The 140,999-nt window shown below is 43.6% G+C and overlaps 10 protein-coding genes, 1 long non-coding RNA gene and 3 other non-coding genes across 23 annotated transcripts in view; 5 read left to right on the top strand and 9 right to left on the bottom strand.

The window, feature by feature from the left end:
- Positions 1-8,862, bottom strand: part of pdk3b (pyruvate dehydrogenase kinase, isozyme 3b) — a 12,259-nt gene extending 3,397 nt beyond the window's left edge. Inside the window, exons 1-8 of one of the 2 annotated variants that reach the window (XM_076980344.1) lie at positions 8,559-8,862; positions 6,151-6,292; positions 5,872-5,943; positions 3,795-3,979; positions 3,588-3,677; positions 2,641-2,718; positions 2,331-2,407; positions 2,138-2,239 (exon numbers count right to left, since the gene is read on the bottom strand). In XM_076980344.1, coding sequence (XP_076836459.1) covers positions 2,138-2,239; positions 2,331-2,407; positions 2,641-2,718; positions 3,588-3,677; positions 3,795-3,979; positions 5,872-5,943; positions 6,151-6,292; positions 8,559-8,661 — 849 coding nt within the window. In that variant the 5' untranslated portion in view covers positions 8,662-8,862. The remainder of the gene's footprint in view (positions 1-2,137; positions 2,240-2,330; positions 2,408-2,640; positions 2,719-3,587; positions 3,678-3,794; positions 3,980-5,871; positions 5,944-6,150; positions 6,293-8,558) is intronic. The other variant, XM_076980345.1, reaches the window with a different exon arrangement.
- Positions 8,863-9,759: 897 nt separating this feature from the next.
- LOC143482085 (organic solute transporter subunit alpha-like) lies at positions 9,760-13,957 on the bottom strand. Its single transcript, XM_076980348.1, has 8 exons — positions 13,630-13,957; positions 13,104-13,255; positions 12,814-12,887; positions 12,489-12,647; positions 11,969-12,080; positions 11,728-11,874; positions 11,493-11,598; positions 9,760-11,007 (listed from the first exon to the last, which is right to left on the bottom strand). Exons 1-8 carry the CDS (start codon positions 13,697-13,699, stop codon positions 10,838-10,840), a joined length of 990 nt encoding a protein of 329 aa, XP_076836463.1. The 5' UTR covers positions 13,700-13,957; the 3' UTR covers positions 9,760-10,837.
- Positions 13,958-24,382: 10,425 nt separating this feature from the next.
- taok1b (TAO kinase 1b) lies at positions 24,383-46,857 on the top strand. 4 transcript variants are annotated; one of them, XM_076980528.1, is made up of 21 exons: positions 28,462-31,038; positions 31,212-31,471; positions 31,850-32,098; positions 34,244-34,315; positions 35,939-36,040; positions 36,179-36,224; positions 37,080-37,176; positions 37,280-37,393; positions 37,489-37,580; positions 37,691-37,784; positions 37,929-38,010; positions 38,452-38,619; positions 38,796-38,999; positions 39,547-39,684; positions 39,840-40,076; positions 40,233-40,361; positions 40,608-40,811; positions 42,046-42,285; positions 42,489-42,701; positions 42,820-43,002; positions 43,116-46,857. In XM_076980528.1, exons 3-21 carry the CDS (start codon positions 31,967-31,969, stop codon positions 43,632-43,634), a joined length of 3,066 nt encoding a protein of 1,021 aa, XP_076836643.1. In that variant the 5' UTR covers positions 28,462-31,038; positions 31,212-31,471; positions 31,850-31,966; the 3' UTR covers positions 43,635-46,857. The 4 variants fall into 4 exon arrangements, with proteins under 4 accessions (XP_076836642.1, XP_076836644.1, XP_076836645.1 ...); XM_076980527.1 differs by lacking the exons at positions 28,462-31,038; positions 31,212-31,471 and adding an exon at positions 24,383-25,005; XM_076980529.1 differs by lacking the exons at positions 28,462-31,038; positions 31,212-31,471 and adding an exon at positions 25,347-25,573.
- Positions 46,858-47,177: 320 nt separating this feature from the next.
- Positions 47,178-49,240, bottom strand: LOC143482231 (protein ABHD15). The gene is made up of 2 exons (XM_076980531.1): positions 48,227-49,240; positions 47,178-48,034 (listed from the first exon to the last, which is right to left on the bottom strand). The coding sequence occupies exons 1-2, from the start codon at positions 49,126-49,128 to the stop codon at positions 47,368-47,370; spliced, it is 1,569 nt and encodes a 522-aa protein (XP_076836646.1). The 5' UTR covers positions 49,129-49,240; the 3' UTR covers positions 47,178-47,367.
- Positions 49,241-49,966: 726 nt separating this feature from the next.
- On the bottom strand, positions 49,967-59,225 carry coro6 (coronin 6). The gene is made up of 11 exons (XM_076980532.1): positions 58,966-59,225; positions 56,798-56,997; positions 54,511-54,633; positions 53,208-53,337; positions 52,777-52,955; positions 52,477-52,596; positions 52,240-52,344; positions 51,957-52,102; positions 51,646-51,703; positions 51,304-51,531; positions 49,967-50,977 (listed from the first exon to the last, which is right to left on the bottom strand). The coding sequence occupies exons 2-11, from the start codon at positions 56,993-56,995 to the stop codon at positions 50,855-50,857; spliced, it is 1,410 nt and encodes a 469-aa protein (XP_076836647.1). The 5' UTR covers positions 56,996-56,997; positions 58,966-59,225; the 3' UTR covers positions 49,967-50,854.
- Positions 59,226-59,631: 406 nt separating this feature from the next.
- On the bottom strand, positions 59,632-77,992 carry ssh2b (slingshot protein phosphatase 2b). Of its 3 annotated transcripts, XM_076979343.1 has the most exons (15): positions 77,815-77,992; positions 75,378-75,421; positions 68,200-68,315; positions 67,970-68,034; positions 67,751-67,872; positions 67,546-67,611; positions 67,397-67,462; positions 67,041-67,235; positions 65,771-65,864; positions 65,480-65,608; positions 65,305-65,351; positions 65,051-65,197; positions 64,445-64,645; positions 62,432-63,362; positions 59,632-61,891 (listed from the first exon to the last, which is right to left on the bottom strand). In XM_076979343.1, exons 1-15 carry the CDS (start codon positions 77,875-77,877, stop codon positions 60,584-60,586), a joined length of 3,594 nt encoding a protein of 1,197 aa, XP_076835458.1. In that variant the 5' UTR covers positions 77,878-77,992; the 3' UTR covers positions 59,632-60,583. The 3 variants fall into 3 exon arrangements, with proteins under 3 accessions (XP_076835458.1, XP_076835457.1, XP_076835459.1); XM_076979342.1 differs by lacking the exons at positions 75,378-75,421; positions 77,815-77,992 and adding an exon at positions 70,909-71,353; XM_076979344.1 differs by lacking the exons at positions 75,378-75,421; positions 77,815-77,992 and adding an exon at positions 70,573-70,895.
- A 1,400-nt stretch (positions 77,993-79,392) lies between these two features.
- On the top strand, positions 79,393-83,000 carry nsrp1 (nuclear speckle splicing regulatory protein 1). The gene is made up of 8 exons (XM_076979345.1): positions 79,393-79,501; positions 79,616-79,655; positions 80,373-80,460; positions 80,552-80,608; positions 80,717-80,845; positions 81,109-81,316; positions 81,602-81,704; positions 81,880-83,000. Exons 2-8 carry the CDS (start codon positions 79,633-79,635, stop codon positions 82,601-82,603), a joined length of 1,332 nt encoding a protein of 443 aa, XP_076835460.1. The 5' UTR covers positions 79,393-79,501; positions 79,616-79,632; the 3' UTR covers positions 82,604-83,000.
- Positions 83,001-83,075: 75 nt separating this feature from the next.
- LOC143482411 (uncharacterized) lies at positions 83,076-85,127 on the bottom strand. Of its 2 annotated transcripts, XR_013122218.1 has the most exons (6): positions 85,025-85,127; positions 84,073-84,399; positions 83,880-83,979; positions 83,639-83,690; positions 83,412-83,441; positions 83,076-83,204 (listed from the first exon to the last, which is right to left on the bottom strand). It is a non-coding gene; the product is annotated as an uncharacterized LOC143482411 (long non-coding RNA). The 2 variants fall into 2 exon arrangements; XR_013122217.1 differs by lacking the exon at positions 85,025-85,127 and having other exon boundaries at positions 84,073-85,016.
- On the bottom strand, positions 83,285-83,357 carry LOC143482491 (small nucleolar RNA SNORD65). The gene has a single exon (XR_013122251.1). It is a non-coding gene; the product is annotated as a small nucleolar RNA SNORD65 (small nucleolar RNA).
- LOC143482492 (small nucleolar RNA SNORD65) lies at positions 83,522-83,600 on the bottom strand. The gene has a single exon (XR_013122252.1). It is a non-coding gene; the product is annotated as a small nucleolar RNA SNORD65 (small nucleolar RNA).
- LOC143482485 (small nucleolar RNA SNORD49) lies at positions 83,762-83,838 on the bottom strand. Its single transcript, XR_013122246.1, has one exon. It is a non-coding gene; the product is annotated as a small nucleolar RNA SNORD49 (small nucleolar RNA).
- Positions 85,128-85,218: 91 nt separating the features above from the next.
- nup98 (nucleoporin 98 and 96 precursor) lies at positions 85,219-99,046 on the top strand. Of its 3 annotated transcripts, none has more exons than XM_076980752.1 (34): positions 85,219-85,380; positions 86,380-86,483; positions 86,725-86,817; positions 87,038-87,082; positions 87,159-87,341; positions 87,455-87,594; positions 87,714-87,821; positions 87,959-88,130; positions 88,391-88,548; positions 88,697-88,825; positions 89,052-89,184; positions 89,287-89,379; positions 89,479-89,622; positions 89,795-89,928; positions 90,083-90,270; positions 90,411-90,530; positions 90,736-91,004; positions 91,157-91,270; positions 91,370-91,508; positions 91,635-91,812; positions 92,184-92,336; positions 93,251-93,472; positions 93,661-93,790; positions 93,920-94,340; positions 94,584-94,816; positions 94,987-95,244; positions 95,650-95,807; positions 95,910-96,050; positions 96,458-96,612; positions 96,848-97,069; positions 97,313-97,554; positions 97,699-97,853; positions 98,010-98,121; positions 98,231-99,046. In XM_076980752.1, the coding sequence occupies exons 2-34, from the start codon at positions 86,405-86,407 to the stop codon at positions 98,431-98,433; spliced, it is 5,424 nt and encodes a 1,807-aa protein (XP_076836867.1). In that variant the 5' UTR covers positions 85,219-85,380; positions 86,380-86,404; the 3' UTR covers positions 98,434-99,046. The 3 variants fall into 3 exon arrangements, with proteins under 3 accessions (XP_076836867.1, XP_076836868.1, XP_076836866.1); XM_076980751.1 differs by having other exon boundaries at positions 85,220-85,380; positions 88,697-88,837; XM_076980753.1 differs by lacking the exon at positions 87,038-87,082 and having other exon boundaries at positions 88,697-88,837.
- Positions 99,047-99,865: 819 nt separating this feature from the next.
- On the top strand, positions 99,866-109,700 carry LOC143482183 (neuronal acetylcholine receptor subunit alpha-10). Its single transcript, XM_076980470.1, has 5 exons — positions 99,866-100,122; positions 103,426-103,571; positions 104,201-104,355; positions 106,144-106,676; positions 107,251-109,700. The coding sequence occupies exons 1-5, from the start codon at positions 100,062-100,064 to the stop codon at positions 107,949-107,951; spliced, it is 1,596 nt and encodes a 531-aa protein (XP_076836585.1). The 5' UTR covers positions 99,866-100,061; the 3' UTR covers positions 107,952-109,700.
- Positions 109,701-118,350: 8,650 nt separating this feature from the next.
- On the top strand, positions 118,351-119,259 carry LOC143482171 (olfactory receptor 6N1-like). The gene has a single exon (XM_076980460.1). The coding sequence runs from the start codon at positions 118,351-118,353 to the stop codon at positions 119,257-119,259; it is 909 nt and encodes a 302-aa protein (XP_076836575.1).
- Positions 119,260-140,999: the final 21,740 nt, after the last annotated feature.

Here is a 140,999-nt window from a genome sequence, read left to right as displayed (position 1 = left end):
GTCCAGCTCCACGGTCCTAGGTTGTAAGCACAGGTCCCACAGAGGACGTGAGCACAGGTCCCACCAGAGGATGTGAGCACAGGTCCCACCAGAGGACGTGAGCACAGGTCCTACTAGAGGACGAGGGGCCCTCATACAGTTGTGATCAAATTTATTCAACCCCCAATGCTGCGAAGGGTTTTATGGAATTCAGTGCACATTTGTAATTGTGTTCATAATGAAATCTTACAAGGACTTGTTAAAGAACTAAATGCAACTAAGATAGCATCAATTTTTTTTGTCATAAAGTATTAAATGGCCTTTTTGTGATTTCTTCATTGACACAATTATTCAACCCCTTTACGACTACCACTCCTAAGAACAGAGGTTCATTCCAGTGTTTTCCATCAGGTATTGAAAACATCTGTGGATGTCAACGAGCAGCAATCAAGCATGATAAGCACCAATTAGGCAGATTTAAAAGGACTGTGATACTCAGCTCCTTCTAGACATCTACTGGTGTGTTTCCAAGCATGGTGAAGGCAAGAGAATGGTCCCAGAAGACAAGAGAAGAGGTTATTGCTCTTCACAAGAATGGCAATGGATATAAAAAGATTGCGAAGTTGTTAAATATTCCAAGAGACACTATCGGAAGTATCATTCGCAAGTTCAAGTTAAAGGGCACAGTGGAAACGTTACCTGGTCGTGGCAGAAAGAAGATCCTGACCGCGACTGCTGTGCGCTACCTGAAGCGTAATGTGGAGAAAAATCCCCGCGTGACTGCTAAGGAACTGAAAAAAGACCTGTCAGATGTGGGCACTGAAGTTTCAGCTCAGACAATAAGGCGCGCACTGCATAACGAAGACCTCCATGCCAGAACGCCCAGACGCACCCCCTTGCTGACTCCAAAGAACAAGAAAAGTCGACTGCAGTATGCCAAAAGTCATGTGGACAAGCCACAAAGGTTTTGGAACAGTGTACTGTGGTCAGATAAAACTAAATTAGAACTGTTTGGGACAATGGACCAGCGCTATGTTTGGAGAAGGAAGAACCAGGCTTATGAACAAAAGAACACCTTGTCTACTGTGAAGCATGGCGGGGGGTCAATTATGCTTTGGGGCTGTTTTGCTTCTAATGGTACAGGAAAGCTTCAACGTGTGCAGGGTACCATGAATTCCCTTCAGTACCAGGAGATCTTGGAGGAAAATGTGATGGAGTCAGTCACAAACCTGCGGCTTGGGAGACGTTGGACCTTCCAACAGGACAATGATCCGAAGCACACATCCAAGTCCACTAGAGCATGGTTGAACATGAAAGGCTGGAACATTCTAGAGTGGCCATCGCAATCACCAGACTTAAATCCAATTGAGAACCTCTGGTGGGACCTAAAGAAGGCAGTTGCAGTGCGCAAGCCTAAGAATGTGACTGAACTGGAGGCTTTTGCCCATGAAGAATGGGCTAAGATACCCATAGGTCGCTGCAAGACACTTGTGTCAAGCTATGCTTCACGCTTGAAAGCTGTCATAACTGGAAAAGGATGTTGTACTAAGTACTAAAAAATAATGTCACTAGGGGGTTGAATAAAACTGATAATGATGTGAGCACAGTAAAGACATTTGTGGTTATTCCATCATAAATATTATGTTATGTTTGTCTAATTTATAAGTGCCTCTTTGATATAATTGTAAATAAGATGACTGAAATGATCAAAATCAATGTCAAACTGGCCAAAACACTTTATTTCAGTGGGGGTTGAATAAATTTGATCACAACTGTATTACCCTCATGAAGTGACATCTAACAGTTTGGTCAGAAACATGCTCACCAGTAGCCCACTGGAGGTCATTTTGTCTGGCAGAATTCCTACTGTTTGCCCTTGCGCAAAGGAACAGATACTGGTAGTGACCAGGACACAATACAGTACTGTAGAGAAGAATCAGACAGATAATAAGGAGAAACTAACTGTCTGTGGCCACCACCTGTAAAATCATTCCCTTTCTGGGAGGTTGTCTTGTTGCCTCTCTAGAGCTCCTGTTGACACTTTCAGTCGCACCAAACAGGCGAAAATGACTGACAATCATTTATGCTTCCTAACTGGACAGACTAATATAATAACTGACTTGGTGTTGTACTATGAAAATGAAATGTTGCAGTCCACCTTTATGGACAGATCTTCTTTTCCCAGAGTCACAAGTGCCTTCACCGGGGGGAGTCCCTCTCCGCTATTCTCATGGAGCTCCACCGTTGCTCGCATGGAGTTCTACAAATCAAACATGTATTATGAACCGTCAGTACCGTCTCTGACCAAAACAAGCATACAAGACCAAGCCCTGGAACCCGACGGCACTTGCCTTGAAGAGCTCAAACAGCATGTGGAACAAATGGGATGGCACATAAACCACCTGGATGGGCCTAGATGGGTTCTTGGCTTGAAGGTATCAAATCATATTGATACACAGTAAGTATGAACCAGTCACGTGCAAATCTTTAAAATAGGCTGAACAGTGGTGATGTTTACAGATATCTTACTAGTGTTTGAGTTTGAACAGCGGTTCAAAGATATCGACTCACATCAAAGCGTGTGTGTGTGTGTGTGTACTATTTTCCAAGGCAGATCAATGTTACAATAGTACAATAGCAGCAATAAATCATTCAACTCACTGTTGTATTCGTGGATCTGTAGTTCAGGTGATGTCATGTAGTACTTCTCACAGAGAATCTTTGCTGTCTCATAAGCATCTGAAAGAAGGTGACAATCATAGCAGCCAATTATTTAAATTTCATTTCCTATCCTAAACAGGCTGCATATAAAAAGAAAATATAGCAAATTAACAAGTCTTAAACAATCACAGTGTGTATTGTGACATACAGGACAAGTTAATTTTGTGATTTTGCTGTGCTACAAACTAAGGGCGTACTCACACGAGGGTCTGTGATCCGGGCCCGGGCACGGTTCCCTGCCGAAGCACGGTTCCCTGCCGAAGCATGGTTCGTTTGACTAGTGTAATCGCTCCGAACCGTGCCCGGGCCCGGCCCAGTTAACCGTGCCCAGGCCCGCTTGAAGAGGTCGGCCAGGGCACAATTCGCTTGGACTCGGGCACGGTTCGCTTCTAGTATGAGCGCTATCTGTGCCCGGGCCCGCTTGGTGCCTCGTGTGATTGGTTCATTTTGCCAGAACTCAAACATGACGTCCGTGATGCGACACTCAAAAAGCGATTAAAGCTGCAAATTCCTCCGTGGATTTCTGCTGCCTCTGTAAAAATCTTCTAACACGTGCAGCACGATTAGCAGACAATCGTTGTGTTAAATGATCGATAAATCTGTGCTTGCACCGTGTTTCTGCACTCCCAAAATGACTCCAAAAATACAATAAAAAGAGAATCGTGAACTCCATAGTGTTGTGTGAGCGCACTTTTTTCCAAATAAAGTGGCGTTGTGATGACGTAAGCGTGCTCGGGCCGGTTTGATAAAGCCAGTGTGAGTGCAGGCCAGAGGGGGAGTGGGGAGGGGGGATAACCGGGCCCCAGCACGGATCCAGCAAACCGTGCCTAGTGTGAGTACGCCCTAAGGGTGGCCATGTTAGCAAGTTCTTAGTGGTACTCTCATACCTCTTACCACCTCAACCACATTGCATGCTGGGTCAATACCCCCGATGTGTTTGGGGTGGGCTGGGTTGATGCCATCACTGAAGAGGAGAGCTGTAACAGAAAGCAATTAAGCCTGACACTTAACATCAAAACCTGACATGTTAAAGCATAAGAACTTTACTAAGACATTATAGAGTAAATATAGATTATATATATGAAGTCACCCACTATGCTGGTTGATCAGCATGCGGAAGGAGATGCGGCTGGTGTAGAAGCGATCCAGAAAGTACTGCACATTGCTGCTAATGAAAGGGTCGAAGCCAAACTTCTCCTTGTACTCTATCACTCCCTGGGCCATGGTAGGAACCACATCATTGTGTCTGTTCCGAATCTGGATAAGGGTTTCTAGGAAACTGACCATTTGAACAGGAGACAAAAAAGGCCAGAAAAGGCCCAACTGTCAAAAACATACACTACCGTTCAAAAGTTTGGGGTCACCTAGACAATTTTGTGTTTTCCCTGAAATCTCATACTTTTATATATCAAATGAGTTGCAAAATGAATAGAAATATAGTCCAGACATTGACAAGGTAGAAATAATGTTTTTTTTTATTATTATTTGAAATAATTTTCTACTTTAAACTTTGCTTTCGTCAAAGAATGCTCCCGTAGCAGCAATTACAGCATTGCAGACCTTTGGCATTCTAGCTGTTAATTTGCTGAGGTAATCTGGAGAAACTTCACCCCATGCTTCCAGAAGCCGCTCCCACAAGTTTGATTGGGTTGATGTGCACTTTTTTCGTACCATACGGTCAAGCTGCTCCCACAACAGCTCGATGGGGTGGAGATCTGGTGACTGCACTGGCCACTCCATTACCGATAAAACACCAGCTGCCTGCTTCTTCTCTAAATAGTTTGTGCATAATTTGGAGGTGTGCTTTGGGTCATTGTCCTGTTGCAGGATGAAATTGGCTCCAATCAAGCGCTGTCCACAGGGTATGGTATGGCGTTGCAAAATGGAGTGATAGCCTTCCTTATTCAAAATCCCTTTTACCTTGTACAAATCTCCCACTTTACCAGCACCAACGCAACCCCAGACCATCACATTACCTCCACCATGTTTGACAGATGGTGTCAGGCACTCATCCAGCATCTTTTCAGTTGTTCTGCGTCTCACAAATGTTCGTCTGTGTGATCCAAACATCTCAGACTTCTTGATTCGTCTGTCCATAACACTTTTTTTCCAATGTTCCTCTGTCCAATGTCTGTGTTCTTTTGTCCATATTAATCTTTTTCTTTTATTAGCCAGTCTCAGATAGGGCTTTTTCTTTGCCACTCTGCCCTGAAGGCCAGCATCCCGGAGTCGCCTCTTCACTGTAGACGTTGACACTGGCGTTTTGCGGGTACTATTTAATGAAGCTGCCAGTTGAGGACCTGTGAGGCGTTGATTTCTCAAACTGGAGACTGTAATGTACTTGTCTTGTTGCTCAGTTGTGCAGCGGGGCCTTCCACTTCTCCTTCTACTCTGGTTAGAGCCTGTCTGTGCTCTCCTCTGAAGGGAGTAGTACACACCATTGTAGGAAATCTTCAATTTCTTGGCAATGTCTCGCATGGAATAGCCTTCATTTCTCAGAACAAGAATAGACTGTCGAGTTTCAATTGAAAGTTGTCTTTTTCTGGCCATTTTGTGAGTTTACTCAAACCAACAATTGTAATGCTCCAGATTCTCAACTAGCTGAAAGGAAGGTCAGTTTTATAGCTTCTCTAATCAGCAAAACTGTTTTCAGCTGTGCTAACCTACTTGCACAAGGGTTTTCAAGGGTTTTCTAAATATCCAATAGCCTCCTTACACAGTTAGCAAACACAATGTACCATTAGAACACTGGAATGATGGTTGTTGGAAATGGGTCTCCATACATCTATGTAGATATTGCATTAAAAACCAGACGTTTACAGCTAGAATTTACCACATTGATAATGTATATAGTGTATTTTTGATGCATTTAATATTAGCTAAATTGAAAAAAAAAAAACTGCTTTTCTTTCAAAAATAAGAAAATTTCTAAGTGACCCCAAACTTTTGAACGGTAGTGTACAAGACACCTCCTTTCAGCAAGTGTAGTTTCAGCTGCTCTATCAGGATATATTCTGACAAGCTGTATAGAGCCACTAAGTTCTACTAAAAATGATTGGGCTCACACATTTAAAAATCTATGTCTAATGAAATGTAAAAAGTGTGTTTGTTAACTCAACAAAACAAAGTGTAGCTCCCTGCTTTAGGACCTCCCCTAGGCACATTACTCACTTGTTGAGGGTACGAGGATCCTCTGGACTCTGGTTCTCATACTCCAATAGCTCCTCAAAGCTCTGACTGTACCTGAAAAAGCAGAGGAACCACCATCCCATGAATTTAACCATCATTTTTAAACTGACTGCTGTATTCTAGATACTTCCAAGATGGAGAACTTCAGATATAATTGTGGGTTCATGTGAAAGATGTTTCTCTGTTATTGAGAAGAACTCAGTCCAACTATTACAGCCTGATCCTACAGGTTTAGTTGCTCTTTGAGCTTCAGCCTCTCACCAGGTCTGGACCAACTGCACAGACGGCTGACCTAGCAGGTTGCCAGGCAGAAGGGTAACTTCTCGCATTGTATTTGCCAGCCGAACTGGCAGCTCCTTCTTCAGAAACATGTAGGAGGTCTTCTCGCATGCATTCTCTCTACCTGGACGAGAGGGAAAGTACTGGGATAACACAAACGACACTTTGCAAGTGTAAATAGGTTAATGTGCGTGTGTGATCTGCATGTCTGTGTGCCCTGCTGCCACACCACAAGGCAAAGCACCCCTGCCAGGAAAGTGTCTCGTAACTAATATTGACCACCAAATATGTTACTATCTTTAGGTGACTCCTGTACCAAGACCACATTGAAGCACACAAATCAGGATAATATGCAATGGGTCTTTTGGGAATGACTACCAGAAACTGTGCTACCAAATAGTTAGATTTCTTGAACTAGGGTTTTTCACCTAGTATTGTGCAACACTGCATTGGTGGGAGAAAATAAGCATGAATTAAGATAAATATGACACTGTGTTGATCCCAAAGGAAACCGTATGGAGATGAGATGATGTGAGGTGTTTGGATGGGATTGTTGTGAAAATTAAGTCATGACATTAACGTAGCTAAGAACCAGAACTAAACCCAATCCAATCCTTTATATTTAGAAAATACTTGCACAAAATACTCAGTAAATATACTCATAGCTGCTCATGGAACAATGATAAATCATACTGTAATGCATATGGACGATTACTGACAGTTAGAGCCGTTATCATTATAGGCTATAAAGAAGAGTCCGTCAAAGCTCCATCCTTACTGGATGTATAAAAGGACAAGGTATAAACCTCAAAGTTCTTAAACCTGCTTGCATGACCTGATGCATTTTCAAAACACTGCAAAATAATAAATGACCTCTTTGATGATGCACCATCATGTTTACAAGGTACGATGTATTTTGCCGTGAAGGTGGTATTTAATCACCACATCCACTTAATTAAATTCCACTTCACCCAACACGTCTATGCACGGTGTGCGAATGTGCCTTTGCGTATCTGAACAACAACTGCTAAAGCCTTGTGGGTACACATGCAAGCACTTGCAACACAAAGCTGCCATTGTGTAATCTGCTCTGAAGAAGATAGAAAGTAATCTGTCTGAAAACATGTTATCAGTTTCATCCAAACACTGATCTCTCCATGTTGGTACAACATGCACGTGAGACAAATGTCTGTTGCATTTTGGCTCTATAACATGCAGCCAATTCTCCCCCCAGTTTTAAATACCCAGTTATTCAGCTATAAAAAACATAAAAGACTTGATAAAACAATGTAAAAGACATTTCTGTTTCAGTTCAAGAGACCCATCTCCCCACACTGATCAGCGTATTACCAAGCCCATCATGGAAGGACTCCTGTACACTTGAAGTCCACATAAAGATCAAAGGTATCTTTTGCTTTCAATTACACCGCCTCTTTGCAGTCTTTACTTTATATGATCTGATCTTTGGCATACGACACCACACTCGCTGGGTGGCGCTGACAGTTAATCAATCTTAAAATGTCATCAGACAAATGAGCCTGCAACATTAATTTAAATGCTAATGTTCTAATGTCTAATCTTTTAGTTTTTACTTTATTTTCTTTCGCCATTTTACTAATACAATTTATTTGAATAACGCTTTATTCATGTGAATCTCAGCGTAGTCTACATTTAGAAAATTGATTATATATTATTCTGATTGCTTTCAAGAAGATGAAATAAATTTAGCATGTTAATCTTGAAAATATCTTAAGAATAAGCACAAGGCCTCATTACCTTTAACAATAAAGGAAGCCCTTAACCATAAGCGGAGTACGTTGTCTCAGTTACATCTCCGCACCAGCTCTCAACACTGAAACTAGTTTTAAAGTAATAATGCTTTACAATAATGCAAAGATAATAAATATAAGGAGTGGCTCGTGTTGGGAAAACAACCAAAATACTTCTACTGTACATACTACACATAACTTAAATAACCATAACTATTAGTCAACAACACAACTATAATCAGGAGGATTTTACTGCACAGCCGCCTATGTAACCACTCTGATATTTGACCTTGGAGTCAAAACTGTCATTTAATAGGAGGGAAAGGCCTGCAGAAGTGAGTATCTCTACGGTGCCTGCTGCTTTCACTTTGTACGCCTCCAGCGTCCGACATGTTCACACCTGTTCCTTTTTCTTCAAAAAATAATAAGCTTGCGTTTTCTGCCAAGAAAAAACAGTGTCTGTCTTTTGAACGGACAAAACGCAGTCGAATGTATTGTTTATTTGAAGACTTTGGCTGTTTTCAGTGAAAGAGAAATCTTGGTCTGTTTTCTCACTACCGAGTGACGTGAACCAGAAGCGAGATGGTTCGTTTGTCAGGAAGATGCGTCGTCGGTACTCACCGAAATCCAAAAACTGTTTAATGGACATCGGTGAGGGCGAAAACCTGGAATAATATTCTATTTTCGGTGTGACATCTTTCAGTAAGAAGTTAAACAACTTCATGATTACGAAATACAGATAAGGCAAATGCGCTGCTCACACGCAGAACCATATACACCATCCAAAAAATCCATATATTCATGAGCGGTCCACTGTACGAGCCGCTGGTTTCTTCCCCGTCTAGTCCCAGACCTCTGGCGCGCGATACACACCGCGAGCGGTGCCCGATCTGCGCGACAGTTCCGGACGCCTAGCGGCAGTTGTCACGCGCCGAAGTGGAAGTTTCGTTGGCTCGCGCTGGGCGTCTTGCGATGTCCCCCGGTGCTGCGCATTAAAACTTTTTTTTTACTTTTAAACTTTTGCTATAGTCGGTTTAAGGATATCTTTTGATTTCAAGACAACAGAAAAGTATTTGTAATTCCCGGTGAGTTGCACAGTTCCACAGAAAAAATATAAACAAATGCAAAAAATCCCTTTCACGCATGCAGCTTTTATTTAGTGGACTAATAAAATAAAGTAGGCTATAAACTAGATGGCACAAGCAATATTGTGCTTCATGGAAAAGTCCAAATGCCCTCAAAAATGTAAAAAAAAGCTCCCTGTATAAATTCACATTTAATAGATTTTTAAATTTTTTAATTTTGCATTCATGCCTGATACTAGACACTGCTGTAGTCAGCAAAGGTTAAGAATAAAATGCCTGTTATGCACATAAACACTAATTATTTATGTATCATTTGCTGTCCAAAATGATGAAATTATATAGCAGTGCCTAAAGCCTACCAATCCTGTTTTGGTCAGTTTTACGTACTCCAAAACTAATTGACTGATGGTAACTTTTTTTTTCTATAAAAAAAAGGCAGTTTATGTCTGTTTTTTGTGTGTGTGCAGAGCCGGAGTGGCTAATCGGGAGATTCGGGAGGATTCCCGATGGGCCGGCTCATGTCAATCTCTAGTTTGGGCCGATTGGGAGGGAAAAATTATTTTGGGCCGGATTTGGGCATGAAACTCCCGGGCTGAAAAAGTGTCCCACTCCGGCCCTGTGTGTGTGTGTGTGTGTGTGTGTGTGTGTGTGTGTGGTGTGTATACACATAAATACGTATATGCCAATTTATTTTGTATTCCTATGTTTCGCAAGAACTGCTATTCACAAACAAATACAATGGTATAAATATATATTAAACACATCCAACACCTTCCCTTGATTGTAATCTGGCTACATCAGAAAGAAAGGTGGACACAGGTTGACGCACCATACACAGGATACAGAACTCCACTACACACAACTTACTGACTTGGGTACAAGTGTGATGCTACAGCTGGTGGCTTAAAATGTACAGAAATATGGAAGCCTGTTGGGTACAATAATAGAGTAGATATACCTAATAAATGTAGTACTTAGTACCTAGTTACCTTAGTACCTAATAAACTTAGTACTTATACCACTTGGTATAAATGCAGTTTCAGTACTGAAAATGTATGCAAGTTACTAAACATAACTCAGTGTGTACTTCAGATATATTTTCCTGGGATGCTCCCCTCGCCAACTCACATACTTCCATTTGGTCAAAGTGACCACAGGCATGGCCACTCTCTCCCTCCAGCTGTTGTCAATGACCCTTCTCCTATGACGATTATTACACTTGATTTAGTGGGTCTTTGTGTCACGTTATTTATTTCTAATAAAAAAAGCCTTCATTTTTAAGCTTCAATAGTTCTACCATGTATTTTACAATTAATACTAATGTGTGAAATGTCAGAAATGAGGTGCTTAGTTTTTACCTCAGGCCATGTTTGCTCTGTTTTTGCTGTTTGTAGTCATCTCTAATCCCAGCGACTAGTAAGACATGCTTTTCTTGTACTATATATTGTGTACGTGTATAATTAGAAAGTGTTTCAACACGACTGAATATGAGCTAAATACACAATTAATAACACACCAAATATGTCCACAACATGTCTACGGTTCACCACTGAACTGCAGTATTGTTTGAAAATAATGGCCTCTCCACATGCTTGCAAGGTATGGACAAAGTGAGGTAATCAAGTCAGTAAGAGAGCTCGTCTTCTCAATGGATGAAAATAAGAAAATATATATGATTATGCCCTTTAGGTCTGGACCTTGCGGTGCAACCTGAACTCTGACAGCACACTTCTCTTTAAAATACTGAGACACAACTCTATTAAAAACCAAAATTTGATCTAAAATGTGTGAAATGTCTTGACACATGTCTCCATCTCATGCTGTGTGTTCCTCCAGTGAGGCTGTCTTCATGTCCATCTTCTCATTCTGCTCACCGTCGATCTCGTAGGTGTCCAGTGTGATGGGGTCATATGTGCGCCGGTACAGCATGTGATTTACCAGGGTGATGATGAACATCTCCATAATCATCAGCTCCTGACTGATCACTATACACACAGAGATACAGTATTGTATCAGTTTGCATCCAGTAATGGCAGCAACAAAATAAACAATGTTGTATCAATCATTGCCTGCAATATTTGTTTTAGTCTACTCGGAAACCTGGAGTGGTTAGTTTAATGTAAATGTTTGATTTTATTTGGTAAAACAATAAAGCAAACAGTTTTTGCAGTGAACACTACAAAATATCTATCTATATCTAACTCAACATATTCCTTATTATAATTATATTTTTTGAACATTTTCATATCTCATATTCTAAAAATTTTAGTGAATTCAAAGATGTTAAAGGTCAATGATACTGTATGTACAGAAATATAATAATAATAATAATAATAATAATAATAATGAACAAAAACTATGTTAACTGATATGTGCCACTCTACTTTATTTTATATGATTACATTTCTATCAAATCACTCACCAAATTGATTGGGGACAGCAATATAGAACGAGAGAGAGAGTGACTCACAAGATCCTCGGGCAATAGATGAAAATGGCGGAGAGCATGCAATGGTGCCATCAAGGGCCAGGATACTGATAATTGCTGACTGTAACTGACTCAGGACGAGAACAAGCTGAAAGTGCCCAGAGACAAAATGGTCATTAAAACCTATAAAATCATATTACAAATTTGTATAATTTAAAGAAATGTCCACCAGGTGTCACTGTTGGTCATTATGAAAAAAAGATGCAAGCAGACTGACCTGATACATGGCATATTTAGGGACGATTTTCACCTTGCGCAGTGTATTTTTTATATTCATGAACATGATGGCTACAGGCCATAGAGAAATGAGAGTCAGGACTCCAATGAATGGGTTTATCCAGATAGCAGCTCCAGTTATCTCAAGCTAGGTAAGAATACACATGAGAAAACAACAGTTAGGCAAGAGAAGAAGGGATAGCCTATTGCTTGTGTGTTGGTAAGTGGGGTTGATCACATACATCCGCAAGGTCAAAGTTTCCGTTAGTCCATAGGACAACAGAGAAGACGGACAGGGCGGTTTTCATGATGGCATACTGAAGAGATCCCAGCTTTAGGAGGAACAGCATCCGCCTGAACAAGACACAAGCGCTGTTATCAAAGGACATGTACCGTCAGCTTTACAGCAACACTTGATCTCATTCCAGTTAAACGCATGACGCATCCAGCCAGGATTTTGTACCCTGTAATGTTCTCGAAGGGGTTGATAATGAGACACGTGTGATCATAGTAAAGTTTACAGCAGCCACTCCTCAGACGCTATCTCCCCTAGACATGGCCTCACACATGGCCTCGTGTAGGACGTACACAGAACAAGCTGCGGTGTACTGCTATTATTAACGTACTGACCAAAACGTGCCCCATAGAAGCACAATATTTTGACGAGCGCAATGTCAATCTGGAGAAGTGGAAGTTAATCTGGAGAAGCAGGCCGCTGGACAGGTGAGACCTGGCGCTGGGCGGTCCGTGGCACGAGCGTACCGTGTCACGCGCACTCTGGGGAGGCACGGGCAACAGCAGCAACAGGGTCCCGTATTGATGCGAAACGTCCGGCTCTCTGTGTAGCGCAGGAAGGCCTCGTCCCCCCCGCTCTCCTCAAGCATGAGGATGAGAACCTTGTAGATTACAACTGCGAAGTATCTGCAGGGAGGATTAGAGCAGTATTAGTATAGAGCACTTTTGTGAGAGCCCTATATTGGAAATACTTGTTTTGAATGTTAGGAATGGTCCAATACAGTGGAAGTCACTCATTACTTCCCATGGATTTTGAACATCTAATTGACAGTGATTCTAATGAGTTTCTTACGAGTTGGAGGTCATATCTGTGAACATAGTGGCTTTTGGGATCCACAATCCAAGACAAGACATAGTAGCAATGACCTGGCAAGCACAGGTAGAATGGGGTTAGCTCCTCACACACAACCTGGGAAGATTCCTAACTGATCATAGCCATGGCCGGTTAATACCTAGGGAGTTTCAGGTTGCTTGTTTTTCTAAGATCTACTCAAATCACGCTACAGGATTTTATATATATTGGGGGGAAATATTTGGGAGAGAAATTAGGGTTTTGTGCAAAGTAATTGCAGGAACTCTTACTGGTGCGGCACCATTGACCCATATGATGGTGGTCTTCTTTGGGGATGGAACATTTTTGTAGATGTACACACACTCCTCCAAATACAGTAACAATGACAAACTGGCCATGAATGTGAGAACAGAGTACAGAGCAATGCCAAACAAATCCAGCTCTGAGATAAGAAAGAAACGGAAATAGAAACAGGGGATATTGGTATTAATCAATACATTCATCACAATAACCTCAGAACTTCAAAGCTGCATGTTCCACAGTTCCAGCTACCACCACCTCAGCACCAAATTTGTATGTAATTAATAGGCTCATCATGATATCTTGGTGCTCTTGGGGGCCCCTTGGTGGAGTCTCGAAGATTTCTTGGGCCGCCTCTTAACAATGTATTTATTTTGGTAAAATCTAACCTGTAAACCCTGTATGCTTAATGTAAATCATTACAGGACACAAACTGGTCTACTTGTTATTGGGACCTTATCAATCAGAGATAAAAACACAGACAAAGCAATTGACAGTTAAATACAGGTCACTTACGAGTTATGACATCGATGGCCAGTGGAGGCTCCTGTAAACATGTAGGATCGGTTCCATTCAAATAATCCATTTTAATTAGTACTGAATAAAAGTTCAGTGATAACAAAGAGAAGCGAGCAATGTAGTTTAGCGATTTTCCCAAAATGGATGAAAACTTGATTGTCCAAGTAGATATAATATATCTCCAAATATATTACGTTGACTGTGTCAGATCACTGTCGGAAAAAAAATCCTATCAGTTCATAAGTTACTTGGTGAAAAATGTCAGACAAATCACCTCCTCTCTGAGCACGTCACTGTGTTCTCCAATAAAATCTTAGATGCATCTCAGATTGCTCTTGGCTTGAAGTTTATAGGATACTGAACATTCAGGTGTTACCTTATGTTTTACAAAAGAGAAGAATCATGGTCTTTGGTTTCGTATATATTGGTACTGTACACATTCCTCAGGTTATTGGTTAATATGCCTGTATAGGCAGGTGACTTATCAACTGTCTAAAACATGAACTTTGAATGGGAAGCTCAAAGCCAATGGACTTTAAGTTCCAAAAGCGTAGAGGGAAAAGCTATTGAAAAACCAATTTGTATTGAATATTTTTTTGGAAAAAAATTCAAAAAGACGAAATTGATTTTCATGTGTGAAACCTGTGGTGTGTTGTAGGCTAAACATATCTTAAGGAACAATCCATAAAATATCAGCATTGATCAAGAATGTCATATCACTGTCCATGTACAAGTTCATATTAGGTCTATTATGTCTATTATGTATTATTAGGTCTATTATGTTCAAAAAGTTAAAACAAAATTGAATCCATGAAGCATTCCTACAACAGACTTCCTACTATTAGATATCAACAGCTTAGAGCTGAGGTACAATTATAGCATTTCGTGCTAGCTGTTCTTTTGTTTCATTAAGCCCCAAGGCAAGTTTTTCCTTGTATTACTTTTCCATCAGCTCTCCTTAACCAGTGAAGTGAGTGGATGCTGAAATTAGCCATAATTCATGGACAGTACAAACAACTTTGATAGATTTAGCCAGATTTAATGCATACACTGGTTTAATCCCAAACCAAGAGAGAAAACCAAAGGTTTTAACCACACAAAAAGAGCAATAAAACATCATACAGAAAAGAATCACCTGTTAAGTGCTGACATTATAAAACTACAGTACTTCTTAAATTGTAGATGTATAGGTCAATATGCAATGCTAACTCTACAAACTCTACACATTTACGAGGACACCAGCTTACGCTGTCTTCTGTGATCTGAAGTTCATTCCCCTTTGCCATGCTCGTATTATAACCTTCAGAGCAATTGCATGTCGCAAAAAAACACTGCACTGATATGGTCTTCAATGATAAATATTGCAGAATGCTACAAAAAAAACAGGTTTGCACATTTTGTACAGTACTTCTTTTCAAATCTTATGCTGAAAGTAAGCATATGCTGAGCTAGTGTTAAACCTTCCATTTTTATGGTAGAGTTATTATGGTAGGAAAGGAGTCTGGGATTTGCATTGAAACTGACCTTAGGACATCTTAGAATAAAATATTTTACACAGAACTACAGTCATCAACACTGAGGTCACTCACCCCTTCATTCACTGAATGTCAGTGAACATGTGGCTGTTAATGGTTGCCCAGAATGTCTGCAACTCTCTCTTTCATGACATCACATAAAGTTCCATAATGGTAAGTTATAAGATATATTCATACCTTCATATAAGGTATATATAGGTTCTTAATCCCATTATAAGGAAGGCAGTTCTGGTAGCAGCTTTTTGGGACCCCAATTCAGAGATCATTTCTTTTAATAAACTAATAATTATAATAAGCTTATTTTGTATATCACTTGGTTAATAAAGTTTACAAAGTGATTTACTGAAAAAAGTTGAAATACAAGCACATATGAATGCTTCACTGACAGCTAGTCAGCAGCAGACATATATACAGTTCTCAGGTCATAGAACAGTTTTTCAGACATTACATCATTCTTTAAAAATTGCAATTGATGGAAACATCCTGGTTTTTAGCCATCACAGATATGCACTCTTAGAGGAGTAAGGTTCAAAACTTCAGCAAGCACCCTTTTCTTCCACCTGTGTTTCCCTGCGCAGATCTGTGACTGGATGTTTGTGATCTTTCCCTGTTTCTTTCTCTTTGATAGCTAAAGTACAGAAGATGACTGAAACTGTTAGTCTATTGTCTATCTTCCATTTTGACCTCTCAATAAAACTACCCTTTTAGGAGAAGTACATTTTACTTTCTCATGAAACACTAGCATGTGTATATGAGGGTGTATGTAGTGTATCTTTGCCTTATTTTAACAAGGTCATTTGCCCTTGCAGCAGGATCTGCATTAACATGCGCTCTGTGGCGAGCCACTTTTTCTTTACTTGTGAGAGGTATGTGACGATCGCAGGAGGAGGCACGACGACCGAAGTAACAGTGAAACATATAACATATAATGAAGACTCAGGTGAAGTCCAGCGCGATAGCGCAAGCACAAAAACAGTCCACTCACACAGGCACGAACTTTAAGACAAAGACGAGCACGAGACATTGCGCGAACGCACATTAAATAGGTGCTGAACACATTCCCCAGTGATCACGAGACACGACACAGGTGAGACTAACGAACACGCTCACTAACAACCCACACCCACAGAACTACAAACATGGCGGCACGCAGACAAAGACAATGTAACGACACGCCCACAAGGAGGGGTCCGGAGCTGTCACCGTGACACCCAGGCTCTGTGACATCACCTCTTCTGAGGTGACATAGGGTGAGCAAACCATCCTGCTTGCCTCTGAGGTAGACCTCTTCCTCCGGCCGGCTTCCCTTCTCAGACCTCACGGTCACCTCTGAACAAATAGAGGTGGAAGAGCCCGCTGCCTCCTCGCCCTCGCTGTCGGACTCAGCGGGGGGGTGCGCACACGGACAGAGGGGGGCTGACGTCTTGCTCCCCTTGACCGTAATACTCGGTTGGAGCCAAGTAAATGGATGGAGGGGGGCTGACGTCTGGTTCCTCTTCCCCGTAATACTCGGTTGGGGCCGAGTAAACAGACGAAGGGGGGCTGATGTCTGGCTCCTCTTCACCATAATACTCGGTCAGGGCCGAGGAAATGGACGGAGGGGGGCTGATGTCCTCATCCTCACCCTCACTGTTTAGCACTCCATGGGGACGGAGCCTACCGAGGGCAGAGGGCTGACTTCTTCAGTCCGGGGAGATTCGGAGTGTTCGGGTGGGGCGAAGCTGGCTTCGCTCTCGTCCTCCGAGCCCTCTGAGGGAGGAAAACTATCCTTCTCCTTGGACTCATCACTCCCAAACTCGTATTCCGGGGGGGTTAAGGCCCACGCACCTGTACCCACGACGATGGGCTCGCTGGATTCCTCCTCTGGGTATGCCAGGTATGCCAGGGGGATGGACTCCTTCAGAAGCGCGTGGTAGCCCTCTCTCCACGCAGCCTCGAAGAACCCTTCGGCGTTCTTTTCCTTTATGCGCTCCTGGGAAGACGCATGCCGGCGTACGTCCCCTTCTACGTACGGGACGCGTATCCTGGCATTTTGGTGGCTTGTCTTTCTGTGACGATCGAAGGAGGAGGCACGACGACCGAAGTAACAGTGAAACATATAACATTTAATGAAGACTCAGGTGAAGTCCAGCGTAATAGCGCAAGCACAAAAACAGTCCACTCACGCAGGCACGAACTTTAAGACAAAGACGAGCACGAGACATTGCGCGAACGCACATTAAATAGGTGCTGAACACATTCCCCAGTGATCACGAGACACGGCACAGGTGAGACTAACGAACATGCTCACTAACAACCCACACCCACGGAACTACAAACATGGACATAACGGCACGCAGACAACTTAACAACACGCCCACAAGGAGGGCTCCGGAGCTGTCACCGTGACAAGGCATCTATTAGAAGAGGAGAGAGTTTGTTGTTTGCATACACAGGTTTCCACCTACATACTTCTTGTTTATGTGCACTATCCTTTAGAAATGTGAAAAAAACATTCATTTAGAGATGTTATTATTCTCTTTAGACTACATTTCAAGCTGTATATTATGGTATATTATAATTTTTATAATAACAATAATTTAAATAATTTTATTATTAATAATAATAATACAAAAATAATACAAAAAAAAACAAAAGTAGAAATATTGTCCATAAATTTATCAAATTTGTGTCATAAAGGAAATTTTGCATGCATTATTGTGGACGACTATGTAAACAAGACCTTAGTTTGAATATTTCAAACTATTTTTTATATTAACTTAAATATTTAATGATAATTTTTTTTAATTAACATTTTACTGAGGTCATACCATTTGACATAGGTATTCTAATCATACCTGACCATGACCTGAATCTGCTTTATTTTGTCACATTATACAGAGAGTTACTAATCTTGACTTGTGGCAGTTGGAGTCTTCAGAGGTCCTTCTGTTTGACATCACATTCTGTTACATGATCTTCTGGCTCAAAATGTTCAAAATGGCTCCAAAAAGGGTAGTTGCACCAGTAGACATGCCAGACATTGGACTTGGCAGACATGATTCCCCATGTTAATGGAAATATACAGAACGGCCATGTTTCTCTATTATTAATTGATGTTAATACTTGTTTAAGCTTATGCCAGTGTATTTCAGAAGCTGTTTAGAATGTCATTACACATTTTTTCAACAACTTATATTCTTGGTGCTACATTTTTATGGTTACATCATTTAGACAATTTTGCCCTTTTCCTCTCAATATGATCTCAGACTGTAATAAAATCAGGCATGTCAAAATAGGGGCCAAAAGAAAAAGATATTTCAAAGTAAATTATAGCTTTTTTTTTAAATTATCACATTTTTAAAATTATTCAAACTTCAGAGACAGAAAAAAAATGAGTGGCACGTCTTTCACCTGATTACAAAAGAACATTATGATTTATGTCCTTCTGATTAGCAGTGATTCAGTATGTACCGATAATCATGTCCTTGTGTATGCATTAGAGGAATGAGCAAAGACAGAAAGCACTGTCATCTGCCACTATGTTACCTGTCAGCTGTTTCTGTGTACAACTGATACGTCAGTTTCTTCCACTAAAAACAGGAAAGCTCCATATTAGGAGGAATACACTTGTGAAAACTGTCTACTGCGCATTCTCCCCCCTCAGTTTCTCAGTGTGCCCAAATGTACTGTAAACATGTGATAACAACGGAATAAATCAGACTGCCCTCTCTCCTCAGAGAGGAGTTCTAGACGAGACTTTCTTACTTATGTAATAATACTCTCTTGTAACCACCTGAGTCCTCATCTATTTTCAGGAAATTTCTACAATAAATTGGCGTCATGAACGAGGGTCGGCGAGAGGCACCCAGAGAGGCGGTGACTGATCTTGGAGGACAAATCCCGAGGGAAAAATCCCTGGCAGGGCTGGGCAAAGTGGGAACCCCGCGAGAAAAGGGAAAGTACCTATCCAGGGAGTGACGTAACCGCCCATCTCCGGAGATGTTCTCTGCCCGATCTCACGGAGGTAAGTGGAAATATTTTGTATAGGAATTTTTACCTTTTTTTTTCTCAAATGTAGTAATTCTGCCAGAGTCTGCCCGGAGGAAGTGGTTCTCTGTAATAAGTTAGGGATATAGACAGACATCACCTACGAGTCTGGGACTCAGCCAAGCTGTCTGATGCAGTCTGGGATAAAACCCAGCCAAGTAAAGCGCACTTGTTAGATGTAATTTAGTGAAAGGCTAGACCTGGGTCGAACAGAAAAGTCCAATAGGACCAGGAGACCTGTTTGCTTCGTTGTTGACAACAAGATTTTGAGGACATTTTAAGACGTGTTTAAAGGACCATGGTTTGGCTTAACAAAATTAAAAAAAAAGTGTGGGAACCATGGGGCAGACCAGAGTAGTATAGGTTGCCAAATGAGCAGAGATTATGTAGAAGATGTAACTCGACATGTGGGATTCTGGGATAAGCAGAGGTGTATAATCCAGGTTCAGAAAGTAAAAGTCCTCAGATTTTGCTCAAGCTTGCTATATTGTCTAGTTAGTGCAATCCAGGTAAAATGAGTGGAATCAACACAATCCAGGAAGCCTGAGCAAAATCCTGGTGAGGACTTTTACTTTCTGAACCTGGATTATACACCTCTGGGGATAAGCATTATGGGTTTGGTTCAAAGGGAACACTGAGCGTAGGCTATCTACGCAGACTAGTTGAAAGAGTAAAAACAGAGCCCAAGGGTGCAGATAAGAAGGCTCGCAAATACTTTGCTAAACATAAAGCAGATATGGAAGAAAAGCTAAATGCTGGCTTGAAGAAGCCGAGAAAAGACCAAAAAGACAGGCAGGGACTAAAAAATGTACTAATAATGTCTCTCAGTGTGTCGCTGTAGCTGATCCCGACATCGATGCTGCCCCACAGAGACCGCCACCACCAAGGCCGGCTCCAGCTATTCCAGTCCAACAGCTGCAAGCCCACCACCAGCCCAAGATCTACAGCTCCCACCGTATCCAGCAGGCCCGTCAGTTCCGTATGCGGAAGTACACCAAGCTATGGAAAGCGCCACCTTTCCACTGCCACCCTTGCCGCCAGCTTCACCTGTGGCATCGCACACAAGATGCCGCGAACCAAAAGAGGTGATGCTCGAACTCGTCCCCCCGGGGTGTGCAACGACCTTCCCGATGGTCGAGGTAGCAGGCTCCGCAGGAGTCATCATGGTCCACTCTTACTGGACAGCAGACGATATCATGAAGGCCTGGGCAAACCAGCAGATATGGGAGGACGACGCTTCGGAGAAGAACTCGCGGCCTTCGTTCAATCCTGCAGGCCGACCCAATCTGAACTGAGATACCTGCTGGTGATCAAGCTTGGCCACCAGTACACCCAGTAGACCGAGACTGGGCACCAAGAGGCGCTCGACACTACCGACCCGAGTGGGAAGCTTCAGCGGCCAGACAGGGAGACCCAAACGGGCCCTGCAGAGAGATGATAAGGCGCCTGGTTGCATATCCAGTCACTATCAACACACACAAGCCAAGATAGCTGTCTGTAAACAAGAAGATGGAGAATCCATCAGTGACTTCCTAGTGAGTCTGACCAGAGTCACACTGACCACTGTGGAATTGAGACGCCAGTGCAGTGGGCTAATGGACCAGCAGATGTCAGCCCGTGGGAAGCCCACCTGAGAAACAGCTTCCTGAAGAGCATGAGAAAAGACATCATCATGCTGACCATGGTGCAGACCACCCAAAACGTGCTCACTAGCAGAGGACGGCGGAGAGGCCGAGGAAGAGGAAGAGGAAGAGGTGACGGCAATTGTTACAACTGTGGAAAACCAGGACATTTTTCAAGAGACTGTCCTGAAAATTAAGAAGAACAGGAGAATGAAAACTCCGGAGATTGACGGGCAGCGGAGAGGCGGGACAGTGCAGGACCACGAGGAGAAGACAACAAAAGGAATGTAACTGGTTTAAATTATCAATGTTTACAGAAGATTAGTGAAGGGCCACAAGGCTTGCCAAAAAGTAACATTAACAGTAAACGGCACCAAAGTGAAGATTACATTTAAGATTACAAAAGAACATTATGATTTAGTACATGTCCTTCTGATTAGCAGAAGGACTGATTTAGTGATACAGTATGTATCGGTAATCATGTCCTTGCGTATGTGTTAGAGGAATGAGCAAAGACAGAAAGCATCTGCCACTATGTTAACTGTCAACTGTTTCTGTGTACAACTGATATGTCAGTTTCTTCCGCTAAAAATATATGTGAGACGAAAGCGGTCTACTGTGCATTCTCCCCCCCTCAGTTTCTCAGTGTGCCCAAATGTACTGTAAACATGTGATAATCGGAATATAGGAGATCGGACTGCTCTCTCTCCTCAGAGTTCTTGTTCTAGACGAGACTCTCATGCTTTTTTTACTGATTTTTACTGATAATAAAACTTTCTTTTAACCATGTATGAGTCCTCATCTATTTTCAGGAAATTTCCATGACAAATGTCACTAGTTATAGGGACTTAATACAGCTGTGTGTCATCTACATAATAATGTAGGAAGGAAATGTGTTTATTAATTATACTGATTAACAAGAACTGTATTTGGACTGCTTCTTTTTAAACTGAATTATGCAAAATGCAGATACATTGATATTTTACAGTTTATATGTATATAATATATGTGAATATATATGTACATACACTAACCAGCCACTTTATTAGGTACACCTGTCCAACTGCTCATTAACGCAAATGTGTCAATGCATTTAGGCATGTAGACATCGTCAAACCAAGCATCAGAATGGGGAAGAAATGTGATTTAAGTGACTTTGAACATGGTATGGTTGTTGTTGCCAGACAGGCTGGTCTGCGTATTTCAGAAACTGCTGATCTACTGGGATTTTCACACACAACCATTTCTAGGGTTTACAGAGAATGGTCAGAAAAAGAGAAAATATCCAGTGAGCAGCAGTTCTGTGGGCGCAATTGCCTTGTTGATGCCAGAGGTCAGAGGAGAATGGCCAGACAGGTTTGAGCTGATAGAAAGGCAACAGTAACTCAAATAACCAATCATTACAACTGAGGCATGCAGAAGAGCATCTCTGAATGCACAACACATTGAACCTTGAGCAGAAGACCACACTGGGTGCCACTCCTGTCAGCTAAGAACAGGAAACTGAGGCTACAGTTTGCACAGGCTCACCAATATTGGACAATAGAAGATTGGAAAAACATTGCCTGGTCTGATGAGACTCGATTTCTGCTGCGACATTTGGATGGTAGGGTCAGAATTTGGCATCAACAACATGAAAGCATGGATTCATCCTGCCTTGTATCAATGGTTCAGGCTGGTGGTGGTGTTTCAATGGTATGGGGGATATTTTCCTGGCACACTTTGGGCCCATTAGTACCAATTGACATTGTGTCAATGCCACAGCCTACCTGAGTATTGTTGCTGACCATGTCCGTCCCTTTATGACCACAATAGTCTCATCTTCTGATGGCTACTTCCAGCAGGATAACACACCATGTCATAAAGCGCAAATTATCTCAGACTGGTTTCTTAAACATGACAATGTTTACTGTAGTCGAATGGCCTCTACCCTCACCAGATCTCAATCCAATAGAGCACCTTTGGGATGTGGTGGAACGGGAGATTCACAACATGGATGTGCAGCCGACAAATCTGCAGCAACTGTGTGATGCTATCGTGTCAATATGGACCAGACTCTCTGAGGAATGTTTCCAGTACCTTGTTGAATCTATGACACGAAGGATTCAGGCAGTTCTGAAGGCAAAAAGGGGTCCAAGCCGGTACTAGCAAGTTGTACCTAACAGAGGTGTCAATTCCAGGTTCAGAAAGTAAAAGTCCTCACCAGGATTTTGCTCAAGCTTGCTAGATTTTCTAATTAGTGCAATCCAGGTAAAATTAGTGGAATCAACACAATCCAGGAAGCCTGAGCAAAATCCTGGTGAGTACTATAACTTTCTGAACCTGGAATTGACACCTCTGGTACCTAATAAAGTGGCCGGTGAGTGTATGTTAAAATGTATGTTCAACAGATGACTGAAGAACATAATAAGATATGAGAACATTCCTTATATTTACTAATCTGTTTGTGTTACAAAAATATTTTTGCTTTCCTTTTTGTCAATTGCTTAAAATAATAAAAAAAAAACATTTCAGTCATACTAACATGAGGCAATTACTTAGGTTTTTGACAGCAGATGGCACTACAACTTGAATGAAATGTTTCTGCACCATTCTGCGGTCAATCTGAAAGAGACTCCCTGTTTGTGTGTATGACAATGAGTGCACTGTGCATGTCGCATTTGTTAAAATATGCAGAAAGACCTTCAGGTGATATTATCTGAAGTGGGACGAACTGCATTCCTTTTTTGCACGTGGTGCCATGGTCTGACTCACGCCACTAATTCACTCCGTTCCAGAATCCAGACATAACCTAGGATAAACTTAATACCAGCCTGGTCAGAACTAAGCTCCATCAGGACATTACCAGGCACCAATACGTTTCCACTTGTAGTATGTATGTCATATATATATTACATATTTCCAAAAATCAGCAACTTACTATACCAACGATACCAACTTAATATACTTACCATAATTTGTCAGGTATTCATTCTGAAAACACATGTGCTTAATATTTTGCGTTGTTCGTTGCCTTTATGTCCTGGCACATATTCACAATTTTTAAAAACAAAAAATCTTTTTTAATATTCACAGTCATTTATTTTCTAACTTATTTCAGAAACTGCTGATCTACTGTGTCCGAAAAAGAGAAAATATCCAGTGAGCAGCAGTTCTGTGGGCACAAATGCCTTGTTGATGCCTATTATTTTTATTCTGTAATCCTTACAGGTTTTCAGGTCAGGCTAAAAAAACCCGTTCTGCCTGTTTATCCCACTGATTACATCATTAGACATGCTTTCGGAAGGCTTGGATGTATAGTGGACAACTCACCCATACCATTCCATTAATTTAGGTAGAATATGAAAACAAACAGTTCAAAACGGTTTTTTTTCTACACATCCACACCTGCGTTCATCTTAAAAACTAAGATGTAATAATCATAATAACAACAACAATATATATAATGAAAAATTCCGAGAAATTATGTTTAGTGAAGTCAGTGGTAGCCGAGCGCATCGTAGTTTCTGTTTATCCACCTCGATTGGGCATCTTGGTATTTGTCCCCAGTGGTGGGAGACGGAATTGCAAGCATCGAAAGTGAGGAAGGCTTTGAAAATCACTGCCTGGCCACAGAGTAATATCATACTTGCCACGCACGAAGAACTTTTATTGCCGCTGTGACACACTGGTCTTTGGATCGTGGCAGCACTGTTGTCACGGTTTAGATGGTTTCAGATAGTTATAATGGTGTTGTTGGTGAGATAGACTCAGATTTACTCGTGTTTGTCACAGAGGGGAGGAGGTGAAAACTACCCGCCGCCATCTTTTGGAAGTCACTGGGAGTGGGGTGTTAGCTTTCACGCTATTACATTCATTGGCTAGTTTCTTGGGCCTCCAGTGATTGTAACATCGCTTCCGAATGATCACCTGCAGCATAAAAAAATCAGCGTTAACGTTTTCGGATACTCTAGATAACGCGACCGAACAACGCCACAGGAGCTGTCGTGGCCCCCGGTGGGACAAACGCGTCCAGATTTGTGTCCGAATCTGTGCTCCACTCTTTCGGCGGCCGAATTGGCTGCGCCCAGTTCTTCCCAGGATCTCCGTGGGCTAGGCGGCTCCACCGCTAGCCGAGTTAGCAGCGCCGCCCGAGCTCAGGTTTCCTCCCGGAGTTCTGCTCGTCTCAAAACTGGCCTATTGGACAGGTAAAGTACCGGCGAGCGACCCGGCCGCGGTTACGGCGCCCTGCTACCGAGCTGCTGCTAGGCTAGCTGACGTTAGGACGATAGTGAAGCGGCAGCGACGGCTAGCTAGCCCGCTCGGCTAGTTAGCGCGTTAGCTTCCCAGTTTTGTCTCAAGTGTTTTTATGGTTCACCAGGTTGTAGTTGTCGGGTGAATGTTAAATGTTTAGTGAATTCAGGCTGGCGAGTTAGAAATGAGCCGCGCGGTCGTGAGCCGGGAGCGTGTGTGGATTTCGCCGCGTCTCCTGAGGTAAATGACATTCCTTCTCCGCGAAGATAGCGCCACCGACGAGCCCGTCTCTCTCACCCCTGTTAGCCAGTGGGAGTTTTGTGAAATCTTGCGATCATAAAGTTGTAAAACTTCCGAGTGCGGATAAAATAAATGAGGAATTTCCCTTAAAGATGTTTCACGGTTTTAATATGCTGTGTAGTCAACCGGATAACGTTACTTTAGCTGATTTAAGCTAAACGTTTTTAGTGAGCTTGAAGATGTGCGTGCCCTAGCTGTTTGGGAAGGTTGCGCAGGGACGAGGTAAGTTGGCGGCGAACCTGGCTAATAAAAATCACATTCGGACAATTAATTTATAATTTCTTAAACCGTCAGTGGCCGGTTGTACGGTCAGACCTGAACTCCGGAGGGTAGCTGTCTCTAACCAGCGTACGAGAACGCTCACCGTCGCATATCGCAGCGGCACTCCCTCCTTTCATACGCCCGCCGCTGCTGCCATTGAAACCTGTCATTACTAACCAGGTAAACAGATGAATTATATGTTATCAGCGTTCACTTTAATGGGCCCTCCGGACTGCTTTCTGCAATATTATAACCGAAACAGTTAACAGAAGTGGTCGGTTCACTTCGAGATGTGCCTCGCTCGTCGGCGCTGCATTCCTCGTCCCACCGTGTTGACATTGCGTAACACACCAGACTGACCGTCGAGCACTTTGCTGCCCAGTATTGCTCACTAAACATCAAATATTCACGGGTTTTTATGCGATTTGTGCAACAACGGCGAGATTTCTCGTTTAAATGACCACATTCTTACGATTGCTGTAATGTCATACATAATGAATTTCGTTTGAAACATAATTTTCTGTAACTCAGTTCGAAAGTTTTCTAATGGAGAGGTAAATGTGTAAAATACAATAGTTATAACGCAGATTACACGAATGTAAACGCCATGTGTAATTTTTAGTCCCAGATAATACATTGAGATGAAGATGTAGTTTTTCCTTTGAGATGATTGTGTGTATTTGTGGCTGTATTTTTGTATTGAATCATAGTATTAGTTACTCTGAAGTGTATGTCACAGGGTAGTGTATTTTCATGTGAAAATCTAACCCTAAGCTCTATTGATGGACTGTATCAAAGCAAGATCACATAGCATCTCATGAGTCCCTTACACTGCATGCTTCAGTGCATAAATTGCATTAATTTAGTTTAGTGACTGTTGACACTATCATTTCACAAGTGACCAGATGGGGATTTATGCATTTAGACAGGCTACTGGATTGTGATAATTTATTTAAGTAGCTGTGGCAGTAGTCATAGTAACAATACAGCAACTTATTTTCAAGAGGTTTAGCATGAAGGCAAAATGCACAGTCTGTGTTAGCCAACCTCCAGCTCTTGAAAGATGGTCAATTTCTGACCACAGACCCACTGTTGGCTGGATAGTTTTAGGAGTTGACTGTTCTTAAGGCGCACGGTGCGACTGGCACATGTGAAAACCCCAGCAGCACCGGTGTGTGTGTGTGTGTGTGTGTGATGAACTCTTGCCAACTCAACACCCACAACCGTGCCACTAATGTCATTTATGAATGCTGTACTGGGAATGGTCAACTAAACGATATTTTAGTTTACTCTTATTATAGCAGTGGTTAAAAACCTGACCTTAATGAACAGGATACAAGTCTGCTGACCAGTTTGCAGGCCAACAGGCAAATGTCTGTAACAGTACACCTGTAAAATTCACCTAAGATATAGTTTACCAGGAAATTTTGCCATTGAGTGCAAGTACAAGACAGGTGTCATTAATAGTGACTAGTGAGCACACAGTGGTACGGACGGATGATGTCTGAGCTATGTTCTCTGACAAAAGTCTAATATAGCCTGATGCACTGTCACATCAAAGAACATAGCTATGTTTTAAGTGGCTCCACTCACTGTCACATCTCTGCATAGAGCTAGCACTAGTGGCTATGCTGACTAAATGTCCAACGTGGGGTTCTTATTTATTTAAGGAACGATGTAGGTACAGAACTGAAAATGGCAGAGTAATAGATGACCAAATCCAAGAGCTGTTGAAAAAAGAATTTGCACTCCTGTCTTCCTGTTTTGACTACGTTTTCTCAGCATAAGTGGTAAATAAGGCATATTTTCTTTTGATATTTAGGCCAGAGCTTATTTTTTTTATCAAGAAGTAGGCTGTTTGTGTAATAGTAGGCTGTTTGTGAAATATTAAGACACGGCTCTTTCTCATCGGGAGACTGTGAGCTAAACTGCTCGGGAGCTAGTGTTGTACCTAACTTCAAGCTAAATGTTGTGTAAAACAAACATGGTTCTCCTTCCTCTGTCAGGTATTTTGTTGAGTATCGTTTTCTTCCTGGTGCAGCCATGTGCTGCATGTTTGTTGTTTTATTGTGTGATCAGACTGAATACCACAGATGACATGTTTAAGATGGCCCCCTTGGCTTGTAAGGCATGTAATCATAAGAATGCCAAATGATAAACTTGATCTCTCTACAGAGCTTTTATTTATAGTTTTTAGAGCATAATTATTGATTTCAAATAAAACGAAGGTCGTTGATGAGTTGAATCCAAAGGTCATCAGTTTTGACAACAAGTGTGTGCCAGTAGCAGACTTTACAAAGTGGAACTTCCTTGTTTTTTGAGACTCAAGTTGTAAGGAAATGGTGTTTATTAGTTTCATCCATGTTCCTCCTTCCTTCATCTAATGGTTTATCTGAACTGCATACCTTCACACCATACCACTCCACACCGGTGTATTCATTCATTCTCTACACTGACAGTTATTCATGAGCAGGTCATAATGAATTTGGCTACAGTATCTGTAGTGTATGAGCTGTGTTTTCAAGACAGCTGGCAGTTGCATCTGCATCATCAAACGCTGTAGAGTAAAAATGGCTCTGTGGGGTGTGATCACATACTTAAGAAGGATGTATGTGCGCTTTCACAAATTTGTAATTTTGTTCATTTCAATTCTGGACAGTAAGCCCACCTTAGAAATGGAGATTTTGCATGCAGCTCTTACATAAGGGACGCAGTTTGGTGTTGGCAAGGTCAGTGCTCCTGAGCTTTGTAATGAAGAAGGGGTTCCAGTTAGCCTTGGTGTGTGTGTATGGGGGGGGGGGGGGGGGGTGTCTGTGTTTGCACTGCAAGTGAAGGTCGTCAGGTGGTGGTGGTGTGTATGTGAAGGTTTTGTTCTCTGCACATTTGACATTTTAAAGCTTATTTGTGTAATAACATCAGTTTTAACCGTAACTAATGTGAAGATATTTTGTAGTTTTCTCAGCAACAGAACTGATTTAAACATTTTTTCATGGCATTTCGAAATGGAGGCCTATGTTTGTTAAGGCAGATGGCTTTGACGGTTCAGTTGACATGGAATGCATCATGTGCATCATGTGCTTAGTCTGAAAACGAGAAAACAGGAAGTTAGAAACGCAAGGGGATGCTCAGAATAGTTTCCTCATCATATCAGTGATAGACAGTTGAGGCATATAAGAAATGAACTTGAAGATGAATTACAATTTTGACTGTTTAAAGAAAGACTAATTTAAAGTCAGGCTAAAATAAAATAGCTTCCTTTTACCCGGTTCTGTCCTGGTTACATTGTGCACAACCTATGAATATCACCTATCGCACTATACATTTTTAATGGCCAGCCTCTACAGTACTGATACTACCACAGGCTGTGATATGTGAGCTCTATAATACATCACAGCATTCTTGTGTGCTGTGCGCATCTTGATCAATCTCAGACAGCACAGACGAGCGTTCTCTGGACAAGTGTAATTTTGGAAAGAAGAATGCGATTATCAGTCAAGGCATCGCCGCTGTTTTTAACACAACCTATTAGAAAGTATACCACAGTATGTAGCTATATAATCAAAATATAACTGTCTGTGTTATACAGCCATAGGATAATAATTTAATAGACGATTCTTGCCTGTCCATAACTTAGAAAATGCAGTGACTTTTGCTGACCGAAAAATGTCTTGGGAATTTTGGGTAGGTCATCAAGCATGAGCAGGCGGGGCAAAAATAATAATAACCAGTAATGTCATGTTTTCATGATGCAATGAAATTCCAATGTATAAGCCTACATATGTCACGGTGCAGAAGTAAAATGTGTTTTGACTTCCGTGTCTTATTGCTTCTATAATCGCTAGTTTCTCTGCAAAACGGAGCCAGAGAAATCCAATTTCCTTTCTAAAAGAGTCTTCTGATGCTCTTGTGGATGCCACAAACACCGTAATGCTGTACTGCAGGGAGCTCCTCAAAGACCTGAGCAACGCCCCGGCCTCCAAAGAGCCCTGCTTACAGGCGCCAGACGGTCTACTGCCCAGAACACGCTGCTAAAACACCAGGCTGGTGTCTCCAGCAGTTCCCCGTTGAACTTCCTCTAGGAGGAGTGTAGGTGGTGGTGGTGGTGGTTTTTCGCTGTGTCTAGGGGTCAGAGATCTGATACGCTGTCATGACAATTTGTCGCTTTTCCAAATGCAAGATGGTTAGTAATTTTAGCTTTTGAAATACTAATAAACTGCACGTTTTTAAACACGGGCACATGGTGTCACAGATGTGAAGCGACATGCTCATATCACGCTTATATTAGTCCTGCTGCACTTAAACGGTTTGGGCTCTTTACTGTCACTGTACATTATCACATTGGCAAGTCGCATGTTAGTAACATATCTGTAACATCACACATCCGCACTGAACACTCAACATGGACATGGGCTGATGCTCCTATCAGTTATATTTATCACGTTAACAACAACAACAAGAAAAAAGACTTTCAACGGCACATATTTTCCATCTGACAGGATTTTATGAAGGGGTGGGAGGTGTCGGATCTCATTTTTGTAGGGAATGGCGTGAGCCAGACTGTCAGACTTTACCAAATTAAAACCGCATAATAAGAAAAGGCTGTTATGTAAGCCTGTTATTCCATTATTTTATTGTTTTCACCACTGCAGAATAGCCTAGATGAAAAAAATGCTTTCATTTAAAAAATTTGTGAAAAAAAAGATTCCATCTTGGCACTTGTGGTGATGCAGTAGTGTGACTTGCCTGTGGAGGCGCCAGCACGTGTGTAGTGTTGGAGGTAGTTGGAGCAAGCACTGTAACGGGACCCGCTATTTCATTAAGCTATTAAAATGCACTCTCGGTCTGGTTTGCCTCTGAACTCACTGAACCAAGTGATTCGAAAGGGATTTTGACAGTTTTGAGGAGGTGGCGTTATAATGATGGAAAGTGTGTTGGTGTTTCAGTCAGTGTGATTAAGTCAATGTAATTATGTAGCCCTTGAGTTGGCTTGGGTGCTAGCTTTAGTGAGACCATGAAAGCTTTGTGGTGTAACCTCCCTCAGACACTCTCTCCAGACTGAAGTTAATGGCATAGTTTTCTGACTGCCATGACTAAAGTGTCTAGCATTCTCCTAAAAGTGTTCAGAGTTTCATATAAATATTATGTTTAAAATACTTTTGTCCTTTAACGCACTTTTAACACCCACAACTTTAATGGTTTTTACCCGAGAAGTGCAGGTAATTATGTATTATGTAGCAAAACCGTTACTACAGGCTTGAATGAATGGTGAAATCAAACATGAAGCCAGTCTATATGGAGCAGTTGCAGTGTTCCTGTGTGAGTTGAGAGGGCTTGTTCTCCTATACCCCCCACCTGGCCACCCCGTTCATACATCCGGAGGAGGAGGATGTGGAACCTGCTTGAGGTGTGATCGAGTGGCTTTAGAGGTGGGTGACTACAGAACCACAGTGTTGGTCAGCCCGTGTTGGAGGTCCAGCCTGACTGTGTGTGTGCAAATAACCACGAGGAGAAGTATCAACAGGCTCCTCGACAATCGTATTTGTACACTTCCATAAGTCATAGGCATTTATTAAATTATTTTCGAATATTTAAATTACAGGAAGACATTCCACGTCCACTGATGGCCAGGAGGTTTTGGTGAGCCTACACAAGTTCGTCACAAGCGTTCAGCTCTGTGGCCTGTGCCAGAGGGGCTGTGCACAGTTTCGTGTTTATCCAGCTTTCATGTCCAGCAAGCGCCGAGCTGGTCGCTTTGAAGAATCGGCCGGCCTGTTTGTGTGCTGAGGCCTGCTTAGAAGGATGCAGGGTCTCGCCACAACCTCCTCTGCTCTGGAGCCGCTAGAAGCCGCGGTTTTCTTGGTGATTGTCCTCCAGCCCGTTTCCTCTGCGCCGCTCAAAGCAAGGCCTCTCCATTAGCTATCTCCCCCTCTCAGTCGTGCTCATCAGCAGGTTAATCTCATTACATCGATTACTGTATGTTCATCAGTAGACACTCTTTGCATCAGTAGACACTCTTTCATTAGATGGATAATCTTCACCCATTCACTTTCGGCGTCATACCACCACACTGTGCAGGTCAACTCGGACCTCCGTTAACACTGCGCCACGTTTAACTACCAAAGAGAAGGAAGCTTGGCTACTGTTTGGTCACTGGTACTCGTTGACCTGTCCACGCCTCAAAGGACGTGGGAGCCCTGCCTCTAACGCTGCGTGTCGCCTGTTTTGTGCTGCGTCCAGGTCCCTGCGTGCACGCTGCCCCCCTCTGGCAGATGAGTCATCAGCGGGAGCTTTGGCGCGGCAGTCGCACGGCCAGATAGTCCCCCGCGTGCGCGCTCGCGTCCCGGCCCGCGCAGCATGCCCTCCACCAGCCGGGCAGGGAGCCTGAAGGACCCCGAGATTGCAGAGCTCTTCTTCAAGGAGGACCCCGAGAAGCTCTTCACCGACCTGCGCGAGATCGGCCATGGCAGCTTCGGAGCCGTGTATTTCGTAAGTATCGTTCCACTGACGCACCGGCCTCCCTCACAGCTCGATAACACGGGTTTACATTGTTTTGTTTTGTTTTTAGTCCGTGTTGATGGACAATACGAGCAGGAAAACGCTCACAAATTCAGTTTTTATTTCCCCCACGTTTTGGATGGTTTTTTTTTTCCTTCGGTATTTGTATTTCTCATATTTTAGGTTTCGTTCCCATTAGTAACCTCCTCTCATCCCCAACTTTTCCCCCCCCAGTGCAGTATTAACTCAGCCAAATGGAAAGCTGTGAACATTCAGAACTAATTAACTCCAGGTCAGTTTTAGGAAGTGTTGCTGAAGTCGGCCTCGATGAGGCGGAACTACAACGACATCACTGAATTCCATTCCCACATCTAAAGAGTAAATGGAGCTGTTGCAAGATGTAATGAACTTTCTTAGGATGTCGAGCTGTCCGCAGCTTGAAACGCTGCTTTTGTTGCATGTTCCTCACATCGGATCATGTTTCAAAATGGAGCTACAATTACAGCGGTGGCAAATGCACTTTGAGCAGAGTAAGACACGTGCGCTTCATGTGGGTTATACCACTGTTTTACTCTGTGGCGGAGACATTTTACCACTCTGGTACACAGTATCAGTCAGATACCAGCAGAGTGGAAACAAAAGATCTCCTTCAAGCACATATCAGCAATAGGGTGGTAGGCGCACATATAAAAGACTCTGACGTGACACTTGTGAAGATTATAATCAAGTAGGTCCCCGCCCCTCGAAAAAATCGTCAACGCATTCAGCCCTACCGTCTTTCAGCCATGTTCATATTTTCCTCGCTGCGCCAGTTAGATTTGTAGAAAGAACGTTCCTGTCCCACCCGAGTTCCAGAACACTCGTCCACGGCAGGACAGTCCCACAGCCAGCCTTCCTGCATTCAGCCACCTGTGCGTGTTAGATGGACGCCTCAGGGTCTGGTGGACGAGGGTAATTCTGATGGAATGTGCCGATAATGAACGCACGGAGAACTTTTGAACATTCCGCACGGCGCTGGCTTTACCTAGTCACATAAATACAAATTTGATTTTAAGGCAGAAATCTGAGGGTGCTAATCAGATTAAGAGTACGTGGGTGTTCCTAAAGTGATAGCCTTAATTCTTTCTGCAAGTGTGCGTTTAATGTGCATGCAAATGCCTTTATTCACTAGACCTAGCCATCATTTGGAAACTATGACCTATGGCTGGGCATTTTGTTCAGTGACACATAATTGGTGTGTTTAATGCAATTTGCAGATGTTTGATCAATGTTTAGATGGCAGTGCTGCAGATTAAAAACGCAGAAATATGAAACAATTACTCGTGACCAATACGTTTGTAAACATGCAAACATGTCAATACTTTGGTGTAAGGTGATTGGCTTGATCACCAGCGATGGGTAGTAAAGTCACCTCAGTCATGTGGACTGAATTCGGATTTGAGAGGTCAGACGTCGGGCAAAGCACCATAAAGTGACATTAGAGTCTGTTTCTAAGACATTAGAAAGTGAATTTCAGCTAAAAGTGGCAGCACTAGCTTTATTCCAACAACCTTCAGTGTGAGACGGAACCCCTTGTGGACCGGCGCCGATGCTTGGCAGCAGTAGACTGACCTGTAGGCGGTCTATACCCAAAGCTCTCGCTAAACTCCCGTAACCGTATCTGCATAATTGCCAAGTGATCTGAGATTCCATATTAAAAAAAAACAAAAAAACAAAATACCGCCCTCATCAATACTGTCGAAAAGCTGTCTGCTTTTTCTGCAGTTGTTGCAATATCCTGATTACGCTCCCCAGTTAGAGTATTCCCCTGTTCTAATAAAATAATCTGAAACGTTTTCCAGTTGGATTCGATAACAACTAGGGAAATCAGATCAAACTCATGAATCATCCATAGGTTACATGGGGATGGAGGGTGGGGCTTGGCCAGACTGAAGTCTGATTGCTATAAACTCAATAGCACTCGCACCACATGACATGCAACTTTCCACATTTCTACCTAAGTCAGTTGTACAATATGCTCATTGTTGTATTTAAAGTCAATTTCGCATTTTGACATGCAGGCGGCGTAGCCGTGCAGGTTTCAAATTAATTCTGACAGTGACAGTGATGAAGTTCAATGTTGGCGTCTATCTGCAGGCCCGTGATGTGCGGACCACTGAGGTGGTGGCCATTAAGAAGATGTCTTACAGCGGGAAACAGTCCAACGAGGTAAGTCAGCAGCTCGCCAGCGCCAAGCTCATGGCCTCCGCCCAGGGCCTCCACCCACGGCCTCCGCCCACGGCAGCTACGTTCTTGACAGTGTGATTAAAGGGTGACTGGGAATATCACAGTTTTAAGCGATGCAGGTGGAGCCTGTTGTATGGAAACAAGATCTGTCTTCCTCCGCTTTCCTATGAGCAATGGGAGAGAGGATGTAATTGAATTATTTACTGATTACAGCCATGAGGGGCAACATTTTACTTTCATAGTTTGCTTGGCCCTGGTAGCATTGATTAGGTTTAACTAGTGGAGATTCTTGGCCACAGTCAAAATGTGCTAGTCCAGCTGTATCTTGATCTCACCAAATGATCCCTTATCTGTGTCTCACTCTTGGTAATCCTAAGCACACATTCGTGAGGACTGCTTATAATCTAAGGTGAATTGGGGAATTTAAGGCTTTAATGTATGGTGCTGTGTCTTCTGCTTTTGGGAACCAGGATGGAAACTAGTGTCTGACCTTTGACATGTCTTGCCAATGTTTTTCCTTGTAATTTCATATTAGAAATAATCATATAATAATCGTTATTCTGTGAGGAAAAAGTGTATTCAAAAGACACGAATTCTACATTTCATGCCTGTATTTGTGGGATTTTACCACAACCTTAAATAATGAAATAAAAAATATTAAAGATGAATGTTTAATGATTTATGTAATGATATAAATGTTACTACATTACATTTCAATGTATTGAAATTAGGGATGCACCGAAAATTCGGCCACCGAAAATTTTCGGCCGAAATGGCTTAAATTTGCATTTTCGGTTTTCGGCCGAAATACTTTCATCACCGAAACAACACGGCCGAAACAGTGTGTTGTGATGACGCAAGCAAAAATCGTCACCTGCACGCGCTTATTTGGATAAAGCTAGCAAAAACATTTTCCAGTGATGGCGCCAAGGCAAAAGGACATTACACCAAAAATTATGGAACTCGTTGCCTTAGACGATCAGCCGTTCTCTGTCGTAGAGGATGTGGGATTTCGTAGGCTAATAGAGCACATTGAGCCCCGTTATGTTTTGCCGAGCAGACGACATTTCTCAGAAGCGTGTTTACCTGAGCTGTTTATTGTTGTTGCAACTCATGTCACGTTTTTATGAGAGAATTTATATTTATCTTTCAGGCCAGTCAGTTATAATTAAATTTAATACATATATTTATCCTCTCAGATAAAAACGGTCTGCAAGCGAGTTAAATTTAATTAGTGGTCGGCCGTTGTCAGCGTTATCGCTGTTAACGGCCCACCACTAATTTTATTTTATAATATGCATTACTGTAATGTCAGTGCTAAATAAATATTTTCAAATCAAATTTTGTAGTTGATTTATTCTTTGAATAGCAATGCCTTGAGTTTAGTGAGGTTAGCCATAAATCCAGTGTTACTAATAATTGGCATAATGTATTTCGGTGTTTTGGTTTTCGGCTTTCGGCCTTGGTTTCCTCATTTTCGGTTTTCGGTTTTGGCTAAGAATTTTCATTTCGGTGCATCCCTAATTGAAATGCATAGAAATTGCATTTAACGTCTTTTTTTTTTTTTTTTGGTAAACATCAATGACCCCTTGTTCTTTACACAAGAAATGGCAGGACATCATTAAAGAAGTTAAGTTCCTCCAGAGAATAAAACACCCCAACAGCATCGAGTATAAAGGATGTTACCTACGGGAACACACAGCATGGGTAATGGCACATCATTGCTCCATTATACATACACACACACACACAAACACACACACACACTTGCACTCACACATTTACAATGTTGCCATGTTTCTCAGCTTCTGATAAAAATGCACATGTCTTTCTCATGGTCTTCAGCTTGTGATGGAGTACTGTCTGGGCTCAGCCTCCGACCTCCTGGAAGGTAAACGAATCATTTTCATGAGGAATATTTGCTAAATAAATCCGTAAGCAATATGCTGAATTGCACACAAGGCATATGGTCACTCCGATAAAAGGGTTCTCCCTTTGAGCTCTCCGTTTGATTTATTTGCCTCTCTAAGCATGCACCTTCAGTTTTTTAACCCAAACTCAAACCTTCTACTTGTTTGAAGACTGACCAAAAAAATGACTGGCAGTGAGGGGCAAGTATGCCATATAGTAAGAATTATGTGTTTGTGTGTGTGTATGTGTGTTAACTTCCTATTGTCTTGATTAATGTACTTCAGGAATTAATCATAGCCATGGTTTTTAAAGAGAGGATCTAATAACCTGAAGTATAAATATAAGCCTTTCTCTATAAACTGATAATAGACATTATGTAAGTTATGCTCAGCCCTTGTAATAAATGCATCACTGTGTTTAATATTCTGTTAATCAAATGATTAATTTTGACCCTCTCAGTTATTTTCATCTGAAGGCTTTGTTTCAGCTTTACCAGACAGATTCACTGTTGTTTATAAGACCGACTTTACTGTCATACACTGTCCTTTATTTACCAGACCGATTCACTGTTGTTTATAAGACCGACTTTACTGTCGTACACTGTCCTTTATTTACCAGACCGATTCACTGTTGTTTATAAGACCGACTTTACTGTCGTACACTGTCCTTTATTTACCAGACCGATTCACTGTTGTTTATAAGACCGACTTTACTGTCGTACACTGTCCTTTATTTACCAGACCGATTCACTGTTGTTTATAAGACCGACTTTACTGTCGTACACTGTCCTTTATTTACCAGACCGATTCACTGTCCTTTTATTCTTTATTCACAGTTCACAAAAAGCCCCTTCAGGAAATGGAGATTGCAGCTATTACCCATGGTGCTTTGCAGGGGCTTGCCTACCTTCATTCTCATAACATGATCCACAGGTAGGTGTACAAGTAGGTCTCCCCTTGACTCGCTCTGTAGAGGAGCGTTTCCATCCTAATATCTCCTGCTCTCTGGATGTCTCGCACGTCCACCATTTCCCAGGGATATCAAAGCTGGGAATGTCCTGCTGACCGAGCCCGGACAGGTCAAACTAGCAGATTTTGGATCCGCGTCCATTGCCTCTCCGGCCAACTCCTTCGTGGGGACGCCATATTGGTGAGCACTCGCCTCTAGCTTCTAACTTTTCAGTAGCCTCACTAACTGTTAGCATTTTCACAGCAACTCTGTTTTTCTTCGTCTACTCTGACCAGGATGGCCCCAGAGGTGATTCTGGCCATGGATGAGGGTCAGTATGATGGAAAGGTAGATGTCTGGTCCCTTGGGATCACCTGTATAGAACTAGGTAAGGTGGCAGAATGTGTGTGTATGTGTGTTTCAAAGACTCTGGAGTGAAAAGCACTGTCTCACCTTTTCTCACCCCCCCCCCCCCCCCCCCCCCCCCCCCCCCCGCAGCTGAGAGGAAGCCCCCTCTGTTCAACATGAATGCAATGAGTGCCTTATACCATATAGCGCAGAATGAGAGCCCAGCACTGCAGTCCGCCGAATGGTGAGTCCACACTGCACGTGGAACAGAAGAAACCGGCACCGGATTTCAGCGACGTGCCATCAGGCGTCAGAAGGTGCCCTCTAGTTCAGAGTGAGACTGGGCCACCTTCCCAAACGTGTGATCATTTGCTTTCTTCTATCCTAGGACGGATTACTTTAGAAATTTTGTCGACTCATGCCTTCAGAAAATCCCCCAGGACAGACCACACTCAGATGATCTGCTGCAGGTAGACCCGTCATCTTTACCTTTAAAAGCTGTAAATGACCACCACAGAAAGAGTGAAAACTGAAATGATTTAATGTTTTTAAACATTCAACTGGAACATTTATTTTTAATATGCTTAAATGCTCCTGAAAAACCTTAAAAAAAGGTTACTCGTGGATCTTCCGGTTTTAAATTTGGGCTTTATCTGAACACTTCCAGAGCTCTTATAGCACTTCCAGAGTGTTATAAATTGGCTTTGCGAAAACAGATGTTTTGGCATAGCTGTTTTGTTGCTGCAAAACAAACAAACAAAAAAAAAACCCACATACCTTGCAGAAAAGGCACGCTCTGAGAGTGTCATGTTGTCTAATGAAGCCAAGCTCATTTTCATTGCATTTTATTTGCATTAGTAACTATTACGCCGTCTGCGCCGTAGCCATTAACGCAAACACACTGCACACAGCACGCCTTTGTCCTGCGAGAGAGGCCCGACACCGTCCTGATGGACCTGATCATGCGGACCAAGGATGCGGTCCGGGAGCTGGACAACCTGCAGTACCGCAAAATGAAGAAGATCCTCTTCCAGGAGGCCCAGAACGGCCCAGCCAGCGAGCAGCAGGAGGGTGACGAGGTCAGGCAGCGGCACTGTGGTACCGTTAGGGGCTGTGGTACCGTTAGGGGCTGTGCTCGGAGGAGGGGTGACAGTATGCATTTCTAATGTGCTCTTGCTAAAGTGTCCTGTCTTGTCAATGGACTATAAACCGACAGTGTTTGACTGGTGTGTGTGTGTGTATCGTGTGTGTGTAGGAGCCGGAGCAGGGCGCTGGCCGTACTGGCACAGTGAACAGCGTGGGCAGCAACCAGTCCATCCCCAGCATGTCCATCAGCGCCAGCTCCCAGAGCAGCTCCGTCAACAGCCTGCCCGACGCTGCAGATGACAAGAGCGAGCTGGACCTGATGGAGGGAGACCACACCGTCATGTCCAACAGCTCCGTCATCCACCTCAAACCTGTACGTTAACCTCATCCCTCTGCAGCCGTCCTAACCCCTCCGTCTCAGACTCTTAAACCATTCAGTTCGATTCTGATTCTTTAAGAAACGATTCAGGTAATCAGGAAGTCCCATGCTGTGCTTCGGTGCTCGGCAGGTTGTATATACCAGATGAGTAACCGGTAAAAACGACTTAACTGCATTCTGGTGCTGCTGGGAAGATACGCCCACTACATGCAAAAAGTGCGAACTCCTGTAAAATGCTCATCCTGCTTTTTATGTGAAAAGTGAGCCGTGTTGTGCCTGCTCCTTCCAGCCTCACAGCAAGAGCTCGGACCAATCAGGCTTTTAATTTTTTTTATGATGGAATTCACGTGCACATTTGCCATTTTCTCCCGATGGAAAAGGTGAAAGGTCATGGGTTTCCCAGGTGTAAATAACACTTCACTGGCTGTTCGTGTACAATTTACAAGTGAGACCCAGAAATGTACAAGTGAGACAAGTGAGACGTTGTACCAAACGGCTGGCGCACTTCAGCATCATAACTCCTTTAGCTTGTTGTTGACAGGAGGAAGAGGAGGTTTACCACGACGACCCGGAGGCGCGAAGCCGTCCGTCTGAGGCCGCGACGACCCCGGCCCAGCCTCCCCCGCGCAAGCATCACCGCAACCGCGAGCACTTCGCCACCATCCGCACCGTCTCACTGGTGAGTCACCGCTTAAGGGTCTCGCTGCTGGATCACCTCCGGCTGATTTAAAGTACCTGCGGTTTGTCTGCAGGGGTGGGTGAGTGATATTTAAACGGTGTCACTCACTGGTTTTTGTTTTTTGGGGCCACCACCACCCCCACCTCCTCCACCAGGTGACGAGGCAGATGCAGGAGCATGAGCAGGACTCCGAGCTGCGCGAGCAGATGTCCGGCTACAAACGCATGCGGCGGCAGCACCAGAAGCACCTGATGGCCCTGGAGAACAAGCTGAAGGCGGAGATGGACGAACACAGGCTCCGCCTGGACAAGGAGCTGGAGACCCAGCGCAACAGTTTCGCCACCGAGATGGAGAAGCTGGTCAAGAAACACCAGGCATCCATGGAAAAAGATGTGAGCGTCCCACACGCCTCATCATAAACGCGCCCCACGCGCATCGTCATATACGCAATTTTTGTGTGATTCGCATCACATTCTTCATAACGTCCTAGTGTGAATGTTACAAATGCTCATTATGGTTTTTTTTTTTGCTCTGGCATTCTCGTGCAGGCCAAGTCATTTGCCAATGATGAGAAGAAGTTCCAGCAGCACATCCAGGTCCAGCAGAAGAAAGAGCTGAGCAGCTTCCTGGAGTCCCAGAAACGAGAGTACAAGCTACGCAAAGAGCAACTGAAAGAGGTTCTACTACCCTTCCAGTCCTGTATATCTAGAAGGAGCTGAAACGTTTCTTTGAGCAGCACCAAGAACGTTTTGTTTCTTGAGTAACCAAGGAAGTCACTTCAGAAGATCTAAATCTGAATCTAAATCCCCATTTATTTTATCACCACACTTATCCAGCCAATAATAATCGCAAGAATACTGGTATGTCGCAGAAGCTCCTCCTTCATTGCGTACTTCCTCACTTGAACTCTGCTGTGTATTCAGGAGTTGAACGAGAACCAGTCCACACCCAAGAAGGAGAAGCAGGAGTGGCTGTCCAAGCAGAAGGAGAACTTCCAGCACTTCCAGGCGGAGGAAGAGGCCAACCTGCTCCGCCGCCAGCGCCAGTACCTGGAGCTCGAGTGCCGGCGCTTCAAACGCCGCATCCTCATCGCCAGACACAACGTGGAGCAGGACCTCGTCCGAGAAGTACGTTCCGAGATCGGGCCCGACCGGCCAACCTCGTCACTGCCATCGCGGTCTTAAGTTCGGATTTGAGAGCACGTCCTCGTATCCGCTCACGCCCTTGTATTCAGTGGCTAAGTCCTAATTACCAGCAGCACGTGGGCCGATTTTTAAGGGCATGAACGTTTTATGTGTGATTGATAGGGCTGCCATGATTAGTCGACTAGTCACGATTATGTCAACTATTAAAATAGTCGACGACTAATTTAATAGTCGATGCGTCATGTTTTTTTTTCCTCTCCAAACAGTTTCCACTGCTGCGTCTGCCTTTCTAATGCACATGCGCAGTAGTGGAAACCGAGGTAGACAGTGGACGACATCCCAGGACGTTATACAGACTGGTATCATGGCTACCCGGCTACGGAACTCAAGTGTTGGATCATTTTCCGTAGCCGGGTTCTGAAACGCGTGCAATATCTGCAAGGCAGAACTTGCCTTCCACGGCAGCACAACCGCGATGTACGAGCACCTGAGGCATGTTGTGGCTGATTGTGACAATGATGAAGACCGTCATCTCTGTAATCTAAATTACTAGTTAGCTGCTAAGGTTAGCGTAAACGGAGCGTTAACTTCGTACTTACTTATCGTGGTAGCTGTAAAAGTTAACATTAGTGATGGCGATTTGTTTCATTAACCTTAGCACGCATTTGTGTTTTCTGTAACGTCAGTGAGACCAAAACTTTATTTTTGTGAATAATTCCTTAGTTTCAGGTACCTACCTAATTTGATTTAAATGTAGTTACGTTTGATGCCAGAGACAAATGAAAGAAAGAAAAACCTAAAAAAAATAATTTCTTTATTATAATGTATTTATTTTTGCGTTGTTTAAGCCAGTGCCTTATACTTATTTTAATAATTGTTTGTTGCAACAAGTTGCATATTTCATTAAATGTTTAATGAACTATGATCTTGATTGTTTTTATTTTTAGCTGAAATCTAATGATGATTATAGCATAGAATAGCAGTTGCATTCCGGTGTGATAAGCTGTATGTTTTATATTCAATTAACGCACGATCCGATTAGTCGACTAATCATAACAATTAATTGGTGATTATTCGACTATAAAAATAATCATTTGTGGCAGCCCTAGTGATGGATCATAGGCTCTTCTATTTGTCTTTGTGGCACCGTGGCTACCTTTTTAAACTCACGTCTGCGATTCCACCCTCGACCCCCACCCCCACCTCCGCCTCTCAGGAGCTGAACAAGCGGCAGACTCAGAAGGACCTGGAGCACGCCATGCTGCTGCGACACCACGAGTCCATGCAGGAGCTGGAGGTGCGGCAGCTGGCCACCATCCACAGAATGCGCACGGACCTCATCCGCCTGCAGCACCAGACCGAGCTCACCAACCAGATGGAGTACAACAAGCGGCGGGAGCGCGAGCTGCGACGCAAACACGTGATGGAGGTTCGCCAGCAGCCCAAGAGCCTGAAGGTGGGTGGGTGCCAACACCACGGCTCTCACAGCCGCGACCAGGACGGGGTGCGAAAAGCCTCGCGAAAGGCCTCGTCTCACGTTCATCTCCCTTCCGATTTCTTTCTCTTGCTGCTGTTCCTGTGCTCTCTCCCTCCCTCCATCTCTCTCTCCCTCCCTCTGTGCCCCTTTCTTGGTGTTGTCTTTCTGCCTGCCCGCCTCAGTCCAAGGAGCTGCAGATCAAGAAGCAGTTCCAGGACACGTGTAAGATCCAGACGCGGCAGTACAAAGCCCTGCGGAACCACCTGCTGGAGAGCACGCCCAAGGCGGACCACAAGGCCGTGCTGAAGCGGCTGAAGGAGGAGCAGACGCGCAAGCTGGCCATCCTGGCCGAGCAGTACGACCACACCATCAACGACATGCTGTCCACGCAGGCCGTGAGTTGGGCTCTCGAACCGCGGCGGTAGGCCCGTCTCGCGCGGTCCCCACCGGAGGCGTGCACCCGAGGCACGGTTAATAACAATCGCTAACCCCGCCCTCTGTCCCGCTCCTCAGCTGCGATTGGACGAAGCCCAGGAAGCTCAGTGTCAGCTGCTGAAGACGCAGCTGCAGGAGGAGCTGGAGTTGCTCAACGCGTATCAGAGCAAGATCAAGATGCAGACGGACGCGCAGCACGACCGCGAGAGGAAGGAGCTGGAGCAGCGGGTCTCCCTGCGCCGAGCCCTCCTGGAGCAGAAGGTGGGTCCGACGCACGCCCAACGCGTTTCCGTAGCACCGTAGCGTTTCGCACGGCCCCCCTCGGGTTTCGTCGTTCCGCGCTGACCCGCACGTCCGTTTCTCGTCCCCCTCAGATCGAGGAGGAGATGCAGGCCCTGCAGAAGGAGCGTTCCGAGCGGATCCGCAGCCTGCTGGAGCGCCAGGCCCGCGAGATCGAGGCCTTCGACTCGGAGAGCATGCGCCTGGGCTTCAACAACATGGCGCTGTCCAACCTGGCCTCGTCCGACGGCCACAGCCACAGCTTCCCCGGCGCGCCCGGGGGCTGGAGCTCCCAGCACGGCGCGCACTGGGCCGGCGGCTCAGGGCCGGGAGGGCACCACGGCAGCCACCATCACCACCACCACCCCCCGGGCCAGGGCGGCACAGCCGTCCAGCAGTCGTGGGGTCACGGCCTGCCCGCCGGCGGGCCTCCCCCCTGGGGCCACCACGGCTCCGGGGGCAGCCAGCGGGCGAGCGGCGGGGGGGGAGGGGCGCGGAACAGCCCCCACGTGGTGCAGCGGACATCGTCGGGGGGGCGTGGCGAGCAGGGGATGAGCAGGAGCGCCAGCATCGCCTCTCAGATCTCCAACGGCTCGCACCTGTCCTACACGTAAGACCGCCCACGCCCCGCCCGCCATGACCCGCACCGCGCTGCCCCACAGTGCCACAGGAGAGGGGGTGGGAGCAGGTGAAGGTCAGAGGGGGGACGCCCAGGGAGGTCTGAGCCCTCACTGTTGTTTGCTTTCTTCCTCTTTCCCAATTTCTTCTTTTCTGGTTTGAAGATCCCCCCCCCCCCCCCCCCCCCCATTCTCACACATACACAATTCGTGCACCTTATATATGAGAACGCACTCTGTTGCACATTCAGCTTGGTTATATCTGCAGACCTGAGCGGTCCACAGCATGTTCTCTGATGTACTGCGTGAGGCACAGTCGAGCATCTTTAGTTTTAGAGTGGAGGTTGGATGGCAGGCGTGTGTGGTTATGAATACATCAGGGAGAGGGAGTGCTGTTGCTTCGCTATGTTAAGCAGTAATGGTATGATTTTTTTATTTGAGTTGAGCTTAGTGCATTTCCTCTAACAGGAAGTAAAGGTTTTTGTATGTAAATCTTTCATGGGTTTTATCATGATCTTGTTTGCAAGTTATTGAGTTTGTCAAACATAGAGTCCACATATTTTTTCAAGGGAAACATTTAAGTACATACAGTATACATCTTAGGTGGGCGTTTTTAACATTAATGTTTTAATAAAAGTTGCAATGGAGCCCCCCGACATGAATAATTAAGAATGTGCTTATTAGGCCAGCCATTGTTCTGAACCCAGTTTGATTCAGTCACATTTCTTTGTTGGCTTTAAAATGTTCATGATTTTATTCAGTATTTTTCCTTTTTCATTTTCTTTCAGAAAACCTGTGCTATGATTAAAATGAGCAACTTTGATTAGTTTTAAAACACTAAGAACCAATGTTCTAAAACATTGTTCTCTATATAAATTACTAGGAGGTTTTTTTTTTCCTTTTTACATTTTGTTTAAAACACCCTTTTCCCCCCATTAACAATGCTGCGAGAATCCCAGGGAAACGTGGCAGTGGTGATCTTGTTAGAACATCAGTTGCCTGAGTTGGCAATATTAAAAACATTGTTACCAAAGTTCCTACACTTTGCTTACCATTAGCATAAGCACATCTTAAGGGCAGGTTTGGTCAGGTTTCTCAAGGGACCCTGTTGCATTAAAATAGTCTGTGTTGCAAAGTGGTCTGTCTTGGGTTTGTTCAAGTCCCAATAGCCAAAAGAGGAAATGCAGGTCTGAATAGAGAGAGAGAACAGGTGTTCAGTGTATTTTCACAGATTGACATTTAACATGGGGTAGGACTGGCATGGGTGGAGTCACATGGAGGCCATGGTTGGAAGGTCAGCAGATGGAGCCACGTGTTCCTCAGTATGGAGCTCGGTGTGTGTGTCATCGTGTAGCTATATGGGAAAGGGAGAGGTAGGGTCTTGTTTTAGGTTGCACAAATAGGAGAGGTGTTTGCGATATGTCTGTGAAGATGGATGGATGTCCTAGTAAAATGACTGAATGTCGAACTATTCCCCTCCGACATTAGGAGGGGGATCAAAACAACCTGATGTCATTCGGATATCAGATTCCTATTCAAAATGCCAAAGTTCACTCTCATCCTAGCTATGCAAGAGGAGGCTTTCGGCATGTGCGATTCTGCCCTCCTGTCCTCCGTCCTCCCTCATGTTCCTCAGACCTCCGCTGCTCCCTCCTGCCCCTCCCCGGGCTCGGCGTCAGGGCGGTGCGCGTGGGCCCGGGGCTGGGACGGTCCGTCTGGGGCAGGCTCGCCACCGCTGAACGTGTTTGCCGGGTGAGTGGGTGCCGCTGCTGTGGCCCCTGCAATGCCTTCGTCACCCTGACGCCCGCATCAGACGCCCGCCGCCCCACAACCCGCCCCCAACCGAACATTTAGAACGACGAGCAACGAGAGGTTAAAAAACAAACAAAAAACAGATCAGAAAGCATATATAAGTGATATGTTAAAGAGATATAGTAAGGAGACAGCTTTAAGTGGGATGTATAGGCAACGTTTGTGTATATTGTACATTTTAGAAAATAAAAAATATATAAAGCTATGAAAGATGAACCCAAGTTTAAACTAGTTAAAAAAATTAACTGCTTGAATGTGAAGAACATTAAAGAAAAAAAAAAAGAAAAACAGCTTGGTTTCTAATCTTATTTAAAAAAAATTATCAGGCAGAATCTCACAGGAGTTAAGCACAGCTAAAACTTCTTGGATTCGGTTCCACTATTCCCCAAACCCCCCCAGTCAGGTTTTGTCTTCCCCCTCACTGACGATGTCATTCTTCCACTGTCCCTCTGGGCTTATCCCTCTACTTTTTACCTCGTTCCCTCATCCCATCACTGGCCACAGAAAGATCTGGAAAGCATTACGCAAGGTGTTTAATCTCCATCCCTCTCCAGAACGAGATGTCTCCATAACCACCACCGTGGCCATCATTGTTTTTGACGTTTTGGAGTCGCTGCTGAGAATGCTTGGGTGTCCGCGCATCGATTTAGCTTCTAGTGTGCCACTTGTTCTCGGGGTGTATGCATGGCGTCACTGATGACGCAGAGACGACATTAAGCTCAGTGTTCGTTTAGCCTAGATGACGAGCCAGCTGAGCCATCGCACTTCCAGGCCTCAGAAGACCTGGGCCAAACAACGGAGCAGGTAACTGCAGCATTCTGATGCAACGCGCCAAAACGATTTAAACACCCACTTGCTCCGTTGGGATTGGCTGAGTAGCATTTAAAGTTAAAAACCAGGATTACGCAGAAGCTGCTCACTACACCTGGCTGTTGGTCCCCAAGATGCACCCTGCCTGAGAGCCTGCAGAATGTTGAGGAGGAATGTGGAAATATGCCCTCCCCCCTTGTGGAAGTGTAATCTGTGCTGTGTTATATTGTAGCCCTCATCATTCCCATGTTGTTATGACCCTATTTGTGTGTGAGAAGGGGCGATGACCACACCAGGTGTACGTGTGTGTACAGCGCACTGACCAGTATTCCTCCACGTTTTACTTTTGATGGCCATTGTTTCTTCTTACCTGCTTCAACATTACCATAACAATCCGTATATAACCTGTATTAAAATGTATAGATTGTGAAAAGCTGAATGTTGGAGAGATTACAACAAATGTATGGTTATTCATAAGAAAAAGACTCAAAGTTCTGAAAACTTTAGGGGGAACGTGTACTGTTTTGTTTGTAATTACTCCTTTTGTTGGCAGAGGGCTACTGGATAAAGAATCAACTGTAATAAAGTAATTTTAGTACATTTTGTTTTGATTTGACTTATTTGAGTGACTGTGACTGAGTGTATTCAAACAGCTGTGTGAGGAAAGTTTAATCGACAAATTAAATAGTTGTTGACTAAGAGAACACATCTTAACAAAAGTTACTGTGTGTTTCTTTCTCCATTGTTTCTGAGGAGCTCTTTGCAGCAATAAAGAGGTACCACTGGTGTGATATTACAAATCAGATAGTTCAGTGGAGGTGGAAATGTTTACATTGTGTAATGGATGACATGGCAGTTTTATTAAGCTCCGTCATTAGGAATGCGTCTGAATGTTTTGTTGACAACTGGCCTCGGAAATTGACATTGGTTTCTTTCTCCAGGGCCCTGCAGCACTTAGGAATGCAGTGTTTTTCTTCATTTCTTCCCTATCTTGACAAACGGTCTCGAGTCCACTTTTGTCTTGAAACCTTTCTTGGTCATGTCCTGTTTTAGCATTTTTATTTTTTGGTCAAGTTTTTCACATTGGTTATCTCTACTTTAAAGGCGCTCAGCGGGTGTATGATCGGTTCCTAATGAATGTGTTGGGATCCTCTTCAAATGTGGAGGAACTGGAGTATGCCGAGAGCTGTCTCCTGGGACCCGGGATGGTTCTCTCCCTCCTGAGTGTGACCGCTCTCCTCCTCCTAGACAGTGTCGCACCCGTCCTTTGCCTGAGCCCTTGGAGGGGACCCCACGCATCAAACCTTTCCACGTCACGTTTCCTCTGCTCCACTTTGAAGAAATCGGCCACAACCCAGAAGTACTCCAGCACTGCCTCGTGACTCCAGGAACCGACACCTTTGGCTTCGGCTTGCTTGAAGCCACAATGACTCCCCTGGGTTGTCATGGCCAGAAGGAAATAGGGACTGTTTTGGAAGAGGGCCATGGGCAGGGTGGAAGCTGGTGGAAGGAGAGGGTCATCACAGCTATAAAAGCACAGCACAGGAACGGCTACCTCATCTGTCTCCCGCAAGGGCTCATTCTGTTCCCAGTAAGCCACCCAGTCAAGCCTCGTGGGTGATCCTGGTCTGGGCTCTTCTGCTTTATCCGGAGAGCTTGTCTCAGTGTTGTCTTGCTGCCTGACCGAACAGAACATGATCTGCTCCATGTCTTGCAGAGAACGGCAGCCAAAGATTTTCCCAACATCCATAACTGGGCTTAGAGCAGTTGCATACCTGCACACAGGGTTCAATGGGCACAGTGCAACCCCAGCCCAATTGTTAAACTGCTTTTAAGTGGTTATGCAAATTATTTATAATTTGTAAATATTTTAGATGGCACTGGTAATTTATGAACAATAACCATTGAAATGCAAAACGATTACTCACTCGGAACAGAATTCCTATTTAAAGTATAAATGAAGTTACCTGCTGAGTTTCAGCTTGCAATAGAAGAGGGCCAGGTTGTGATACAGCCATGGGAGCGGGCTCTCGAACCACAGCCGTCCATGGAACACGGGGGAGATGCAGGCGGCTGCTAGCAGGTGAGATGACGAGCCACACTCCCCGAGGTACGAGAGCAGCAGGCCAGACCCGGAGCCCTCGCTGACTGCCAGCAGGGCCGAAGACGGAGAGCAGTTTCGCAAGTACGTTACAGCCTGCGTCAGGTCCGAGGGGTCCCCGAACTGTTGGTAACGGGGGGTGGTGAGGGGGCATCCTCCGTGTCCGCGGCGATGGAACACGACTGGGTGAAAGCCCTGTTGCAGGGCAAGGCGGCACAGGCTGAGCAGATGGTGTGTGACTTTGCCCAGAGCGTTGGGGATGAGGATGAGGATGGGGGAGGTGGCGCTGTGGCAGCCTGTCCCTCCTGACGGATGGTCTCTTCTAGTGTGAGCTTTCTGGTCCTTCAGCCCCACAGCCCAGTCTAGAGCTATGATCCCCCCATCTTCCAGGAGCAAGTGATCCCTTGTGAAGTCCATGTCTTGCGTGTCGTCCTCTGCCGGCCATAGCAAGTTGTAGAAAATTTGCATATGGGGGTCCGCCATTGGCCACTTTGTCAAAGGGGCGTGTGCTAAAGTGGCACAGTGTTGTTTTATGTAGTCTGCTAAAGCTGTGGGCTTGCAGATCAACTTGACCTCTGAGTCCTGGTCCCCACCGGTGTCCTGAAGAGCAGTAAGAGGAAGATCCAAAGTCCAGCAGATCATCCACCAGATATTCCACGCGAGCTTCCACGCACCCGCCTTCACAATAAAATAAATTGAACTCCTGCTCAACAGCTTTGCTAGGACAAGCACCAGCGACGGCAACAGACAAAAGAAAATGTCCCACATCGTAGAAATAAACAGGATGAAACTTCAGCCTTAAACAGACGTGAAGAAGGAGATGGCGAGTGCCTTCATGGTTCCTCTCCTGGGGGAGAATCTAAACGTGTGTCGCTCTTTTCACTCTTGCTGGACTGTTTAAATTGATATGCAACTCCTCCCAACACATTTGTCTTCTCCTTATTAGGAAATCATTAGCGATAGATAAACAGGGTCTTCTTTTAGCCGAAGGGAATGACTTAGTGGACCTCAGATTAAGCACCATGAGGGTGTTTTCATGCTTTCTTTCTCATTATATTACAAGCCTACTTGAACTGAGCAGAGAAACACAGGACCGAATGATCATTATAAACCACCACGCTGGGGAGGTGAGAGAACTCGGGGTTATTGCACCTGAATGCTCTTTGTACCTTTTGGTTATTTATTTAAAAATAAATAAACTCTTTTGTTGTTAAAACATATTTCATTTCAAACTTCTTCTAACATCAAAATAAATTTGCTTAAGGGTATAATTAAAGATATTTTAAAATGCTTAAATTATTCTATAGCAATGGGGGGAAATGCAACAGACCCCTCTCTGCTGACCGAGAACAGGGCACGATCATATAATCTCATGAGCCCCTCCACCTCCCTTCTGCTGTATTGATTAGACATGATGAAACATGTCTGAGATTGTGTTTTATAAAAGATATACGTATTTCTGATGGAGATTTCGTTTTGTTTTCTAAGTTTAGGGTTAGAATTGGGATAGAGCTTAAACAATTCTGACTGCATATGTCCAGACAAAGTGTAGAAACAAGCACCTGTGCACAATTTGAAATATACATGTTTTGTTTTTTTTTTTACAAAAAGATTTTATTGACATCCTCGCAAATTATCGTCTACAGAACACATTTTTTTGTCATCAATTTTGATATTTTGCAATTTTTCACATTTTTCTTTTTTTAATACAGTATTTACATTTTCAAATGTAACAAGCTGCATGAGAATTTTCATGCTAGTCAAGGATGAATAGATGATGTTTGAGTCAGGGGGCTAAATGGGGTTAAAAAAACTAAAAGGTCACAATTTAACCCAACACTGCAAGAGACACAGTGAGAGCACATCATCGAAAGGTGAGATGCTGGGGAATTAGTATCCAGACACACCTGTGGTGTGTGCACTTCTCCACTCAGGGGTTATAGGATTATGGCAGAAAACTGTGAGACAGGGCTTACAGCAAAACTTACATTTCTGTTTTCCAGACCAGAATCAAAAATACACAAACCCCAAGTTCTGTTTTGTAGTGATTTGTATACTGGTTCCCACAAAAGATGCATGTGACTACTAGAAACGTAAGTGTAGGGGAATCTACATTTCCTAATTCTGTAGCATTCTTTGGCTAGATTTCATTATCTGATACATCATACAGCAGTTCATACAATTTTATACTCAAGTTGGCCTTAAGTAGCCATTTGGGTAGTCCATGTTCAGCATATGTCCACTGATCTACATAGCTTCTGGAAAGATGTTGTAAAGCATGGGTAAGATCCCACAATGTAACTTTAACTACTGCTCATAGTCTTAATAACAGAAGACTTATAACAGAAGACATTATAAATAATGAAAGCATTTTAACAAAGTATGCTACAGTGAATGCTGCTATAGTGTACATAATGTGCATGTAATGAGGGTCTGGTGGGGAAGGGGTGGGTGAATTGAACAGTACAGGGGTGATTGTGTATTACTGAATGGGTCACACGGTGCCGTTGGTGTACTTGGAGAGCTTATTCTCTAGTTCACAGATTCTCTTCTCCTGAGAGAGAACTGTAGCCTTCAGACTTTGAATCTCCTCCACAAGCTTCTCCAACAACTGAGGCTAGTTGAGCGGACAGGAAACAGGAGGACAGAGAGAGGGTAGAGCAGAGAGGAGAAGACCAAAGCGACAGATGAGAGGAAGGGAGGAGGAGAGATAGCAAAAGGCAACAGGGCAGACAGGATAGAGCAGGGAATGAAAGAGTGCAGGAGAGATGGAAGAAGGAAAAAAGATAGCAAGTCAGGGACAGGCTAGAGCTTCTGAAAGGATCGGTTAGCTCTGAAGGAGGGCTGCTCGTATGAAAATGGCCAGAAGGATGTGGGGGGAAAGGTACAAAATGCAGCCAGGATAATAAGAGGAAAAACAGAGTAGATGAGCAGGGTGCTCACCGGCAAGCTGCTCCCGTCGACAGCCGACATGCTCCTTCGAGTTGTGGGCCGAGAGTCCAGAACGTTCTTCTTAGCCACTTTCAGCTCTCTGCTCTTGGGAGGAACATAGCCATCCCTCATGGAGACCAGGATGGGGTCCTGATCCCGCCCTTCCAGCCACTCCTCAGGTTCCAGGGCCGGATCTGGACCTGCCGTGTCTGGGTAGAGGTCATCCTGGAACAGGTCCGACTGAGGAGACAAGAACCACCAGCATTTGTAAAGGTTATTCAATTCTGAATGATGTTTTCAATCTGAATTTTGGTGTTTGGTTTTTATGCATTATGACGGCAAGAAGACGCTTACCTTTCTAGGGACTGTCATTATGATAGGTTCACACTTCCTCTCATGGAGTTTGTATAATCTGAGCACAAAGGATCAATAACAGAGGGCTAAATCTCAAGGTAAAGCATTTTCTCAACACAGCCAGTGACCACCTGTTACAGCTAAAAACACATAAGTAATTAAGTGTGTGTTTGCAACCATCAGAAATGAATTGACATCAAAATGCACTCATGTCGACAGACACAGGACAACACAGGACACACCTGTGCCAGCCCCAAAGCAGCCACCTACCGAATCAGCCACTCATACGTAAGCACCCAAATCCGGCTGACCTGGCAATCTCGCACTTGCTGACGTCCACTCCTCTCTTGGGCATGAAGCCCATCCCACGCTGGGGCTCCTTGCTGCTGAAGGTGCTGAGGTAGTGCACGTACGGAGGCTCGTCTGTGATCTCAAAGTACCGAATGCTGCTGTCTCCCTGGACACACACACACAGGGTGAGGTCAGATATTCCACGAATATGCAGCTGGCGGGCAGTGGATTAAAATAATCCTTACAGAGCGCTAGAAAGCATTACTTTGCCACACGGATATACCATTATCCTTAAAAAATTACCTTGCCACACAGATATACCATGCTGGTGTCTGAATCATAAAATGGCAATAAGACTCCATTGCTTGTATCCAGCTCCAAAAGTGAAATGGGCTCCTCGAAATTCGTCTATGAAAGATGAAAAAAAGAAAGTGATTCACTTCATGTGTCCAGAGCATCTTGCTGCCGAGGTTTTGAAAACATGAATGCAGTAAAATACATTCAAACGTGACTGGACCCTGCTGGCCATTCATGTCTTACTGGGTCCCAGAGGCCGAGCTCTCTCTGGCTCATCCTGGTGAAGCCTGTGGTGAAGATATTGCCCTCTCTGGTGAAGATGGCTCTCATTGGCCTGATGCCTTCATGTGGAGCCATTCGCTCCTGAAGGAGCAGGAGAGAGCAAAGCTCAGACATCAGCGTCACGCAAGAAAACAAAATGAACCCGATGATAAACGAAAACCAAACCGTTGCTGCTACACAGTTCAATCCACATCTAAAGGTCCAAATCAACGAGTTGCCCCATATTTGATTCCTTTAGTGCTCCTAGCCACCCGCACTCACCGCGACCACCTCTCTCTTGCGGGGGTCGCAGACACGCAGCCGGCGGTCTTTGCAAGTGGTGCAGAACAGACTCCCGTTGTGGTTCCAGCTGACGTTGTAGATGAGGTCAGGGTGGTCGTCCATCGAGATCAGGGGTTCTCCGGTGCCCACGTTCCAGATGATGATCAGATTGTCACTGGCTGTGGAACAAGCACATTCACACACCCTTGAAGGACGTGACAGCTGATGGAACACGTGCGAAAGCAACATGTGTGAGCCAGCGCCTTCTTATGTTCACTATTGACTTACAGCTGCTGTTTGCTCAGCCTTAATGTAAACCTCCTGGTGCGAGATTTACATTCGCATCGCGAGGGCAGGCGAACGTGCCACGCCACGAAAAACGTGCATTTGCACAGCAAAGAGGCAGATGTGGGTAAATGAGGTGGTCACACCTGCAGTGAGGAGGAGGTTGCGGGCGGTGGGGTGCCAGGTCACGATGCCCACGCGTTTGGAGTGACCCTCCAGCACCACGATGGGCTCACTGATGGGCCGGGTCGGCGTGTGGTCAGGGATCTGCCATACCTGTCCAACAAGGAGATCAAATGGGACTGAAGTGCACAAATGGTAGCTTTAGGACAAAGTCTAGGCTCTGTTATAACAAACCAAACGCGAGAAAACCTTTCTGAACTGACGTCCCGGCTGGCAACTGATCTATGCAGCAGCTAGTCTAGTGATTTAAGTCATTTACGTAGTGTGAAAGGGTTGACAAATAACTTTGCTTCCTGTATTTGGTGTTACACACACAAAAAAAAGTCAGTTTGGTGAAACTCTCTAGGTCTTGTCTCTTCGGATCTGACCTCTTTGCCTGTGGGCTTGGGGGAACGGTGTACTATGAATTCCTCACTGTCAAAGTAAAGCTTAAATTATAGGCTAAATGTGTTTTTGGAGCTTAGCTGAAAGCATTCACCCATGTGTTACATGGGAGTCCTCTTGAACAACACAGTACATCCAACCTTTAAATCTCTTGGGGTAACATCATACAGACTGCGTTATGTTACTATTAAGGTTACAGGAATATTACAGCAGAGGCCTTAAAGTATGAGCACACCCACAATACAGATGACAGCTGCAGTGAGTCTTCAGTGCCAAAACCGCATAGGGTGCATGCCTCTCATGTTTGTAATGTAACGTGATATTATTAACATCATTAGCATGTCACTAGATCTACGCATTGTCCAATGGAGTGCGAATGAATTTAAAAACAAAATTTTAAATAGGTTTACAGATATCCGTGATCAATGAAACACTCAATTAAATGTACCCATTACAAACGGGATAGCACAAAACATGGAAAAGGAAATCAGTTCGGGAGATTGTTACCCTTGTGTTGTAAAAACGTAGAAAAGTAAGTATGTTTGCGTGTGCGCGGGGGGGGGGTGTTTATTTCACATTACTCATCTTAACCAGCCCCTACTGCCAGTAGATCCTGTCCGTCACTGGTTCATATGAGCACAGAGCTCTCACTGTGAGCATTCTGTCAACATATGTTTCTAAATACCGGCTCTGCTCCAACTCTCCCTTCGTGCTGGACGTTCTCCGTCAGCTACAGCACCTACGATCTTTTTTCCAGTGTGGAAAGTCAAGAATACTGGAAATTTAAGCGTCCTCCTCTATCTCCATTTTTGATACTGCAATAGGTACTATTGAAACTTCAGAGACGGGGGGACATGAGTTGAAAGCAGGACAAAGCGCTACCATAGCAGTGGTGTCTTCCGAGCCACTGGCCAGGATGTTGTCATTGTGGGGACACCAGTCGATGTCCAGTACGGGTCCAGAATGTCCAACCACCAGTGGATAGTTTTTGTCCACTCGTCCCACCTGTAATGTACAACGACAAGCACAGCAACATTAAATCACAAGGTTGCCTTGCAAAACCTTCAATTAAATTGAATAATCAAATTATTTCAAACCTGATTTCTGTCAATTTCTTCATGAGGTTTTTATAAATCATAATCCCATGTTACAATATCTTATAAGTATCCATCTCTTTATTATGATTCAGGCATACAGATTATTCCTATTCACTGGATGCAGACACGTAATTATAAGAATTTCAGAAGATTTGAACATGTGGACACATGATGTCAGTCCACAGAGCAGGGACATGTCCTGTGTCCCACCAGGCCAACTGTATCCTCTTCACCGCGCACAGGACATGGTACCGTTCAGCTTCTATCTGACCCAAAAGGTATATTAAAGCACCTAACCATATATCAGACTATTATTATCCAGATCAAGAAGGCTGAGAACCTCTTCCTATGTTTGATATTACTTTGCTGTCAGTTCCTCTAAGGCAGAATTCAATTTCTGAGAAAATCTCAAACAGCGGCATGTCACCATCAACAAGTCTGTAAATACTAGGGGATAATCCCCCACCACGTTTGCCCTAACTCCACTCAATTCCACTTCAGTCAGCGTGAACACGGGTGTGTCCCTCGTCTGGGCCGCTGACACCCCCCCCCCCCCCCCCCCATGCCTTTCCCGCACCACCAGTGTGTATTTATAACCCCATGATGAGGCGATGAAAAGGGAGTTTGTCTTTCGACCTGCCGGGGCTATGCAAGGGGGAAGAGGCAGGGTGGGTATTTATAGTGAGTCTGTTCAGTCCTGCTGATATATGTCCATGTCTTTCATGAGTCTGCATATTGTATTAACAGACTCTTAATATGTAGGATGAGCTGTGCTTCTATTCTGAATAATAGCAGGCTGTGTTATATTCAACAGCCTCCTTATAATACACATTCTATTCATTTGATTCTATTGTCTAGATTACTTAATTACATAAAGAAATTTTTGAAATAATCAAGATACCAGTTATTGTTTGTCCTCAAGGCCTTTTTGGTATTCATTTTACCAATCTTGACCCAACTAAAAATAATATTAAAAACACACACACAGATTCAGAGAATGTGAAGATTCACCAGCACTACCAAAACACTGAGAAAAAAAGTGTGTCTAAGGACCACAGTTCTGTGGTCTTCTTCCAGGGGTCTGTTGCAATGTACCATTTGGTAGAAATGGTTGAATCACTAAATATTGGACCAAACAACCAACTCTTTGTTCAGTGTCTTTGTTCAGCAAGTCGGATTTGTCTCAGAGTACAGGGCACTGACACAACTGATTCAACTTGCTAATGCAGGGACAATATTAAACTCTTCCCTGCTGTGAATCTCTGGGAGTGGGAGAAGGGCCATTGCTGGAAAGTGCCAAACTATCACATCATTGGTAGCATATATTCAGACACAAATGGGTACAATTAAGAAATGCAATGTCAATAACAACACAGTCAATTAGACCTGTGACATTTCAGCCTGATCTGCTATGACTGAACTCAATGCTGAGATACAGAAGGCTACCTTTTGCATTGCATTACTCCATTAATACTCCAGTTTTCCACAATAAACCTGTTCCATCACTTGTGTTATGAATGTAGGTTGGTTGACATATAAAGGTATGTTATTTTATGTGAAAACAATGAGTTTTTAAAGGATTTTCTTTACCAAAGGCAGGAGTTTTGTAAAAACATGAATATATTACTGTGTGAAGAATGCACAGATAAATATATACTAGCAGTTTACCAGGACTACTGTATAATGGACAATAAGCACATGCATACTTGAGGGTTGACTCTCTTTTACATGTGCCTTTAAATGAAAGAGAGTACCGGAGAAGGGTGTCCTTAGCATGGGGTGATGATTCAGTTGAGCAGAGGTTATGATTCAGAAGAAATGCTATCCTTACCATCCTGTTAGGGAATGATTACTGGTAGGAGGTGAATTCTAACAAAGCTTCTTAGACAGCATAATTATTCTGCATACCAACTTGGCATTTACTGGCTGCTTCACAGCTTATGATTCAAATACTTTCCCAACAGCAATGGCTCCTTCTAGTTTTGCACATGGTTAAAGCTCAAGCTCTGGTAGCAAGGAGGCCTGTGAGGCCTGTGACCCTGGAGAAGATCCCTGTCAGGTTAACCTCTCACCTTTGAAAGAGGAAGGACCAGGAAGGACCCTCCTCCACTGGACTCCACTATAACAGCCAAGAACTTGGGGTTGACTGCACAGAAGGAGCTGTCCCACGTCACCTTGGAAACCCGAATGTCATCGTAGCTCTGCTCTGCCTTCGCAGCCTGACCAAAAACATGGCGGAACTTACTCTGGCGCACGATACTCCGACTCATCACTAGGAGAAAGAAACATCAGAAAGGCATACTTTATAAAGTGAGCATACCTGTGATACTTTCAGTATTCTTAATAAACAAATAATTATACAGATTATTACCTCAGTGTCTTCTCCCAACGTTAGCTGACTGCACTTCCATACTGTAGCTAATTATATTTTTTTCCCATTGCACAATGTCACCAAACGGGAAGGGTGAAGCCCACCACCGTATACTTTTTTTGAAATTGCCACCAAAATTCTGTCACCGGACGGTTCAGCACACTTTATCAAAACCCTGAGCTTCTCATGGTACCAAATTCTAAACTGACAGTTAGTAGGCTATCCGTGGGTCCTGAATGTGACTACAATGGGTGGAATAGTTACGACAAAACAAACAGCTAATATGCAGAAACCTCAAATGTCACAAAATAAGTGCATTTGAGAATGAAAAGGCTTAGTAAAACAGCACTGGCCTTTTCTTCATTAAAGTGTCATTTAGCCCAACATTCTCACAGATTCCCTTTTGTCTGCAAGCTGTAGATTTACACTATTATACATTTCATATCAAATTCACTTTTTAAATAGGGGCCTGGACACGGATGTTCTGAGGGCCAGAATCATGACACTGAGATGGAATCCATCTACAGGAAATGACCTAAATTAACTTTATAAGCAATTATTGATCAGGCACTCAAATATAACTCATGAGATATTGGACAAAGATTAAACCAAAGGTCAGCTGTTGAGCTTGAATACAGTTGATCCTAATTTTTGTAATCACTGGTAGTCATCTGAACACTAAATGTAGCCGACCTGATTTGTATACATATATGTTCTCTGACATAAACTAACTGCCAGAGATGAAAAATCCAGGATCATATTTGGATTTGACGTGGGGTAATAGATACGTTGGGAATTAAACTGAACAGTTGTTCATGTTTTTTTTTATGTAAATAAAGATGAAAAGTTAAAATTTGTGCAGAGTGGTGCTTATTTGTGATAAAGACAAATGCATCTACAACGGACAACGAAAACATTTAAGCAAATCAAATCAAATATATTTGTATAGCGCTTTTCACAACACATGTTGTCACAAAGCGCAAATATATTTGTTTGGTTTGTTCAATGTTTTGTTCAAGTGTGTTTCATTTAGATTTTATGTTGCTCAGAACTCAGCAATGCAGTTTCTGAATATGCCAACGTGTGCCTTTTGTTTTCTTGTTGTCTGGCGGTCACCCCACTGTGAAAACACAGTGGTGTGTTATTCTGGGATGCCGTCCAAAAAGTTCGGTTGTCAAAAACAAACGGACACGCCAACCTGCATCACTAAAGCAATCAGACAAACCATGGACCACGCAGGATTATGATGGATCATCAAAGTTATCAACAGTTCGATGCTTTCTGATTATATTTTGTTGCAGCAAGAAGGAAGACGAGTGTAAGCGATGTCGTGAAGGCCACTAGAGCTTCTCTTCTCCCAGCAGTGACACACTTAAGGTCCTCCGGTGGATCAGAAGCGGGTCTGATGTAGGTTAACCCCTGAGCTCCTCACACCGCTGTAACCTACAGCTGGAGGGACCGAGCCGCTTGCGCATGTCCGTCGACAGAATGACACGGTCATTTTCCTAATATAGTAATGCTAATGCCTCTCGCTCTCACGAGTCCCTCGCTGGACACGACCGACCTCTCACAGAAAAGATAACCTAATGTTCTTTGTTAAGAAAGAGCAGGGACTTTCAGGGCCGTGTTGCCCTCCCTCGCACACCTCAACACCTGGACATTAGCCACAAATATCCTCCTTCACCTCCGCGCCGCCTCCGCACAGCGTGCGACACCCACCACAGAAGTGCGCAACCAAAACGTCCAAATACTAACGACTGCCTTCATCATGACAATGCAGTATTAATAAAAAGGTCATTAAACGAACACGCACGCACCCTGTATATTTCCTCCAGTTATCATTTCAAATAAAACACTTAAATCACTTACCTATGTACTTTGATGAATATACAAACGGGCTGTTTTTAAAATCTCCTCTCCCCCTTCTCTGGTTTGTTCTGGTCTTCACTACTACCCGGTTAGCGGAATAACACGTCCCTACACTCTTTTATTCCAGATTAACAACTTGGACACACTCGCAAAACTATTGCGAGTTCCACCTATGTGCCGTTCCTAAGCACCAGCAAAAGAAAAGAGAGAAACAGATCGGGGGGACTGGAGGGGAGGGGGGAGTGAGCAGGGTCAGGCGGTCCTGTCTATTTTCGAAACGGCTGTCGGTGTCGGGCTATTTCTCCCATGGTGGCTCGGCTATAGATTGCAGTGTGACGGCGCGACGAGGTCAGGTGGCAGGGAGAATACTTTCCTCGTTTCTCGGGTTTACTAAAACGCTCTTTCTTCGACTTCTGTGGGCAGGTTCTTGAACTTGAACGAGTTCATCAAACATAAATGGCTTAGAGCTTTGATCTACAGTCTGCATGGGGCGTACCAAATAAACTGCATATATATATATATATATATATATATATATATATATATATATATATATATATATATATATATATATATATATATATATATATATATATACACCTTTAGTTTCTGTTGAGTGTCAACTCTCAATGTTCCAACAAGGCTACTTTGATAAAGGCACAGTGGAGCTGTTATTTATACATTTTAATAGTCACAGTTTAAGCACAGAATAAAAAAAAATACATTTCCAGTCTTACAATGAACAGAAAATAAGAAAAATTGCACTGTACATTGAACGTATAGGCGACCCCAAATACACACTCAGCAGACATGCTTCCAGAGTACAAACCACAGATCTAAAAAAATGTAAAGCATAATAAAAAAGTAAAGTGCATATTAAAACCTCCCTCTGTATTTGTTTATTTTTTACTAAAGAAAACTCCAAAGGGAGAAACTGCACTTAAGAACTGAACACGGACAGAAAAAGGTGCACACACTGACCCTTAAGTATACAGTCATACGCATCCATAGAGTAGCCTACACACACACACACACATCCACTAAGCCCATCTACATTCTAAGTACCACACAACTTATTTCATTCTTAACTGATCAACATGCACACTAATTACAGTCATAATAACTTTACACCCAATAACATTACACTCATCACAGAATGTATTTTAACATTTACACATCCATCTCGGTCTCTCTGTCTCTTTCTCTCTCTCTCTCTCTCTCACACACTCACACTCACACACACACACTCACACACACACACCCCAAGACAGTGGAGAATTCCCTTCAATTCAGCATAGAGCATTCTTCAGGATGCGATCACAGTCTGACATGTAATTGCTGGTTGATTACAGTTGTGTGTAATAACCCAGCTGACAGATACTGTGCAAAGTGTGAATCAGTCATAGCACTTCCTTGTTTGAGAGAGCAGCTACTCGCTGCTGACTAGGGCGGGTTAAAACCTGCCAATCAAACCCACCAGAAATCACCTCAATGTGTGATAGGCTACAAACCTACCCTGCAGTTTTCTGATTTCCAGTTTCGTAAGGCCCACTGAGGTATGTGTGGCTGAAATTATATTGTAAAACACATGTACAAATAGGCTTATGGCCAGCCTAGGTCACATGGTGTGGTAGGGAAAGTTCAAGGTTCGTTTCTTCAGCCTCCTCAAGGGGTGTGTTCTGCCATACTGTTGCCGTGTTGCCATGGGTATTAGTGCGGACCCAGGAGCGGACGCTGGATCCGGAACCTTGTCCCACCTCCAGCACTGACTGGATGGCGGGGAGGCTCGTAGTGGCATGAGGGCCTCGTCACTGTCACTGTGCCCCTCCTCTCCCGTCTGGCAATCCAACTTTCCATCCATGTGGGACTGAGTAGAAGAGAGAGATGTGCAGGTGGAAGAAGGGAGAGACAGCTCGTGCCTGGGTAGAACCCGCTTCTTTTTTGAGGTATCGTCAGTACGAGGATGAGGGCGTGGCATTGTGGTGGGCTGCAGCACAAGAGCAGGTCTCCGCTCCAGCTCACTCAGATCATTGGCTGACAGTTCCAGGGACCCTAGCTTAGCCAATGAGGCAGAACGCTTCATCATGGAGGGTGGGGTCAGGCCGGCTTGGCGGATCCTGGCCTCTACCTCTCTGGCTCGTTCCCGAACAGTCTGCCGTTTTCTCTGATATTTGCCAGCCCATGGGTGGCTAAGCCACTTTTCCGACTCCCCGCTCACTTGGCAGAGGAACGCTCCCAGTTCTTTCAAGGTCTCCCACGTCTCCCTCATATCCACCGCCAGACGCTCTTCTGAAGGGCTGTCAGTGCTAGTCTCCTCATCCGTGACTCCCTCTAGCTGAACAGCCGCTGTAGGTGACGAGCTAGGTGGAGAGGAATGGCTTGGTCTTGAGTGCAAGAGGCTCTCATGCTCCTGTAAAAATCCAGTGTGTCCATGCTGTTCTTCCCTGAGTCTTGATGTGGTCCCCTTTGCCTCCTCTTTGGGAGAAGGTTCCTCCTTCTCCATCTTCTCCACGGTGCTCTCAAGCTGATGTTGGTGGGCTGACACAGTGCTCGGATCTGGAGTGAGGTCTGTAAGAAAAGAGGTGTCCTCAGTTCTGTCTTGGCTACTGGTGCTTACAGTGGAGTGGTGTGAAGGACACCCAGAAGCACACGATAGCAGCGTGGACAAGGAATCTTCCTGCTTCATCTTCTGCTCTAGCTGTCTGGTGGCTCGCCAGACCGTACCCTTTGGCCAATCGGGTTGCAGGTCCTCTCCAAGCTCCACCTTCTCCGTTTCAGCTCCTTCTGCTGTGCTTTTGGCCAACTCCTCCTCCTCCTTGAAGCTGCTGGAAACAGGTTGGCTGGTAGGAGGAGGGGGAGGAGTTACAGTGTGTCTTACAGACTCCAGTTCTGAAACCAGGTCATAAACTGAGACACTGCAGCTCTCCTGGGGAAGAGGAAATAAATACGGATAGCGTGAGGGACTGAAAATACCTTTGTCAAGTTAAGAAAATTAAAGCTAGCCGACAGCACTTGAAGATGAGTAACATCATAATGGAGATGGATAACTCCATGCAACATACATTTTCACCTGAAGGTGGCAGCATATGACGTGTTCAAACTCAAAACATGGTTACTGTGAGTATGGGATGTCGATAGGGACTTAATAGGAAATCGGCACTTACTCTCAGCAACACTACTTCGTTGCTGCAGAATAACGATAGGACATTTAGGAGATATGTACTCAAGGGCTTACTGTGCTCTGAATTCATACAAATTTCTATAAAACCTGACAATTAGACTTAAAATATATAATCTAAAATTATAACAAGGCTTATATCTGTATTAAAAGAAAAAACTTTTTTTAAAGGTCAACAGTGATAATTTCTTAGATTAATCAAATATTTGGTGTTGATAACAGATAGTAATAAGCATCAAATAAAGACTTATAAACAAATAAAGTAATTTTTTTGCATATAAATCTTACCGAATTTTCTTCCTCCATTCCTTTAAGAGCGTCCTCAGAAAGCAGTAGCTTTGACTCCTGGCTGGGACTTTTGTCTCGGGGCGTCTGCTGCACGGCCTGCTCAGAACTCCCTCGGCTTTGCCCCTCTAGAGACAGGCCAAGAAATTTCTCTCTGGCACTGAAGAAGTCAATGCTCTCTGAACTTAGGGCTGAGGGAAGGGAATCGGAAAGGCCTGCTTCCTGTAATGTGGCACTGAGGTGGTGTTGGTCATCATCGCTGGTGTGACTTAGCCCTGCACAGTCTGTGTCTGTGTCAGGCACTTGCTGGCTGAATTTTTGCCCATGTTCAGGCACGTGTGTGGACAGCCCTGTAGTTGAGGATGAGCCCAGGACTTGTCTGCTTGGCTCAGGGGTCCTACTCCTAATAGACTCTATTGTGGTCACCTGTGAACAATTTTTCTCCTCAGGCACAAGAGAGGGCACCTCAGGTTGCTCACACATGACTGGCTTGGCCTCTGCATCTAAGAGAAGAGTGGGTGAGGAGGCAACGTGATGAAGAAAAGCAGGTGGATGAGGGCGGCCCAAGGAGACCGTCTCCGCCATGGTGATCGACGTCACATCTTGTCGGGTCTCCGGCACCACCGTTGCTGCCCGGGGCCTAGGAAACAGGTCCTCAGTCGCGAGACTTTCTGCAGAATCTCCCAAACCGTTGGAGAGGGGGCCCTCGTGCTCACTGCACTGCAGCTGGCCCGCCGCGATGCCGGCACGGGCCGAGATGGGCGTGAGCGCCTGGAGCAGCTCCTGGAGCGAGGGCGAGGCCAGGCTGCCACTCTGGTTGCGGGCGTTGGAGCGGCCCAGCGTCTGGGGAGAGGAGGACTTGACCAGAGGCTCATGATGCTCGGACAGGTCACTGTCGGAATGGGATCGCCACAGCTTGTTGTGCCGCTGCCTGCTGCAGAGTGGGGGGAGATAGCACAGAGGGTTAGAGTGGCAGCACAGAGGGCGAGAGTGGCAGCACAGAGGGCGAGAGTGGCAGCACAGAGGGCGAGAGTGGCAGCACAGAGGGCGAGAGTGGCAGGACAGAGGGCGAGAGTGGCAGGACAGAGGGCGAGTGTGGCAGCACAGAGGGCGAGAGTGGCAGCACAGTGTATAACAGAGACAAGAGGAGCTACTACTCTGCGTTTAACTGTTTCTCCCTGACTGGTTTATATCTAAAACAATAGAGTCCTTGAACCTCAGCCGTGTCATCCGGTGTTCATCCACAATGACTTTGGTGAACTATGCAAATGAACAAACAGAGCTATGTCAACAAAGAGATCCAACTCTTTTTTTTTTTTTTTGCTCCTGCATACTGAACTGAAACCCATACGCCCAGAACAGGCAAAGCACTAACACAGCAGCACATACTGCACATGCTTATGACTCAGGCAGGGAGGTTTCATTTCACCCTTATCAGGGAGGTCAGCCCCTTAAAGCCACACTCTACACCGCACTACATATTAATGCCCGCACTCCTGGGTGTGGTTCTTATGCTCCTTGTGAGCCTGAGGGGAACAAAGCTACTAAAGAATACACAACAGGTTCAAGATAATCGTTGAGTGTTTACATTTTTCATGCATCTGTTCCTATACAAATGAGCACACGTGTGCACGGCTGTGTTCAACACCTGCATGCACACTCCCTGTGGAGTGAGGACTGAATAAATGATAGGAAAACACGCCAAAGAAAAACTTGAAATCACGCCAAAGGTGGAGACACCAAGGACAGAAATACTTTTAATTGTGTGCTCAAGTATCACATTAATAAAACAGGAACGAGAACTCTATAAATACGTGTTCAACATGCATAATTATTGCTTTGAATGAAAAACAATTACACTTGTGTAATATATTCTAACTAGCTCAGCAGGTGTAATCATTTATGTATAAGAACGGCATCAAAACAGAATTTCTTCAAAATTCTATTTGAGTGCAGTTACTCAAAAGTCTTCAAAACTACCTTCCTGCTTTGCATAAATGCAAATGAGATGCATACCTGGCCAACAGGATGCCCTGGTACTCCTCTAGCTGCCGCATGAAGGAGGGGTTAGGCTTGGTGACGGCGCGGCGCTCTTTGACGTAGTCGAAGGCGCGCTCCAGGTCCCAGCCGTACTCCTTCATGGCGTAGGCGATCACGGTGGAGGCGGAGCGACTCACGCCCATCTTACAGTGCACCAGGCACTTGGCCCCGGCTTTCCTGCACGCAGAGCGGTTTAGTGTGTTAGAAACGGAGGACCCAGATGGCGCTTTCTGTCAAATTGCAAAAGGTAAGCCGACGCCAAATCACTAATTCTATTATCTATTAATTACATTGCACATGATTCACTTATAATTGAGAACAGTGTTGTAGTATCATTAAGAAATAAGTGTTGCGAGCACGGAGCATGTATGGATGTGTGTGTGTGTGTGTGTGTGTGTGTGTGTGTGTGAGGGATTGAGATGAAGTGAATGAGCGAGAGAGAGAGATATTACAAGAAAGAAAAGCATACAGCCCACATGAAAGAACATACCACACTTCTTCAAGCCTGTAGTACGAAAACCTGTCAAATAAATCACTACAAAGCTCCTCCCCTTCCCCCTTGCCAGCAGCTGGCAGACTCACTTGGCACGGGAGATGAATCTGTAGGTGTCATTCCAATAAGCCAGCAGGTCTGTGGCCTCCTCGTCATACACGCGGATGTTGTGGTATTCGAACAGGCCCGGGAAGAAGTTGTCAATCTCCCGCGTCACGTTGAGGATGTACTGAACCCTAAGCACAGTAAGAAGAAAAAAAAAGGTCCAGTCTTTGACCACAACAATTATTACACTGAATGTCCACTGGGGGGGGGGGGCGATAATGAAAGCTAACAGACTTACCCGCTGTTTTGCAGCTCTTCTAGATTTGAAGCGTTCCATTCTGATCCCTTAGAAAAGACCCAAACAACAGTCTGTGAGGTATGACCACTACTGCCGTTCTAACGGCTGAGCGAAACACCGGATACAAAAAACTAAGCATCGGAGCACGAACTCGGCACGAACGAATCAGGCTCACCAGATATACATGCTCAAAGATCTCCGTGGGGCTGTCCATCTGGCCCAGGATGACGATCATCTCGTTATCGATGTACTCCTTAAACTCGCGCAGGTTACATACCATCTGCATCTCCAGTTCTGTGCGGATCTAAGATGAGTGGGGGGGGGGGGGGGGGAGTGAGAGAGCGTAAGTACCTGAAGGTGAGCAAAGCTTTCGCCTAACGCGAGTAGTTCCTGTCTGACACATGATTTTGGAACACAGGTCTGTGTTCAGGAACATGTGAGTGGTGGCGTGCGTGCTGCGGCACACCTCTTTGGAGGTGACGTTCTCCAGGTCTTTCTGCATCATGATCTCTCTCAGACGAGTCTTGATCAGACGCTCTGTTCTCTCTCGCTCGGTTGGCCTGCGAGCACACAACACACAGCACTGATGACTCTCCCAGCAGAACCAGCTTTTGCCCTGAACCTAACTCCACTCAGCTCAAATCAACTCAACTTTATTCATAAAGCACTTTAAAAACAACAGCTGAAACTAAGTGCTGTACATAATCAACAGGAACAATTAACTAATATAAATCACAAACAGTACAAATTCATAAAACAAACACAAAACAAGAAAACAAACAAAATCTAAATCTCTGTGTTGAAGCTCCCCTCAATACCTCTGAAGCTCATTCCCAAGTATATTCTGCTAACACTGCAACGTGTTGCAGAACCGAACCCACCATGCTGCAGCCCGTTAAAGGAACGACATCGTGGGGCCTCGTTCTGTCTGGCTCAGATAACGTGACCACACACAGGAAGTGAGCGTGGGCATGTGTCTGTGCACAGGCGTCTGCGAGAAGCAGCCGTCTGGTTGTTAACCAGAACGTCCTCCATATGAGGAAGTGCAGACGGCGATAAGTGGGGGGGGGGGGGGGGGGGGGGGATTAGTGTTGGACCTGATTCAGCAAGATGCACTTGTAAGAAAGTCTCAGACTCAAATCACACACACAAACGCAGACCACACAGAGCCCCACAATTTCCGCTTCCGATGTGCGTTACGCACTTGTTTTTGAGCCTCAAATGTTGTCACTACTTTCAGTTGTTGTACAGTAGACTTCCCCTTCTGTCTGTTAACCAGAGATTACCACATGGTAAATGGACAGTAATGTTTTCCCAGTATGGGTGTGTTGCCATTGATGGCATCATTTCATATCCATAAGGCTATATAACAGTTTGGTCCACTACCCACCCCCTAAAGGAGCTCTGACTCCAGGTGGAGATCACTGTTCCATCCAATGGCTCTTTAACTTTTTCACCACTTTCCTTCCTTAAACATCTAAAGAGCTGGTGCCTACACCACTTATGTCGGTACATTCCCAGTTTCACAAGCTCATGTATACTTAAATACCTCAAAGACCTCCAATCTACCTCAGTGAAGAGACAACAACACGGTGCTCTACAGCCTTAAAATCCTGACGAGCCCCACCAGCTGCATGGGAGGAGCCACCGGGCACAGACGGCTACCGAGCGCCGGGGCTCCGAACGACGACCGAAGGGGAGTTACGCGTGTCGTGAAACGGAGGAGGGCAACGCACACGTCGGAGAAGAGCACGGGCGAGTCGGCCCGGTGAGACTGCACGTCCTGCATGGCGTTCCACTCGTTGATGTGCGCCTGGTTGGACGCCACGCTGCTCTGGTAGTAGCTGACCCACGTCAGGAACAGGCTGCCCGGGAAGTAGTTGTTGCCGCGCGCCACCTCGCACGCCTTGTGGAGGGACTGCAGGGCGGACCTGGGGGGGCGAAGAGTCAGGGAAGGAGCAAGAGAGAGAGAGAGAGAGAGAGAGAGAGAGAGAGAGAGAGAGAGAGAGAGAGAGAGAGAGAGAGAGACGTCACAGGCTGCTAAACGACGAAGGAATGGCGAAGATGATGCGGTTTGAGAACGGGAGCATACCACATGGCCTGGACGGAGACGGGCTTGAAAACGTGGATCCTGTTGTCCGTGGAGACGCTGAAACCACTGCGAGAAACGGAGAGGGTCAAATGTTAACAGGCTCCATCGTGGCCTTCATCCATAAGAGTGGCGCGACATTCCTCACTTACCCGTCTCCATCCAGATGGATCAGCGTGTCACTCCACAGAGGGAGCACCAGGCCTATTGAACAAGAACTGCAACATACACACATTCAGCATGAAATGAGAAACAGAGAACATAAAATGTGGAAAACATGTAGATTTCAGAGATCAGTATAGCTGCAACACACACACACACACACACACACACACACACACACACACACACACACACCTATCTGAGGGGCTGAAGTCCATTCCCAGCACCACGCTCTCCTCCGTGTCTTGCCGGCCGTTCGTCGACACCACCACCATGTAGCGTGTGCAGTGAGGGAAAATGCTCTCCAGTCGCACGGCCTGCCAGGCAATACCGCGTTAAACGCTCTGATCCAGCGAAGCCGGCTGGCTCAGACCTTACGCGGCGTGCGTTTGAACCGTTGTGTGCGTCACTCACCAGGCGAATGTTGTCCTCCGGCCGCAATAGCGTGAACATGGTCTGCAGGTGCTGCTGGAGGTCCCCTAGACGGGAGGAACAAGAACGGCGTGCTGTTGAGCGGCTGGCCTGGAGCGCGGCCCGAGGGCGTTTCCGCCACGCGCGCTCTGGAGCGGCAGCCTGAATAGGTGGCACAGCTGGAATTCAGAAGGAAAAGAAGCCCTAGGCGGCCGGGGCTCCGCCCCCCATACCTGCATGTTTGTTGCGCTGTCCTGTGATGCGTGACGAGCAGGAGGAAGATGATGAACCATTTCCCCGAGGGAGGAAGAGGGCAGCACCTTTTACTGTTAGGAAACTCTCGCTGATGCTGAGAGAGAGAGAGAGAGAGAGAGAGAGAGAGAGAGAGAGAGAGAGAGAGAGAGAGAGAGAGAGAGAGAGAGAGGAGAGCAAACAATGCAGTCAAACCCTTTTTTTAAACGCTCTAAGGAATTAGGTAACAGTATAATGTTTATAACAGCAAGCCCTTTATTTGATCTCTAATCTGTTTGGCATTACAAACAGGAACTTGACATCTGGTATAGATATCCAAGAAAAAGCTTTCAGCAGACCGCTGGCTATGAAAATACACATGAACATAACATGAGATTATAAGAATCATTTACAAACACTGCAGGAGATGAATGGCTGAATGAATAAATGTGACTAATATTATGTAATGATGTACACCCAATGCTGAGGGCGCGTGAGGCCTCTGGCAGGCACTCTGTCCGCTTGCTTTCATTGCGTGTCCTGACCCTGCTGGAACGCAGGACACTCTCTGGGGAGGGAGACAGTGCTGACTTTATTTAGGGGACATTGCCTCAGACCCTGGACACTGCACGCGGGACTGGAGTAAGAACACGCTGTTCCACAACGGCTCGCTTTCTTCATCGCCGCAACAGCTGGGTGATTAAAGAGGAAGGGAGAGCCAGGGGACCAGTGTGTGTGTGTGTGTGTGTGTGTGTGTGTGTGTGTGAGATGTATATTCCTGTCCAATATGGTTTTTTTTCTTCCTGAAGCCAACTGGTATCACCTCAGCAGAGACAGCAAATAATAGGAACTGGAAAGGCATGATAGTGTGAACAAGACTGTGCTGGAGTATGTTTAGCTAACCATGATGGAACAATAAGGGGGGTGTATGAGTGTGTGCCCATGTGTATTAACATGCATTAGCATGGGTCACAGCTTGTGTGTGTATATTGCAATGCATTAGCATGTGTCTCAGCATGTCAGCATGTGTGTAGGTGCATGCATGTGTATGTGTATGTGTATGTCTCAGCATGTGTGTGTGTTAACAAGCATTAGCATGGGTCTCAATGTGTGTGTGTGTGTGTGCATTAGCATGTCTCAACATGTGGTGTATGTGTCTCAACAACTTATATTTATGTGTGCGCTCCCATCATGTACCCATTTTGTGATGAAATTCTTATTTCTCTTACATTCTATTATACATTGCATATCTATTAGTCATCTGCCAGAAATAACTGACATTCCTTCAGCAATTAAAAGTGAAAACTCAGGAACAAATGTCTTCCTGCCTTCAACATTTCAAGATAATTAACTTACCTTTAGGGCAATAGGGCAGCAGTACTACAGTAACCAATCCTCACTGGGGAGACTGTGAATGCCAACAGCTCCGAAAAGAAAGCGGCCCATTGTGCAGTAACCCGAGACAGTGAATTCCAGCCGGCTCTGGCCACAACACTCAGGTCCAATGCCAAATCGTCGTGTTCTCCATAACCCACAGCACTCTCCTGCTGCAGCCATCTACAGCACCCAGACAGCCGGGCCGCAAAATCACCCCCCCCCCACCCCACCCCACCCGGGGAACAGCAGTAGTGACGGAGAGAAGGTGTGAATAGGAGAGCACTACCAAAAGTATGAATGGATTTTGTTCATAAAAACCCCGCACGCTCATTCACCACAGCGCCTTGTAAATTACAAATCTGATCACAAATGACCTTGAGGTTTTCTAAGACCAAGCTCTTTAAATGTTACTCTGTGCTCAAACATATCACTACAATAACAACAACAACAAAAAAAAACCTCACACACATACAGAACACCTGAGCATATCTGGACATGATTTAGACAGTAGTCAGCAGTCAGGCCAGAATGAATGTTCCAGTGGCCTGAGGTTTATTAAATTATGATGGAGAACTGAAGTTCCAGTTGTGTAACTACTGGTCCAAAGCACACTCTTTGTAACTACTGGTCAAAACACACTCCGTGTACAATTGCCATGTGATCAGTATACATACAAGCAGTGGTTAGATCACACTCTTGCACATACACGCCTGTTTGCAGGACAGGCACAATTTACAGTCACAGGAATAGATTCAGACTTTGTACTTAGTGATGGAGAGATTTGAAACAATGTCATGAGATTAGATTTTAAAGTAAAATCAACATCCAGGGACTAAACAGATCGCAACACTAACAAATGAGAGAAGTGTGAAAGAAACAAGAAGGAAGTGACTTTCCAGGCAAGCAGTCATCACCACCACAACACACCCACTCTCTGTCTGCCATGCTCGTGATGAATCATTAATTAGACATCGGACAGGTGAATGAGTCACACCTACTGTGAAGGGAATCCCAGTGTCACTGCATTCACGCTGTTCACAAAATGAACCTTTGCTAGTCTTGACCGAAAAGAAAAAACCCGAGCTTATAGGTAATAAACGGGAGAACTGTGATGGCAAATCCGGAACACCTCATATAGGACCGTTTGTTCTCGTTATTAACAGTAACAACACTAGACGCAGACACCGCGACTCCTTGTGCATTCGTGCTTGCAAGAGGTATTTTGCAAAACACAGTGCAGTCGGAAAGTGCCGAAGGAGGCGCGATAAATTATGAAAAGTAAGTAAAAACCCCTTAACTTAAAAAATCTGAACCCGACTTGTTACAGCACTTACAGTTGGCCGATCCTGCTCCGAGAAGCCAAATCGCTCCGCACCATCCCCTTGGAGCCGCAGCACGCACACAGGCAGTTCCCGGAGGGCTGTGGAGCAGCGATCACACTACCCAGTGTCATCGGGCGGGAAAGACGACCTTTTAACGCCGACGCTTCAGCTTACGCTTAAACCAAAGCCGGCATGAACATGCGGCGAAACGTACGCTATTATCTAAAGTAAATGTATTCGTAACATATGGCTTCTATCCGTTTCGTTTTCATGTTGTTTACAGGAGGGAACGTCACGACAAAATAGTTCCCGGTGCAGGAGGAGCCAGATACATGTGCTGCCGACGGGGCCCACCTCAGGGGGAGGCCGCTTCTGACCACGGGCACCACGGCAGCAACCATAACAAAACAAAGCGGGATTCGTTGCTGTTTTTAAACCAGGTGTCCACTAGCAATTACATATTAATGACAATAAATGTAAATTGTGTCACTGTATCTTTCGTTATATATTTGCTTTATCTGCAACCGAAACAAAAATGTTTAAATGGCAATAACGCGCTAAAAAACAAATATTTTGGGCGATTTTGGGGGGAGGAGTGTCAATGAATTACCTGTCCCAATGACACCTCATTCGAATACAGCCTGTGTCTTGTGCCTACACCAATATCCTAATTATCTATAAAAACCAGCACATAAGTCATTCTTAACACCACTTATTACCAAATAAAACATAAACAGGATGAAGTGCCTGATTATGACCATGGTTATGAACAGTGTCGTTCATTCCCTTGAAATGGAGTCGTTTACCACTCATTCACAACTTCCTTGACCTCCATTGTTCTCACCATGTCAGAGCGGCACATACTGAGCTTTGGATTTTCATTTGGCCTCCAGCCTGACTCTGGAGAGACCTTACTAGGGGACACGGGACAGCCAGATCTTTCCCCAAGGAGCACCACTGCATATGCTCCACTCCGAACTGGACGGATGAAATCCAAAACCCAGGGTGAAACCCAAGGACCTTGTAAACATTTAGGCTGGCTCTCACATGACGCCGTCATGGCGATGTCAGCAAATTTCAGCTGTGGTGATATAACCTGAATGAGAAAACCATATATGATGTACAACACAAACAGTGGACTTGGACACCATGACTCCAGTTACATTCAACAGTGATTGGAGTAAAAATGTTGAGTTAAAAAGTAGTAAAACAAACACATAAGCAGCAATTATGCCTGCCAATTAGACCATGGTCAGAATAAGGATGAGCAGTCCATAAATAAACCTGCTCTAAATTACATCATGCCTTACCATACAGGGTTCAACCCATTAAGACAACTCTTGTTACCACACACAAAATATTGACTGGCAGGATGGATCTCCAATCATATGTGGTGTTTAATCAACAGTACCATGGCGACACCAAAATGGGCTATAACTGGACAAATTCTCACGTAGGACACTCACTATCCAAATGAACTCGTGCTTGCAATAGTCTTGATGTGATTTTGTCGTGTAATACCAGAATATAAGCAGAACTGGACACAAATGGTCAAATCATACATTTTCTCTTGCAATCCCACAGGGCCCATAGCACAAGTTGTGATAGGCCCTGAGAATATTTAATACAATACAAATTTGTGGACATAGGAAAGCATTATAACACAGGTGAAAAATACACTCTCTGCCTGGAAACAACCCTTCTAACTATTAAATAAACCTTACTGCATTCAACCCAGCGTCTAAATATATGCACAAACATGTAAACACTGGATGCAAAGCACTGAAACAATGTGTGCTAGACATGTAAAGTGTTAAACATTTCTAGCACTTCCCAAATGTGGGTGCAAAGCACTGAAACTATGCTACACATGTATGGCAATAGTAGTTGTAAAGTGAATTTGAAGGGTGCATATCAAAGAATTCCAAATGTCACTGTGAACATATGACACCAATGTTTAAAGATGTTTATAGGTAAAGAGTGGAGTTTATTCATGTAGGTAAGGAAGACCTTATGAAAGCTTTGGGGAGTTATGGATGTTTGTTAGGGGCTAGTAGCAACTGGAACCATTTTCAAAAAGGTGAGTATAGCCATGTTGCACTGGAAAATTAATGCAAGTGTCCTCAGGTCATCTCCATGATGGAGCGGAAGAGGTAGTGTTCACTGCTGTACCTAAACAAGGTCTTGTGAGTTTTCGCAGTGAGAACCTGTGAGAAGAAAGTGCCATATCCCATAACAGATCAATGCTATTGGACCAGATTAGAGTTGGAATTGGAATTAGAAATTCGGAAATGTATTCCTAGAGAAAGTGATGAGTAATAAACATTCAATACATGCTGTTGTCAAGATACGTCGCAAGATGCGTCATACGAAACAACGTGAAAGTAGAGCAGCATGTACAGACTCAAACGAAATTTGGGGGAAAAAGACCACAAAGATCAGTTTAGTTTGAGATATCTGCCGCACCAGAAGGATCTTAAAGTCATTTTAAAAAATCACTTCAGCTACTCTGTATTAACCTTCAGTGTAATAGATGCTTTGAAGATTTTTTTTTCTGAGACTACCAAATTAGGGTTTCAACATGATCTGATTGTATGACCAATCAGGAAATGTCTCTTTATAGAGACGGTGCTTCTAAAAGATACAAAGAAAGTTATGCTTGCTTGAGTCAGTATGTAAAAAACCTTTGATGATGTCAATCTTATAAAGGTGATGCCAAAAAAATCTTGACTTTTGATCAAAAGTCATTGCACTGTCTACTGACTCGTGCTACTCACTGCACCTCTGAATATAAGTATGGACAAGCATCACAAGCCTCATTAAAAATGTGCTCTTTATGGACTGCTAAGCCACACCGAGTACATTTCTCTTTAGCATAACATGGCTTTGTAGTGCATTCTTAAAGTTTTACAAAAGTCAATCATGCTGCATTTGCATCAGACATAAGCTCCACTGACCCCTCTGCTGGACAAAATGTCCCACTGCAGGAATAAACACACATACTGAAATCACTGTCACCACTACTGAATCCACAGTGACTTATTTGTCAAAATAACAACATAAAACAACATCTACTTGGACATGTCTATATGGTAACTGGGGAGCTACTATTAAACCTTGCTCTATGTAATGAGTAGTGCCTACCACAAACCCCTCTTGCACACACCAATATCTACTAGCTTGATAGAGGCTTCATCTCCCAGAAGCTTTACTCTGACCTTCATTACCCTCAATGGACTTCTCTGTAAAGTCTGCCATGGTCCCTCCTCCTCATCCCTGCCCGCACCGGACAGTCTTTCAGTGTGCTGATTGGTTAACATATATCCATTTAGCAGTTAGTTGTGACTTGTGTTTGCTAGCACATTTGTACTTTCCATCATCTGTGTATCTATTTTCTGTATCTCTTCAGTTGTGTATTGTGTATAGATTTAAAAGGTTGTGTTATATGGTTAAAAGCCCATTCACAGAGGTACAGAATTGTCTTGAAAACCCTGCAGTAACCCCTTGATTAATTGTTCTGATCAAACGAATGCCCATATAGGTTAAAGAGGTTCAGGAAATAGGTCAGTTGCGGACTGCAGGAAATTCTCAATTAACAGCAGTTTCAAGAAACCTGAGTAAGCACTAGACTGGTTTGACTTGTTCGCTCAGTGTAGCCATAAGTCAACCCAGGAGGGTAGTCCTCTGACATAATATAGATGCAAGATAATGCAGCAAGGGTCAGCATAGAAGCACAAGCCTTTTGTGATGTCACTGCTCTGAGGAAAATACCTCTGATCTTTTACTTCAATACAGGAGCCTGAGGTCCAATGGCATTTTAGAATAGCATTATAAATCAGACAATAGCTACGGGTCAGGTTCTCTTCTAACTAGACAGCAACGGTCTATAGATTTACTAATGTCCCTTTTTGAAAGGAAGAACAAATTGAATTGACAGGTGCAAGTTATGTACTGAAGTGAAGCCAAACATATGAATGTCATAAATTGTTTAATATGATTTGAAAACTGGAATTGCTGTGACATTGTGCTATATATTTATTTACCATAACCATTGAAATAAACCTTTGAAAAATGTCTTTGTGTCACCATAAGAGAATAGACAAAGGATTTTGAGGCGATCAGAGTTTGCAGTGATCTATAATTAAAAAAAAATGTGGCTTGAATAGAGCATTTTTTGTGACCCTGGTCACATTTTCTCTATCAGAAATCTGAAGCAATTGGCCAAAATGGAACATTCACCTTTTATGGTTTTAGTGCCTGAGAGCTATAATCCAATAAATCTCCAATCCACCCCACTGCAGTGTTATCAGGTGCATGAGAAAGGAGAACTGCTGCTTATAGGTAGTTGGGTCCTAAGTTCCCACAAAAGAAACATGACTATTGTGAAAATGTGCAGCAAAGCTGCTGTGAATGTATCGTAAGAGAAAGGAAGCTTTCATCAACACTGCACCAAAAATGACTCAAAAGAGAGCTTCTTCTACCTTCTGGGTTGAGATCTGCGGTCATCCTCTCCACTGCCAGACTCCTAATGGAAAAAAATGCAACCATTTACATAAATATAAACATGTGACACTTGCACAAAGAACCTACTTGGTCTGCTCATAAATTAGGGTAGCAAACAATATTTTGGAATTTCAGTCACAACTTGTATATTACTAGAGTTACTACATCTAAGCAGAAAGCAACATCCCTTGGAAAAGGCTGAGGAAAAGAGAAATAATTGACCATATCGTGTAATATTCTGTATTTATGACTACCATGGTGTATATTATCTGACTTAAGACTATGATGTCTTCATTTGTACTTTTTTATTAATTTTGTCTTTTACCTTTAATATCAGTGTTGCTAATGGTGCTTAATAGCTATGAGGCAGCTTTCAAAGCTCCTTATAAGGGTACTTTACATACAAAACCTCCATAAATGTTGAGTGTACAAAGGCCACATCTACATTTCAAAAGGTGATGTGGCAATTGTCCACCTCTTTAACCTTAGGTGAACTTTCGATTTTAATGTCAAACTTTGTGGGGAAACCACTCTGTTGTTTTGTTTTTTTGAAGGACATGACACAAAGACTTGACAGAGTGTTCTGTGGGAAGTAGGTATTTGCAACCCATTTCCTGTAAAGTCATTAACATGGTGTTACACATACATTTCCATTTGTAAAAGAACTTGCTTGCATGAACTTACTTGTCAATTGCTGGTGACAGAATGGTTTTAGCAGTATAGTTGTTTTGTTAGTGAATTAGTCAACATTCAATTATTAAATCTGACATATTACTTCATACTATATATCATATATATCTGCTATGGCTTATGTAGCAGTATATAAAGCCCTTCAAAGAATAAATACCAGAATTCAACAAGATTTGATCGAAACAGATCATAACATCTAGACACTATGTTTGCTATTTTAACACACTGACAAATGAAATCCAAATATCTTTATATAACTAGGCAGGAAATGATACCACAATATGCTAAAATATAGTTTCGATGTTTGTTTTCTCACACCTTGGTCGCATAATTTGAGATGTGAGCTGTAAACTACACCAATACCCAACACAGTTTTATGAAAATGTGAATGAGTGTACCAAAATGGATTAATGGTCATTTTAAAACTGAGAAGCCTATATAAAAGTGTTATTACATTTTGCCTCAGCAATAAAATACAGTCTGTTAAATACATTAAATTATGTGTACCTCCCTGCTGAAACAACAAATCGATGTTATGTATTTGCGTGTGGCACCAAACGATACCATAGTTAAAACACTGATTTGCATTATGAAAATCTGTCAACATGTTCAATTGAAATGCTGTACTAGTTATATTCTAGTTTGAGTACCAAAACATAACACTGACTTCCTAATGCAACTGGTCAGATAAAGATTCATGTTCAGCTATAAAAAATATCACTTCACATCTTAGACATCTTGCCAAAGTCACATGACACCTGAGGCATAAGCTGAATGTAGCTAGTTTTGTTTTTTTGCATTTCAGATAGACCGTTAATGCCAAATGATCCAAGCCAACGTGCATATAAGCAGTAGCCATGGATTCACACAGTTTGTATTACAGACAAGTGTTTTGGATTTTGTTTCAGTTTAACTAAACTCAGTCAATCTTAATTAACTGTCATCAACACTGATATAGGCTAACAAACACACGATACTCCAGTGCAAGCCAACACATACTGTAAATTCAGAGTGACAACAGAAAGCTCTATTCTTCACCAGACTTTCATCAAGACTGTGTTTGGGTTACAACATATTTATTTTATGTGCTTATGTTTTGTGTTGCTGCCACAGTCACATCATTGTATTAACCTACTGAAAAATGATCTCAGATGTTATGACATTATCCTGTTGTGATAAAAATTTACACTTGTACAGTTATTCGTCAAAACTGTTTCTCTCGCCAAAAACAGTGATTTTTTTTACTGCTTTTTTACAAAACAGATGTAGGTTTGGCCTATAGGCCTGGAGTTTACCAACACCCATATTCACACGACACATTCCTTACAAGACACAGTCCACTGTGTTATAATACATCTTTAAAAATCTCATTCACTCAGAAACCACTGCACAAGATGGACAAGACAGTCGCTGTAACATGCCCAGTAAAGTGCCTACTAACGTAGAGCATTTGATCCACAGTGCAAGGGCGCCGCTGTCACTTTCAACCTGTTCTTAAAGTCGGACAGGCCCTTGTGGATGTACTGTATCTTCTCACAACACCTACAGAACCGGCTGCGTTCAACATTTTTTTATTTGAACAATTTAATTCCGAAGCAATATTTCACGCATGCGTGTTGCTTAGGGATAATGGACTAGAGGAAAAAAGCGGAAATGAGCCCAAAAACTACCGACGCGAGGGAAGGTGTAGGGGTAAAGAACACAGAAATGATGAGAATTACTCACCGAAACGCAAGGACTGGATGTTGCGCTTGGAGTAGGCGACCTCTGTACTGTTACCAACGCCATTCAGGCTCCGGGAAACGGATACCTGAGGAAAATTGGTGTCGGCGAGGCAGACATAATTGTGTCAAGACAAATCAGCTGCGAGCGGATTCAGCTCGTCCGTTGCTACTGCTATATCGCTTCCTCTGTACGATTAATCTGCGCATGCGCCAAACCGCCAGCTGTCAAGCCTTAGTTGCCTGTAACTACCAACTGTAGGTTCTGCGCTGAACTAGATTCGTCGTACAGCAACAAACGCATTGTGTATGAACACGTTTAAATATGAAGTTACATATTTTGAATAGTCCCAATATAAGCTACACCTTCAGTTTCAATAAAAAATATTGTTAGCCTATAGTCCATGCAATGGAAGATTCAATAATTGTGAGTAATGATTGGTGTCATATGTAGGCTATATGGTAAAAATTAGGATGGCAAACAAACACGCAACCCCCCCCCCCCCCACCCAAATGTAGTCACCAGCCATTTCAGTCTGTGTTGACAGGAAACACAGTGTCTGTTTCCCTATCGTAAACTGCATCACCCTTAAAAAGCTATCTACACAGTTATAGTCACACTTATCACAGCAGTTATGTAGGTTTGCTATAGCTAGTGTTATTTCACTCTCCGTATAACATATCTAGGTGACAAAGGGTTCGGAAAATACTCCATAGTTTGATTCATTCAGGGAATACTAAAGACTGAACGTGAACGCTTATGTAGGCCTATCGGTCATCCTGAATAGTGTACAACTCTCTGGGATTAGTAGAGAGGAAAGGAGATAAGATTAGGAGTATGATGTGGATAACATTGTTTGGGTTTACTATTGAGGCTACAAAAGGAAAGAATTTCCAAATGTTTATTTGCTTTAAAAAGGGTCGGAAAAATGGAAAATAACCTACATGTAAGTCTGAATCAGAATTAATCAAATTCCAAATTTCTCCTTTCCATAAATAATATGTCGTTGAACAGAGATTTAGATACTCCAAAATAACCATAATAATTATGCCTTGGTTAACTGTTGTTATAAAAGTTCATCAGACTGGAAAGGGTTCTGAAAAGATTTCTTCTGTCCACATGAATATTACCCACAATCAAGTAGGAAGTGGGCATAGGTATAACATTCCTGACTTAAATTCAATTAAAACATTCTTAGTTAACTACATCCTAACTCAGGTTAAAATAGTGCGGCTGCTTTTTTATCAGTGTATATATTTATTCGCCGGTTCATTCATTTAGATAATCTTTTTGTATTAGGCCGCATGCCGCATACAAACGCAAGGCAGCAGTTCGTCTTCTTTGACGCTCATGGCGATGCGTGGCTAGTCATTGCAACAGAGAACTGCCGCCATCTGGTGGCGATATTGGCAGTTTAAAGAGTCACCAGTTTGCAACCTTTTTCCTTAGACTTCTGTATTTTTTACATGCTAAAGATAAACACGTTACCCGCTCTTTTGATTAACAATAAAGCCATCTAATTATAACGCTATTATGATTATTATTATTATTTTAATTTAAACCTAGCTACCTTACCAATATATACCAAGTGTTGACCATTGATTCTCATTAGTTCCCCATTTCAAAATCATTCGATCACTCTTGGCATTTTCACAACATTTTCTTTGCGTCGAACTTTGCTACAGCTCCTGTAAATATATTTCAACTGATTATTTTTCACTATTGTCTGAATTGTAAAATGTAATATACATTTGTATATATTTTCTGATGTCATTTTAACGAATCTCCGTTTTAATATTCTCAGATATTCTCGGAGGCAAGATGGCAACCTCCGGCAGTAAACAGTGAGTAGCTAACGTTAATAAATATCAGTAAATGACAGTGAAATGTTCTGGCTATGTCTGAGATCACCTTGTTCATTTGTTCACTGCTAGTTGCACAGACACTTTATTAAGATAATTGCTTGCCATAAAAAAATACATTGACAACTTGTTGTAACGTTAGCCAAAATTGCTAACAAAACCTAAGCTACTAGCGACTGGAAACACGACTGCGTGTGGACATGTTGGCCAGCTAGCCTGCGTGATGTTTTCACTTTGCTTCCACACATTTAAAGCGACCACACTGTCAAGAGATTTATCCCCCTAACGAAGTCTATTTCACTAATCTGAATTTGTTTCTTGTATTTCATAAGAATATATAAGGAAATGTTTAAGTAAAAAGACATTTGGCTGACTTCAAAATGGTTATTGTGTGACTAGCATCCCATGCTATTTAGCAAACACTAAGCAACTTGAATCAAGCATTTGAATTTGTAATTTCCTAGCTAGATATCTTTGATATGCTCGGTGGTTTGTTTTGTTTCAGTCTACAATCACGAAATGAACATCTCAGTCATAGCTAGATGGATCTAAAAGGCGATTTCAAAATTACTGTCAACCAAAAAAAGTAGACTAGAGAGAGTGGACTGAGAGTAACAAAACAAACGACTTGTGTAAATACATGCTTTTTAATATGGTTCATTTGTTGATTTAAAAATGCACGCTATATTTCATATTTAGATATGGGCTCATTTTACCCAATAAAAGCTCATCAAAGTCTGCATCAATCCCACGACCTTCTATATTTGGGGATGACTCTGATGATGAGGTAATCCTTCAATATTCCTTTTTTATTCTTTTGGAAATCTTCATATGCTGACTTTGTTGTAAGAATTGTTAACAAATTATTTTAATCACAGACCTCTGTTGGTGAGAGTTTGCAGAAGGAAGCAATCAAGAAGAAGATGATGAAGCAGGTAAGAATATGAATTTGGAGAAGCCAAACCACAGTACACATGTCCTGTCCTCCCCCAATATATCTGTTCACTTAACTTTATTCCATTTATTTTGGCTACGTATGTCAGACCCGTCTTGAGATGCAGAAGGCACTGGAGGAAGACAGCAGTGTTTATGAGTATGACAATGTGTATGATGACATCCAGAAACAAAGACTTGAGAGCAATAAGAAACTGCTAGGCGGTGCTGACAGAAAGGTATGTTTGGTGTGTTTTGTAATTTAAGCTTAGTAGGGAAAGTAGATTATTTGTGTTCACAGAGTACCTAAATATTTTTATACTTTTAACTTTTTATATATATACATACATACAGTTTGCATTCTGATGTAGACTATCCATGGAAATCCCTTATTCACATTAATTCTATCAGTACCACATATTACAAACAAAGGTGGCTGTTTGTACTAGCATTGTACCGGTTAAACTGAAGAAGACAATACAGAGCTGATGTATTTTTTCAGCCAAAGTACATAAACCAGCTAATGCGCGCTGTGGAAGAAAGGAAGAAGGAGCAGGAGCGACGTGACGAGAGAAAGATTCAGAAGGAGAGAGAGGCTGAGGGCGAGAAGTTTGCCGATAAAGAAGCGTACGTCACCTCAGCCTATAGGCAGAAGCTCAAGGAGAGACAGGAGGAGCTGGAGAAAGAAAGGATTGCCGCAGAGATGGAGGGTACGTCCCCACTAAACCATTCAGACTGCTGCGAAGCTCTTCAGTGTCTTCACAAATCCTGGTTTCTTGAACATCAACCAGAGTCGTCATCTGTATTCAAGTGCATTATTACCATAAAATGGTCTTGAACACTTTCACATACATGCTTAGACTGCAGTAGTGTTATGTTTACAGTAAATGAATACAAGTCATTCTGAACATTGGTGTTACACCTGTTCAGAGATGTTCTGTAGGTGTGGAAGATAAAGGCATGAATTAGGAGAGCACTGTTGTTTTTTTTTCTAGCTGCCTTGGATGTGAAGAAGCAAAAAGACTTGAGTGGATTTTACAGACACCTTTTGAATCAGACTGTGGGAGAAGAGACTCTTCCTGATCGGTGTGCTGAGAGGTGAGATATGGAAAAAGGCATTTGATACTCAGTAAAGTGCTGTTGCTTGAATGCTTATATGCATAAAACCAATATGACTTACTGAAACTTTGTTGCTACATACTGAATATTATGTGTAAGATACATTGTACAATCCAGTGTAACTCGATGGAACTCTGTACAACTACACTTACAGGAAGGATGAATCAAAAGATCAAAAAACGACTATTAAAAAACCACCAGCAAGTGACAGTGAAGCAGAGCCACACAGTGATGATGACAACAGAGCTTCAAAATCAGAATTCAGCAAGACCGGCAGCAGCAGCAGCCACTCCAAACGGCACTACCGCCAGAGGTCTCCTTCCTCTGGCAGCGCTGATGATCAAGTGGAGGAGACGAAACAAGAGAAAGAAAAGAGGGGCCACAAAGAGAGAGAGAAGGACAGGGGAAGGGACAGAGAGAGAGACAGGCAGGGCCAACAGAAAGAGGACAGGGACCACAGGAGGGACAGAGACCGCCACAGCGAGAGGGACGAGGACAGGCGGCGAGAGAGAAAAGAGCGTGAACAAGACAAAGAGAAGGACGACAGGAAGAGGAACAGAGGCGACGGCAGTCCAAAAGAGAGGGACCGCGACAGGAACGGGGAGCGGCAGAGGCACAAAGAGCGAGAATGCCACAGAACAGATGATGGAGCGAAAGGCAGGGGTGTGGAAAAGGAGAAGGAAGAGAGGAGCCAAGACAATGAGGACAAGAAGGATGAGCAGGAGGAAAATGGCTCCCAAGCTGAGGTGGCGACGGAGCCTAGCAAATTTGCAAAGCGCAGTAGTGACCAGACTGTGAACTCTGCCAGGGAGAGATTCCTGGCCCGGCAGATGGCTCGTTCGGCTGCAAAGGCCTACATCGAACAGGAGGAAGATTAGCAGCTGTGTTGCTGAGCAGGACAAGACCGGTGATTAGAAGACCACGCCAAAAATAAAAAATAAAAATTACAAAAAATGGTGGAAGGTCCAGCTGAGTTGCAAGTTAACTTGCCCAAAGACTGTCAGCACCATTTATTGTCCCCTGTACAATAAGAAATGTGTGCATCTTATGTTAAATAAAAGAAAGGTTCAGGTTGGCCAAGTCCTGAATAGTTTTGTTTTGGCAAGTCAAGGAATTATACTGTTTTCCATCACTTGCATACTGTCAGCAATCTTATTAAGCATGCTATATAATCTCAGGACTAGCATGTGGCTGAAAAGCACCAACTGTTTAAGACAGATGCTGCTACTTGTCTTAACAGTGCTCTATAATAAAATAAAAGTTACTTGGACACGATTAACCTCTGAAAGACCACCCCATCTGCATTTTTTTTTTCATTTGGGTGAACAATCTCAAGAACAGACAATAGAATTATAATGTAAAACTTTATTCAAGCAAATAATCTAACAGTCAAGAGTAGTTTATTACAAAACATGAACACTCGGACAGTGCAACTTCTGTAGTCATGATCTTCATAGGTCTGTTTCAACATCTTGGTATCTGGTGAATGGAAAATGGTGGGATGGTTATCTACATGGACCTCTGATGTGCTTATACATCATGTGTCAATATGCTTCCCAAGTCAGAAAAACAGAGATTCAACACTGAACAATCTGCCGGTAATTCCAGCTACTCAGTTTAATTTCATCATAAAGGTTACAATGACGGACTGAATCCATGTCCAGTCTTAAGGGTTTGTACACTAACCTAGGCATACATGGTGCTCATTGACGAAACCTGTAAAAGATAAAACCTTGTTAAAACCTTTACAAATGGGCAACAAATACATAAATACTTGGCTAAGGATTCCCTCAAGTGTTCAGAAAACCGACGATCACCACCAAACATTCTGCCGGTAATTCCAGCTAAATTTCAGTTTGGGTTTCATCATCACACCAACCCAACATTCCCACAGCCATATCCTCTATACTCGCCTCATTACGGGTCCGTGAACGGTTGATCCAAACACCAGGCACAGCGTAATTCCTAGGGAGTAACAAGCAAGATGTTTTACACAAAACACTGCAGGGCGTCACTGTACTACATTTAGTTTAATCTCTCAGATAAATAGTAAAACAATATCGTCAGTTGTCGCATAAGACGGCACTTCCTATTCGAGGTTTTCATCATTGAAACATAAGTAATCAGGTTTTTCAACAGATTTTAAGCGCTCACCCTACTGATGTGCCAAGTTAGCGAGTACAGCTCCTCTTCCTCGAAGACCAACAGGCAACGTGCTCGCTAGGCCTGCTGGCGCGGGCGTTTCTGTTCATTCCTGACAAAAAAAAACACCATTTTAATAAACAACCTGCATAAATAAAATGCATCCGATATAACTCAAGCAAACACGTGAATAAACAACAGTTACCTGCCCATTTGTCTCACACACACGACTCGGGCCTATCCGACCACGTGTTTCTTCACGAAGACACCAAATCAGGTAGTGCTCTTCGAAAAAGACCGTCGACGGATGAAAATTAGCGCATTGTGTCTTCTTTCACCACCCACAAGACCAACTAATTGATGTAGAAATCGCCTCATCGTCTTAAAACACGAGCAGCTGCAGGGGATCCGACACAACGCAGCGAGAGAAAGAGCTGGCCGACCTCCGTCCTTTAAGTTATACTCGAGCGGGCCATGACGTCGCAACTCGAAACGCACAATGTTGACTACGTCACTACGAAAAAGACGTAAACTAGAATAATCAAAATAATAATTAGAATTAAAACGATAAACTGTAATAGATGTAAATAATAAAAAAAATACTAAAGTAATCACAGTAGACGTTACTATGAAATACGCGTCTCGGTAGATATTTGAAAATGTCAAACTACTGCCCCGAATAATGCTAAAACAAGCAAGATGCGAATACCATACGAAGCCATTTGAACAAAAAGAAAAATTAGCAAGACAAATAGTGAAAGCTCTTGAAAATTATAACGTTTTATGTTAAATGAAGGCAACTGACAGACGTGTATCTTAACATGGCGTCAGCACAACACTACAGGCAGCAAATTACTAAATTATTGCACGTTTATTGTACAGTCTCGGCTAAAAATAATATGAGGATATATAATCGTAACTAAATGTTAACACGCGCATCACGCGGGTTTATTTATCATGACCTTGGAAGGTGATTACATCCTCTAAGGAGAAAATCGGTGAAATATTTTTATTTATAGGGAATGTGATATATGAGTACGATGTACCATTAAATTTTTCTAACAATAAAAAGGCAACAAGACTGCATTAACCCATTTCTTTGTTTTCAATGTTAGCTGTGGCGCATGTCATACAATAACAATTCTCCACTTTCCTACCTCAATCAATTAATCAATCGTTTGTCATGTGAGGTACTTGGAGAACTGCCGCACACAGATTAAACGTCATAATAGAGGCTATTCGCTTCCAATTTGATCACTTGTTTTTCGTGAAATAAGCGAGACACGTCCGAGGAGGCGCGCTGACGTCCGCTGATGAGTGATGATGCAAGTCCAGATCAACCGGGTTTAGTTTAACGCGTCAGCGACGTCGTTTCCCTCCTTCCACATTACACCGACCAGCCAAGTGTCCCCGAACCGAAGCTTCAGTCAAACCTGTAACACGACCGACACCAGAAGCGCCCAGGAGAGGAACTAGCGACGCGGCAGTTTGAGCCTCGACCGCATCCCGCACGGTAAACGCGTTTGATGGACGTTTGTCGACCCAACGGCGTCCGAACCGTTCATGCTAACACGCGCTAAGAAGCTAACGGGCTAAACCCGCCGTGTGGGCCTCAGCGCGGCCGAGACGAGATGCGTGTTGATCTCCGGAGCGTCTCACCGCAGCGACCGTGTGTGGGCGGCCGTATATTTGTTCGCCTTCAGACTTTTTAACGTTTATCTCGTTACCTCGGCCACATATATACGTGCTATGAGTCCTGTAAGTTAACACGGTGGCTAACGTGAGCGGGCTAACTGGCGTCGGTCGGCGGATGTTTGTGCGCACTAGTTCACTCAGGATAAATCCGGTTACATGGACGCTTGCTAGCTAACTAGCATTAGCTGTGCTAGCGTTAGCTGTGCTAGCGTTAGCTGTGTGTGTTTATTGTAAATAAACTGATGTTACAGCGCAAGTGGGCCAACTAGCTAGTTCGGCGTGTACGTTAGTTACGCGAGGAATACTCGCATGCTAACGCTAGTTAGCTGGCCACAATGCCAGGCTAGCCAGTGCAGGCCGTAAATCAACAACACGACGCTGCTATCTTTAGGCCTGTTTCTGGCGCCCAGGATTTTAGACTTCAGGTTATAGTCACGCAAATCATTATTACTCGCTTGTTGTGTGTTCTTGGTCGTTGGCTGCTAACGTTATTTGGATAAGGATGACCAGGATAAGTACTGTAGCTAACTAACGTTAGCTGACTTTAAACGTGACCGCATGTTTTTTGGCGTTGGCGACTTGTTTAATCTCTGGTCACTACTTGAGCGTGTCTATGTGTAAATGAGTTAATTCTGGAATTAATGTGCATTTAACACTGCAAAATACACACTTTCATTATACTTTCAGAATCTGTGCGAATAATTTCATTGCGTGGTCGGTTTGAGATTAGGCGTAGCTACATGGCAAAATATTTTTGATGGTATAAAGTGTGGGCTGTTATTTTTTACTGATGAAATGCTTATTGTGTCTTTGCCAGACATATGCAGTCTGTATAGTGCAAGATGTTCAACAAGTCGTTTGGTGCTCCCTTTGGGGGAGGACCAGGAGGATTTGGGACTGCATCCACGTTTGGACAACAAAGTAAGTCTTCATAGAGGAATTTAAAACTGTCAGAATTCCTTAATCTGAACTTGTTTTATACAGAGGGTATAGTCTGTAATAAATAACCTGTATATTTTGTCACAGCCAAACAATCCTAACCAAATAACTATCCCACAAAGTGTGTATATAAAAATCATGTATACTTCAATGGAGTTTGCTTTCAAGAATAGTTTCAGGTTGTAAGAGTAGGTCAAGAATATTTTTCCTTTTACATTTTCAGACACTGGTTTTGGAGCAACTGGATTTGGTTCCTCTGCTTTTGGAACTACCAACAACACAGGCGGCCTCTTTGGAGCAACACAAAACAAACCTGGTATGCTGATTTATGTAAATATTATTGCTGTCTTCAAATTGTTAGATCTTTTGTAGAATATCATTCAGAACTTGATCACACTACTAGTTGTTATTAGAAGCATGTTCTGAATTGTTTATCTTCCAGTCATGAACATAAACAGTGAATTGTACAGTGTGACATGTATTGTTTTAAAAATATGCTTCACTGCATTTCTAACACCACCTGTAATACTTTAAAGTGGCAGTCAATCCTCAGCAAATCCCCCATGGTGCAGGTAGAGGAGGTAAGCATGAGACTGCCCCACACGCCTTATCCATCTTTTATGCGGCATCGTTTGTTGTGAACTCTGCTCTGCACAGGTGGACTCTTCGGCTCCAGCACGTTCAACCAGCCTGTCACATCCTCCACCAGCAGTGGGTTTGGGTTTGGTGCCCCCAGTGGCACATCTAACAGCCTCTTTGGAAGCACGAACACTGGAGGTGGAGGCCTCTTCTCCCAGCAGGGCAATGCATTTAGTGCCAACAAACCTGCCACTTTTGGCAGTAAGTTTAGATGGACAACTTTTGAGTAGTAGAAGACAAATATAATTTTTGAAAGAAACATAGGCAAGATGGCTACATGTTTGTTTTTTTATAATTGTATTTGTTAATTTAAGCTTTTGGCACCAGTACCAGTAGTGGTGGGCTCTTTGGGACAACCAACACCACCTCCAATCCATTTGGAGGAACTTCTGGGTCCCTGTTTGGTTCATCAAGTTTCACTGCCACGCAACCTGGCACAACCATCAAATTTAATGTAAGTAAATGTGTATGCCTTTACTCTGACTTGGTCACACTGGCATAGAACAGAATGAGGTTTTGCATACTATTTTAAATACGAGCTACACTCTTTAACAATGCATAATTTTCTTTTAGCCACCAACTGGAAGTGACACAATGGTGAAAAGTGGTGTGACGACCAGCATCAACACCAAACACCAGTGCATCACAGCCATGAAAGAGTATGAGAACAAATCTCTAGAGGTAGTCCACATTCTTAAACTGTCCAACAAAGTTTTTTTCATTTTAACATACTGCCAACACGTGTCTAAATCTATACTGTAACATAATGGCAGTCGGGTTGAATTTTTGGGTTCTGTGATTGCCTTTCTGATGTTTAGGAGCTGAGGTTGGAGGATTACCAGGCAGGGAGGAAGGGGCCCTCGAATCCAATGGCAGGCAACCCAGGTGGGCTCTTTGGTGCTACAGCAACCGCAACTCCTAGCACCGCTACTGGACTCTTTGGTTCTTCTGGCTTCAGTTTTGGCCAGAACAAGACCTCCTTTGGTACCAGTAAGTGAATGCGCCCCCCCCAGCTGTAGCACAGGCTCGTACATGACTTGTACATGTGCATGTCAGTTTCATGTTGCATGTTTACAACAACATTGAGCCTGACAACACAAACATTAGTTGTACTGACGAGCGAAGCTTGGCAGCATTTTTCCATCTTGAAGCATAATGTATTTGTATATTTCTCTCTCTCTCTTCTGACCATAAACTGGTTATAGACTAATGTGTCTGAAATGTAATGCAATGACTTGATTGTTCTGTAGGTACGGCTGCCTTTGGTACAACCACAAACAGTTTATTTGGCCAACCACAACAATCAAACAGTCTGTTCAAGCCTTTCGGCCAGACCACCACAGCCCCCAACACTGGCTTCTCCTTTGGCAACACCAACACCATGGGCCAACCCAACACCAGCAGCATGGTTAGTACTGATAAACTGTAAAATCCTCAACAAAGCAAAATCTGAGAGTTCTAGGTGCCAGAACTAAACACATTTACGTCTTGGGAATCATCTTGTCGTGGATGTTCAGTATAGCTTGTTTTAATTATTTTTTTATCTGTGTGTACAGGGCCTGTTTGGAAACACTGCCGCTTCACAAGCTACAGGGCTGTTCGGAAACACGGCGAACACCAGTACAGCTGCTGGGTTTGGTACAGGCACAGGGCTCTTCGGCCAGCCCAACACCGGCTTTGGGAATGTGGGTACTCAGGTGATTAGTGGACCTCAAAGTGGTACCAATGGTACCATTCTTGTTTTCAGTCTATGCGCCATACTTTCACACAAGTAATGTTCTGATTTGAATGACTTCTGAAATGATGCTTTAGTCGGGCGATGGCTCATTACATGTTGGACTGCTCTGATGTTACATTTCTGTAGCTTCAATGGTAAATTGAACAAATTTTGTTTTATTCTTTATTAATCAGAATTTGTTTGGTAACAAGCCTGCTGGTTTTGGCACCACCACAACCAGCGCTCCGTCCTTCGGCACTGGTACCGGCCTCTTTGGCAACAAGCCCACCCTCACTCTTGGAGCGAACACAAACACCTCCAACTTTGGTGAGTCTCGCTTTTATCTCATGAATATGGGTACAACATTGAATTGGGTAGCCAACTGAACCTTTGTATGGCTTGTTACAAATGACTATAAGTGTCTTTCAGGGTTTGGTGCAAATCCTGCTTCAGGGAGTCTATTTGGAAACAAAACCGCCACTGGTAGCCTAGGGGCGGGCCTGGGAGCAGGTTTTGGAGCAGGTGTGTGATGTTTGCCCTTGTGGTAAACATTTTGGTTATTCTGGTATTTTGGTTAGTTTTCTTATGGGCAACGAAGAACGTCCTATCGTTGCTTTGCAGGTGTAGGCACGGGGCAACCCTCTCTGTTCGGGAACAACCAGAACAAGATGGGCTCCACTTTGGGTACTGTAGGGACATTTGGGGCTACTGGCTTTAACACAGGAACAAGCGCACTGAACTTTGGTGCACCACAGCAACCTGTAGGTCAGTATTTTAAAAGACAAGTTACTTTGCCACTTTGGGTTTACGTTTTGAAGTCTACACCAGTGCTCGTCAGAATACAGTGATTTCTAAATTTGGTGTATAGTACCATTAGTGTATAATGCGTGAGACTGAACGACATCTCGATGATGGATGGTCTTTGCTTCCCCGACAGCCCTGACCGACCCCAATGCTGCGGCCGCCCAGCAGGCCGTGCTTCAGCAGCAGATCAACGCCTTGGCCTATTCCCCTTTTGGCGACTCGCCCCTGTTCAGAAACCCTCTTTCTGATCCCAAGAAGAAGGAGGAGGTGGGTAAACCAGGGAAAATGTGCATGCTCTTGTCCTGCTTGTGCTTATTTTTGTAATAGAAAAAGGTCAGATAACCGCATTTAAGTGTTCGTCATGGATGTTTTACATTTGTTTCAATCTGATTGACGTGCCGTGTTTATCCTTTTTAATTAGCGCCTAAAGCCAACAAATCCAGCTGCTCAGAAAGCCCTCACGACCCCTACGCACTACAAGCTGACCCCTCGCCCTGCCACACGCGTGCGCCCCAAGGCCCTCTCCTCCTCCGGGTCCGCCAAGTCTCAGCTCTTTGATGGGTTGGATGATGACGAACCTTCCCTCACCAATGGAGCCTTCATGCCCAGGTGAAGATCAGCATTGTGCAACTTTTGTTCAGTACTTGGCATAGTGTCTTCAGTAATTGGATCTTTTTGTGGACTGGACTGGAATTCCTGCTCGCAACGCTGCTGTGGTTCACGTGCTCTTCCTGTTTGTGGCATTTTAGGAAGAGTATCAAGAAGCTGGTTTTGAAAAACCTGAATGGGAGCAGTTTGTACAGCAGCCCACTGAACAGAGAGTCTGATGACTTGAGCTCTCCTTCAGAGTACCCACAGAATGGCCTCAGGTCAGGGTTCATCTCTTTATTTTGGGTCGTCACGATGGGTGTTTTCTAGGAAAACTGGGCAACATTTTAGTTGTATTATTGCTGGTGTTAAATAGCATTGGTCTTTAGTTATGTTTGCAAGCTTTGTGACCTTTAGTTATTGATTTAATGGCACAGCACTACAAGAGAACAACCTTAGTTAACCCTGGTGTGAACTTATTTCTAGCCTGAGAACGGATGTGGAAGACACCCAAGATGGAGAGCCAGAGAGGGGGGCGGAGGATGATCTGGAAGTTTCCAAGTTCTACACCAACCCTGTAGCCAAGCCCAACCCCTTACTACAGGACACGATCAGTGAGTTGAACATGCGCAGAGGTGGGAGCGTCTGCAATGGCCTGGATCTCAGCAGTGAGGAGATCTCCTTCGGGGAGGAGTCTTCTGTCCAGGAGGAGAGGGACGAGGAGCTGGAAGCCCAGAAACCTCCTCATCCGGCTGGTGGGTTTTGTTCAGCAGTCTCAGCAATGTAGTCGAGCCTTTATTCCCTTTATCATTGGTTGAGATTTTTAAATTGAGGAATCACTTTCTGATCCAGTCGACCTTTTGAAGAACCTTCATGATTCATTTGTCTCTCCATTCCTTGACTACAGGTATAATTCTGAGTCGAGTAGGTTACTACACCATCCCATCAATGGAGGAGCTGGGGAAGATGCTGAATGAAAATGGAGAGTGTATTGTGGAGAACTTCACCGTGGGCAGGAGAGGTACTCCATACTGCACTAGACATGCACCTGCAGTTTCTCCTGCACTGATCTGATCAAAAATCAGGATAGAGATGATGAATGACATTGGTGATCTTGCAGGCTATGGGTCGGTCTTCTTTCCCGGTGAGGTGAACGTGACAAACATGAACCTCGATGAAATTGTACACTTCAGACGAAAGGAGGTGATCGTGTACCCTGATGACAAAGATAAACCTCCTGAGGGAGATGGCCTCAACAGGTCAGAGGCACAGTATTTGCATCACTCTGATTAGCAGCTTATTTTTAAAACGATCACTCCAGAATTTCAGTGAAGATGGGGTTTATGCTCATGTTTACACCATTTTCATCATATCTGCGTCCTCAGGCGAGCAGAAGTGACTCTTGACGGTGTTTGGCCCAACGACAAAACCACCTGCACTCAGATCAAGAGTCCTGAGCGTCTGAGCGAGATGAATTATGAGGGAAGACTGGAGAACGCGTCCCGCAAACAGGGCGCTCGCTTCCTTGAGTACCGCCCTGAGACTGGATCCTGGGTGTTTGAGGTACGAGCCGCTAGCATTTTTAAGAAGTGTTACCAATTTATTTACTGCTGTCTGTTCATTTTTTTAGCATGTTGTATCTAATAACTGAGGGGTAAAGGCAAGTAATTTTATATGCACTTTGCTCAGGCTTGAAGGGGCTATTGTTGCCAAGATGCTAGACAATAAAATAAAAATAAAAATTAATTAATTCAATGCTACATTATAATGGGGTTTAGCCAGAACAGCTGCTGTGTTGCCAATTTTTGCCAGTAATTTTTTTGGCCCATTATTATTCATACTGAATAATCAGTTGTTGGTGTCTGAGACACTGGTACATAGCAAGGCTGTGAGAACTGTAAAGCTAATTTATGGTGTTTATTTTACTCCTCCAGGTGGCCCACTTCTCTAAGTATGGCCTGCAGGACTCGGATGAGGAAGAGGAGGTACCCCCAGCCAAAACGGACCCAAAGAAGTTGAAGACTGGTGTCCTGCCAGCAATGCAGCAAATTCCACTGAGCCAGCAGCAGGTGGCGCCACAGGCACAGGTAGACCGAGGAACACACTGCGTCTGACACACACTGGGTACATCCACATTTGTGCCTCCCGGCCTGCGTCTGCACTGGTGAAGGAGATTCTAGTAATGATGTCTCCTATGGTAGCATAAAATCAATGTGCCATTTTCACAAACCTAAACAGATAATGCTCTGTTTTATGCTGTATTAGGAAGGTGTGGGTATTATTCTCTTCAGGGACACTGCTTAATCAAAGAGGCTGTCATGGTTTTAAGTATTGAGTTTGCTCTCTTAGGTTGAAGTTATGGGGTGCATAGGTCATTTTGTTTTCTTCAAAGGTTTTTTTTTCTCTACAGTGTAGCCTGCAAATGATAAGACAATTGTATTATTTGACATTGTTTGCTGTTAAGATGGGCATGTTTTTGAAGTAATGTGAGACATCACTAATCTCACATGTATTGACATGTATTTAGCAGTTTCTTGCTAACATGTTAATTGTTATATTAATGCAATGTCTGGATTATATGCAAAATATACAAATACAGATATATGTGTTTTAAACAAAGTTCACCTCTGATCTTTTGTGATGCTACCTGAAGGTTCTGCACTTTTTTTGTGGATTAAAAATGAATTTGAACGATGTCATGAGTTTGTACATTTTGCCCATGTAACGCATCAAGAAATAAAACGTCAATAAATATTTGATTTATGTGTCAGTCAGATTCATGTATACAAAGAAACGCCCGTGAACATTTTTAAAGCTGTCTGAACGGTTTGGCTGTTTTTTGTTCTGTTCAATCTACATTTAAACAAAAACTATGCAGAGGCCTTTCTTGTATTAGAAGCTTACTATGTTGACTACAAATGGTCCTTAGTGGAGACTGTCCTCGATGTTTACGTGTATAAATATGTGCACGTCAGTATAAATATTCGCACATTGCGCGCAGAGCACGGCGGTGTTGGACCTCCTGAGCTGCGTGCCGGAGCTGGACAGCGACATGGCCGACATTACCCAGGAGCCTCCAGCGGAGGGAGTGCTGTGCCAGGAGGAGGAGAGCATTCTTGAGGACGACACCAGGATGGGCCTGAGGGCGGAGGACGAGCACGAGCCCGTCTCCGCGTCCAGCCAGATGGCCTCCTTGCTGGGAGTCAACCCTCACGCCCTTCAGGTACAGCGCTCTCTGGAACCGCCGTTTGGCTCGGACGGGCAGCGTCGTCTTAAGCTTGTTGACCGAATTGTCCGTGAATTTTTGGTCCGTGTAGTTCAGCTCTCTTCACTTAAACGGTCATTATCTCTGCTTCGAGCAACTCGAGTGACGGTCGTATAAGCAATGTGTTATTGTTTTGAACCAAACAGATTATGAAGGCGTCTTTGTTCGCTGGAGATGATGACTGTGACCTGTTCCATGAGCAGCACCCTCAGAAGCTTCTGGAAGAGATTATGTCTCCCCAATTCTTACTTGGGAAATCCCAAGGCAGGGTTCCAGGTTAGCAAAGACCCAGAGATTTCGCTCAACATGGTGTATATACTTCTGTTAATGCTATAATTATTGCTGCAACCTAGACATTACAGACTTCCCATGAATCACCCTTTGACTTTCCTGCGCCTCTGACAGTGGGCAGCCTCCTGCAGACCAAGTTCAGCTCGCCCGGGGGACTGTTTGCACAGCTGCCGGAGGTTCCTTTTGGAGCCTCCTCTCTGAAGCTCGGTCAGCCCCCGGTGGCGGAGGCCCCGTGGCCCTCGCTGGGCCCCTCCTTCGTCCTGCCTCCTCCGGTCCCAGAGGTCACGCTACGCACGGTCGGGGCGCGTAGGCTCGGGGGTCCCGTGCCACAACACAGCTCTGTCACCCTGGGGAAGGGCCGCTTGCTGATGGACTCGGCCCTGTTCATGGGCCGCTCCTTCAGGGTGGGCTGGGGCCCTAACTGGGTGCTGGCGCACAGCGGAGAAGCTCTCAGCACGGTGCAGGAAGGGAAGGAGCCGCAGGCCACGGACGCCATGGGCTTTGGGTTCTTGCCCAAACCAGCCAGGATCAGACAGTGAGTTTAGCACACATGGCGGTCTGTGAAGGATGCCATGAGTGTCTCATTTTTATGTTGTTAGCATCTTGAATTTTTCCTCACCGAACTGTTTAAGAATTTCTGAAAGGTACTTTTCCTAAAAGTATGCCCATTAAATGCTCTAAACAAGCTAAAATCCATTAAGAAAATAAAACCTAATTGCATCAGTGATCTCTCTGTGACCACTTTGTTTCTTCACGTTGTTTCCTGGTGTTGCTGCAGGATCACAGAGAGCCCCTATAAAGTGCATGTGGAGCAGGTCCTGGGCATGGAGCCCAAGGAGGCAGAGCAGAACGTGGCCCTCTACCACCGTCCGCTGGAGATCAGCCTTAAGCACAGCACCATCAGCACGGAGGACGCCTGCCCCTTCATCCAGCCGGAGAAAGGAGTGGACGCCCTGCACGACTACGCCAAGTGGATCACGGACGTCAACGTCGAAGCCGGAGTTGAAGATGGTAGGAAGCTAGCCCAGCCCAAGATATTGATGCAATGTCCCAATCTCACTTAAACTGCCATTTATTCAAGCTTAACTTTTTTTTTCTCTTTTCTTTCATTGTTATAAACTGTGCCGTTTGCTCAGAAAGCTCAAGTCGAGTTACGTCTCCTCTCCGTCTCCTTCCGTCAGCTGTGCAGGGTCTCTGGCAGCAGGCGTGGGCGCTGTGCGAGGCGCTGTGGGGCCGGCTCGGCGAGACCGAGGCCCAGCCCGACGGGGGCTACCAGGAGCAGCTGGCCCGCAGACGGAGCTTCTCGCGCTGGCTGGCCCAGAGTGCCGCTCCGCGCGTCCAGGAGGAGGTGGGCCGGGCCGGCGGCGGTGCCGAGGCCATCTTCAGCTACCTGACGGGCCACAGCATCAGCGAGGCCTGCAGACTCGCCCAGCGGAACGGTGAGCATGGCGGGAGCCACTCCTCTTCCTGCACACAGGGGCACACGATAGGTTTGAACTTGCAACACTTGTGGAATTAGCCTTGCAACACTGAGTCTACAGAGTGGAAATGAAGACACAAATGAGGTTATTTATTTATTTTTTTCCTTGTTTTGTATTTTTTTTTTCCCTCTGTCATGAGTTTTGTGTGCATTATAAAGAAGCATGCCATTTCCAGGGTAAAAAAAAAATTCTCCCATTTGGCGTACTGTGTACATATATTTATATAAAGCATGTTGCAGTCACAATGCAAGTATCACGCAACCCTGGCGTGGCACAGAGCTGTGACTTTAGCGCCCTGAGTGCCTTAACGAAGCGCGTGGCTGTACTTAACGAAGCGCGTGGCCGATGTGTGTACGTCTGTAGGGGACCACCGCCTGTCCTTGCTGCTGTCCCAGGCGGTGGGATCGCAGCCAAGCCGAGACCTTCTAGCCCTGCAGCTGGCGGACTGGAACAGGATGGAGACAGACTCCTTCATCCAGGAGGACCGGCTGCGCATTCTGGCCTTGCTCGCGGGCAAACCCGTAAGTCTGTAGGAAACCCCTCCCTGACCCACCCCACCCAAACCCAAAAACCTTCCGCATATTGCCATCGCCGAACTTGTGTGGCTCGGCCCGTCTCCTCAGGTCTGGGAGACGACGGACTGCTGCATAAACGTGTGCTCGGAGCTGGACTGGAAACGGTGTGTGGCGGTGCACCTGTGGTACATGCTGCCCCCCAGCGCCTCTGTAGCAGACGCTCTCGTCAAATATGAGGCTGCCTTCCAGGCAAGAGTTTCTACATTTTTACAGTAACAATAAGTGTAAGATTACAGGGATTAAAATGGAAAGAAGTGTCGTCACTCAACCTTATTTCCTCTAGCTAGTACATTATAATTAATGAAGGACTGCAAAATATGACATTTAGTTAGTTATGGTGTTTTAACTTGGTTATAATTAAGGCTGTCGATTTATAATTGATGTTTTGATTCAAAAGAATGATGCTGTGATGTGATTTAGTCTTAGAGCGTTGTGTAGGTTACAGAAGAGGCACGTGACACGTTTACTGAGTGTCCAAACGGCTTGATTTTAGACAATTAGATTTGAGAACACAACTGTTAAGCTCACGTGAGGTATGTTTACGCGTGTGTGTGTGTGTGTGTGTGTGTGTGTGTGTGTGTGTGTGGCGGCGTTAGGGTTTGGAAGAAGGGAAGAAGTATGCATGTGCTCCTCTTCCTCCCTATGTGGACGATACAGAGCTGCTTGGGTTGAATGAGGAGATGGAGAGTGTGGAATCTCAGAAACCCCTCTACGACGTCTGCTTCCACCTACTCAAACTCTACAGCGACAAGTAAGGCAACCGTTACTCCACCACCACAGAACTATGGTAGATCACCGTAGTTATATGGCAAGAAAGCCTGATGTGCCTGAATGTCTGACCAAATCTGTCTCAAAAAGCCCAAAGAGAAAGTTATACACGATAATCTTGATGTTCGGTCGTGCAGTGGACTGTTCTGAACAGCTAAAGTAAAACATGGAGTAAGTCTGTGCCTTCTGTCTCATTTCTGATTGGTTGCCACCCTCAGGCACTATAGCCTGCAGCAGCTCCTGGACCCCAGTACGGTGACGGCGGACCGGCTGGACTACAGGCTCAGCTGGCACCTGTGGAATGTGCTGCAGGCCCTGAACTACACCCACCTCTCGCTGCCCCGACAGGGCCTCCTGCACGCCAGCTACGCCGCCCAGCTCGAGAGCATGGGCCTCTGGGAGATGGCTGCTTTTGTTCTGTTACACATCCCTGACTCCTCGTGAGTAGAATCGGCCCACGGGCACAAATAGACTGTGTGTGCCTCGTCATCCTGATGCTTCTGCAGAAGGTTTTGGTGAACTCCTGTTGATTTATAGCTGACTTCAAGGTGACTCTTGAATGTGACCGGCAAACCAGCCTGTATATTGAAAGCTTTGTTTTTCCAAGTCCAAGACCTGTGCCATTTAATTCTTAATTCATCTGTGTTGCTGATCATTACTCTCGTCTCTAACTGGGTCTTAAGGCTTCGAGAACATGCTGTGAAGGAGATCCTGAACCAACACTGCCCTCTGGAGGAGACTGAAGAGTCTGCAGAGAAAGAGAGCTTCCTCACAGAGAAGCTGCTGATCCCCATGCAGTGGGTCCATGAAGCCAAGGCCACCCGTGCCAGGAGGGACGGAGACAAACACCGGGAGGCGTTGCACCTCTTCAGGGCCGGCCACTGGAACCAGTGCCACCGGCTAGTCATACAGAACCTGGCCTCCGGTTCGTACACAATCATGGAATCTGCCTATACACACACACACACACACACACACACACACACACACACACACACACACACACACAACCACAGCTGCCACCTTCAACGTGAAGTAACCTCTCCTTGTTCTTCCTGTTTTCCTGAAGACTGCATAATTAATGATAATCATGACTACCTAATGAAGTTCCTGGAGGGCTTGGCCGTGCCTGAGCGTAGTGTTCAGATCCAGGACTGGGACACATCAGGCCGGGTCTACAAGGACTACATCCACGTCATTCAGACGCTCCAACGCATTCAGCAGGTGGCTCAACAGACAACCAACTCATCTTAACAGATATCTTACTTGCATGTCCAGCTGCTCTCCTAAAAGAGAGGAGATATAATATCTATTGTATCAGTACCTAGAGTTTTAAGACCTTTCTGCTTCTAACATAAACCTTTGCGTGTCTGTGTGTAGCTGGAGAGTCCAGGATATGAACTGGAGCGATTACAGACAGACGTCACCTCTCTGTGCAGCAGGATTGAACTCCTCCCCTGCTCCAAAGCCAAAGACAGACTCGCCCAATCAGGTCAGAGACGTCAAAGTTTCCTCCCTTCCAGTTTCGGGTGTCATGGTCTTGCCAGCGTACTTTATCCAATTTTTTTAAAAATCTAACTAAATACTGTCTGTGCTCGCAGAAATGGCCAAACGTGTGGCCAACATCCTGCGTGTAGTGCTAAGCCTTCAGCAGGGTGGGGAGGGCACCCCGGACCCCCGCCACATCCCCCTGTGCCACCTGGCCCCCCACATTGGACGCTTGCCCATGCCCGAGGACTACGCCCTGGAAGAGCTTCGCAGCCTGACCCAGTCTTACCTACGAGAGTACATCGTTAGTCACTGAGATTCAGGAGCCCATACAAAACGGCGGGGCAAAGTGGCATCCGGGTGGTCAGTGTTTAGACTTTTTCTGGTTTCTGCTCTTAGAGACTTGTGGAATCCAAATGGCCTATAAACACAAGCAGGCACAAGTTTTCTGGATGCGTCATTCCTGTGCATTGTTGTTCTGATTGTGTTTCTTTTCATTCCTGTGTATTGCGTCTTTCTTTGATCGCATACATCTTGGAGTCTGGTGAATTGGGCTGTTGATGTGTAAGTGCATAATACCCTTTTGAGGGGAGACCTCACCGGCTTTTAGAGTACAAGTTGCAATTTGAGAATTGCACTTTAGGCTACATGGAACACACACAAGTATAATACAATGTGGATGTGTAGTTTTAAGTACATTATCATCTGATCTAAAAACCATGAATACAGATCATTTAGCATTTTTTCCTTGGAGGTTGGATGTGCATAAGAGTTTGTTCACCTGTAATTGAAAGTTTATGTAAGGATGGTGTGTGTTGGGTTTTATCCCCCTCCCTTTAGTCTTTATATATAGTGTGTGTGTGTGTGTGTGTGTGTGTGTGTGTGTGTGTGTGTGTGTGTGTGTGTGTGTGTGTGTGTGTGTGTGTGTGTGCGCGTGCGTGCGATAAAAGTGAGTGACTGGTTAAAAAAAGGTGTGATCTGAAACGCGTGCTGGTCTTTTTGAGGAATTCAGATGGAGGTAACTTCATCTATTGAATTTTGTCTTGCACCAGACAGTGGTGACATGATAAATGTAAAATCGTCATGAATATCTCTATTTTTGTAGGGTTTTGTACATATGCCATTTAGCAAAACCACATTGTTAAAAGGTTTAAGTGTAGCAGCAACAAAAAAATGGACAGAGCTCTGGTAAGATGGGTGGAGTCTGAGATATGCTGAAGAGTTTAAACCAATATATGGCTTTTTTTCCCCCTTATAAACATTTTCAGCAAGAAACTCTTGGCAAGTTTTAGTCTTGCCCATTGTTAATTACGTCTCATTGTCATTGTACTCCTCCCCTGCCCCTTTCTACAAACATCACATTTAAATGCTAGTCGGATCAATTCTGCAATAACGATCCTAAAGTTTCCCTTTAACCGCAGGCTGTGGTAATTCTCTCAAACGTAACGCGCGCGACTGCGCGTGCGCATCTCAACACCTCCGGTTCGGTTCTGTTGCGTCTGTATCGGCTTGATGCCATGACATTCTTCGCTTTGCATGGTTCTGCTGCCCTCCCCCCTCCTGTTTTCTTTTTTTAACAATAAAGCAAATGAAACACAAAATGCTAAGTTTTTGGATGTTCTTTGTAGTGATTCAATGTTTTTCTATTTAAAAAAGAAAGGGGTTTAAAAAAAATACAAAGCTGATGCTGTTGTGTATTAATCCAGATTAAATTAATCTAGACACAGATGACTAATCGGTTTCATCACTCGTGGCGGACGCCGTTTGACTCGTGTGTTGTAATCTGACGCCAGAATGTTAAGCACCGCGTTACTTTGAGTGTTGCACCCGTTTAATTATCCCGCACAGCACATTACGGGTCTGTTTGCAGTGCGACCCTCGGGCTTTATTATGGGGATTCCTGGAGATTGCTGCCCCTTCCGTCTGTGAGAATTTGTTTGAAAGATGTATCTGTGGAGCGGTTTGTTCTCGTTAGCGTTTCTCCTCGGTTTTAGCATTACACCAGGTAAGCCCAGTAACATTTGTTTCAAGTTTGTAGATCATTTTGTCAGCACACCGTTGGCATCTTGCAAAAAGCTTTTTATTACTATTTTATTCCACTGGCATTGTGGTGCCTCGTGTCATTTTCTGGACCAGTTATACCCTCAAAACAAGTGAAATTAATAATCTAATACATTTCGAGAAATTCTCGATGTTTTCGAAGTGGTTTTTTTTTTTTTTTTTTTAGAATATGCATGTATTTAATTTGAGTAAAATTCGCATTTGAGTTGGTGTAGCATTACTTAATGAGGTAAATACCTCTGCGGCAGCTGCAGTAGGACCGTACTCTAATTCCTTTGTAATCTGTACTACAAGAGAAACTTTGTTCAGCTTGAGAAATAATGGTCGTCTAGGAATACTCAGAAATACGCAGGATTTTCAGCGAAAATCACGCAAGATCATGTGCCTCTGGAACAATTTAAATATAAACTATGTGTATGCAGAAGATTGCAGGTTCATTGGTTATTATTGATCAGATAAATTGATTCGGTCATTTAATGTTAGAAAATGTTCCATAATGCTAAATCACAGGAAACTAAGGAATCAAACACGGACGGAAGGCACGGCAAGTAAAACAAGTACGTGAGGCTGTGAGGCTTCAAAGTTGACTTTTCTTTATGCTGGTGCAGGTGCCCCGTGCAAGTAGAACGGGGCACCTGAGAAACGGCCTCCTGGGCACAAGTATACAAGGTTATCAGTCCTGGAAGAACCATCTTTGTAAAAATATGTTCGAATCTTTGTTAAAAAGACCATTGTTATAAAAAAATTATAATAATCAAATGCAATTTTGGGAGTTTCTGTGGGTCTTTGCTCACCATCTTCCCTCCAAGGACAGAGTGGGGCAGAAGATCTTAAATGTTTGGTGGGTGTGTAAACATGGTGGGGCAATAACAATCACCCGTGAAAAATGTAGAACAATTTTGATTTCTTTGTACTGTTGTCGGGCATTAGAGGGTTTCGTTAATGCAACTGTATCTACAATCACTAACGTGACCAGCTCTTCTCTTCAACCAATACTTGGGTCTGTATCTTCATTACTGAATGTATTTTTAACTAGCCAGGAGGAAATATGTCAAGCAGTTTCTGGGCATCAAAGGTTTTAAATCTAGGGATTAGTCTCCCAGTATTTGTGTACATATATGTAGTTTATATAAAAATAACTAGAGAGAGTATTTTTTTAACTGAAATATTTAAAACATAAAATGAAAAGGGGTATGTCTTGCCTCACTTTTAATTTATTTTCATCCTTGTCAGAATTGTACCACATTTCATCCAGGAATAAAAATTATACAGTTACAATATTTGGACTGACAAACTGTGAAGCTTGTTTAGGTTTCTAGCATGTAATGATGTTCTGAAGCCTGATTTTATCGGATTCTAATGATCTGTAGTAATGATCTGCAAGGTTTGGACTGTAGCCGTCCGTAATTCTGGAGCGTTTCAGAGCTTTTAAAACATGACATGCATGCTGTATTGAATTTAGATCAAGTGACTAAGACAAGAATTTCACCACTCAAGAATTTTCTAGTTCTTGGCCATGAAAAACACCTTGGCTGCCAAAAGAGTGAATTTGGGCCATTGTCCTACTGCATGATAAAGCACAATACACAGCAGTATTTGAGTGCATCTTAGCAGGCAAGATTTTTCTGCAGACTTTAGAATTTGTCCTAGTGCACAAGATCAGTAAAAATATGTGAGACCGGTTCAGTGATAGCTGAGGCTGTCCAAGAAAAGCAACTTAAGCGTCTGGTTTGACATTCTTACCACTAAGGATTGCCATCATTGAAGGATGATACTTATAAAACATTTAACAATTGGCAGGTGCCCTTTTCCAAAGCAACAACCAGAAGCCCTGGTAGTAGCTTTGTAGTATAATACTAAGTCAAATACTCAGCAACTCTGTGCATCTGAAGACAACGAGTAGAAGTTAATTTGGCCACCAGGGTGCCAGTACAGAATAGTCTGTACTCTGTCATGGTGGTTCAAGTAGAGCAGTACCAGTGGCTGGAGAGCTGTGTGCTGCTGAACAGGTTTGATAATGGCCTTTATGTAGGAGCTGGCTAATTAGTACTTTGCAAGCAAGAGTCCATGTTTAAAAGGTGCAAAAATGAAAACAATTAAATTGCACTCAAGATTGACCATTGGTGAAATATTTGTGGTCTTCACAATATGGCCAGTCTGTATCGCCACAGACCAGTGCAGCGTCATGGTCCCTCTTTCCCCTCCCCATTAGTAAAGCATCTTTTTTACAGCACAGTGGTGTTTCGCTTTGCATCTGAAGTGATACTAGGGGAAAGAGCTGAGTACACTTATCCGGAGCTCCAGGGAGCAGTCAAGAGTAAATGAGCGCTGCCACTTCATCAGGGCTCCACTGCTGCAGTAAGCGTTTGCATCTCCTGCATCTCCTCCATAATTAGTGTATTCAGTGCTAATCTGGAAGCAGCAGCCTTTATCTAGTGTTGTATTATCTATTGTATGAGACAGGGAACTTTGTGGAAGATGAAGATAAAATATAATTTATCGGTGGCCACTGGACAGGTTGCGGTATAGATTTACCAAAGGTCCATTGCACATAGCAGGTGGCTGCAATATTCCTCAGCCTGGCACAAGGGCAAGTGTGTTAATTGTTCTCTCATTCATCAGGCACCCGTGAGCTGCCAGGCAGATCCTTCAGAGTTTATAGCCTGGAACTAGAGTGTAATCTATTTGGCTATTAAAAAGCAGAGGTCACCTATTTTATGTGTTCCATCTTTATGGACCGGACATAATCTCACACTGTGCTTCCTGTCCTTGTCCTGTGTTGCTTAGATATTGTATGGTGATCTATATAGAGCTAATGACAGCTATTCTAAGTGAGACCAGCACTTGATACACTGGCAGGTGCTGTAGACCTTTAAAAAAAATTTCCTTACATTCTTCAATCCAATAAATACCCTTAAGATGATCTGGCCAGCATAAAAAAAGTTAGGTTTTTTTTCCAAAGAGGAGTAAATTTTAATTTCTCCTGAAATAGTCTGTAATATCGATGCAGTTGTCTCGTTGATGGTTCAAGGCTTTTCATCTGCGGTGGGGGATGGCCTGCAGTTAGTGCAAATGGAGAATCATTCAGGCACTACAGATTGGTACTGCTCCATTCTCGCCTTTCAGCAGTCGTGAATCAGTTCCCTCACCAGCCACACACCGAATGATTCCAGTACAGGAAATGTTGTATTTAGGAGCCTGTCATAGAAGTTGTTACACCTTTTATTCTCTGGCTGTGTCTCTGCAGTGTGTTGGGGTGCTCAGGGGAAATATGCCCACAAGCTGCTAAAGGACTTGTTTGCTAATTACACCAGTGCACTGAGGCCGGTGGATAACACGGACGACGTCATAAATGTCACCTTACAGATCACCCTCTCTCAAATCATTGATATGGTAATGGTGCATCATTTTTGCAAAAAATGATCAGCCCTCTTGAATGTCATGAAAGTCAGATAGATTACATACGACGCACACACATATTGTCCCAGGCTGTATCAATATTCAATATTCATTACTGCATTTTCAATGTCAAAATGAATAATTCTTTCATTAGAACATAACAAAAATCTATAATGAGTCTGTTGGTTGCTTCTACCAACTTTGTAAACTGGTTGGAAGGGATTAACACCCAGTCTGCCTTGTATATTTGCCCCAGAATATTTTCTAGCATATATCTATATATACATTTAAATATATATATTAAATATAGCTGTGATGTAGGCCAGCAACCTAAGCAGCCCAAGGGGTTTTGAGTAAATTATTTATGCTTGATTAGAATGCATGATTAGAGTGTACTTTTAAAAGTAAGGAACAAGTATTAGGAACTAAAGGTTTTCACCAATAGTGCCACCTAGCGGCCAAATGGTTTGAAACTTCACACAATGTCAGAGTCCTGATATATGCATGGCATTCATGTTCTGTGTTGATTGGCCAATGTTAGGCCTGTGAAATGGATGATGAGAATTAATTGACTGATGTCTTTTAAGAAACAAATTCTGTTGTTTTGTGTAACATTGTTTCAGGATGAACGGAACCAAATCCTCACCACGTACCTGTGGATTCGTCAAGTCTGGTTTGATGCATATCTCATATGGAATAAGGCAGACTACGATGGACTTGATACCATCCGTATACCTAGTAGTTATGTATGGAGACCAGATATAGTCCTATATAACAAGTAGGTTGTACTGGTATTGAGTGTCATCAGTTTTAGTTCTGCCTTACCATCCTGTCTGTTAGTCCCACTCCTTTCTTTTGACAGATATCTGTTCAATCTGGTGTTGCCACAGACACCATGTAAAGTTGTTTATTTACTAGAGTGTTGAGCCACTTGGTGTGGTTCTTTTCCCCCATCACCTAGCTCGTACTGTAAGCTGAACAGAAATCTTCCTCTCTGCTTAATGTTATCTCAAATAATATTCAAAAGCTACTTGTAGATATACAGTATGGGTCTAGTGCTCATCTTTTGCTGTGCAGAGTTTGTAGCTGTTTCTCTGGCCTCTTCTAAGTGGTTCGTTGCTGACCACACAGTTGTCATTTTTGAGTGGCACCCAGTCAACCCAGCAGTGAGAGTGACACCAAGCTGCGTCTGACACCGTTACACCAGTTCAACACCCACATCCATGCCAACGCTATCACTGCTGTGCTGAGAATGTTTCACCCTACAAATGATGTCTGATCATTAGTTATCAGCACTAATCTGATAAAATTAACATACAATTATAAGTAGTTCCAAAAGCAATTGAAGGTGATGGAAGAGTCTGGAGGCTATTACACATGTACTTAATTTGAGATGATGTGTAACCCAGGAATCACTACGAGCACATTATGATTCAAGAATAAATCATTTTAATAAGGATGTTTACAACATATTATAATTTAATGCCTGGTGAGGTAAGGAAGTACGTAAACAGAGTATTGCCCGTCAGAGGAGAGGGCGTGAGTGAATAGTTTAGATTCCCTCTAGTCTTCCCTCTAGTTCAGACACTTCCTGGGTCATTGCAGGCCAGCTGACCTATAGGACTCACAGCACAATCATCGATTCTCTTGAAAATAATTGCAAAAAGTTTACGAGACCCTGCAAATTCCTACAGCATGAGTCCAGTTTTAATTTAGCCCTCTGAGCTAAATTTAATCACTTTTGCTATGTTTTGTATTCTAAACTTCACCAAGTGCTTATTTTTCATGTTTATGTTTGCAATTTCTACTGAACATTCAATAAACCTTGATATTAATTTACAATGTTTTCATTTATTGCTGAATATTTTGCATTTATAAATGCAAACAATTTAAATATTTACCAGATTTATGCTTTCTGCTGAAAACTTTTACTTGCACTTTGCAGTTTTTGTTAAGTTTTAATATACGTCTACATTGAAGTTATTTGGAGGTAAAAAAAACTCTCTTCATAATATATTTTCATACCTAATGTAGATTTTTCAAGAACTATTCTAATTTCCTTGTGTTAATTAAGTGTTAATATTAATCAATAACACATTTTTATGCTGTAAACATCCTTATTTAAAAAATGTATTGAATTGGCATGGATTGACCTTCGATCTTCAGTATATTGTGTATTATTTTACTTAGAATATGATCTTTTTTCAAAATTAAACCTCAACCATTATTGCACTATTATAGTGCTTACTCAGTGCTGTTTTCCAAAATTGTTCGTATTTCTTTCAAGTGAATATCACAAGTGATTGAAGAGTATTTCAGATGTGAGTATCTCTTTCTTTTTCAAAGGCTACCTGTGTGTTTTATTTCTTAATATCTATTCATAATTGCAAAGAATATCTAATCACCGTTCAAGTTTCCTACCCTCAATAGGTTCCATCATGACAATCTTAACTGAGCTTAAAAGTACAGAATATTAAATATTCACTCCTTGAAATGCTGATATATTACTGAAAAACAGAAATATAAAGCATCTTTGTCTGTGTTTGGCCAAATATTTACCTAACAGTGCGGATGACCAGTTCTCTAGCTCCATGGAGACCAATGTTGTGATCCATTATGATGGCCAGATCACGTGGGATCAACCAGCCATCACCAAAAGCTCCTGCAAGGTGGACGTGTCCTTCTTCCCCTTTGACTCTCAGCAGTGTCGTCTCACCTTTGGCTCCTGGACCCACAACGGCAACCAGATGGACCTCCTCAATGCCCTGGACAGTGCTGACCTTGCAGACGTTGTGGAGAACGTTGAATGGGAAGTACTGGGAATGCCTGCGAAGAAGAACATCATACTGTACGGTTGCTGTTCTGACCCGTATCCTGACATCACCTACACGCTGCACTTGAAGAGGAGGGCTTCCTTCTACATCTTCAACTTACTCATCCCATGCATGATGATCTCATTTCTGGCTCCCTTGGGTTTCTTCTTACCAGCTGACTCAGGAGAAAAAGTGTCCCTTGGTGTTACGGTTCTGTTGGCCCTCACTGTCTTCCAGTTGTTGGTAGCAGAGAGCATGCCTCCATCCGAGAACGTGCCACTCATTGGTGAGATGTTACGTGCTCTTGTAGTGCGTTGACTGATTTGAATATCAGAATCACAAATGCATGCTAAAATATTTTTTCAAGATTTTAATATCATACAAAGCCAAAAAGCCAGCATCTGTAATCACTATCTGCAGAGGTCACATGGCTTGCAATTATTGTATTGTGGTGTCTCTGTAAAAACAAGCAATAAAAACCCAAACCAAAAAAAGCATTACATTTGTTTTGGCACTCTAACACATTTATGCATATAATATCTCTGGAGGTAAAACGTAGGCTCAGATGTAATGCACAAGTGGTTTAACAATACAGTACTTAGCATGAATAATGTAGCATATCAATTCTATTGCTGAACAATATTGCCTAAGCTGCATTTATAATACTATTGAGCTTCAATCTAGTCAGTGCTAAGTGCTTAAATAATACTTTGTAACAGCCCTCTTGAGACATGACAATCATTTTATGGCCTCATAGTGGTAATTTATGGACACTAAACAGATATGGTTGTATCTGTTTAGTGTCATTTGCTCTGTAATGCAATCTGCTGTAATTAATCAGTCCAGTCTTGTGCTCACAGGCAAGTACTACATCGCCACAATGACCATGATCACAGCCTCCACAGCCCTGACCATCTTCATAATGAACATCCACCACTGTGGTCCTGAGGCTCGGCCTGTGCCGGAGTGGGCCCGCCGCTTCATCCTGCATTACCTGGCCCGAGTCTGTTTTGTTCATGAGGTGTCGGTCCATACTAAGAAACCTGTCCAAGGAGGAGGCAACTGGACGGTGGATGGCCCAGCGAGGGAGGAGGACTTGGCTTCCAGAGTGCAAGGAGCTGCGACCAGTGAGGCGAAGGAACCTCAGAGGCTGGACTGTGTGGAAAAAGCAGAAGAAGATCTGAGTCCAACCATGTCTTCAGACGCAAACCAAACTGACTGCGTTAGTGTCTGGAAGGACGGGGCGTCAGGAGCAGCTGGAAGGTGTGGTGGGTGGGACAGGAGAGACGGGAAAAGACGAGACGGACGCGTTGGTGCCACAGGTGGTAAGGAGTCACTGGAGAGAAAGGAGGTGGTGTTTAAGGGCCAATGCCAGTGTCTTCACCAGTCTCTACTGAGGAACATCGAGTATATCGCCAGCTGTTATCACGAACAAAAGGCCACACAGAGACGTACTGGCGAGTGGCGTAAAGTTGCGAAGGTCATGGATCGTTTCTTCATGTGGATCTTCTTTATCATGGTGTTCCTTATGAGTTTGCTCATCTTGGGAAAGGCTGTCTAGGTTGTCACACAATATGCATTCCATTTTGATTTATTCAGATGGCAGCACCACATGAATTCTTCTCCAGGAAGGACATATGGCTAAAGTAAAAGTTGGAAAAATATGTCAGATAGAACTTTTGTTTCTGTAGTTTATGTAACCTGATGCAATTTAACTTGCTAGTCAGCAGTAGTTAAATTGGTAGCTATCCTTATTGATCGACAATGTCAATGCCAGAGAAAAGCTCCTGCTAGTTTGTGATCTATCTTGCTAACTAAGCTAGATAGCCAGCAAACAAATATCACAGCAAAACTTAAGGAGCTGCCTTTCTGAGTGACTGATGTACAGTACTCCTTTATTAGTGAACACGTGGAGTGTCTGTTTCAGTGTTGACATAGGTGCTCTGTAAATACTGTGGGTGTAGAAGTTTTGTTCTACATCAATTACAGAAACACTTAGTGAGGGTAAAAGACAATGAAAATGAAACCAAACTAAATTCCTGTCTCTTGTATTCCACTGACTGCTTGTATTTTGTTTAAAACATTGCATGTTTCTGCATGAGAGACATTTAGTGGACTTTTTCTAGATGAACAAACTCTGCATTTGAGACAATGACACTTTTGAGAAAATGTCAGTGTAAATTTTTAGATGCATTATGCAATGTCAGTGTTTTCATAGCTTTTAGGCAAAGCAGAATGAAGAAATAAACCTTAGTGTCAGTAAGTTCATGGGTCTTCTGTCCTATGCCACTTATTACATCGCAGCAATGGAGGATGAATCCATTGAAGTGGAGTGCTGCTGGCACCTGTTCTGATTCTGGCATGTGCCACTGTGTATCTCTACAGTCAAAGCGATTTCAACTAGGGAACGGTGCATGAGAGCTGCATGAACTGCTAATGGGGTTTGAACTCATCTTTGGGCTCTGCACACCTTCACAGTGATTCAGCTTGAAAAATGTGAACACAATTATACAATTATCGATTTTCCATTCTTCACATTGGCAGACATGACCTACACTGACACTGATGCAACACTGAGGTGATACTAGAACAACTCCACCACTCACCAATGGCCAAAAGTCCAATAGTTAACATTTCAAACAAGGTACTCACAACATACAAACATTCTTTTGGCATCTGCCAAACCCATATTCGCACGTCAGAATGCCAGACAGTGAAACATGATTCATCCCTCCACACGTTTGTACTGCTCCAGAGCTCAGTGTAACCACGCTTTACTCTGGTCCAGATGATGCTTGGCAGTACACAAGCTTGTGTGCTGTTACTTTGTGGCCATGGAAACCCATTTTATGACATGATACACAAGTTCTTATGCTAATGTGACTTCCAGCAGCTGTTTGAAATTGTAATGAATGATGCAACATGAATGGGGATGTTTACATTTACTTTTGTGGTCCCTATCTGTATGTTTGCATGCTCTACCATGTTGTAGCTGGAAGCCTGTGGTTGACAGGAGAAAAGCCCAAGCATAATTATTAGGAGTGTTGAACACGTTTGGCCATATACTGCATATGGTTAAAATCTGAAACTGAGGTGTACATACACTTAAAAAAGTTTGATTGTAAGATTTTATTTCCGTCTTTATAAAATTATTGTATATTAAATACAATATTTTTAATTGTACTTGTGATGTGTGTATATTTGTGATCTGTAAAGCCATGTCAAAGATGAACTTCTGACTCAGTTGAGACAGACGATAAAGACATATCTTATCTTATCCAATAAAGGTTGTTACAGTTTAGTAAAAATACATTTTGTGTGCTTCAGAATATTAAAATTTAGTACACTTTAGTACACAGTATACTTTATTTATCGTGGAAGTTTTGGTTTCTGCAGTCCCAGCAGGTCCAGGTCCCATTCAGCACCTCCTTCCACGCACCCCACCGTTGACCCAGCGTCTACAATTTTCCACCTTTGAACCCATGCCAGTGCCTGCCCCCCCACTGACTCTGTCCTTACCATTACATCATTACACTTTAGTTACTGTCAAATCTTTGCTCATGCTGTAGACCCTTTGCCTCTGTTGTAAGAATTGGCTCCAGCACTACACCGCCATACGGACTACAGCCGGTAATTGTTAGTAGAGGTTTCGGGACTTGGGCTTCTCTTCCTTTCTCCTCTCGAGTGCTTCTCTCTCCTCTTGGGTTTGTCCTCCATCTTTTATTTTGTTCAAACTGAAAATACTACTTACCTGTCTTTTTCTGTGTATTCCAAGGACTGCGATGTAAAGGAGATGGTAAAACGCAGCCAATGACCATCTCCTTGTGTGACTCTTTGCTGTGAAGTTGCCAACCATCTGATCCGTAACATTAACACCTCTTTAGGTTGTAAAACAAAATTGGCTGTGGTCATTCACTGACTTGTCATGGTGAATTGAGCTCAGTGTGAATACTACCTTAACCTTCCTCTTCTGTAAAGGGATCATGGTGTTACACTTCTCACCAAAATTCAGAACTGAAGATTCTGGGCAGTCATGGCCTGGTGGTTAGGGAACTGGTCTTGTGACCGGAGGGTCGTGGGTTCGATTCTCAGACCTGAGGCCATGACTGAGGTGCCCCTGAGCAAGGCCCTTAACCCTCAATTGCTCACTTGTATGAGATAAAAATGTAAGTCTCTCTGGATAAGGGCGTCTGCCAAATGCCGTAAATGTAAGATAGTGAGGTTTGGAGGCCTTGAGTACTGCTGGTGATTTGTGTTTTTCCGTAGCTCTGCAGTATCTGCATGTGAAAGTCTGAAAAGTGATGTTATTTGTTTTATTGGTTTGTTCATCTAGAATCCAATCATATATTTTCTGCATTTAATTGTGCATTAGAAGTAGAATAATTTTGTAAAACACAAAGAAGCGCTCTAGCTAGCTCAGCTTTGTTAGCATAAACGCATGGATAAACTTTCAGGATTTGTGCCAAGCTGTGTGCCTGATTGCTAACGTTGGTGGATGTATATCTAGTTGTACTGTAAATATTTTTTCTTCGGTGAGGGTTGTTGCCACCACCATGCAGACAAGTTCTGACGTTTTATGTTCCCAGTTATGGTGCAACCAAACACATCACTTTCTTTCATGTTGTGCTCTCTTAGTTTTTTGTCTAAATAGACTTACCCACAAGGCAGTAGTGCAGTTGTTGGCCATGAACAAGAGCCAGTTAATGTGTGTGATTGCAGGAAGACATGGCACAGAGACGCCTGGTCTTTGTAATGGAGGGAGTGGTTGAATTACAAACCTGTCATAGATACAGAAACCAGTATATTTACATAAGACATTACCTGGATGAACAATGAGAATTTACAATAAGAAAGTGTGACATGGGTGAAACCTGATATCAGTTAGAAGTCCGGCGTCACATTTCCTTGCATTTGTTGGCATAAGTCTGCACACATTCAAAGGTCAACACCTACAGGACATTGGTTCAGTCAATCAGCTGACTTCAGAGTAAAATAGTGGTGCCAGCAGTGGTGGATTATGATTTACTATTGACAGCTACTTGGAACAGGTTGTAGGCTGTAAGTACTTAGTAGTTTAAGAAGGTTTACTTAAGTGATCACTCAATGTACATCAGTTTATGCTCATTCAAATGCTTGAACTGTATTTACGAGTCTATTTACAGAATAAATGTATGTAAACAGCATCCAGTATTGAACACCCAAGGCTACTCGTGAAAGTGTCCAATAAAGGTTGAGGCATCGTATACAGCACACAGCACCCAGTACTCACTAACTCACTTCAGAATACAAAAGTGGTACAAGTGATGGTCGATCACAATTTATAATTGTCTACACAATATATGTCAGCAAGCTGGGTTCAGCTACAACAGATAAACCTTTGCTAAAGAAAGTACACCCAGTGACGGCTGTGTCACTGCTTATTAGCAATCTAATGTCATTATTGACAGATAAAAATGCCAATATATCTTAACAGTTTTAGAGGAGCGGAGGATGCTCCTTCAGATATGTTTCTGGTTCCATCTCAACGGGAGACCATAAGACCCTTTTGAAGTTGAGGTCAATTTTAACATAAATAAGCAAACTTCCCTTTGAAATATTCATATTTCCTCCCTCACACAAGCAGTAAGGTTAATTAGACCTTTGCCTTCATTAGACACTGCAGGGAGGATATAAATCTTATGAGAATTTCTTCTACTGTCTTCTACAACATGCACAAACAGGACTCATTATTTTAGATGATAATTATCTGATTTTTAAATTTTAATATGATACTTTTATTGCCTTTATTGCGCCCCTCCCAGTCAGGTGTCCTGTGTTGTCGGACGGCAGAGCGGCCAGCCAGCAGGTTTGATGAGACCTGAGGATCCTTAATTGGTGCTCCGGTTGTTGCATGGACGGCACTATTGTCCTTTTGTGAAGACTGTAGCTCTGTGACTTGGTTTTATGATTGTTATGTGTTTTATCCAGTCCTGTTATTAAATATTTGCTATTGGTAGTGATCGAAGTAACTGTGTATTCATTGTTCATTACAACCACTGTTAAATTGGAGTCCTGGGGGGTGGGGCCCCAGGTGGCGTAGTAAAATGTATCTATCTGCCAAATAGTAGCGGACGGAGTGAGCAAAGTGATGGCCGCCAGGATACACCAGCACTGAGATAACACTTGGTTATTGTGCGCTTTTCACTGAGTGTTCTAGTAGATAATGACATATTGAAAAATATACCAAAATGATCAGAGATTGCAACATCAGTAATTTCAGTATTATTAACATCTATGCGTTTAGAAATGATCAAATCTGAAATGTGGCCGTGCTTATGAGTTGGGCTTGATACATGCTGTATGAGATCAAAAGAGTTAAGCATCCTCATGAATTCCGAAGTGATTGGATTTGTGGATATATCCAAGTGAGTATTAAAATCCCCAGCAATTAAAACATCAATCAAAATCAAAATCAATTAAAATCTTAGAAAGCATTTCTGCAAAATCTTCAAGAAAATCTGTAGGCCTATGTAGTCTGGGAGGATGATAACAATCAAAAGAACTGAATAAGTACTGTTGAGTTTTACTGCCAGATATTCAAACGTAGGATGTTCCCCTAATGAGATCTGCTTACAGCGGAATGCTTTATGGTAAAAACATGCAACACCACCACCTTTCTTATTTACTCTAGAGACATTAAAATAGTTAAAGTCGGGAGGCGAAGCTTCTTTTAGCACTATTGCTCCATTGCTATCAAGCCAAGTCTCTGTTAGAAAAAGAAAGTCCAGACAATATCTTCAATTAATTTAGCTATTATAAAAGACTTGCAATAATGCAAAAAACAACACATAATTGTCCATGTCCATTTGCAAAATGTACAAAAGCATTTGCAAAATGTGAAACACAATAAGAAATGCAATTATGATGTGCACAAGTGACAAGGAGATGTGGAGATTGAATGAACAGTTTTGCGAATTTCAATTCTGATCTGAGAAATGAACCAGATCGACTGAGAAAAACTGTATTACTTGGTGAATATGTCTGTGAAGAACTTTAACTTTACAGTGAAATGTAACTGAGCAATCCACTACTTGCCACTGATAGAAACATAGCAATTAAGGCCTAAGATTCAAATTCAAGTCACAGAGAGGTAATTAAATGAAAATGTATAAAAAACAATGTAAACAGAGACACCGAACTTTTAATTGGTTCAAATGATGCTTTTAATTGGTGCTTGTAATAACCACATGCTCTGGCGAGGTCAAATATCCTTTTGTTTTGATATTTAATCCCTCAAGTGTACTCTTTCTTAATTTTGCAATGATTACACTGATTTTATATATATACAGTGCCTCCAATTAGTATTCAACCCTCTGCAGATTTTGCAGGATTACACATTTGGAGATAACTTAGCCTTGTGACATTTAGACTGTAGATCAGCCTGGATGTGTGAAATGCACTGCAGCAAAACATATTTAATATCTTAGTTTATAATTTTTTTTAATTGTGAAAAGTTCAATCAGGGGTCAATTATTATTCAACCCCTCAAACCACCAGAATTCTGTTGGGTTCCCTCAAGTATTTAGAAGTAATTTAGGCATAAAGAACAATGAGCTTCATCTGCTTGGATTCATTATCTGTTTTGTCCTGCTTTTTCTGACTATAAAAGCCCCTCCCCAAACTTGTGAACAGCACTCATGCATGGTCAACATGGCAAAGACTAAGAGGCATTCCAAGGTCATCAGAGACAAAATAGCGGAGGGTTACAAGGCTGGCAAGGGGTACAAAACTCTTTCCAAGGAGTTGGGCCTACCTTGGGAGCATCATGCGGAAGTGGAAGGCTTATGGAACTACTGTTAACCATCCACGGCCTGGACAGCCTTTCAAAATCTCCTCCCGTGGTGAGGCCAGGCTTGTCCGAACGGTCAAGGCTGACCCAAGGACAACAAGGAGGGAGCTCCAGGAAGATCTCATGGCGGTGGGGACATTGGTTTCAGTTAATACCATAAGTAACATACTCCACCGCAATGATCTCCGTTCCAGGCAAGCCCGTAAGGTACCTGTACTTTCAAAACGTCATGTCAAGGCTTGTCTACAGTTTGCTTATGATCACTTGGAGGATCTCTGAGGCAGACTGGTTCAAGGTTCTCTGGTCTGATGAGACCAAGATTGAGGTTTTTGGTGCCAACCAAACCCAGAACATTTGGAGACAGGATGGCACTGCATACGACCCCAAGGATACCATCCCTACAGTCAAGCATGGTGCTGGCAGCATCATGCTGTGGGGCTGCTTCTCAGCCAAGGGGCCTGGCCATCTGGTCCGCATCCATGGGAAGATGGATAGCACAGCCTAGCAGGAGATTTTGGCCAAGAATCTACATACAACTAAAAACTTTCTTGATTTTTTAAAATCATTTTAAAGAAAGACTGACAGAGGTGTGCCTGCAAATGTTAAAAAAAAAACATCTGATGAGGTCACAAAGAAGGACAAGTCAGTCAGGTCAGTTGCAAAAGCACATGATACCTGCCATGTAACACGCACACGCGTGCACACACACACACACACTGACGTAGTTTATCATTTGACCTACATGTTCTTTACACAGGTACATTGTATTAGTGGTCATTAAGCATACATATTGTTAAATAAGTTTGTTCTAATAAACTAATTTACATACCCACACACTTTTGAGTAAAACAGAAAGTGGATATGAGTTATGGTCAGTCTCAGAGAGAGAGAGAGAGACATTGTTCTGGATTGTTATTTTATTTAAAAAAAACTATTTTTGAAGCATTTTGCATGGTGTGGCCTCTGTTTTTGCTTCTTTTGTCTAATTGTTGCAACTTACCCCAGCACCTTGGGAACATCTTGTATTTGACATCAACTCACATTGGCTGTGATATTTCAATTGAAGTTTGAATTGGTGCCATTTGTAGTAAACAAATGTGTGTACTAGGCCTGTGTTGAAAAAATCGATTTTCCGATTCAGAATCGATTCGCATATGATGATCTGATAATCGATTCGTACGTCCAAAGATCGATTTTTTTGTGAACTTTTACCCCTGCCTCGTCACTGAATTCACGCAGGCATGCTCGGTCTAACTAACTGTAAAATAACATGGCGTCGGACAGTGACGGTAACGACGATAGTCAAATCGGCAATCTAAAAACAGAAGGACAGTTTATCCAGTGTCAGTGACTATTTACAGTTAGTCCATGTCACTGACAGTTTACCCAGTGTTTTTACAGTTTTAAAAAGTTAAAAATGCTCTTGTAACGTTGGGCGCAAGGCGATGGACGAGACAGAATCCTTTGCACTTTCCAAATCGTTACGTTTATTACATTTACCGAAGCGCAGACAGCGCACATAAAACACGTTTACATAGAACATGTGTGACTCAAACAACGACGAGCACTGGACGCTGCGCGAACGCACATTAAGTAGACAAACCACACAAACCCCACGTGATGACGAGACGAGTCACAGGTGAGGATTATCACAAGACGCACCCGCACCCACGGAGATACACAGACGCAGAGTAGACGCAGACAACGTTAACACACGCCCAACAGGGAGGGGTCGGGGCCGTAACGTGAGAGTTCTGTTCTTATAATCTCACCTTAAAGAAAAATACACGTTTACATATTATACTTTCAGTTTATTAAGTGTGAGCACTTTTAAAATAAAAATGCATTTGGTAGCAACAGCTTTTGGGTGACTTCTTAATTATTTCAATCATAATAATAATGCCCTGGTTAGTGTCCCAGTAGGAGTCCACTGTTGCAGATATAGACACCTCAAAGATGTCCTCTGTTTATTGTCCTGGATTACCTTTCTTGAAGGTAGATTTATGATTACCCTTTTCACCAGCCATCAGTAACTACCAACTACCAGTAACTATTTGCTGATTAATATTGATATAATACTAGTTTTAACATGTTGCTTCTGTACATAGTCAGGAAACAGCTCAAATAAATAAATTTTTAATAACACTAAACCCCGAATTGGATCGAATCGGATCGAATCGATTAAATCGGATTAAATCGAAATAAATCGATTCTTAATCTTCAGAATCGGAATCGGATCGATTCTTGGAATTTGAATCGATACCCAGCCCTAGTGTGTACTTTGTATAAACGTTTGAGACCTCTAGCTCAAAAATTCAGTGAGTTACAGGTGCTGAAGCAAAAAGTGTTACAACCATACCTGGTCTCCCCTACATCTCGTTCAATTCGCTAAACTACGAACTAGCTAGTACAATTTGCTAACCTGAGAGGATTTAAAATTAACATCTGGCTAGCTAGTCAAATATTGAACTGAACTACTTACTGAACAAGACATTGAGGTGTGGTATAAAGACACTTTTGACTTTTTACAAAATAAACAAAGGTAAAAAGGTTTTAATACTGCTGTCGAGAGTTTTGATAGAGTTTTGCTGTTGAGCACATTCACGTTTTAGCGTCTGGTATTAGATGTCAATCAACGCAGCTATTAACTGTCAATCACCTTATCGCCACACCCCTTTAAGTAAGACTTAATAACTTCTATAAAATTTGTTTATCATAGAGAAAAACACAATGGGGTCTTATAGAATTGACAAAATATAATTGCTCAAAAAACTTATTTTACGTGTAATAAAAATTTTAAGTTTCTGTGGGTGGGGTTAAAATTTGTACTGCAGCCAGCCACTAGAGGGCAGCTGACACATGGAGGCTTCACTTTTCACTCGTGTCGTCCAGTCCACTTGTATACTGTCATGAGACATGGCTTTTATTTTGATAAGATGTTAGAGAATATGTTTAGGATACGTAACACGCACTGCGTCAGAGAGTTAGAGTGTTGTGTGATTATGTTCAGCTACATACAATTTGTATGGTGTTTGGCTATTCAAGTAAAAGCTATAAAACTACACTTCTTGTCCGTCCATATTGTGACATATACGGTCTCTGATAATTACCGAGCCCAGGCCACTGTCCCCAGTAATTTTCCTGAGTGCCTTAAAAAGCCTAGGGGGTAAAGGGGCAGTACATACACCCTAGTGCATCGACTGTCAACCATTTAATTCCAATGTGTTATATGATGTGAGAAATCTCTTGACACATGATTTCAGCTTCTAATTATTATATAAATATAACATAGCAAATGTCAGCATGGAGGTGCTTGTTGTGTTTAGTTGTTACCACAGTAGATACTACCATTCTAAATGTGTTGGTTGGCGCACAAATCTACCACAGTCTCCAACATAAATGTTTCAAAATCACCTGGGCTTCAAACCATGGTGAGAAACTTGTCACTCATCTGTACATTAGAGATGGTTCATTAGATTTAAGCTGTAAAATTACATGAATAATAGAAACAGTAACAAACCTTTCATTTCATCCAGCTACATCATTGCATGGTTAAAATGTACCTGACGTGCTCTAAATCTATGGGGAAATAGAAGGTCTTCCCTGCCACTAACAGTAACAAAACGATTAAGATACACATGTTAAAATCCAAATCCAACAGAGATTATTTAACTTGTATCATTATCTGTTAATGAAAAACCATGTAACCACAGAAACAAAAAACATTAAACTTTAATTGGTCCAAGAATAGCTTTTAATTGATGTGAATGAAAACAAACACTTGCTCCTGACAACCAATTAAGTTAATTAAGGTCATTAAGATAATAGAGCCCTCTTGTTTTTATCAGTGTATTTATATCCTCATCCATACATTGTTTCTTGATTTCTAAAGGAGAAATCCAATTGAGCATGGATTGCATGTCTGCATTTTAGAACAAAGATGCAGGTTCTGTTATATTAGTTGTTTGATATAGACTTTTCCATTGATAAATGTGCATCACATTTTCATATGTTTACATTTTAAAACATTTCAAATTGTTGGACTAAGTTGAAGTTGTGGTCTGCATTCAAAACCATATTGAGTACAGTGTAATTTCTTCTCTGTTTTATTCAGTTGCTGATTTCCACTAAAATGAACACAACAGAGGCAGTAACATTTTTTATTATAGAGGGATTGAAGGACAAATATATGATTCTCTTTTCTGTTTTCCTGACAATCTATGTCCTTGTACTGGGGGGAAACAGTATGATCATGTATATCACTAGAACAGACAGCAAACTACACTCACCCATGTACTTTTTCCTGGACAATCTGTCCTTATGTGATATAATCTACACCACGGTGACTATTCCAAACATGCTTTCAGGATTCCTAGTGGAAGTCAAGACCATTTCTAAAACAGGGTGCTTTGTACAAATGTATTTTTTTCTTTCTATGACTGTAACAGGACGTGCTTTGCTAACAGTTATGGCTTATGACAGGTACTTAGCTATCTGTCATCCTTTACACTACATGTCAGTTATGACAAGGAAAGTTCGCTTTTTGCTCCTATTTTTAGCCTGGGCCTTTGGATGGATCATGCCTCTTCCTGCTTTGATCTTAGCACTGCCACTGCCCTTCTGTGGACCCAACATAGTTAAACATATCTTCTGTGATCACAGCTCAGTTGTGAACCTGGCTTGTACTAACACCTCAAGAAACAGCTTGATCTCGCTAATCATTGCTTTAGTTGGCCTGATTGGCACTTTCCTGCTAATTCTGGCATCATACATCAGCATTGCGAAAGCCATCAGCAGAATGGGCTCAGCTGAAAGATTGAAAGCTCTTGGTACTTGTGGCTCCCACCTAATAGTGGTCTGTATCTCCTATGTGTCTGCCTCCTGTGTGTACATCTCTTACAGGGTGACCTTGTTTGACTCAGACATACGATTGGTTGTTGCTGTGCTTTACTCTGTACTGACACCTCTGCTGAACCCCTTCATTTACAGCTTAAGAAACAAAGAGCTACAGTGTGCACTAAAAAGAGCCTTCAGCAGATAAAACAGTCTCACAGACAAGTAAGTGTTTCAGGAAAACTGTGCCCACTATCTCGTAATAAAATGGTAACAGGTCTGCACAGGTTTTACATACTCAAATGTATTGCTTCAGCTTGCTTGTTTGAGTTGTGCTGGACTTTTAAATGTGATCAAAAAGTGTGGCGCACCAGCAGAAATACTCTATAAGTCTAATATTTCATTTCATTATTTGAGATATGGATCCTGCACTCTGCCCATTAATGTTTTTTTTTTGTACTGCTGTATTTATTTATCTAACAAGGTATTGCCTGTACATAAAATGTAAATAATGTCCATAATCTATCAGACATTAACAGTGATTAGCAACAGACATTAGCAAGTGGATTGAGATTTAAAGTATAAAGTGGTGAATTAAGTTTACTTTCCTGTGCATACAGATTTTTAAAGATGTATTTTAGATTGCTTATGTGTTAAATTAAATCCTGGTATGTAATTAAATACAGCAGCTTTTACTCTGCTTCTTTCCACATTGAGATCTGAAAACCACAATAAACACAAAAGAAACAGACATCTGCTGGATCAATCTCTGTGAAACTAATAATGAGAAACAGAGATCTCCTTGAAACTAACCCCTTAACATATGTTGTCCCTGCTTGTGAATAAATCTCATAACCTAAGGACGTTTTTCCTGGCTACACACCTACAGGCTTCTGAGCTATGATAAACATATTTGTTTGGCATGTCTTTGTTTGAAGAGAATTCTTTATAAGACATGCTTGTATGATATTTTGCATAGTGCACATTCACTGGGCTCATATGGGAGATGTGAATGGATGTCTGAGTCAGCAAAACACAGTGAGCATTAGGAACCTGCCGTACAGTCATGCAACAAAACCCAGAAGGGCCTTCCATTTCTGAAATGTTGTCTTGTAAAGCACTTTGTTTTAAACTGTGCAATTGAAATAATTTAATTGGTACTACTTAGGGCTGGGTATCGATTCAAATTCCAAGAATCGATCCGATTCCGAAGATTAAGAATCGATTTATTTCGATTTAATCCGATTTAATCGATTCGATCCAATTCGGGGTTTAGTGTTATTAAAAATGTATTTGAGCTGTTTCCTGACTATGTACAGAAGCAACATGTTAAAACTAGTATTATATCGATATTAATCAGCAAATAGTTACTGGTAGTTGGTAGTTACTGATGGCTGTGATGACTGGTGAAAAGGGTCATCATAAATCTACCTTCAAGAAAGGTAATCCAGGACAATAAACAGAGGACATCTTTGAGGTGTCTATATCTGCAACAGTGGACTCCTACTGGGACACTAACCAGTGCATTATTATTATTATGATTGAAATAATTAAGAATTCACCCAAAAGCTGTTGCTACCAAATGCATTTTTATTTTAAAAGTGCTCACACTTAATAAACTGAAAGTATAAAATGTAAACGTGTATTTTTCTTTAAAGTGCAAATATAAGAACAGAACTGTCACGTTACGGTCCCCGACCCCTCCCTTTTGGGCGTGTGTTAATGTTGTCTGCGTCTACTCGTCTGTGTCTGTAGTGTAACGTGGCACGCGCCACGGAGCGAGGAGACGGACACAAACGCTGAGAGGAGCGAGATTTATTGCAGGGCATTCCATATTCGTCATCACTAAGCCAGTCCGGGTCGATAGCGGGAGGGCAGTCCGAATAACATAAGTAAACAGGCATATTAAACACGACGGGGAAACACAGAGCAACTTACGAAACAGGACCAGAACAGCAAACACCAACCAAGCATGAACGAATAAACAGAAGAACAATTAGACAAAATAACCGATACCGGACACGGGAGACACAGGGACTATTATACACAGAACTAGACAAGGATCAGGTGCAAACAATGATACAGGGGCGTGGTAACTAACAAGGGATTCATCAAAACTAACGAGCAGGGCGGGACAAACGGGCAAGAACACAGACACGAGGGAACCCAGAGTGACAGCTAGGAGAGGGGGCGTAACCGCACGTGACAGAACCCCCCCTCAAAGCGTGCCACTCCGGGGCACGCAAGGGCAGACAGGACAGGGAACCAGACTAGGACAAGACAGGGAACCACGGAACACGGCGAGGGACAGGGACAGCAGACACGGGACGGACCGGAGGAACAGACCAGGGGAAAGCAGGGCACAGAGACCGGGGCATGGCAGGGACAGAGAAACCAGAGACTGGCCAGGAGCTGGGCTGGGGCATGGCGGTACACGGGGCACAGGGAGACCGGACAGGTCAAGGAGCAGGAGCAGGGCTGGACAGCACAGGACTGGGGACAGACACTGGAGTGGGGCCAGGGGACAAGGCAGAGGCAAACACTGAGGTGAAGACAGCATGGACCACAGAGACAGGCACGGGTACAAAGCGGGTCATGACTTGGGGAACAGACACGGGGACAGGGACCTGGAGGAACTGACCAGACACAAACACAGGGACGGGCATAAGGACACGAACAGGTACACACACAGGAACTGGGACCAACACAAAACCAGGGACAGAACATGGGAGCAAGGGGAACATGGGCAAAGAGACGGGGGCACAGGGCAGAGCAGGGGGCACAAAAAGTCCAGGCCCAATAGAGGGCAGCACAGTCTCTGGGGTTACAGGCGTGGCCGGGCGGCGGGCAGCGGGCACAGGCGCGGCCGGGCGGCGGGCAGCGGGAACTGGAGCCGGCAGACAGGCAGCGGGAACTGGAGCCGGCAGACAGGCAGCGGGAACAGGCAGGGTCCGCTGGCGGGCAGCGGGAACGGGAGCCGGCGTGGACAACCTCTCCTGGGTCGCAGGGACAGGAACCGGCGTGGACTGCCGACGGGCAGCGGGGACAGGAACAGGCACGGACTGCCTACGGGCAGCGGGAACAGGAACCTGAGGTGAGGAGATGCACTCGGGGGGCGGAGCCGCTAAACCGACGTCCTCAAGGGGCGGAGCCGCCAAGCCGACGTCCTCAAGGGGCGGAGCCGCCAAGCCGACGTCCTCGGGGGGCGGGACCGCCAAGCCGACGTCCTCGGGGGGCGGGACCGCCAAGCCGACGTCCTCGGGGGGCGGGACCGCCAAGCCGACGTCCTCGGGGGGCGGGACCACCATACTGACGTCCTCGGGGGGCGGGACCACCATACTGACGTCCTCGGGGGGCGGGACCACCATACTGACGTCCTCGGGGGGCGGAGCCGCCAAGCCGACGTAATCGGGGCTTTCATTGTGACTCCGCCTCGTCAGAGGTATCGGGAGCTCACAATGGCTTTTGAAAGCCAACCGAGAGCCAAGCCAATGCTCGTCTGCACATTCATTCCGTCTGCCCGAATCTCGCGCTACAGGTTGCTCCTCCCTGTAGCGTGTGTCGAGTCGGGCAGACACGTAGCGCTTATCAGGGAGCTTGTCGCTAAAGCTAGAAACCGAAAGTGATTTCGCTTTGTTTTTACAGCGACGAGACTCCCCTGTACCCACAGCGCAAGGGGAATTCCTGTCTCTGGTTCGTTCACGCTGTAATACCGGAGAGTCGAACCGAATTAAACCAGCCAACGTCTCATTACAGCGATTGAACTTACCAGAGTCTCGCTCTCTGTGTCCTTGTATGATCGGTTATTATGTAACGTGGCACGCACCACGGAGCGAGGAGACGGACACAAACGCTGAGAGGAGCGAGATTTATTGCAGGGCATTCCATATTCGTCATCACTAAGCCAGTCCGGGTCGATAGCGGGAGGGCAGTCCGAATAACATAAGTAAACAGGCATATTAAACACGACGGGGAAACACAGAGCAACTTACAAAACAGGACCAGAACAGCAAACACCAACCAAGCATGAACGAATAAACAGAAGAACAATTAGACAAAATAACCGATACCGGACACGGGAGACACAGGGACTATTATACACAGAACTAGACAAGGATCAGGTGCAAACAATGATACAGGGGCGTGGTAACTAACAAGGGATTCATCAAAACTAACGAGCAGGGCGGGACAAACGGGCAAGAACACAGACACGAGGGAACCCAGAGTGACAGCTAGGAGAGGGGGCGTAGCTGCACGTGACATGTAGATCTCCGTGGGTGCGGATGCGTCTTGCGATAGTCCGTCTCACCTGTGGCTCGTCTCACCTCGTGGGGTTTGTGTGTTCGCGCAGTGTCCAGTGCTCGTCGTTGTTTGAGTCACACACGTTCTATGTAAATATGTTTTATGTGCGCTGTCTGCGCTTCGGTAAATGTAATAAACGTAATGATTTGGAAAGTGCAAAGGATTCTGTCTCGTCCATCGCCTTGCGCCCAACGTTACAAGAACATTTTAAACTTTTTTAAACTGTAAAAACACTGGGTAAATTGTCAGTGACATGGACTAACTGTAAATAACCTTGTAAACCCTGTAAAGCTGCTTTGCGACAACTTGAGTTGTTAAAAGCGCTATACAAATAAACTTTGATTTGATTTGATTAAATAGTCACTGACACTGGATAAACTGTCCTTCTGTTTTTAGATTGCCGATTTGACTATCGTCGTTACCGTCACTGTCCGACGCCATGTTGTTTTACAGTTAGTTAGACCGAGCACGCCTGCATGAATTCAGTGACGAGGCGGGGGTAAAAGTTCACTAAAAAATCGATCTTTGGACGTACGAATCGATTATCAGATCATCATATGCGAATCGATTCTGAATCGGAAAATCGATTTTTTCAACACAGGCCTAGTACTACTATATCAAAATATCAGGGCTCTGTTGTTGAGCGGGGGGGGGGGGGGGGGGGGGGTGCATACCTGTCAAATGTCCCGTTTTGGCCGGGACAGTCCCGTATTTTACCGCTCTGTCCCGGCAACGTCCCGTATTTTTATTTTCCCGTATTTTCAGTTTTCAATTTTTTTTTTTTTAAAGCATTCATGTGCCGCTCCAAACAGAATTCTGTCACTAGCCTCGTGAGAACTGCCACCCAGACTACTGCAGATGACAGTTCTCGCGAGGCTAGTGACAGAATTCTGTTTGGCGCGGCACATGAATGCTTTAAAAAATATATAAATTAAAACTCGCGGGTTTAGTGTCGACAGTGGGGGCAAATGTGGAACAACAAATCAGGATTTAACGAGAGAAGGCAGTCCTGCCTAAAAAGCTACGCGTACGTGTAAGTACCTTGACGAATGGGACAGGGAATTTATTTTCCTAAAGTGGTCCATGAAGGGGCACAGCTACTCATTCTGTAAGATATGTAGCTGTGATTTTAGTGTCTCTCATGGGGGAAGGAACGATGTCCGTCAGCACGAACAATCTGCCAAGCACAAACGCGAGATGTCCCCATTTATAGCTAGAAATACCACTAGAATTTTTTTATTTTTTTTATTCATTTGTAGTTCAAAACATATTTGGGGTGTTTTTTCTTCACTTTTGCCACTCCAAAGATGTTTTCGTTTCTCCTACAGCCTCGATTGCGGCTATATGGAAATAACTGATTATGCAAATTAGGCGATGACGTCATATACGGGAAATGTCCCGTATTTTTAAATACAAAACTTGACAGGTAGGGGGGGGTGGGGGGGAACGTAAGTTGTTGAGCCGTGTGAAATCGGAAGTGTGGCGTGTGAGCGTGTGAAGACGGTCAAATGCGTGTGTCACACGCTCAATGCGTGAGACTTGAGAGCCCTGAAATATATAAATTCTTGATCTCATTTTACCGTGGCCCTGAAAGTCCATTGCACTGAATGAGTAAAGCTCTTTAAATGTAGCTAAGAAATCTTAAAAACCTTTTCAGGCTTAATTACCTAGTTAGTTACATTTAAAGAGCTTTTCTAATTCAATCCCATTCAACATAATAAGATACGGTCTAACAGCACTTAGCTTAAAAACTAGAGTGTTATTTACGGAAGAGGATTAGGGACACTATAAAAAAAATAAATGGGGCATTGGAAAAAAAAAGGGCAGCCAGAATACTTTTTTTCTCACAATTCTGACCTTAATCTCACAGTTCTGACTTTAATCTCACAATTGTGACTTTTTTCTCTCAATTCTGACTTTTTTCTCTCAATTCTGACATTAATCTCACATTTCTGACATTAAGTACACATTTTTTGGGTACTTGGAAGTAGAGCTGGGCGATATTGGGGGGGGAAAAAATCTCGATTTTTTTCACATTTATGAGCGATTTTCGATTACGATTTCGATTTTATTAGTTCTTGTATGGTTAGACAAAAAAACAACAAAAAAAGCGCTTAATTCTTTTTTGTTTTTATTTAAAATTAAAATGTACATGTGCCAAAATAGCACCATCAAGAGCTTTTAAACTTATTTATTTTAAATTTATTTTCGAGAGATTCAAACGTATTAGAAACCAATATATATATATTACCAATATATAACCAATATATAACCAATATATATAATATATATATATTATATATAACCAATATATATATATATTTTTTTTAAAAGATTTTTTTAACAATAACAAGAATCTCCCATCAATCTAAAAAAAAAAATGTAATGGCCACATAAAAACAATTTTTTTAAAGGTTTCTTGACAAAAACACAAGCCTATCAACTGTTTCAGGCTTGAGAGATGCCCTCTGGCATGTTACAATGTTTCCAGCTGCACTGAAAACTCGCTCAGAAGGAGCACTGGTTGCAGGTATACAAAGGTATTTCCTTGCAAGTTGGCTTAGTTTGGGGAAATTTGCTTCATGCAGTTTCCACCAGTGAAGTGGGTCTGTATCAGAATCTGCATCAGGGGACATCAAGTATGCTGTCAGCTCAGCTCTGATGTTCTCCTCTCGCGACTGAGGAGTAGATAATGGTGGCATGGTCTTCTTCAGGAAGCTTGCTAAGGACTTCTTCTTAGGAACAGCTTCATCTTCATCCTGCTGGGTGCACAGCTGCTTTGTTGTTGCTTGCATCTGTTCACTGGTGTCAGACTGAACTTTCTTTTTCTCAGCTGGTAGAGACATCATCTCTGTAACAGCTCGCTCTTTGATTCGCTCCACCTTCTCCTGCTCTATATAAGATGTCCGGAACCGGGGATCCACAAGTGAGGCAATGCACAGAAGTTCATCTGTGGCAGGGTCACTGTATTTACTGTTGAGGTACTGCAGTGTGGTGCTTTTGATGTGCTTTGTGAGCTCAGTCTCATCTTCTTTTGACTGTAGAATGCTGTTGTTAAACAGATGGAGCACTGGTTTTAGGTAAGACACGCTCACATATGCTTCACCTGACAATGCATCAGTGATCTCTTGTAGTGGACCTACAGCCTTATTCACTGACTCCAATACATCTAAGTCTTGCCATGTAGGCACTAGCTGGCGGGATTTCTTATCCGAACCCAGAACTCTGGCTATGGCTTTCTCCTGCTCCAAAACTCTGTTGATCATTTTTTGTCTAGAGCCCCACCTGGTTGGGGACTCAGTAATGAGCTGATGAGAGGGTAGGCCAAGCTCAGTCTGTGCTGAAGCCAAGTCTCTTCTTCTTTTCCAGCTGAAGGAAAATGCACTTACAACTTTCTTGCACAGCACAACTGCACGGTCAACCCTTGGATCTTTCAAGCCATTTTCTGTTAAAAAGGAAACAAAAGGGAAAAATTAGTTGTGAAAATTGTCTAGGGATGTCATTTTTGTTCATGACTGAATTATTTAATTAAAAAGCCAAAGAAGAGTGTTTTAAAGAAAATTCAACTACAAAGCAACAATATAGAAACATAACATTTTTTGATATCCAAGCAGATGAAAAACTCAATAAATCTGTTTTAAATAAATCATTAATTTACATCAGCAGTACCATTCTTTGATATAGCTGTGCTACTCAAGTCACATGTAAGTAAAATTTACATAAAGACAGTCTTTTGGTAAACAAACACATGCTATCTATATTTGTTATATATGCAAATAGCCTTCATAATGTGTTTTAATTATGAGCAGCATGTACTGTTTGTTCTTTTGATATAACAATAAAAAACAGAATTTTTAAAAACTTATTCAATCGAACACCAAAAGAGTTGGTTTTTTTTATTTTTGGGCTTATAATTTCATAATAATGTTGCATTCCAATTTGTGTCTGAATAGCAGAAAATAAATACATGACATAAAACTTACGAATGGCATTGTGCAGTCGGTGTCCGAAGCACTGGAGATGGCTCCACTCATTCAGCTTCACAGCTTTGACCATATTAGTTCAACTATCGGTAGTCATACAGGATTGTCTGTCTTCACTTAGATTCCAAGAACCTAGTGCGTCTATCAGTCCTTGACTTATGACTTCACCCGTATGGTCCTCGGGGAAGTAGCATGTCTGCAGGCAGGCACTTTGCAGTTTCCAATCTTCGTCGATGTAGTGAACTGTCAGACTCATGTACGGCTGAATGGTACGACTACTCCACAGATCTGTCGTGGTAGCATAAAACAATGCTTTCTCCAACTTTTCTGCGACTCTTTCGCGTGTAGCCGTGTACAGCCGGGGCAATGCTATTTGCGCAAAATGTTTGCGGCTAGGCAGTTCATATCTTGGATCAAGCGTTCGGAGCAACCTAATGAACCCCTCTTTCTCAACGGAGTAAATGGGTATCATGTCTTTTGCGATATGAAATGCCACCGCATCTGTTATTGCTTTCCAACGGTCGCAATTTTTGTCATACGGTGCAGCCCTGGAAAAAGAAGTGGCTAACGTTAGCTGTCTTTTAGCGGGAGCCTTGGGAGTTGAAGAGCAGCCTGCTGTTTCATGGCGTTGTTTCAGGCACTGCTCCCACTCCACAGGGTGTTTGTGTCGTAGATGCTGGAACAGATTTGTTGTGCTGCTACATTTCGTGGCAACAGACTTTCGACACAGTCTACACATTACATTGTTTTGTTCAATATCTGACTCCTCAAAACCGTACCAGTTCCATACGACTGAAGTGATATTTCCACTTTTTTTTGGTACGAGCTCAGACCTCGGCGGAGTGTTAGCTGCTTCCATTTTGGCCTGCTGCTTTGTTTTGAAATTGTGCGCACTTTGGTCTGTAGGAAGTGCCGTAAACAAGGTAAAAACGGCAAATTTTTGCGTTCGTGTCACTTCAGAAATGAGTAGCATTTTCGGATATTTTTTTATTAAAAAGATAAAATGTCTGTATGTAAAGGTATAAAATCTCGATTACACCATTTTGAAAATCGCGTTAAAACTGTAATTCGAATTAACCGAATTAATCGTGAAAATCGCCCAGCACTACTTGGAAGTCATCAGCTTAATGACAGAGACATGTAGAGGCGTGCAGTTGGTGAACTACGGAAGAGGATTAGGGCCACTATAAAAAATAAATAAATGAGGTATTGGGGGAAAAAAAGAGCAGCCAGAATTCTGACTTTTTTCTCACAATTCTGACTTTAATCTCAGAATTCTGGCTGTCCTTTTTTTTCCCAATGCCCCATTTATTTTTATAGTGGCCCTAATCCTCTTCCGTAGTTATTCCCTTTGTCTCTTACTAGGTTATGTTTTGTCTATTTTGGTGAATCGTTTTGAGACATACTGCATCATTTAGCTTACCCGTGATGAAACCGCTTACTTATCACTAGGTAATCACTTATATCATGGGTAAAGAGCTAAATGTTCTTTAAAGCTAGCTAGCTAGGTATTTAGAGTGAAACTGGCTTAAAACCCCTGATAAAAATCCTATTTAACACAACTTAGTTTTTATCTAAATAGCTAGCTAGGGGACTTAATTAATAAACCTATTAAAATGTCGATAGCAAGCTCCATTTAAAGAGCTTTACTACTTAAATCCCATTCAACGTAATGAAAAACTGTATAACACAACTGTTGTTTATGGCTAAAAACATACAAAGTCCATGCGTAAAATAATTAGTCCAGAAACATTTTGAATTCGCAGCATGTTTCTGAAATGTAGCGCACGTGTTGTCATTTTGATGCATTTGCTTTGAGTATTTGCAACGTGTTTTTCCTTTGCAGTGCAATGGGCTTTCAGCGCCACTGTACATTTTAAACAGTGTATTCAGTATTCTATCCTACCCTGCTATGAACATGATATTTGTTACAGGGTAGTATTTCCAGTCCATGCATAAAATAATTTGTCTTGTTCAGTGCAGGTTATTGTATTGGGTTGTTGGTAGCTGGCTATTTTTTATAAATAAGTATTGAATCTTTCTGGTTATAATTTCTGTAGCCTGTTTGTTATTTCCAGTTTATCTTGTTTATCCTGCCTAGTTTCTCATTTGTTTATTAATATGGACGTCTGTGTTGGCTAGACCATGACCCTGGACCATGACCCCGGCTCTTGTGGATTTATATGTGGAAAATAAACCTTGTTCTCCTTAGTGCATGTGTCCGTCTCATCACTCCATGATGCCCCAGGTATTACAGGTAACAGCTTCGCAAATACAATGGTACATTGCATTAACATTACTACAAGGGTAGCCCCTCCTGCTGGCTTTTTACTTCCTGCCAGAACCAGGATCTTCAAGGATATGCCCTCCTCTGAGGGGAGATACTGCCAAGGGAAAACCCTAGAACACCCTTCTTCTGAAGACAGGGCAGAACAAATTAGGAACATACACTGGGACGGGGATGCTCACAGACACACCTACAGGCACATTCAACACAACAGGCATAAGTTGGAATTGAGGGTTGGGGAGAAACACCAGGATAGACAACCACACACGCCTGGGTGATGAAATGTCACTTTCAATAGAGCTTCTAATTACTGAGTGGTAGCGCATATAGCGCTAGCATGAATGATGAACCCTTAAATTCACACAACACATAACAATATTGAGACAAGCAAAAGGTGCAACAGTTGAATGTATGCACACAGAACCACACCCAAAGGAAATACATATATGGACATAAACAGATGCAAACTGGGACGGGCAGTGTGAGCAACTAAAAAAGGAAGCGATCACGCCAAGTCACAGGGAAAGAAGATGGTTTAATAGAAAGTGCGCAAACCAAATACCCGTGACATAGATCCAGATTAAGGAAATAATAACCAGCAGTCAACTGGTACAAAGACAAGACATATATAGACGAACAAACGACCCTCAGGTGAGACGGATCACGGGTCCCGCCCACCTGAGGGACGAACATCACGTGACCAAAAACAGGACTGCTGCCGCTGTAACCGGAGGCGACCGGCAGGGGGCCCCCCCACAACGTGACAGACCCCCCCACCAAAGCCGCACTCCCCTCCGGATGTGCGGCTTACAGCGGCAGCACACAAAACACAACAAAGGGGCGGGAGGGCGGGGACAAGGCAGGGACCCGTTCCCTGCCGTCCTGAGCTGAAACACAAAACACATAAAAGCTCCTCGTCACAGGACGCAGACCAGGCAGCGACCCGTTCCCTGCAGTCCTGGAGCTGAAACACAAAAAGGACAAACACATTAGCTCGCCTCCTGGGCGGAACCCTGGACCGACTGGGCCGTCAACAAGACGATAACCACGCCCCGGTCACAGGGCCCTCGCGCCCTAACCGGCCATTAGGCCGCTTAAGCCCCACCGCTGTGTGCGGACCAGGAGCACACGGCCCAACACACGTCACAGGTGTGGATGTGTGCAGGCCGCCACACTGGGGTGCGGCCACGGCTTCCACCGACACCTCCCGAACCTACCTCTTCGCTCGGAGCTGACCCCTGCCCTTTTTGCTAGGGGTCACCCCAGACTCCTGGGGAGTGAACCCCTCCCGGGGCCCCTCATCTCAAGGTGGACTCCTCCACCCAACCCAGGAGCGCCAGAGACCAGGGCCCTGGCAATCCGCATCAGGGACACGCTGGTCACCCCAAGATTGAAGGGGAAGGTCTCCGCCTGGAGACCCCACTAGGTCCGGGAGTGCCGCAGTCCACCTCCAGGAGCGACCTGCAACACATCACACACACACACGCACACAGACGACACACAACACATAACGCGCACTGCTCTGACCACTGACCCCCCTTTACCCAGGGGGGAAGGGACCCCTTCTTGGCATGAGGAGACACCCTGTCCTTACACCCCAGGCATCCTCAGCCTACAAAGGGGTACAGGGGCTCCTCCCTGCTCAGGGGTCCCTCCCAAAGGTCAGGTCTCTCTATGGAGCAGTGCCTTCTGAACCCCATAGCTCCCCCCCAAAAACATATTTAGGGGGGGCCCCTCTGGGGAATAACAAAACAAAAAACACAGACACAACATATAACACACACGTACCTAGGATGGGCCCCTCCCCACACACAGTGAAGAGGGGTGCAAGAGAGGAATTACATAAAACAAAGCACGCTACACGCTAGGACAAAACGAACACGCAAAGACAGAACACAAACAAACGGACAGGACCCACCGATGCGCGCGCTCTGTGGAGCGCGACACGCCTACTCCAGCTCTCTCTCTCTCACCGTTTTCCCAACGGGATCCGCAGATCTTTGGAGAGAGAGAGCTATACGCGAGCGACTTGCTCGTCACGCCCACAGCAACGCGTCTCTCGGGCTCGCAGTCGCTCACCCCCGTCACCACAGGATATCGGGTGAGCGAGGCAAAAGGAGCCGAGAGACTCTCGCGTCGCACGCGTTCTTGCGTGCAGCACGCACCGGTGGACGCGTCTACATACACACACGAACACCACCAGCGAAACACACACACCACGGCACACTCACACACCCGCTCACGTCCGCGTCGTTATTAAAACAAAACACTACAATGTACATACACACACACATATACAGACGATAACAGACAACGGACGTGCGCAATGTGAGGCACCGGTAGTTTCGCTGGGCGAGAGCGGAGTCTACTGGTCCCCAGCTCTGGTCACCGCCGTATTATTTTACGGGTCTTACACAAACAACATTTAAACACGGCGGGACGAGTAGGGACAGACTCAACACTCTCTCGGACAAAACACGACAAACACACAGCACGTAGACAAACACTTACCACGAGACATGACCACGAACGAAGGAGAAAGTAAGGGAGACTGGCGGCTTCCGAAAGGTGGCTGGTTATTCTGTGACGGGCAGTGTGAGCAACTAAAAAAGGAAGATCACTTGGCGATCACGCCAAGTCTCAGGGAAAGAGGATGGTTTAATAGAAAGTGCACAAACCAAATACCCGTGACATAGATCCAGATTAAGGAAATAATAACCAGCAGTCAACTGGTACAAAGACAAGACATATATAGACGAACAAACGACCCTCAGGTGAGACGGATCACGGGTACCGCCCACCTAAGGGACGAACATCACGTGACCAAAAACAGGACCGCTGCCCCTGTAACCGGGGGCGACCGGCAGGGGGCCCCCCCACAACGTGACACAAACCACACATACACACACCTGAAGGGAGGGGTCAAGGGCTATACTGTGACATACATGCAACTCAGAATATACAGAATTTATAGACATAAAATAAATAGAGGAAAACAAACATAATAAAATAATTAATAAAAAAAATTAAAATGCCATAATTATTAAAATGAATAGAAGAAAATAAACACTAAATATAATGTAATAGTCATGGTTGGCTCCACCTCCTCCTGTCAATCTTAATTTTGGGTCCTCCTCTTTGTTTGGGCTGTCTTCTTTTTGGTGTTTCCCTTGTTAATCTAGCCATGCCCCCTTTTGTCACAGCTGTTCTGTGTTCGATTCATTATGTTTTGTATTTAGTTTCTGTGTTCTTAGTCAGTGTTTGCTGATAACGTGTTATGGTTCTGCTTTGTGGTTATACTTGCTAGATGTTTTTCACATTGTCTAGTCAATCTCATTATTTAAATGTCTGCATGCCTCATGGTTAACGCTCGTGTTTTCTATGTATGTAGGCTTCTGTTATCGGTCTTGTTTCAGTTAGTTTCTTCATTACTTAGGTTATGGTTTGTGTTGTTGTTGATTTATTTCCTGTCTGTTATTCTTTAGTTAATGTTTGTTTTCTTGTATGGTTTTTACGCAGTCCCAGTGTGTGTTGTTTATTCGAGTAACTCTGTAATGTGTAGTGTTGTGGACTTTTCCTACTGTTTGCTTGTTTTTATTTACTATATACTCTGTGCAGTACTTTGGGTCAAGCAAGCTGAAGCTTTTTCAAAGTGCTATATAAAAAAGTTGAAGTTGAAGAGATTGTGAGATGCACGCTAGCTAGCTATGTTTAGCAAATGAATGATATTGGCCTGAGGTGCTTAGGTCCTTGTATTTGTAAATTTGGATTGAGTTACTAATTTGTAAATCTACATCTATAAAATTTGCTTATGTATTGTGAGAAAGTCCTTGACACATGATTTCAGCTTCAAAATTTTCTATAAATTTTTCTACCATTCTGAATGTGTTGGTCAGAGCACAAATCTACAACAGTCTCCAACATGAATGTTTCTAAATCCCCTGGGCTTCAAACCATGGTGAGAAACATCTCACCGACCTGTGCGTTAGAAGCTGGTTCATTACATTTAAGAGAAATTATATCAATAATAGAAACAGTAACAAGCCTTTCATTTCATCCAGCTATGTCATTGTGTGGTAGCCATACTTTCTCTTTTGATTGGTTTATTTTTTTAATCTGTTATTACATGGGGTAAAATGTTGAAACAAACCCTTGGGTTTAGCTGATTGTGGGAGATAGGGCTTATATATACACTGCTCAAAAAAATAAAGGGAACACTTAAACAACACAATATAACTCCAAGTCAACCACACTTCTGTGAAATCAACCTGTTCAGTTAGGAGGCAACACTGATTGTGAATCAATTTCACCTGCTGTTGTGCAAATGGAATAGACAACAGGTAGAAATGAGAGACAATTAGCAAGACCCCCCCTATAAAGGAGTGGTTCTGCAGGTGGGGACCACAGACCACTTCTCAGTACCTATGCTTTCTGGCTGATGTTTTGGTCACTTTTGAATGTTGGTGGTCCTTTCACACTCGTGGTAGCATGAGACGGACTCTACAACCCACACAAGGGGCTCAGGTAGTGCAACTCATCCAGGATGGCACATCAATGCGAGCTGTGGCAAGAAGGTTTGCTGTGTCTGTCAGCGTAGTGTCCAGAGGCTGGAGGCGCTATCAGGAGACAGGCCAATACACCAAGAGACGTGGAGGAGGCCGTAGGAGGGCAACAACCCAGCAGCAGGACCGCTACCTCCGCCTTTGTGCAAGAAGGAACAGGAGGAGCACTGCCAGAGCCCTGCAAAATGACCTTCAGCAGGCCACAAATGTGCATGTGTCTGCACAAACGGTTAGAAACCGACTTCATGAGGATGGTATGAGGGCCCGACGTCCACAGATGGGGGTTGTGCTCACAGCCCAACACCATGCAGGACGCTTGGCATTTGCCAGAGAACACCAGGATTGGCAAATTCGCCACTGGCGCCTTGTGCTCTTCACAGATGAAAGCAGGTTCACACTGAGCACGTGACAGACGTGACGGAGTCTGGAGACGCCGTGGAGAGCGATCTGCTGCCTGCAACATCCTTCAGCATGACCGGTTTGGCAGTGGGTCAGTAATGGTGTGGGGTGGCATTTCTTTGGAGGGCCGCACAGAGGTAGCCTGACTGCCATTAGGTACCGAGATGAGATCCTCAGACCCCTTGTGAGACCATATGCTGGTGCGGTTGGCCCTGGGTTCCTCCTAATGCAGGACAATGCTAGACCTCATGTGGCTGGAGTGTGTCTGCAGTTCCTGCAAGATGAAGGCATTGAAGCTATGGACTGGCCCGCCCGTTCCCCAGACCTGAAACCGATTGAGCACATCTGGGACATCATGTCTCGCTCCATCCACCAACGTCACGTTGCACCACAGACTGTCCAGGAGTTGGTGGATGCTTTGGTCCAGGTCTGGGAGGAGATCCCTCAGGAGACCATCCGCCACCTCATCAGGAGCATGCCCAGGCGTTGTATTTTGGTATAAATTGTAATTGCTCTTTATCTCTGGGAACACTTGCTAATGTAGTCTTGTAGGTTATTTCAGTCTTGCTAGGTAGTGCTCTATGTCTAATCTTATATTTTGTTGTCTTCTTTCTAGGTATCAGCACTGGCAACTGTTTTTGGCAGTGCTTGAGCTCGAGTAGTTTGGACTTAAACCTGTTTATACTAGATAGAGATGCATATTCTGACTAAACACTTAGCACTTTTGTAAGTCGCTCTGGATAAGAGCGTCTGCTAAATGCCGTAAATGTAAATGTTGTAGGGAGGTCATACAGGCACGTGGAGGCTACACACAATACTGAGCCTCATTTTGACTTGTTTTAAAGACATTACATCAAAGTTGGATCAGCCTGTAGTGTGTTTTTCCACTTCCAGGCCTCCATTGGTTAATAAATTTGATTTCCATTGATGAATTTTGTGTGATTTTGTTGTCAGCACATTCAACTTTGTACAGAGCAAAGTATTCAATGAGAATATTTCATTCATTCAGATCTAGGATGTTTTATTTGAGTGTTCCCTTTATTTTTTTGAGCAGTGTATATATGTGTGTGTGTGTGTGTGTGTGTGTGTGTGTGTGTGTGTGTGTGTAATTCAAACTGCCCAGCACATTAACATCTGCTACATAAAACTGGTGCCATGAATCATCTGTTCTGCCGCTGCCGGACCCCAAGGTCAAGCTGCGTGTCAGAGATGTCTTGTGAGGTCAGAGTATCTGCAGATGTCACGTCAATAGCCAGCAATCAGCTTTACCTCAAACTGAGCCAATTGTATTTTTAATATAGCCTGATTCTTGTATACATTTGACCTGTTTTGCCAAACAATGTATTCAAACTCTTTGAATAGAGAAAGAGCAAACACAATGTTGAGTCATCTCTTGGGCAGAGCTAAAAAAAAATATTGAAGGTAGGGCTTAAGAGTAGCTTTAACAACTCCAGTGTAAGTCCTGAGAAAATGTATGTGCTGAAGCATTACTTCAGTGATAGCCCTGTGTCATGTTTGCCACTTGCTAGTTTCTATACCAGAAACTAGCTGTTGACTACTAGAAACCCCTGTTGACTACTAATTCAGGTTGAATGCTGCTGCAGAGCATACTGACAGCTCTTTACATTGCAATAGGGGCAGGATGGAGAATATAAATTCTGATGTTCATATGAAACTGCTCCAGCCCTGATCTGTCCAGTGTATTTAGCTGTAAACCAATAATTAAATGGTCTTTTGAGGAAGTTCAGGAGGCCATACATGACTACCAGAAGGAGAGTCCTAGTGTACCTCCCAGTGTACTAAGACTTTGCATAACCCAGGTAACATCGGCTGTTAGGTCTGAAGAGGCTACACGAGAAGCGCATACAAATGCCCATTCACCACAGAGCATCTCCAGTAACATCTCCAAGCTCAGTGATAATGACTCCAATGCACTAGAGTGTGTTTTCAGGATGTTGGAAAAGGTGCTAGAGCATACCAGTCAGCTTCTCCGTGGTCCTGATGAAACGTGACATGGCCTGCTGAGTCTGCAGCGACATCACAGTCTACCCGTTCGCACTGCATGAAGAAGAAACAATGCTTAACTTGTTTAGATGTTGGTTACCAGCGACAGGGCTGTCCCAATGCTCATGTGCCTGCCTCACAGCTGACCGTTGCAGCGCACGAGCAGGGAAACTTGCACACTCACATTCAAGAGACAGTGTGAGTATAAATGACCAGACCCTCAGTGTTGACAATGATGTATCATTATTTGTAGAGTGCTACAACTCTAGCAACCATGCCATCTTGTTACAAAATGTGATGAAGCTGGAAAAGGCAGACAGCTTGTTTTATACCGACATTTTAGTAATCGACCAGGTTTCACTGAGAACTCTATTAGATAGTGGGTCCATGGTGTCCACAATGAATGAAGAAGCAGAGCAAAAGCTTAAGAGTTCAGGAATTATAATTCAGCTCTCACCTCTAGTGTGTGAAAGAAAAGCAGTGACAAGGTCAGAGCTGACCCCAAGGCGACTGGAAAGAGGAACATAACAAATCGTCTGAACAGCTGAAGTTAGCACTCTTAGATTCTGTAATGCTCGTACTCCCTGACTTTAGTCAACCATTCATCCTGTCCACAGACACTTTCCTGGATGGGCTGGATTCCATACTATCTCAGGTCCTGATGTGGAGACAAAAGCACAACCCATTGCTTTTGCTAACAAGGCCCTTGCTTGTATCTTGCTCATCGGTTAAGAATTTTTAGCAGTATGATGGTCCATATGTGAAATAGGTTGGTGACTGAACCATATGCACCTTTCCTGGCAGAGGCAAAACGCTTCCAAGTGGATGTCGGCAAACATGCCTTTCATGTTAGTGCTTAGTGCCAAATTGTTGAATCTGTGCCATGCCACAAACAACTTGCACATAGCTCACTGTCCTGTATTGAGGTGTTTGGAATACTGCATAATCACATGGAGTGGAACACAGGCTTTAGTGAAAATGTGGGGCTGTGGCTGTCCCAGGACATACACCATTTGAGCCAGAAGGCATTACTGGTTTGTCACTGAAGTAGCTCCAGGATAAACAACAAGATGATCCTGTTTTGTCTTGGGTCCTATATGTATAGACTTTTAGAGTGCAGAAGATTCCCATGGCAGGAGTGTAGATATCCTAGTGGCCACGGATCACTTCACTAAATTGTCTCACTTATTTGTTTGCAGTGATCAATCAGCCAGACAAGTCACTCACCAGCTTTAAATGTTAAAAAATGTGCCGTATTTTGTCATTTGTGATTTTTACACCTCAATCGAAATTTGTCCTCCGCTTTTAACCCATCTGTGCAGTTAGAACACACACACTAGTGATTACTAGGGGGCTGTGGATCACACATGCCCAGAGCGGTGGCCAGCCCTAGCCCGGCGCCCGGGGAGCAGTTGGGGTTAGGTGCCTTGCTCAGGGGCACCTCAGTCATGGCCTCAGGTCTGGGAATCGAACCCACGACCCTCTGATCACAAGACCAGTTCCCTACCACAAGCCCATGACTGCCCCCACCAGGCCATGACTTTAGGACAGATTCATTTGTGTGTACGGGTTTCCAGAATGTTTTCATTCAGACCAAGGTGCTAATTTTGAGAGCCACCTGATTCAAGAGTTACTGCAGATTTCTGGGGTAAAAAAATGGGTAGTGGGCATGTTGAGTGACTTAATCGCACTCTGGCAAATATGATTAGAGCTTTATCCCCAAGAGACAAACTAAAGTGGCCTCAAATGCTGCAGACCTTTGCATATATTGGTTACTCTACTGGTTACTCTCCCTTCTATTTGATGTTCAGTAGATCCACACCTGCCTAAAGATGTGGTATTTCACAGTATAGAAAGACACAATGATACCACTGATTACGATAGCTACGTCAGAAGGATACGAGATGACCTCAAGGAAGCACAGTCCCTTGCTTAAACCAACACTAATGCAAGTTAGCAGCGCCAAGCTCAACAATAAAAGAATGAAGGGTTACGCCAACAAGTGTGAGCAAGGACAGCAGAAATTAGCAGATAGGTAGGAGTTTGTGCCTTACATTGTCATCTCCAAAGATCTCCAGTTCCATACCTATCGTGTAAGAAATAGAACTAGTCAAGAGAAGGTGGTCCACTGTAATTTAATGATGCAGGTTAACTTTCTACCCTTTCTACACTAAGGGCGAAGTAGGACCATCCTTTAGTGACTCGGAATCTGACTGTAATCAAGCATACATATCATTTACATTTACGGCATTTAGCAGACGCTCTTATCCAGAGCGATTTACAAAGTGCTTTGCATCTGATCACAGAATTCATCCTAGGTAATAGTATGGATAGGCCAGAATTCAAGATACCCTTGGGTCAGACTACTACTAGTCTACAGGAGTCAATGTCATTATCTAGTGTTTTGCAAGTTAAACGATTACCAAGAAGCACAAATAACCATAGACAGGCAATCCTCAATGCTTGGAGACGAACCAGACAAAGATGATCAGACAGCCAGTTGGATAGCTGCACTGGATGGCTCAGCGGACAGCCACTGTGCCTCAGAGAGAGGAGAGTCAGAACAGCAAACAGTGAACATAGATTTAGAGTCTCATACTGGCCATTCTAACATTGGCAAAGATGATGACAACCTAGCATGGTCCACTGACGCCAGAGTATCCAGTGTTCGAGAGGACCCATGGAGGCCCAACACATCAATTGTACATTGCTCACCATCACAAGTCCCTGGAGTAGTGGCTCAGGTTAGGTAGTTGGTAGGCTAGAATGACCTATGGATAGATACCGCCAAACTCAGACTCATCCATCAGATTGCCAGATGGAGAAACATGATTCGTCACTCCAGAGAATGCGCCTCCACTGCTCCAGAGTCCAGTGGCAGCATGCTCTACACCACTGCATTAGACGCTTTGCATTGCACTTTGTGATGTATGGCTTTGTAGCAATATATTGATTGATTATGAATAATTATAAGGGGTACCACCCTGAAATTCCAGGGAAATATGTATTTGATAACTGGAATAGATGAAATGATGATATATCAGTCTCATTACAAAAGGAGAAGCTCAGAGTCTGCACAGTGACCCTTTACCACTGGTTTAATTAACAAATGCAAATTTGATTGATCTATAGATAAACAACTGAATGTTATAATGCATGTGTGGTGCCCCTAAAAACATTATTTTGGGTTTTGTAATATTTAAGCATTTTTTTACATGCAATTTGTACTGTCTTCAGGGAAACAAGTGAGCAAATTATATTTTGTTTGCATTTTGGCATATTAATCTGCCTGTATTGAGTTCTGTCCTGATATGAATGGGTAAGAGATAGTTTGTGTAGTGAGCGTTGCGCTGGATTGGTCTCGGGGCGGACCTTCCGTCTGCCTCAGACACAGTCTGGACGTTAACGGCACTACTTCCGTCATCATTGCTCTCTCCTGTTCTACATTCTTCAGGTCAGTACCCGGTAAAATCACACCGAAACTATTTTGTAAGGTGCTTACCTCTTACTTTAGCAGGGGATGACACTGTGATAGAGTTTGTGCGCTTTTCTGCTAATGGTTACAAGTTTAGTTAGCCGAGGTTGAGATCGACAGAATGCTAGCCCGCCACTGGGGAAGCCCTGTGGAATTAGGTGAATGGGAGGCCGCGATATCTTAACAACTCCGGTTTTAGGAGTTTTGTTTTGTTTGCTTGAATAAAATTCAGTGTGTTAATTTGTGATTCGTAAAGTAACTTAGGGTTTGAGAGCAAAGTAAGTTTAACTGAATTTATTGAGAGAGAAAGTGTTCTCGGTGCATTAAGCGTGAGAATTCAAAGGGTTAAATTGGAATGATGCTGTGTTGAATGTTATATTTGCTGTAGATATTATAATTGTATCTTTGGTAATTAGTAGATTAAATTCAGTGTACATTGTGATGCTTAAATCAGTTAGTGTGTAGCTAAATGCGAATAAGTTTAAAACCAGTTGATTTACCCAGTGTAATACACTGTGCCTTAGTTGTCTCCATCTAAGTGAGAGTTGGTGATGTGAAGAGACGACGAAGGAAATGTGTTGGAGTTATTTATTATTTTTGTGTAAGATAAACAAAGTGTATGAAGAACAGTAAAGCGTTTATATTGTACATTGAGATGTTTATTGGTTATAACAAATAAAGAGACGCAGTCTGGATGTTAACGGCACTACTTCGGTCGTCATCGCTCTCTCCTGTTCTACTATTCTTCAGATTGTGCACATCACTGTTGCAGTAATCCTGACACTTGGGACCTGTAACACATGCGATGCATAAGGTCGAAAACTAAGTTAATCAAGTTATTAACTGAACTCCGCAGACCATTTAAACCAATGTTAACCAACCCAAAAGCTTCGATGATTAAAGTAAATGAAAATGGAGGAAAATATCTTATGAAGG

This window comes from Brachyhypopomus gauderio, chromosome 18 (genome assembly GCF_052324685.1).
Source record: "Brachyhypopomus gauderio isolate BG-103 chromosome 18, BGAUD_0.2, whole genome shotgun sequence".
Taxonomy (NCBI): domain Eukaryota; kingdom Metazoa; phylum Chordata; class Actinopteri; order Gymnotiformes; family Hypopomidae; genus Brachyhypopomus; species Brachyhypopomus gauderio.
Note: the sequence above shows the minus strand (reverse complement) of the source record. Positions and strands in the feature narration are given on the sequence as shown.

Coding starts and splice junctions, on each gene's coding strand:
- LOC143482085 (XM_076980348.1), bottom strand. CDS start 13,699: ATGGATTATTTGAATGGAACCGATCCTACATGTTTACAGGAGCCTCCA. Junction 12,888..13,103: donor GGGTCAATGGTGCCGCACCA/GTAAGAGTTCCT, acceptor TGTGCTTGCCAG/GTCATTGCTACTATGTCTTG. Junction 12,081..12,488: donor CCCAGAGTGCGCGTGACACG/GTACGCTCGTGC, acceptor TGTCTTGTTCAG/GCGGATGCTGTTCCTCCTAA.
- taok1b (XM_076980527.1), top strand. CDS start 31,967: ATGCCCTCCACCAGCCGGGCAGGGAGCCTGAAGGACCCCGAGATTGCA. Junction 37,785..37,928: donor GCACTGCAGTCCGCCGAATG/GTGAGTCCACAC, acceptor CTTCTATCCTAG/GACGGATTACTTTAGAAATT. Junction 38,620..38,795: donor AGCAGCAGGAGGGTGACGAG/GTCAGGCAGCGG, acceptor GTGTGTGTGTAG/GAGCCGGAGCAGGGCGCTGG.
- LOC143482231 (XM_076980531.1), bottom strand. CDS start 49,128: ATGTGGGACATTTTCTTTTGTCTGTTGCCGTCGCTGGTGCTTGTCCTA. Junction 48,035..48,226: donor TGCAAGCTGAAACTCAGCAG/GTAACTTCATTT, acceptor CCCTGTGTGCAG/GTATGCAACTGCTCTAAGCC.
- coro6 (XM_076980532.1), bottom strand. CDS start 56,995: ATGAGTCGGAGTATCGTGCGCCAGAGTAAGTTCCGCCATGTTTTTGGT. Junction 52,345..52,476: donor AGCTCGGCCTCTGGGACCCA/GTAAGACATGAA, acceptor CATCTTTCATAG/ACGAATTTCGAGGAGCCCAT. Junction 52,103..52,239: donor TGGTATATCTGTGTGGCAAG/GTAATTTTTTAA, acceptor GTGTGTGTCCAG/GGAGACAGCAGCATTCGGTA.
- ssh2b (XM_076979342.1), bottom strand. CDS start 71,027: ATGACACTGGGTAGTGTGATCGCTGCTCCACAGCCCTCCGGGAACTGC. Junction 67,236..67,396: donor GTCTCCGTCCAGGCCATGTG/GTATGCTCCCGT, acceptor TCGCCCCCCCAG/GTCCGCCCTGCAGTCCCTCC. Junction 65,865..67,040: donor CCCGTGCTCTTCTCCGACGT/GTGCGTTGCCCT, acceptor GTGTGCTCGCAG/GCCAACCGAGCGAGAGAGAA.
- nsrp1 (XM_076979345.1), top strand. CDS start 79,633: ATGGCAACCTCCGGCAGTAAACA. Junction 80,846..81,108: donor TAGGCGGTGCTGACAGAAAG/GTATGTTTGGTG, acceptor GTATTTTTTCAG/CCAAAGTACATAAACCAGCT. Junction 81,705..81,879: donor CCTGATCGGTGTGCTGAGAG/GTGAGATATGGA, acceptor CTACACTTACAG/GAAGGATGAATCAAAAGATC.
- nup98 (XM_076980751.1), top strand. CDS start 86,405: ATGTTCAACAAGTCGTTTGGTGCTCCCTTTGGGGGAGGACCAGGAGGA. Junction 94,341..94,583: donor AAACCAGCCAGGATCAGACA/GTGAGTTTAGCA, acceptor GTGTTGCTGCAG/GATCACAGAGAGCCCCTATA. Junction 95,245..95,649: donor CAGACTCGCCCAGCGGAACG/GTGAGCATGGCG, acceptor GTACGTCTGTAG/GGGACCACCGCCTGTCCTTG.
- LOC143482183 (XM_076980470.1), top strand. CDS start 100,062: ATGTATCTGTGGAGCGGTTTGTTCTCGTTAGCGTTTCTCCTCGGTTTT. Junction 100,123..103,425: donor CGGTTTTAGCATTACACCAG/GTAAGCCCAGTA, acceptor GTGTCTCTGCAG/TGTGTTGGGGTGCTCAGGGG. Junction 106,677..107,250: donor CGAGAACGTGCCACTCATTG/GTGAGATGTTAC, acceptor TTGTGCTCACAG/GCAAGTACTACATCGCCACA.
- LOC143482171 (XM_076980460.1), top strand. CDS start 118,351: ATGAACACAACAGAGGCAGTAACATTTTTTATTATAGAGGGATTGAAG.